The following is a 110,315-nucleotide window of genomic DNA, read 5'->3' as shown; positions in this document are numbered from 1 at the left end:
ATTATCTGGGGGACGGAGAGAAAGAACAGAAACATACATGACAGTTGTGAGGACTATCCCATGGTGTCAGCAGGGAAGTACTACAACACCCAGGCGCTAGTAGGTAGTCACTGATTTCCACCTGCAAAGGGAACTCTGGATGTGCCTTCGGACCGGCCGGTCTCAGCCAGCCCAGTTAACAGTGCTCTGGATTGCGGATGCCGAAGCCTTCAGTAAAGAGGTAAAGAGTGGTGTTGAGCGATTCCGTCCGATACTTGAAAGTATCGGTATCGGAAAGTATCGGCCGATACCGGCAAAGTATCGGATCTCGCCAATACCCGATACCAATACAAGTCAATGGGACTCAAGTATCGGAAGGTATCCCTGATGGTTCCCAGGGTCTGAAGGAGAGGAAACTCTCCTTCAGGCCCTGGGATCCATATGAATGTGTAAAATAAAGAATTCTTAGGCAAAATGAAGACCGCGCTCACGGGATATATTTAAAATGGTTTATTTTGCCTACGCGTTTCAAGAGCGTTCCTGCTCTCTTCCTCAGGGCATCCTAGAAGGGAATTTAGGACCTGAGGGATGACGTCGCGGCTTGTGATTGGTCGCGTGGCGGTCACATGAGCGGCACGTGACCAATCAGAAGCCGTGACGTCATGGAAGGTGCTGAACGCGCTCATTTTAAGCAAAGCTGGCTGCCGGTTACTACCAGGGCGCGTCAGAGGGTGAGTATATCCCTATTTTTTATTTTAATTCTTTATTTTTTACATGGATATGGATCCCAGGGCCTGAAGGAGAGTTTCCTCTCCTTCAGACCCTGGGAACCATACACTGGGAACTTCCGATTCCGATTCCCGATACCACAAAAGTATCGGATCTCGGTATCGGAATTCCGATACCGCAAGTATCGGCCAATACCCGATACTTGCGGTATCGGAATGCTCAACACTAGTAAAGAGACTGCAACCCTGTGTCCTCGTTATTTACTGCGACCTACACCGTCACCTGCACCTTTTATTGGGTGCCCCTTAGCAGGACCACGGACCGGGTCGGGCCACCATGACATCCTCAGAACCGATAGACCCGGTACCGAGTACCCCGCCGTCCTGCGTCTGGGGGCCGCTCCACCTGCACTACACCAACATGTCCCAACTACATCATCCATTCCCTGAAAAGCTCTGAGTCTGCTATTGTGTATTTCCCCTCTGACACCTGGACGAGCAAACATGGACAGGGGCATTATATATTGCTTACTGGGCACTGGGTGACTCTGGTGGCTGTGAGGGCAGGTTGTCAAGAGGCTGCTCCACATGTCTTTGAATCTCCAGGCCTTTCGGGACAAACCTCTTTATCTAAGGGCTGTCCCACACGTCCAGATAATTCCAGTACCGGAATAAATCGGTACCGGAGTTATCCGTGTCCGTGTGCCTGGGAACTCACGTAGGCCATACGTGCGGCACACGTGTGCCGCCCGTATGGCGAGTGGGTACCACACGGAGCGTGTGGTACCCACGCGTCTGGTCCCCTGCATCTGGTGCTGAAGCCGCGATTCATATGTTCCCTGCAGCAGCGTTTGCTGCAGAGAAAATATGAATAATAGTGTTTAAAATAAAGATCTATGTGTGCAACGCCCCCCCACCCCCTGTGCGCCCCCCCGCTGTTCAGAAAATACTTACCCGCCTCCCTCGCTGCTTCCTGGTCTGGCCGCGGCTTCTAGTGTATGCGGTCACGTGGGGCCGATCATTTACAGTCATGAATATGTGGCTCCACCTCCCATAGGGGCGGAGCCGACTATTCATGTTTGTAAATGATCGGCCCCACGTGATTGCATACAGTGGAAGTCGCGGCCAGACCAGGAAGGAGCAACAGCCAACGAGGGAGCGGGTGAGTATTTTCAGAACAGCGGGGGGGCGCACAGGGGGTGGGGGGGCGGCGGACAGATAGATCTTTATTTTAAACACTATTATTCATATTTTCTCTGCAGCAAACGCTGCTACAGGGAACATATGAATCGCGGCTTCAGCACCAGTGGGGGGGACAGCGCTTACTGTAGCGCTGTCTCCGGCACGCCACACGGACCCCAGACGGAGAATGTCCGTGTGAGGTCCGTGTTTTACACGGACCCATTGACTCTATTGGGTCCGTGTAATCCGTGCGCTCCCACGAACACTGACATGTCTCCGTGTTTGGCACACGGAGACACGGTCCGCAAAAAATCAATGACATCTGAACAGATGCATTGATTTTAATGGGTCTACGTGTGTCAGTGTCTCCGGTACGTGAGGAAACTGTCACCTCACGTACCGGAGCCACTGACGTGTGAAACCGGCCTAACAGTTCCTCCACTGCTTCTACCTCTTCCATCTCTTCTAGAGCCTCCACCTGTGCCCTCAACCTCTCCCTTAATCAGACACGTGTTCCAACAGTGCAGTTAGAAAATCTCCCACACCTCAGTACTGCACAGCCATGGCTCACCGCAATCAGGCAGTGTTTAAATTAATATGCCTTGGAGATCACAGCCACACAACTCAAAAGTTGTGGACAGTTATGCAGGCTGAGTTAGAGCAATGGCTGTCTCCACTAAACCTGGAGCAAAGGAAGTCCATGTGCAATAACGGTGCAAACTTGCTGGCAGCCCTATGCCATTCACAACCTCACACACGTGCCTTGCATGGCTCATGTCCTCAACCTCGTGGTATAGCAATTTCTCCCCCACTATCCTTCTGGATGAGCTGCTGCAGAAAGCAAGGTCGCTGTGTGCTCACTTCCTCTGATTGCACTCCGTAGGTCATCAACATGCATCGCTGCAGAGGTCTTTCGGCCTACTGGTTAACCATTTGATTAGTAATTTTCTGACATGGTGGAATTCTACTGAGCACATGTTGCAGCAGCTGTGACAGCAGCGACGAGCCGTGGTGCAGCATGTCCATTTACATAGCCTGGGCCAACGCAGCCTGGACATGGTGCAAATTACACTTGCAAAGTTGGCACAGGTGAAGGACCTCTGCACCCTTCTACTAACTTTTGTAATGGCTGCTAAGATGATGAGCACTGACTATGCCATCATCAGCATCACTATTCTGGTCATTTACATTCTGGAGCACACTTTGATTAGTCTGCGTGCAGAGGTGATGGTCCAAGAGGAAGAGTTGGAAGCAGAAAAGGATGCGGAAGGAATAACAATATCTCAAATTTCCAGACTGTCGTCACACATGCAAGTGCCATGGGAGGATGGATTACAGTGATCAAGGGGGGCTCATGGTTCCAAACTGTTAGTGAAGATGCAAGAGCCGAGGAACAAATTGAGGAGGATGAGGTGACAATTGGGCAACAGTCAGGAGATGAAAAGGATAATGATACTCTGTCTGTTTTCCATGGTTGGCGGGAGGGGATGGAGGAAGCAACCTTGAGTGTTACCCTGACACTAACACAGCATGTACTTGGACCTCCTGGAAGCGCCTGACACATGAGTGACTTCTTGCTGCGCTATCTTCAACACGATGCCTGTATTCTTAGGGTTAGAAATAGTGCTGACTGCTGGGTTGCCACTCACTTAGATCCATGGTACAAGAGCAAATTTAGCCAGATGATGCCCCTACTGGAAACGGATGCATGCATGCTGGCGTATTGAAATACGTTTGTAGACAATCTTAAAATGGTTTCCCCAAGACCGCAGTGAGGAACACAGTGTGCATCCCAGTTGTAGACATCCAAACCCGGGAATGTCAAGGCGCCATCGCCAAATTATTATTAACAGCAGCTGTGTAGGTGGCATAAGCAATTTCTGTGAGTCGTTTAACCCATTTTTTAGGCCAGCCCATGCATCAACAGAACAGAGTGCAAGTCTGTCACATTGTGAATGACTGGAGAGGATGGTGCAGGAGGATCTGGAGCTCAATATCAATGCTATTTGGGGGGTTTGGACCCGTTTACATTTTGGTCTTCAAAAATGGAAGAGTGGACTGAGCTCGCAGTAAGCATTCTCTCAGAATGTGTCTTCAACACTGCTGGTGGTCTCCTGATTGATAAGAGCATCCAGCTGTCCCTTCAAAGTAACTTTCATTAACATGAACAAGTCATGGATCTCTGATGACTGTTGCATCCCAGGCGCAGATTGGGAAAACTAGGCTATTTTGTTGTTTTTAGTGTCATGTATTGATCGCGTTACTGCATCTTTGTGGTGTCTTCTGTGGCTGCTGTTGTTACTGCTGCTAATGTTACAAACTATTTTTTAACCCCTTAACGACCGCCGGTACGCCTTTTAACGGCGGCAGTTAAGGGTACTTAAACCACAGCGCCGTCAATTAACGGCGCTGTGGAAAAAGTGAATAGCGCCCCCCAGAGTCGGATTTTATCTGGGGTCTCGGTTGCCGAGGGTAGCCGAGACCCCAGAGAACATGATTCGGGGGGTTTTTACCGACCCCCGAGTTGCGATCGCCGGTAATTAACCGTTTACCGGCGGTCGCAACAACAAAAAAAAAAAACGCGATTTGCCATTTAATTTCTCTGTCCTCCGATGTGATCGCACATCGGAGGACAGAGAAATAGTGTCCCCGATGGCTCCCAATAGCCCCCCAATACTCACCTATCTCCCCCGGTGCTCCTCGTTGCTCCCGATAGGCGCCGCCATCTTTTTTCCGGGAAAAAATGGCGGGCGCATGCGCAGTGCGCCCGCCGCCCGGCACCCGGAAGATCTTTGGGGTCTCGGCTGCCGGGGGTAGCCGAGTCCCCAAAGAACATGATCGGGGTCGGTTTTTACCGACCCCTGTTTTGCGATCGCCGGTAATTAACTGTTTACCGGCGACCGCAAAAAAAAAAAAAAAAGCGATCTGTAATTCTCTGTCGTCTGATGTGATCGCACATCAGAGGACAGAGAAATAGGGGGATTCGGGGACCCTATCATACTCACCCGGTGTCCCCGGGTCCTCCTGCGTCTCCTCTTGCCGGCCGGCTTCTTCCTCTGCAAAGAAAATGGCGGGCGCATGCGCAGTGCGCCCGCCATCTGCTGCCATCTGCCGGCCGGCAGGAGAGACGAGTTGGGGCTAAAATTAGGGTTAGGGCTAGGGTTAGGGTTATAGGGTTAGGGCTAGGGTTATAGGGTTAGGGTTAGGGTTATAGGGTTAGGGCTAGGGTTATAGGGTTAGGGCTAGGGTTATAGGGTTATAGGGTTAGGGCTAGGGCTAGGGTTGGGGCTAAATTTAGGGTTAGGGTTAGGCTACTTTCACACTAGCGTTTTTTGGCTTCCGTCGCAATGCGTCGTTGGAGAAAAACCGCATCCTGCAAAAGTGCTTGCAGGATGCGTTTTTTTCTCCATTGACTTGCATTAGCGACACATTGCGACGGATTGCCACACGTCGCATCCGTCGTGCGACGGATGCGTCGTGCTTTGGCGGACCCTCGGCACAAAAAAACGCTACATGTAACTTTTTTTGTGCGACGTGTCAGCCATTTCCGACTGCGCATGCGCGGCCGGAACTCCGTCCCCGCCTCCCCACACCTCACAATGGGGCAGCGGATGCGTTGAAAAAACAGCATCCTCTGCACACGTTGTGCGGCGCTTACAACGCTAGCGTCGGTACGTCGGCCCGACACACTGCGATGGGCCGAGTACGACGCTAGTGTGAAAGTAGCCTTAGGCTTCTTTCACACTTGCGTCGGTACGGGGCGGTCGCAATGCGTCAGCCCGATGTACCGACGCACGTTGTGAAAATTGTGCACAACGTGGGCAGTGGATGCAGTTTTTCAACGCATCCGCTGCCCAGTCTATGTCTTGGGGAGGAGGGGGCAGAGTTACGGCCACGCATGCGCAGAAATGGCGGACGGGACGTACAAAAAAAAGGTTACATTGAACTTTTTTTGTGACGACGGTCCGCCAAAACACAACGGATCCAGTGCACGATGGACGCGACGTGTGGCCATCCGTCGGTAATACAAGTCTATGGGCAAAAAAGGCATCCTGTGGGCACATTTGCAGGATCCGTTTTTTGTCCAAAACGACGGATTGTGACGGATGCCACACGACGCAAGTGTGAAAGTAGCCTTAGGGTTAGGGTTGGGGCTAAAGTTAGGGCTAGGGTTAGGGTTAAATTTAGGGTTAGGATTGGGGCTAAAGTTAGGGTTAGGGCTAGGGTTGGGGCTAAAATTAGGGATAGGGTTGGGGCTAAAGTTAGGGATAGAGTTGGGATTAGGGTTAGGGTTTGGATTAGGGTTGGTATTAGGGTTACAGTTGGGATTAGGGTTACGTTTGGGATTAGGGTTGGGATTAGGGTTAGGGTTGGGATTAGGGTTAAGGTTAGGGTTGGGATTAGGGTTAGGGGTGTATTGGGATTAGGGTTAGGTTTGAGGTTAGGGTTGAGTTTAGGGTTAGGGGTGTGTTGGATTTAGGGTTTTGATTAGGGTTATGGTTAGAGTTAAGATTAGGGCTGTTTTGGGGTTAGGGTTGTGATTATCGTTAGGGTTGTGATTAGGATTATGGATCGGGTTGAGATTAGGGTTAGGGGTCTGTTGGAGTTAGGGTTGGAGTTAGAATTGGGGGGTTTCCACTGTTTAGGTACATCAGGGGGTCTCCAAACACGACAGACAATTTTGCGCTAAAAAAGTCAAATGGTGCTCCCTCCCTTCTGAGCTCTGCCGTGCGCCCAAACAGTGGTTTACCCCCACATATGGGGCATCAGCGTACTCAGGATAAATTGGACAACAACTTTTGGGGTCCAATTTCTCCTGTTACCCTTGTGAAAATAAAAACTTGGGGGCTAAAAATCTTTTTTGTGGGAAAAAAAATATTTTTTTATTTTCACTACTCTGCATTATAAACTTATGTGAAGCACTTGAGCATTCAAAGTTCTCACCACATATCTAGATAAGTTCCTTAGGGGGTCTAGTTTCCAAAATTTGGTCAGTTGTGGGGGGTTTCTACTGTTTTAGGTACATCAGGGGCTCTGCAAACGCAACATAACACCCACAGACAATTCTATCAAAGTCTGAATTCCAAAATGGCACTCCTTCTCTTCCGAGCTCTGCCGTGTGCCCAAACAGTGGTTTACCCCAACATATGGGGTACCAGCATACTCAGGATAAATTGTAGAACAAATATTGGTTTCCAATTTCTCTTGTTACCCTTGTGACAATAAAAATTTGGGGGCTAAAAAATCTTTTTTGTGGGAAAAAAATATATTTTTTATTTTCACTACTCTGCATTATAAACTTCTGTGAAGCACTTGGGCATTCAAAGTTCTCACCACATATCTAGATAAGTTCCTTGGGGGGTCTATTTTCCAAAATGGGGTCACTTGTTGGGGGTTTCTACTGTTTAGGTACATTAGGGGTCTGCAAACGCAACATAATGCCAGCAGACAATTCTATCAAAGTCTGCATTCCAAAACTGCGCTCCTTCCCTTCCGAGCTCAGCCATGCGCCCAAACAGTGGTTTACCCCCACATATGGGGTACCAGCATACTCAGGACAAATTGGACAACAACTTTTGGGGTCCAATTTCTCTTGTTACCCTTGTGAAAATAAAAACTTGGGGGCTAAAAAATCTTTTTTGTTAAAAAAAAAAATATTTTTTATTTTCACTTCTTCTCTTCCAAGCTCTGCGGTGCGCCCAAACAGTGGTTTACCCCCACATATGGGGTATCGACGTACTCAGGAGAAATTGCACAACAACTTTTGTGGTCTAATTTCTCCTGTTACCCTTGTGAAAATAAAAATTTTGGGGCAAAAAGATCATTTTTTTAGAAAAAATGCGATTTTTTATTTTCACGGCTCTACGTTATAAACTTCTGTGAAGCACTTGGGGGTTCAAAGTGCTCACCACACATCTAGATAAGTTCCTTAAGGGGTCTAGTTTCCAAAATAGTATCACTTGTTGGGGGTTTCCACTGTTTAGGCACATCAGGGGCTCTCCAAACGCGACATGGCATCCGATCTCAATTCCAGCCAATTCTGCATTGAAAAAGTCAAACGGTGCTCCTTCACTTCCAAGCTCTGCAATGCGCCCAAACAGTGGTTTACCCCCACATATGGGGTATCGACGTACTCAGGAGAAATTGCACAACAACTTTTGTGGTCTAATTTCTCCTGTTACCCTTGTGAAAATAAGAATTTGTGGGCGAAAAAATCATTTTTGTGAAAACAAATGCGATTTTTTATTTTCACGGCTCTACGTTATAAACTTCTGTGAAGCACTTGGGGGTTCAAAGTGCTCACCACACATCTAGATAAGTTCCTTAAGGGGTCTAGTTTCCAAAATGGTGTCACTTGTGGGGGGTTTCTACTGTTTAGGCACATTAGGGGCTCTCCAAACGCGACATGGCGTCCGATCTCAATTCCAGCCAATTCTGCATTGAAACAGTCAAAAGGCGCTCCTTCACTTCCAAGCTCTGCGGTGCGCCCAAACAGTGGTTTACCTCCACATATGGGGTATCGGCGTACTCAGGAGAAATTGCACAACAAAATTTGTGGTTAAATTTCTGTTTTTACACTTGTGAAAATAAAAAAAAATGGTTCTGAAGTAAAATGTTTGCAAAAAAAAGTTAAATGTTCATTTTTTTCTTCCACATTGTTTCAGTTCCTGTGAAGTACGTAAAGGGTTAATAAACTTCTTGAATGTGGTTTTGAGCAGCTGGAGGGGTGCAGTTTTTAGAATGGTGTCACACTTGGTTATTTTCTATCATATAGACCCCTCAAAATGACTTCAAAGGTGATGTGGTCCCTAAAAAAAACATGGTGTTGTAAAAATGAGAAATTGCTGGTCAACTTTTAACCCTTATAACTCCCTAAAAAAAAAAAAAATTTTGTTTCCAAAATTGTGCTGATGTAAAGTGGACATGTGGGAAATGTTATTTATTAACTATTTTTCATGACATATCTCTCTGATTTAAGGGCATAAAAATACAAAGTTTGAAATTTGCTAAATTTTTAAATTTTTTTGCCATATTTCCATTTTTTTCATAAATAATTGCAAGTAATATCGAAGAAATGTTACCACTACCTTGAAGTACAATATGTCACGAAAAAACAGTCTCCGAATCAGCGGGATCCGATAAAGCGTTCCAGAGTTATAACCTCATAAAATGACAGTGGTCAGAATTGTAAAAATTGGCTCGGTCATTAAGGGGTTAAAATGTGGAGACTCCAACTTGGGTCTCCATCTGGTGGGTTGCCTGTGGTGGAAGGTGTGTCAGAGGCCTATTATACTGTTTCTACTCTGTGGAAATTGATGACACTTTAGTGTTGTGTGACAATTATTTTTTGAAATGTGGAAAATCCAAGTTGGGTCTCCATCTGGTGGGTTGCCCATGTAGGTAGGGCTCCCAGACAGGAAGGCCTGCACTTACTTTCAGTTAACTACTTGTGTGTTGTGTTACTTTCCTTACATTTTTCTACCAAAAGTAGTCTATAAAACTGATGTTTCTGCCATTGCAGTGTGGCTGGAATAAAAAAAAAACTTATATTAATAGCCGAGGAACATTTATGGCTATTGGCCCTTTTCCTAAAACATTAACATCAGCCTCAATTGGTCGGCATTCCCTCACTCTTCTGGTTCAAAAAAATTACAGGGGAGTTCACACAATATGTTTTTTTTTTAATATTTATTTCTTAGAAAATGTGCACGCGCAGGTGATGAATACAGCTCCCATAATTGTCGCCTCGTCGCGCTGATCTCAGGGAGACCAGGCAACAATGATTAGAGCTGCCTTCAGCACCCGGCACCTAGGAACACAGCTAACTGTACTTCTTTTCTTATGCGCTGATACATGACACATGGGCACATGGATAGCATACAGATGTCACACATATGTCACATACGTATATACCCATGGCACATGGACACAGACCACGAATCTCACCAGTACTGTTATTTCTAGTACAGAAATCACCTGGACGTTTAAAGATATCCTTAGGAGAAAGGGTGTCTGCTCAAGTTTATCACATCCCAAACAAAAAAGAAAAAACAAAACCAGACCCCTTTGTACTTTCTTCTACCAAGTACTGTTATCTTTTCACTTCCAGGTGTGTCATGCTCCAAGTTCTGCTGCTGGAGGTCTGAGAAAGGAATAGACACTGCATGTAATGGGTCAATTCCTGGCATCCTGGCAAGGCCCTATTGGGGCACTTGAACCAAGGGGACAATGCTGTCACAGCCACATGTAGACTATGGTTTGGCCATCGCTATTTTTAATTTTACTTTATCTTTATTCATATTAATCTCTCTTTTTCTACTTGATTGGACAATGAAAATCATCAGAAAGGAGTTTGCTGGTAAATACCTGGTGCTGAGGTGGTTTCGTGCAAGTCTGAAGAAGAAGACGAAAATCAGTGACACCCGAATTTTTTTTTATTTTTGTCATGATGTTTGTTGAAAGGGGTTATGTTGCCCAGTTATGATTGTTTCATGGTTTCATTTTAACTATTAATTGATTAAAGTTTGATTGATATTTATTCATATCAGTTATTTATTGGGTAGCCTCATCAATAATCAGAGTGGCCTATTCAATCTAGAATTCTTGTGCCATTATATACAGGAGCTCTGTATATTTTGTCAGAGTACAGGTAATACAGGGATTACCAGGGACAATATACACAGGAGCGCTGTTTATAGTGTCAGTGTACAGGTAATACAGTGATCACAGGTGACATTATACACAGGAGCTCTGTATATAGTGTAAAGTGTACAGCTATTACAGTGATCACTAGTGACATACGCAGGAGCTCTGTATCTCTGTATATAGTGTACAGGTATTATAGTGATCATCAGAGACATTATACACAGGAGTTTTGTATATAATGTCAGTGTACAGGCAATACAGTGACTTATCCATTATCAGTGACATTATAAACAAGAGCTCTGTACATTGTATAGAGTGTAAGTGTACAGGTAAGACACTGACTCACCAGTGACCTCTCTAGCTGAAGTCCTTAATCTTTTCTTTTCTTCTTCATCTAGCGCAGACCGCCATCACTTCTTCCAGCCAGGAGTTGTCTCTCCAGAAAATAACACAGTTATCTAGAGCGCCCCTTCCAGAGCACATTCCCTATTTTTTCCCCAAATTCTACACTACGCAACTCAATGTCAGTCGTGCACCCACCATCAATATATAATTACTTATTATGCAACCAAGCACTACAAATATTGTAATCCACCACTGTGCCTTCATGCCCCCACCACCTATAAATAGCCACTTTCATCAACCAATAAATATATAAATTAATTAACACGTTTACTTTTTCCCCCAATTCAATACCAGTCTCACTCCTGCATAATCATCTCCCCCACTCTGTACCTCTGGCTCCCCTAATCCATTATATTTACATGTCCCCTCTGCCCCAATTCATTATGTCACGTCTTCTCTCTCTGCCACCCCCACCATCTATTCATTATCAATTGCTCTCCCCCTGATTCAATACATCATTTACTCTCCCCCACCCTCAATGTATCATTATTTGCTGTCCCCTACCCACAATCCTTCATCAATTGATGTCCCCCACCCTCCATCCTCAATTGATCATCATTTACTGGCCCTTATCCACCAATTTCAATTCATCATTATTTACTATCCCCACCCTCAAAATTCATCATTATTTGCTATCTCCCAGCCCCTCCAAGTCATCATTTGCCTTCCCCAACCCCCACCTTCAATTCATCATTTGCTCTCTCCACCCTCAACTCATCATTTGCTGTCCCCGTCCCCCACCCTCAATTCATCAGTTATTGCCCCCACTCTCAAGTCAACATTTGCTGTTTTTTATCCACAAATTCTACTTTATTTGCTCTCCCCAACCTCCACCCTCAATTCATCATTATTTGCTCTCCCCATCCTCAAGTCGTCATTTGCTGTCCCACATCCCATACAATCAATTCATAATTTTCTGTCCACCACACCCATTTCATCATTATTTGCCCTCCCCCTTCTCAATACATCTTCATTCACTGACCCCCCTCCCACGCACTCAATTCACCATCATTTTCTCCCCCCACCTACACTGAATTAATTCATTTTATTAAAAAAAAAGTTTTGCATAATTACCTCTCATATGATCCCATGCAGGCGCAGCTCTGCTTCTGGTGTTGTGGCGACGGCGAGTGGTGCGTGTACATTTGGCATGTTCGCGATTGTGTCATCGCGTATGCACCATCACCAGATGTTCCAGAAAAGGTACAGGGGGCTGGAGCTTAGCAGCCATTCCATTTTGAACACCGTGGAGCTCCTTGATAGCTCTCTGCGCCAGTGCACAGCACTTTATTATACCCTGGGACGTGGTGAGCAGAAGCAAAAGAGAGGGTACTGGGCTGTTCTGGGCCCCCCTTTTGTCCTTCTGCTCACTGGGCCTGATACAGCAGTAATTTATCAGTGATGCCTTGATGCCAACCCTGGTACCATGATTTGTGACTTTAGAGCCCTTGGTGTTCAAGACAGTGGTGCAGCAGGGATTCGCTTGGCTGCATGACATGCTGACTTGCTGCTAGCATCTGTAGGAAAAGGCAGTGATGCATGGTTGCAGTAAGTCACAGGGTTCGGCCTTAGTGCACCACACACCCACCATCCAATTTGTCTCCATCTTCAGCCTACACAGCTTTTAGGGATAGGTCATTTGCAGAAAGGCAGCAAACAAGGAACCTGGGCCTGTCATGCCCAGTATTGCAGACTATACAACTGCCACAAGCTCTACTGAAAGTGCTCCAGCAGGCCAGGGGAGCGGATGGTCCTTTAACAAAGTATAGTGTGAAGAAGGGCAAAGCAATTGGGAGAAGTGCCAAAGGCAATAGGGAATATCTCAGTTTTGAGTGTAACAGCCAGGGGCCAGGGACAATCCTACAGGTCAGGTGTCAGAAACTGTGCTTGAGTGTTTCCACAACTATACGCAGGTCAATCCCTAAATCACACTCATGCCTCCCCATCCTTGCCAATGTGGGTCTTCACCAATTGGAGGGTCAGGAAGGTATGGAGAGAGGAGGACCATTTCTGCCAGGCCAATTTCTTGCTCTCCTTCACAGGCATCAAGCATGACAAACAAGGGTGGCGACATTGCTGCTATCACTGAAGGTATCGCAAAAGTTATGGGAATAAGCATTGGAAGGTCTCCACAACATGTTTATACAGAGAATGTTTGCAGTTGTTTCTCATCATCCGAGCTTTCACAGTCATGTTTATCATCAGATGAAACACCAATGCCCGATGGACATAAAAGGACAGGCCAGAGCAAAAGAACCCAAGGCATTGTCTGCCTTGAATCCGGGATAGCATCGTACAGCATCAATACATAAAGATAACTTGGAAACTTTGACACCTGTTTTGCCACATTAGTCTGATGTAGCAGCTTGAAGATCAAAAGTGTCTGCTGAGAGTTAGTCGGCCTGCTGTGTGCATGGCCCACGGCAGCTGCTAATAGTCGGAATAATCACAATGATAATTTTATCAATATGCTAAAAGAATTTTTAGCAAAATTGGAGCAATCAGAAGGCATGTTTTTATAACTGGATCCCACAAGGGAGGTGTGTGCTCAGCCTGGACAACCAGATGGTATCACCAATTTTGCTTTTCAATGCTTTTTGTGATTCTATGTTTTGTGGTGTGGTCCATTAGGTACTCACATGTCCACAGAAACAAGGGATCATGTGAGAGTTGACAAGAAGGGAATATTTGAATCTGATTCAAATAAGAAAGCCAAGGTGGTCAAGACATTTGGTAATTGGATTTTAGATTTTGCTATGTTGGCGTATATATTTTGCCAGCATTTTTCCGAAAAAGGTTCAGAACTTTTAGTCTATATCAATATCATTCATGGATCTCACAAGTTTCACAGAGGTGTGGCTTGGTGGCATTGTGAAGAGGAATTCGATCATGGGTTGGCTTTGTTGCCCTGGATAGCCTTGGCGGCCATGGCAACAGATGTATGGATACAACTGATGTGTTTTCCATATGTGGAGGTGCTCACTCAGCACTCTATTGCCATTGTCAAAATAGACAATCTGAAAAAGCTCCAGTACCTGGCAAAGATAAAAATGCCAGTGTGCATACACACAATGCTGCATTGTTTAAGCATGTATCACAAGAAAAAGGAAGCAAGGTTTGTAATTGAAGGTTTTTCTGATGGCTTCTGGATTCCTTTTCATCCTACAGTGGGTCTGCGTTTGCCTGAGAATTTGTGATCAGTGTGGGTAAATTTTTTTAAACAGATTGACGCAATGCATATGGCTGACCATGACCCCTTTTTGCATCAGACTTTCTTGAATTTTTGGATTTCTCCATTAGGCATGGTCCCCAAAAAGAGAAAGGAAAATTTCACCTCCTACAGAATCTCTCTTATCCTTCTTGGGACTCACTAAATGATAGAATATCAAAGGAGGAGTATCTCACAAATCATTTGACGTGGCGGTGCATTGAGTTTGGCATTACGATAGCAGGGCGTTATTATCCAAATTCAATATTGAATCAGCGTTTTACCACTGCATGCTACATGTTACCATCTTTTGGGTTGTAGTTTAGACTGTTATTATTTTGAAAACACGTGTTTACCTATAGAATGCTTGATATTACGTTATTACTTTGAGGTTTTTACATTCTTTTTGGAGTGGATGGTGTGTTTTGAGACAGGCATTCCATCAATTGTCCATTACTTGGACAACTTCTTGCTTTTAGGTCCAGAACACAATGGTATGATGCACTCTCTTATCAGTCGACGTCTCTGTGACCGAAGGTAAAGTTTTTACCGCTGGTTACAGCTGCTGGCTCACGCTGTGATCTGACAGAATGGGAACTGCAGCTCTCTAATAATCATACTGCTGATCAGAAGCAGAGTTTGCTTTGATGTCATGCAGATAACAGCATGGCAAACAATGGATGTTCAGCCTCTCCCATTTGTCTGAATGGGTTCTGGGTTCGGGTATTGTTCTGGTACCCGAACCAAACTTTTTTAAATGTTCAGCCGAACCCACCAGACCCAAACTTTCTGGGGTTCGCCCATCACTAGTAATGCAGAGTTAATTGTGGCTTTTCACCAGCGCTAGAAAGCATTAAAAGGATGATAAGTGAACAACAGGAGGCACCATACAAGTACATAATAACAGTATCCAAACAGAGGAAATATTTTTATTACTGTAATTGAAAATGTATAATTTGCTTAATCCAACAGACAAATGTAACATCTAGTGGTGTTAAAACCTATTTAAACCATCGTTTGTAAGTCTACCCTCCTTGTTCTTTATGTTTGTGACTCCTTTATGAAACTTGATGAAATCCTCCTTCTGTCACTGTGTATTCTTGTGTTACGGCCTTCACAAGTCTTGAAATCAGATACTACTGACATTACTGTCATTAGCCAAGCACTTCACCTACAAGACAGTTGTAGACCGGGAGGCTGGTGAGCGAAGTGAGTACAAGGGTGTATCTAGTGTTGTGTGTGGAGGATGGCATACTTTCCTTGTTTTATTATCACATTATAAAATGGTCTGATTTTTTTTATAATAATTGACTTTGTATCCATTCATGCAATAACACCTTAGTGTCTGTTAATAGTTACAATCATGTAAATTATCTGGAAGTCGGACTTTTTGCTCATTTTTCTCTTGTAGGTTTTATATGTTTTATGGCCAATGTGAACATGCGTTTATGTGCTGCATGTGTACCAACTCAAGTCAAGCTCAATTTTTGTGTTTTTTTCTTTGTATTATTGCATTCTGTGCAAGCTGGGGTGTGGCCTCCCTTTCCTGAGCTGGAAATTGTGTATAAGGCTTCCCCAGACTTATGTTCCACTGGTTGGGCCCAGTCCTTTTGTCTGCCCTTATTCACACACTGAAGTCAACATTGACACATGGTAAGGTTTTCAATATTAGACAGTGTAGGACTGCCCTGATCAGAGTTACCTTGTAGTGGTGGGATGGCTTTTATGCTATTTTTGATCAAAAACAGTATTAAAGAAAACTCTGTATTATTTAATTGCAGTTTTTGCTTTTTATTTACTTATTTGCAGCAGGGTTTTTGCTCATTTTTTCTCTTGAAGGTTTTATATGTTTTATGGCCAATGTGAACATGGGTTTATGTGCTGCATGCGTACCAACTCAAGTCAAGCTCAATTTTTTGTGTTTTTTCTGTTTACAAATAATGTTGAAAAAGCATTAAGGAAATGACCCCTACCCCAAAAAATACACTACTGTACAAGAGACTCTTCAGGAAAAAAATGTTGGTGTTTTCTGAACCGCTTTCTTCTTTAAAAATTTGGCGTCAGTACATTTAATTTTTCCGACATGGCACACATAGGAGTCTTCAGTAGGCTACAATGTCAACTGATGACCATCAAAAGCAATGGCTGCCATGCTGAAAGCCTTTTAATTGCTGTCACACTTGACAACGGCATTTAAAGGTTCTACTGATGTGATTGGCGCTAACTTTGATAGCATCAATTGCTGGTGAAATCTGGCTATGCAACACCTGTCCCCATGCCGCACATGTACAGTGGCCATTGAGAAGGAGTTGGCTGAACTTGTAGGTCCAGGCAAGGTAAATGTGTTAGTGTAGCAACGAATGGTCTATATAGAAAAGATGCAATTCAAGATTCATACACTGAATATTCACATATACTTTGTGCAGTGTGAACTTGTATTGATTTGTGTGCTGTAGCAATGCAATCGCAGCCCCTGCACCTGAACGTTTCTTTTATTTGCTACGTGTTTGTCAATTGAGTTTTTTACATATTACACCTTCCAATTGAAGCCTACATTGGCAGAACTCAATGATTCGTTCAGCGCAGCATTAAAGAATCAGTGCTGCCCTATATGTGCAGAGTATCTGCGGTGGTGTACCGTATATAAGTGATTGGGCTTTTTTCTTTATAAAGGTGGACAACATCTCTGAAGAAGAATTTATACCTCCCTGTTGTTCTACGCCTCATTCTGTCTTTCCATGAAGAAACTACATCAAGAACTGCAGTGGCAAGTTTCAAAGGTTGGAATAATTTTAAAATCTCATTTATTGGCAGGTTGTTTTATTAAATGGTTACTCCCATATTGTACAAATATGGCATAGAACAGGATATGCCATTAGTATATGGTAGATGAGACCTGCCTCTATTTCCAGAGTATGGGCCTAACTCACATGGTCAGAGTATCCATAGATATGCACATCTCTCTTCTTTTCATTTGTATGGAATATCCGATCACCTCTCCAGTGACATCTGTGCACAGTAAGAGCTCATTCGGATGTCAGTTATTCTCATACAAGTATTCTCCATATTTTTAATGGATAGCACTCATACCTATGACAGTCTATGGGGCTGTTCACATGTCCTTGATTTTTTGCGAACTGAGTGGAGACTGTAATGCAACTAATGCAAAGGGTTGCACGTACTGTGTAGCACTTCGGTGCAGAAGTGCAGGGCACCACCAGGAGGCAGCAGAGTAGTCAGACAGGCCGAAGTCAGCACAATGTCAGAGACAAGCCAAAAGTCAGAGCCAGACGGGAGTGTGGTATCCAAAATGTGAGACGGAAAGAGGAGTCAAGGTACAAGCCAGAGTATCAAAAGCCAGTTGGGGAACGCAGTACCAGAGACAGAAAAAAAACGGAGGCAGAGTTCAGAGTTCAAACCGAGTCATACACTGTAGGGAAATCACCAAACATACATTGAGTCAGGAATAGGGAACAGGTCAGACACACGTACGGGAAGTCAGAGGCAGAAGGATCACTAGGGTATACGGATTAGCTGCTCTAGCCTGGAAGCATGAACTATCACTGACAAAGGCTACCTAAAATAGCACCAAGAAAAAGCCACCCAAGAATCAAAGAGAGGCAGGAAAAGTTAACCCCTCCATGACTAGGCCAGGGAAAGAGAAGCAAGAAGCAAACCCCGACCCGGATCATAACAGAGACATGTCCAATGCTGAAGTTTTTCCGAGTGTTGGATCAAACTAGGCAACGATATGGATGCCATCCGAGTCCGTTTTTCACTGACTGATAGAAGGTGGAGAAACTTTTTTTTCTCTTATCAGAGAAAAACTGATGAAAATCTGACCAAACTCTGAAGAAGCTCTGTAAATTTGATGAAAAACACTGAAGAAACTGTCTTGTATATGAAAAAAACTGATGTGTGAATAAATCTTAAGTCTTTATTCTCAAGACAGATGGGGGTTCAATTGATCGAACCTAAATCTACCATGCATTTATAACCTATTCTATGCATATCCAGTAAACGGTAATACACTTTTTAAGTGTTTTTTTTTCTAGTACAGGTGTCATAGCTGTAATTGTAAAATCTACAATCTCATAGTTATAGTAACATCAAAGCCTGCTTCATCATGGAGCAAAATCGAGCATGATATTATGCTCCACATGACCCCAACAGCAGGGACCCCCTACTGCAAACAGATAATTAAAGTTGGTCAACTGACGGATCACAGACAGGAAAGATATATATCTTGGTACCTTGTTAACAGACATGAATTCCAGGCATCCTTTGCAAAAGAATGTGGAAGACAACAGATTTATAGCTTGAGGAGATACCCTATGGCCTAGCCTCCCTATGTCACAAAACTTCAAACAGACTGCTTGAGTTCCTTTGTCCCCATTTCCAAACTATGAATATTGTTTTTTTTTTTAATGAACGGAATATGTATGACAGATATGAGAGGTATGGCGTTATGATGTGGTGAACGTAATGCATTGTCTTACATCACTGTGCGGTCACGGCAGCACCTCTAAATTAATTTTGGGCAGATGGATGACAATACATACTGTATGTCAAGTTTACTGTCTATGGATAGCTAAAATAATGGTGGGAAAAAAGGCATTAATATCTCCTGCCCGTGACCTCCAGGGATAGAGATATGCTAAAAGTTTGAGATCTCTTAATTTTTGGGAACCTAGCCACTTCACATGACCATCCCCCATAGCATCTCACCGAGGAAATGTGATGTGCACTGTGTTTCTTTGCCGTTTCCCACCACTACGATCTGTGCCATTTCCGTGACACAGGTTTCTTTTGTTTATCCTTTTTATTTTATGTGACTGTATATACTGTATTGGTTTGTCCATTTTGTAACATCTTTCTATATTTTTAGAAACACTCTACTTTTCAGAATATATATTTAAAAAATTTAATAACTTAGTTCCTCTTGCTCTTTAAACCGCATCACTGAAGCCACACGCTATCTGTAACGGGTGTCCATTATAATAATAATCTTTATATTAAATTATAATTATAATTAATAATTATATTAAATTATCATTCAGCCTGTATAAACGATTGGTGGTAGCAGCTAGTTCCTTTTGGTATTGTGGAGTTGGTAATGACAGTATCGGGGTTATTATATAAATTCCATGTTTTGGAATCAAAAGTGTATATACCATATGCTCACTGTGAGCTCCCCGATATCCGGCCTAGTAGTGAAAATAAAATTAAAAAATGCAGGATATCTGCGCTGGAATCACAAAAATGAGAGAACCTTATAGAAGACAGTAATTGTGCTGTGATCAAATACTGTATAGCATAAAAACTAATAATAATAACCTCATGAAGAGGATGCAGATCTAGGACTAAGACCGTACAAAATGATGTTCCTCACCCTCTATGTCATATGATCCGTTGATCCGTCCGTATAGTCCAGGTGAGAAGGCCTTCTTGCTATCCATAGGCTGTCACGTGAGGTATCACGTGGACGTGACGTCACGTTAGGTCCTGCCGCCAGCAGAGTACCTACCAAAGCCGAGCAGCATACAGAGCCTGCACGTGGGTATAGGGCGCATGAGTTTCTGTCACCGGCTGGGACAGATACTGTAGCGCATACCCTGGAAGAATCCTACAAGCTCAGACCGGACCACCTCACTCACCTGGACTATACGGACGGATCAACGGATCATATGACATAGAGGGTGAGGAACATCATTTTGTACGGTTTTAGTCCTAGATCTGCATCCTCTTCATGAGGTTATTATTATTAGTTTTTATGCTATACAGTATTTGATCACAGCACAATTACTGTCTTCTATAAGGTTCTCTCATTTTTGTGATTCCAGCGCAGATATCCTGCATTTTTTAATTTGATTTCTTATACTGCTACAGTTAGGTGATACTGTAGAAATATCAGCTGCAGGTTTAGAGGAGGGGCAGCGCTTTTGGTATAGACTTTTGATATAGTAGTGAAAATAGCCTCAGCTTCTTCCATCATCTGTCAATCAGTTGTGTGTTGTGAAATTGGATTCTGGGCTCCCCCGGTGGCCACTTGTGGAATTGAACTTGTGTGCATCATCCCCTCTGTTCACCTGCTCCTATCAGGATGTGGGAGTCGCTATATAACCTTGCTCCTCTGTCAGTTTCTTGCCGGTCAACAATGTAATCAGAAGCCTTCTGTGCTTGTTCCTGCTACTAGACAACTCCCAGCTAAGTTGGACTTTTGTCCTTGTGTGTTTTTGCATTTTGTTCCTGTTCACAGCTGCTGTTTCGTTACTGTGTCTGGAAAGCTCTTGTGATCGGAAATTGCCACTCTGGTGTTATGAGTTAATGCTAGAGTCTTAAAGGAATTTCTGGATGGTGTTTTGATAGGGTTTTCTGCTGACCATGAAAGTGTCCTTTCTGTCTTCCTGCTATCTAGAAAGCGGACCTCGATTTTGCTAAACCTATTTTCATACTACGTTTGTCATTTCATCTAAAATCACCGCCAATATATGTGGGGGCCTCTGTCTGCCTTTTGGGAAAATTTCTCTAGAGGTGAGCCAGGACTGTCTTTTCCTCTGCTAGGATTAGGTAGTTCTCCGGCTGGCGCTGGGCATCTAGGGTTAAAAAAACGTAGGCATGCTACCCGGCCACTTCTAGTTGTGCGGCAGGTTTAGTTCATGGTCAGTATAGTTTCCATCTTCCAAGAGCTAGTTCTCATATATGCTGGGCTATGTTCTCTCGCCATTGAGAATCATGACAGTTGTGTAACTGTCCTGATGATTGGAAGTGGCGGACTGTGTTCTCCTGACTTATTGGTGGCATGTGTGAGGTCTGCGTGATCTCCCTGCTGTTCACCTCACAAGAGGAGAGACAGATTAGCGTTAAAATATACAGGTGCATCTCACAAAATTACAATATCATCAAAAATTTAATTTATTTAAGTTCTTCAATACGAAAAGTGAAACTCATATATTAATTAGCGTCATTACATGTGAATGTTGATGATTATGGCTTACAGCCAATGGAAACCCGAAAGTCATTATCTCAGTAAATTAGAATACTTTATAACACCAGCTTGAAAAATTGATTTTAACATCCGAAATGTTGACCTGCTGAAATGTATGTTCAGTAAATGCACTCAATACTTGGTCGGGGCTCCTTTTGCATCAATTACTGCATCAATATGGCGTGGCATGGAGGCGATCAGTCTGTGGCACTACTGAGGTTTTATGGAGGCCCCAGTTGCTTTGACAGCAGTTTTCAGCTCGTCTGCATTGTTGGGTCTGGTGTCTCATCTTCCTCTTGGCAATACCCCATAGATTCCTTGATACTGTAGTTTTTAAACCAGGTATTAGTACTTTTTGCAGTGTGGACAGGTGCCAAGTCCTGCTGGAGAATGAAATTTCCATCTCCAAAAAGCTTGTCGGCAGAGAGAATCATGAAGTGCTCTAAAATTTCCTGGTAGACGGCTGCGCTGACTTTGGTCTTAACATAGCGGACCTACACCAGCAGATGACATGGCTTCCAAAACCATCGATCGTGAATACTTCACTCTAGACCTTGGAAATCAAGGTCCTAGAGTCTGGAGGAAGAGTGGAGAGGCACGCAATCCAAGCTGCTTGAGGTCTAGTCTTGTCACAGCCGACGTCGGGAGTTTGTATACTAGCATCCATCATTCCCAGGGATTGGATGCTGTTCGCCACTTCCTGGGGACCTCTGACCTGGACGGCCCTCTGCGGGAGCTGATCCTCGAGCTGATGGACTATATCCTCATCCACAATTTCTTTGTCTTCAAAGACAATTTCTATCTGCAGAAGCGTGGCACAGCCATGGGCACGGCGTGTGCGCCCTCGTACGCCAATCTCTTCCTTGGCACCTGGGAGAGGGATATTTTTGGTGATGGGGGCCCGCCATCCGCTGCCCATGTGCTGTGCTGGTATCGCTACATCGATGATATTCTATTTTTGTGGGGGGGATCTGCCCACCAGCTCGAGGAGTTCATGAGGAGCCTTAATGATAATGCCTGCAATATACGACTCACATATATGTTTAATGCTGTCACGGTTGACTTCCTGGAGGTTGATTCTGACCGGTGCATCCAGACGGACGTATTCAGGAAGCCAACCTCTGTGAACTCTCTATTGCACGCTACCTCTGCTCATTATCCAGCCACAATCAGGGCCGTCCCGGTCGGACAATTCCTCAGGATGCGGCGGATTTGCTCCTCCGAGGTGAAATTTGAATCGCAGGCTAGTGACTTAAAAGAGAGGTTTCTGGCCCACGGTTATAGCCGGAGATCGGTTAAAGCTGGATATGATCGTGCCAGAAAAACCCCCCGTAGTCACTTACTACACTCTACTAAGTGACGTCGTGCTGTGAATGGGAATGCCTCTATTAGGTTTATTTCTACTTACAACCATGAATGGGAGAGTATGCGTTCTATTCTTAAGAAACATTGGGCTGTCCTCCAAACAGAACCCTCTCTGGGTGTCACCCTGGGTAGTCTTCCCCTTATGACCCCGAAAAGATGTAAGAATCTGAATGATATGTTAGTTAGGAGCCATTACACTCCTGCTTCAGTAAACATCTTTGGCATAGGTGGCCCCCGTCCGGGCTCTACGCCGTGTGGGCACTGTCTTGCCTGCGCCAATGTCCTGCGCTGCTCGAACTTCACCTCTAGTGACGGTTCTAAACAATTTCAAATAAGACAACGTACAACCTGTGGCACTACTAATGTGATATATTATGCCACCTGTCCATGTCCCAAGGTGTACGCTGGTCTCACCACCCGTGAACTTAGAGTTCGTGTACGGGAGCATGTGCGGGACATTGGCACGGCCAGGACAGCTCCCACTACGACAGATCTAAAGACGATCCCCTGTCACTTTAAATCACATCATAATTGTGGTGGGAGATTACTTTCTGTCAGGGGGATTGATGTACTCCATTTGGGTATCAGAGGCGGCGATAACAAAAAACGTTTGGCACAGATCGAAACCAAGTGGATTGTCCTGTTGGACACTTTGACCCCTCGGGGTCTTAATGAATCTTTGAGTTTCGCTTCTTATTTGTAATATGATTTGTTTTGATTTATTCTCCGGTTTGTTGTTCTCCTGTTCTCTCGTCCTCTTAATTTACTGCATACCACCATTTTTCTCGGATTTATCCCTTTGCTTTTAATTATTTTTAACTGTTTCTTTCTTTTCATTATCAGTAAAACCTCCTATGGGCTTTGTCCTATCTCCCCCATGGATCCAAATTCAGAAAATCTTTGCCATCTGCAAATATGGATCTGCACCATGAATAAAGAACTTGCTGCTTATTATTTATTATATTATCCCTGTATTATATTTTTTTGTACTGTGCGAACGGATTCTTATGTATTTATATAGTTATCTACACTATCTATATATTAGTAAGTGTGCTTCCTTTAAGAATTGAACAGTTTGTATCATGGGGTATGGCTCCCCTTTCCCTGTTTGCGGCCATCATACTTTTAGTAGCAGGCTCACTCTTGGTGGCAGTGCGCATCGCGCTGCGTATGGTCGGCTCCAGCATGTGGTCGGGCATCTTCTTGCTTTGTGTATTCGCTCCCTGACTTTTTCCCATCGCATGCGCACTTGGTTTGACGCCCTGCCTCCATGCTTGGACCCGGCCGTCGCTGTGCGCCACTATAATTGGCTGAAGATACACATGTGACCAGGGTCGGGGGGGTTATTAGAAGGTCCTGGATGACACTTTTCCACATCCCCTTGAGAAAGCGGCGTGGCAGTGCCGCGAAACGTGCGTCGGGGTTCCTCTATCCGGCTGTGCCTCTCCTCTTCACCCCTGCGTTGGTAAGCCTATCTCTTACTGTGGCTATTATGCGATAGATAGCTGATAATTATTCTCTTGGGCTGAGATATGTGATCTATTTACCGGTCCTATCCTTTCTACATGGGCTTACTGATTTTTACACCCTGTGTGGGGATTGCACTGTGGCTTTTCTTCCCCCTCGGTTATTACTCGGTATTGTGGGGGTGCATTGGAGCGGCTGCTCTCCTTCTGTTTTTTATTGGAATGTAAATACTACAACATATTACTGATGGTAATTTTAATGTTTATATCAATAAAGATTTTTGTCTACATATATTCCCATTGTATGCTCCTTATTCTCCTTTTTTCATTTGAGGTCTAGTGTGAAGTTTCCACAATCAGTGATGGTTTGAGGAGCCATGTCATCTGCTGTTGTAGGTCCACTGTGTTTTATCAAGAACACGCAAGTCAGCACACCCATCTATCAGGAAATTTTAGAGCACTTCATGCTTCCCTCTGGCGACAAGCTTTTTGGAGATGGAAATTTCATTCTCCAACAGGACTTGGCACCTGTACACACTGCCAAAAGTACCAATACCTGGTTTTAAAGCAACAGTATCACTGTGCTTGATTGGCCAGCAAACCTGTCTCACCTTAACCCCATAGAGAATCTATGGGGTGTTGTCAAGAGGAAGATGAGAGACAACAGACCCAACAATGCACATGAGGTGAAGGCTGCAATCAAAGCAACCTGGGCTTCCATAACACCTTAGCAGTGCCACAGGCTGATCACCTCCATGCCATGCCGTATTGATGCAGTAATTGATGCAAAAGGAGCCCCGACCAAGTATTGAGTGCATTTACTGAACTTACATTTCAGTAGGCCTATATTTTGGATGTTAAGATCATTTTTCAAGCTGGTGTTATGAAGTATTCTAATTTACTGAGATGATGACTTTGGGTTATCATTGGCTGTAAGCCATAATCATCAACATTAACAGAAATAAACACTTGAAATACAACACTATTTGTAATGACTCTGTATAATATATGAGATTCACTTTTTGTATTGAAGAACTGAAATAAATTAACTATTTGATGATTTTCTAATTTTGTGAGATGCACCTGTATATAACTACAAAAAGTATCGGATATAAAAAAGTATGCAAAGTGTGTGCTATTATGTGTTAGCATGAACGAGACTATAACCTGCAGGAAACCACACAAATATAATCTCACAACTATATGATATTTATATAGAGGATCGATGGTTCATTAAAAAATATATTCTATACATCGCTCCATCTGTTGTTTCAGACAAGAGTATATCTGTTTCTGACTCACAGATGCTTCATAAATAACGAATTGTGTAATAAATAATTTATCTAAGTAATGTCGCCTACATTTATGTTAGTTCTCCTTGTATTGGACTAAAATATATAATGCACCCAAGCAAGATGTGAGAAGCAGTCATATTATTATTAAGCAACAAACACAATAATACAATAGAGATCTGCATATTAAACACAAGTGATGGTAATTAATAAAGGATTTATTTATTTAAATTCTAGGGACATTTATTATTGTGAAATGGAACCAAATGGTGAGTACATGACTTTCTGCATATACTGTTTAATTTACACGTATGTACAGGTCAGCAAGAACAATTCATTTAAATTAATAATTGGTGGGACAAAGTCTTCTTGTTGTAGCAGCAAACATCACAACACTTTTTCACATGACGTAATAATCAGCCTTAGGCTTTTTTAACATCACGTTTCATGTATGTGTTGGGAAAGCTCCTGTCGCATATGTTAAATTCATGTACAGACCTCCATTTACCAAAGAGGCCATGTTGAACTCAGTGGCAGAAACAGTATCTTCATGAGCTGCTGCCACAATGTCCATACTAAATATTAAAAAAAGGACTTTATTGAGCCGAAATGGCATTTGAGCTCAATAAAGTCCTTTTTTTTTCCCAATTTATTTTTGTCTTGCTTGGAGTGCTGCCTTCTAATGTTTTTTTTTAGCTATGAAACAAACTGGATATTTGTCTGGAGGCTTGGCACCCACCTGTAAGTAATAGGTGCTGTTCCAAAATCTCTTTTTCACTCTAAATATTAGCCATATTGCCCCTCATTATCACTGATACCAACCACTTTTAGCGATAATTAAAAAAATATACAGTACAGACCAAAAGTTTGGACACACCTTCTCATTTAAAGATTTTTCTGTAATTTCATGACTATGAAAATTGTAGATTCACACTGAAGGCATCAAAACTATGAATTAACACATGTGGAATTATATACTTAACAAAAAAGTGTGAAACAACTGAAATTATGTCTTATATTCTAGGTTCTTCAAAGTAGCCACCTTTTGCTTTGATGACTGCTTTGCATACTCTTGGCATTCTCTTGATGAGCTTCAAGAGGTAGTCACCGGGAATGGTCTTCCAACAATCTTGAAGGAGTTCCCAGAGATGCTTAGCACTTGTTGGCCCTTTTACCTTCACTCTGCGGTCCAGCTCACCCCAAACCATCTCGATTAGGTTCAGATCTGGTGACTGTGGAGGCCAGGTCATCTGGCACAGCATCCAATCACTCTCCTTCTTGGTCAAATAGCCCTTACACAGCCTGGAGGTGTGTTTGGGGTCATTGTCCTGTTGAAAAATAAATGATGGTCCAACTAAATGCAAACCGGATGGAATAGCATGCCGCTGCAAGATGCTGTGGTAGCCATGCTGGTTCAGTATGCCTTCAATTTTGAATAAATCCCAAACAGTGTCACCTGCAAAGCATCCCCACACCATCACACCTCCTCCTTCATGCTTCACAGTGGGAGCCAGGCATGTAGAGTCCATCCGTTCACCTTTTCTGCATCGCACAAAGACACGGTGGTTGGAACCAAATATCTCAAATTTGGACTCATCAGACCAAAGTACAGATTTCCACTGGTCTAATGTCCATACCTTGTGTTCTTTAGCCCAAACAAGTCTCTTCTGCTTGTTGCCTGTCCTTAGCAGTGGTTTCCTAGCAGCTATTTTACCATGAAGGCCTGCTGCACAAAGTCTCCTCTTAACAGTTGTTGTAGAGATGTGTCTGCTGCTAGAACTCTGTGTGGCATTGACCTGGTCTCTAATCTGAGCTTCTGTTAACCTGCGATTTCTGAGGATGGTGACTCGGATAAACTTATCCTCAGAAGCAGAGGTGACTCTTGGTCTTCCTTTCCTGGGGCGGTCCTCATGTGAGCCTGTTTCTTTGTAGCGCTTGATGGTTTTTGCCACTGCACTTGGGGACACTTTCAAAGTTTGCTCAATTTTTCGGACTGACTGACCTTCATTTCTTAAAGTAATGATGGCCACTCGTTTTTCTTTACTTAGCTGCTTTTTTCTTGCCATAATACAAATTCTAACAGTCTATTCAGTAGGACTATCAGCTGTGTATCCACCAGACTTCTGCAACACACAACTGATGGTCCCAACCCCATTTATAAGGCAAGAAATCCCACTTATTAAACCTGACAGGGCACACCTGTGGAGTGAAAAACATTCCCGGTGACTACCTCTTGAAGCTCATCAAGAGAATGCCAAGAGTGTGCAAAGCAGTCATCAAAGCAAAAGATGGCTACTTTGAAGAACCTAGAATATAAGACATATTTTCAGTTGTTTCACACTTTTTTGTTAAGTATATAATTCCACACGTGTTAATTCATAGTCTTGATGCCTTCAGTGTGAATGTACAATTTTCATAGTCATGAAAATACAGAAAAATCTTTAAATGAGAAGGTGTGTCCAAACTTTTGGTCTGTACTGTGCATACTGGAATAAATACGTGATTTTACTGGATTTTTGTTAGAGCGATAATAGAAATAAAGAAAATATGTATGTCGTTTATTTGCTTTGTTATTGTAGGGTTAGTTTTGGGGGCTTGAGTAGGGGCCTAATAGCTGAATAGTTATAACATACACAGTGTAAACGATCCCCCATAATAATTTTCTTTGAATATAAGAAATGCATCCATACTAACTAGATTTCCCCTCTCCCCACCACAAAAGTACATGCAATGGCTCCCCAATGAAAGCCATAAAATAGTATAGTCACGTGCCCCATAAGGCTGGAGTCACATGGCCATCGATTCTCTCATGCGAGAGAAATGGGTCGATGATGCTAATGTCACTAAGATCAAACCTTGTCAGAGTTTAATCCGACTGTCCCTTAGTGTGATTCGATTTTCTCACATGAAATAATTGCAGTGCAGATACAGAGAAGAAGTAAAATGTAATTTCTCCATTTTCTCCATTGTCGGATATGGGACTGCACTCGGATAACATCTGAGTACAGTCCGACGTTTCATATGCATCAATAGACTTGCATAGGTGCTCGTGATCCTATCAGATGCACATGCAGCATGCTGTGGTTGTTTTCTCACGCTGAATTGTCATGAGAAAAAAAATTGCATATCTGCACTGTCCACAGTATAACATTGTGCTGAGTGCTATCCGTTAAAACACTGGATAGCAATCAGTCATGTTTACGCTCTTGTGAGCCAGCCATTCAGGGCTGCCACCACAGATTTCAGGGCTCCATACTGGCAACATTTTCAGGCCCCCATGAGACTTCATTCAGGTTCTACCTCAGCTCCGCCTCCACCCCTGGAACCATCCACAGTCTCACCGCCCATTCTTGGAAAAACTCCACTTCTACACCAATCATACATTAACAGTTACCATCAAACACCAAATCCATACATAGCCTTCAGCTTTTGTTTTGGCCAAAATATTTTTTAAGCCTCTACCAATACAAGGTAGACCCTTTTGGCAGAGCCTACTCTACTGTAACCTATTAAACATTTCTTAAAATATCCAATACTCTATTTAGGTATACTGTATATTTATTTTTCTTTAAGGGAATGTGTCACATTCATATTTTAAAATTATTATTACTATTATTATTTATTGTTATAGCGCCATTTATTCCATGGCGCTTTACATGTGAGGAGGGGTATACATAATAAAAACAAGTACAATAATCTTAAACAATACAAGTCATAACTGGTACAGGAGGAGAGAGGACCCTGCCTGCGAAGGCTCACAATCTACAAGGGATGGGTGAGAATACAGTAGGTGAGGATAGAGCTGGTCATGCAGCGGTATGACCAATAATGCCACATAGGAGGGACAAATAACATCACACCATGGCAGGACTACATATTACCACCACATAGTGACCAAATAATACCACATACAAGACAGAAATACCCAGACACCATAACCAGACCACATATTACCACCACATAGTGACCGAATAATACCACATACAAGGAATAAATGCTGCAACACTGTGACCAGAACACATATTACCACCATATAGTGACCAAACAATACCACATACAAGAAAGAAATACCGCCACACCGTGACCAGATCACATATTACCACCACATAGTTACCGAATACTGCAATACTGATCATTAATAAAAAACACAATACTAATATTACTATAAGTATCATTGTACACAGAAGCTCTGTACGTAGTATAAAGTGTATAGTGTCAGTGCACAGGGAATATAGTGACTCACCAGTGACATTATTCACATGAGCTTTGTATATAGTGTCAGTGTGCAGGTAATGCAGGGATCATCAGTGACATTGTACATAGGAGCACTGTATATAGTGTCAGTGTACAGGTAATACAGGGATCACCAGTTACATTATACACAGGAGCTCTGTATATAGTGTATAGTGTACAGGTAATACAGTGATCACAAGTGCCATTATACACAGGAGATCTGTATATGGTGTCAGGGTACAGGTAATACAGTGATCACCAGTGACCTTATACACAGAAGCTCTTTATACAGTGACAGTGTAGAGGTAGTATAGTGATGAACAGTGACATTATACACAGGCACTCTGTATATAATGTCAGTGTACATGTAATACAGGGATCACCAGTGAAATTATGCACAGGAGCTCTGTATATAGTGTCAATGTAGAAGTAATAGTGATCACCAGTGAGATTATACATAGGAGCTCTGTATATAGTGTCAGTGTACAGGTAATACAAGGATCACCAGTGACATTACACACAGGAGCTCTGTATATACTATATATTGTAAAGTGTGCAAGTAACACATTGACTCACCAGTGACGTCTCTAGTTGAAATCCTTCATCTTCGCTTTTCTTCTTCATCCAGTGCAGACTGCCATCATTTCTTCCAGCCATGACTCGTCTGTGCAGGAAATAACACAGTTATCTAGAGTACCGCTTCCAGAGCATATTCCCCAACTTTTCAAAGACATAGTGCTGGCCTGCACAGTAACAGGAGCCCCCACACACACTGAAAACAATATCCTCAAAAATAAAATACATCACAGCAATAATAATATCCCTTAATTAGCCCCTACAGTAATAATATCCCCCATTCTGGCCCCCTTGTGTCTCATTCCTGGCCACATATGTTCTCCTATCCTGCCTCCATGTGTTCTCACATCCTGCCCCAATGTGTTTCCATTCTGTCCCCATGTGTCTCCATACTGTCCCCATGTGTCTCCATTCTGTCCCCATTTGCCTCCATTCTTCCCCATGTGTTTTCATTTTGCCTTCATGTGTCTCTATCCTGCTCCAACGTGTCTCCGTCCTGCCTCATATGATTTCCCATCCTGCCCCATGTGTCTCCATCCTGCCCCATATGATTTCCCATCCTGCCCCATGTGTCTCAATATTGCAGCTTTCAGTACAAAAAACAGTAAAATAAAGAAGTTTCTCCTTACTCGGTCGCAATCTAGAGGCGTCCTCTTCCTCATTCATTTGAGGCGTGGATGCGCCAGCATCAGATGCCAGCCTGTGATTACCTGGTGGCTTTTAACTATTGCCGTGCTGGAAGTGGTGGCTTTCTGTACCGCAATATATTTCAACTGAATGTATGTCTTTTGATGCACATTCAGTGGAATGAAAATTGTGGACCAGGGAACCGGATCAAAGTGCCAATTCGAGCAACCGCCTGCTATTTTAAAAAGCTGTTCCTCTTAATCGGGGAGAACCCCCTCAATCTCACCACTGAAGCCAGTGTCTTATACATAGCCTTCTCACCTGTCTGTCACATGTCACTTTCCTATCTCTGTCGTGTTTCATGTCTCTGCAGTTATCCTTCAGATTTTAGGCTTGTTTTCGTACCGTTTTCTTCCTTTTCCTTGTTATCCTTCTATTAACCAGTAACCATAAACAGGATCTATTAAAGTTCACACAGTTCAGGTTTGATCCTTTTTCATGTATTTCCTTTTAATCCTCACCTACTAAATGTCACTGTGTAAACCTGTTTTTTATCTATAGTGATGTCCAAAAAGGGCAAATGCTTTGTATTATGCCAAATAAGATGCTTTATATTAACTTGGCACGTATGTTCTATATTTATCAGGTATACCTGGGCAAACCAGCTATGGGTTTTATGGTGAAAATTCCACTTTACAGAACCAACCACCATATTCAGGGGATTTCAGAAATACATGCATGTCAGCACCTCCGGAACTTCCCAACTGTCCTCCAGGAGTAGAATATCTTAGTCAGGTCAGAAAATATAATTTTACTTATGACTGCAGATTCTTCTAAGTACTAATAACATACAGCTGTGTTCAAAAGTTTACATACCCCGGCAGAATTTTTGCTTTCTTGGCCTTTTTTCAGAGAATATGAATGATAATACCAAAACTTTTTCTCCACTTATGCTTACTGGTTGGGTGAAGCCATTTATTGTCAAACTACTGTGTTTTCTCTTTTTAAATCATAATGACAACCCAAAACATCCAAATGACCCTGATCAAAAGTTCACATACCCCATTTCTTAATACTGTATATTGCCCCCTCTAGCATCAATGACAACTTGAAGTCTTTTGTGGTAGTTGTGGATGAGGTTCTTTATTTTCTCAGATGGTAAAGCTGCACACTCTCCTTGGCAAAAAGCCTCCAGTTCCAGTAAATTCCTGGGCTGTCTAGCATGAACTTCGTGCTTGAGATCTCCCCAGCGTGACTCAGTGATATTGAGGTCAGGAGACTGAGATGGCCACTCCAGAACCTTCACTTTTGTAATAATTATAGGGGATAACTCAGGAGACTCTTTGCGTGGAACAAGACAACTACAGGACACAGTTTTATAAGTAGTAAAGTCTATATTATCACACGGTGATTCAAACAGGTGCAGAGAGAAACTCAAGTCCACAACACTTGGTACAAATATCAAATGCAGCTCAGCAGTCTATAGGAAACTTCAGAGGAAAATGCAATCATGCAGAAAGTCTATGAAGCACAATTATTCTTGAGGATACTTGACACGAATAAGTCCTTGTCTTAGTCCAGGCACAGATAGATATGCTTATTAGGCAGTTCAAATCATATCTTAGCTCAACCAGGGAGGTCTGGTTAATAGTCTCAGGTTCTTGCAAAGCAGAAACAGCTTACATGTCCAGCAAATGCATAAGGAAGTAAACACGAGCAGCAGATGAATGAGGATTACTGGAACTGGTGTATGCAGCAGGAATTCAGAGCAGAGTAGCAGGATCACCACACAGGTTCACAGGAGCAGGTATATAGCCAGGGAGTCACCAGAGGTCAGGAGCTGGATGCAAGGCAGAATACTCTAGCACAGACTGAAGGCTGGGGTGGAGTTTTATAGCAGGAAGACACAGTGCACATGAGACCAAAGACGCCATCTTGGAAAAGGGCAGTAATGCACAAAAAGGTAATAAAAAATGTTCAGAGTCCTGACAACTTTGTTCTGCTGTAGCCAATGACAGGTTGACTTGGCCTTGTGTTTTGGATCGCTGTCATGTTGGAACATCCAAGTACATTCCATGCGCAGCTTCCGGGCTGATGAGTGCAAGTTTGCCTCCAGTATTTGCTGATAACATGCTGCATTCATCTTTCCTTCAACTTTGACCAAGTTTCCTGCGCCTTTGTAGCTCACACATCGGTAAAACATCAGCGATTCACCTCCGTGCTTTACAGTAGGAATGGTGTTCCTTTCATCTTAGGTCTTGTTGACCTCTCTTCAAATTTAATGCTTATGGTTTGGGCCAAAAAGTTAAATTTTGGTCTCATCACTCCAAATTACCTTGTTCCAGAAGTTCCCTTTCCTGTTTTATACAGTTCAACTAACTTATCCCATAGATCCGTTGACAATTTTTTTGCTCTCCCCATGACTCACAATCCAGAAACGTCAGTGGCTGGATGAAAGATGCAAGAGTCTGTTTGGATCCCAGAAACTCACTCAGCTTTTATGCATACACACTGATTAGAAGTAGTGATGAGCGAATATACTCGTTACTCAAGATTTCCCGAGCACGCTCGGGTGTCCTCCGAGTATTTTATAGTGCTCGGAGATTTAGTTTTCTTCGCCGCAGCTGAATGATTTACATCTCTTAGCCAGCATAAGTACGTGTGGGGATTCCCTAGCAACCAGGCAACCCCCACATATACTTATGCTGGCTAACAGATGTAACTCATTCAGCTGCGGCGAAGAAAACTAAATCTCCGAGCACTAAAAAATACTCGGAGGTCACCCCAGTGTGCTCGGGATATCTCAAGTAACGAGTATATTCGCTCATCACTAATTACAAGCAAACAGGTCATAGGTGAAGATGTTAGGTTTAGTAGCCATTCAAACCCATTTGTGTCAACTTCTTTGCATGCTATCAGGCCAAAATCACCAGGGTATGTGAACTTTTGATCAGGGTCAATTGGATGTTTTGGGTTGTCATTATGATGTAAAGAGAAAACAAAGTAGTTTGACAATAAATGTCTTCATCCAACCACTAACCATGAGTGGAGAAAAAGTTTCTGTGCTATCATTCATATTCTCTGAAAAAAGGCCAAGAAAAGAAAAATTCTGCCGGGGTATGTCAATTTTTGAGCACAACTGTGTGCATATTCAGCTTGTGGTATAATCCTAATAATTGAATGTATATGCGTAGAGGATTAAAATATAACTTTTACTGAATGCTTCTTAAAAATCAATATAACCATGATCATAAAAAAGTGCAAGGTTCATATAACAGGCAAACATACAACACTAGTGGATTGCGCTATAGATCACTATTAGAAACCAATGACTGCATATGTATAGATTCCTGGTCTCTAATACAAATATTGCACAATAAGTCTCTTAGTCATTACCCTTCCCGACATGTGACGTAATAGTACGTCACATGTCGGGACCCCCGCTTTGATGTGCGCTCCGGCGGTGAGCGCACATCAAAGTCGCGACATGTCAGCTGTTTTTTACAGCTGACATGTGCGCGCAATAGCGGCGGGTGAAATCGCGATCACCCGCCGCTATTAACTAGTTAAATGCCGCTGTCAAACTCAGACAGCGGCATTTAACTACCGCATCCGGCCGTGCGGCCGGATATGAGCGCATCGCCGACCCCTGTCACATGATCGGGGGTCGGCGATGCTTGTGCATTGTAACCATAGAGGTCCTTGAGACCTCTATGGTTACTGATCGCCGGTGGCTGTGAGCGCCCCCCTGTGGTCGGCGCTCACAGCACACCTGCATTTTAGCTACATAACAGCGATCTGATGATCGCTGTTATGTAGCAGAGCCGATCGGGCTGTGCCTGCTTCTAGCCTCCCATGGAGGCTATAGAAGCATGGTAAAAGTTAAAAAAAAAAGTAAAAAAAAATGTGAAAAAAATATAAAAGTTTAAATCACCCCCCTTTCGCCCCAATCAAAATAAATCAATAAAAAAAAAGCCCAACCTACACATATTTGGTATCGCCGTGTTCAGAATCGCCCGATCTATCAATAAAAAAAAAGCATTAACCTGATCGCTAAACGGCGTAATGAAAAAAAAAATCGAAACGCCAGATTTACGTTTTTTTGGTCGCCACGACATTGCATTAAAATGCAATAACGGGCGATCAAAAGAACGTATCTGCACCGAAATGCTATCATTAAAAATGCCAGCTCGGCACGCAAAAAATAAGCCCTCACCCGACCCCAGATCACGAAAAATGGAGACGCTACGGGTATCGGAAAATGGCGCAATTTTATTTATTTATTTTTTTGCAAAGTTTGGAATTTTTTTTCACCACTTAGGTAAAAAAGAACCTAGTCATGTTTGGTGTCTATGAACTCGTACTGACCTGGAGAATCATAATGGCAGGTCAGTTTTAGCATTTAGTGAACCTAGCAAAATAGGCAAGCAAAAAACAAGTGTGGGATTGCACTTTTTTTGCAATTTCACTGCACTTGGAATTTTTTTCCCGTTTTCTAGTACACGACATGGTAAAACCAATGATGTCGTTCAAAAGTACAACTCGTCCCGCAAAAAATGAGCCCTCACATGGCCAAATTGACAGAAAAATAAAAAAGTTATGGCTCTGGGAAGGAGGGGAGCGAAAAACGAAAACGGAAAAACGGAAAAAGCTCCGGGGGTGAAGGGGTTAAATAACTTCCGTAATATTCCACTCCAACACACCGGGTGTGGTTAATACAGTATAACGCAATGACCACTGAAGTTTAACAGACCTCACGTTCTGGGTATGAGAAAACAGAGCCTCAAACCCTAGTGGGTAAGGTTACTTCTTTGTACCGGATTTCTGACCTAAATCCGTATCAGACCACTATAGGATTTTGACCCCAATGAAAAAAATGAGTTTCCAGCTTCAATTATCAAACTAGGGGTTAATCAGTGGGTTCTTGGCCGCAGTCAATATGTCATATTCTATTCACAAGATGCATTGACTTTAAGTTAATTAATATGTACAAGAATCCACAACTATGACTGGCAAATAAAAAGAACAATGTCACCCGCCTGGAACCATACTACAGCATGATGCCCTGTTCCAATAGTGGCGATGGACCCTTTCCCCCTCCTATGGTCCCACATTCCTGATAGATCTGGATCACTGCATCAACATCCACCTCAAACTCTTTCTCTCATTTCAATCCAACTTCATCTGAAGGTGAAGCCAGGAGGTCAGCACAGGGGAGTAGAAACATATCTGAGTCTCCTACCCAGGTAATGCATGGTTACAACTGAAGAACTATAACTTTCTCATTGTGGTAATAACCACCCCAGTTGGAGCTTATGCGTTCCAAATGAGCAAAAGTATATGCTGCTATACTACTTTACCCATCATCAATAGAAGTTTTAGAATAGTCCATGCTAATGTAGCCATACACCAGAAGGTTGAATAAGCAGCCATGGTTCTGCTGCCGATCCGAAGGACATAGTCACAGTGTCTTTATATTATGGGTTTTTAACAGTGCTGTGCAGCCAGTAGGTGCTGTTATCAGTTATGATATCAACCCATTCCAGGCTTATGACACTAGTCCCCAGCATCAAGACCATCTTAACCCAAAATTACATTTGGTTCCAGACCCTTTGCGCCCCATTACCTTGAAGCATCATTGTTGTCCACAGAATCGATCTCTAGCTGATTGACGATCTTTGGGCTGGGGGAGGGCAGTGAGGGTTGCTGATTCGAGCTGCCAGGGGCCTTGTAATCACATTGGCATTGTTTTGAAAGAAAACAACAACCCCCCCCACTAAAATGATATATCTTTATTAAATATACATAAAAAGAGGTAACTGTATAAAGTACAAATAGATATAGACCGGAGAGTATACTACATGATTTCCACCTGGAGAAATATATGTTGGAATAAATAAATTAGAACATTTATGATGGATAATCCAAGTAATCCCTACCTTTCTGCAGAGGTTGACACAGTAAATAAAGCAATATGGCACCCCCCAGTGGTATAACAAGAGGCTTATGGGCCTCGATGCAAAAGCTCCAGCGAGGTTCCCAATTATTGCAAGTCCAATTGCATTGGCCGTTTTAAATAGGACAAAGGGGCTTTTTGGCTCGTGCTGCGCCAGCTCTCTGGAATGCACTTCCCCAGACGATCAGGATGATACCTAGCCCCGACCTATTCAAGCGCGCTTTGAAAACCCATCTCTTCAAACAAGCCTACCACGTCAACTAATCAGTAAACTAACTTTGCCCTGTTCCCTCCTTCCAAATATTACTCTAAATCTGCACCCTACTATTCATCTGTGTCCACACCCTCCACGCACATGATGATAACTGCACTTGATACTTGACTATTGCACTTAAACACACGGGCTGATGACCGGATCATGCAGCTTTGTATGAAAATCCCTATGTATTATAATTGCCAGACCTGAAATAACAATCACTTTTCACCTATTGTGTCCCCCCATTTCCTTGTAGATTGTAAGCTTGTGAGCAGGGACCTCACTCCTAATGTCACTGTTTAAATTGTCTTAATTCGTACCGAATTTATTGTTTGTACATGTCCCCGCTTAATTGTAAGGTGCTGCGGAATATGTTGGCACTATATAAATAAAAATTATTATTATCATTATAATTATTTTTGGGTCCATTAGAATCCAGGGACCGGGTGCGATTGCATCCCCAGCATCTATTGTAGTTATGCCTCTGTTGCCCAAGTTCATAATAGACTCGCCCTAAAGAGACCTAATAAGCCCTAATATACACTCACCGGCCACTTTATTAGGTACACCTGTCCAACTTCTTGTTAACACTTAATTTCTAATCAGCCAATCACATGGCGGCAACTCAGTGCATTTAGGCATGTAGACATGGTCAAGACAATCTCCTGCAGTTCAAACCGAGCATCAGTATGGGGAAGAAAGGTGATTTGAGTGCCTTTGAACGTGGCATGGTTGTTGGTGCCAGAAGGGCTGGTCTGAGTATTTCAGAAACTGCTGATCTACTGGGATTTTCACGCACAACCATCTCTAGGGTTTACAGAGAATGGTCCGAAAAAGAAAAAAAATCCAGTGAGCGGCAGTTCTGTGGGCGGAAATGCCTTGTTGATGCCAGAGGTCAGAGGAGAATGGGCAGACTGGTTCGAGCTGATAGAAAGGCAACAGTGACTCAAATCGCCACCCGTTACAACCAAGGTAGGCCTAAGAGCATCTCTGAACGCACAGTGCATCGAACTTTGAGGCAGATGGGCTACAGCAGCAGAAGACCACACCGGGTACCACTCCTTTCAGCTAAGAACAGGAAACTGAGGCTACAATTTGTACAAGCTCATCGAAATTGGACAGTAGAAGATTGGAAAAACGTTGCTTGGTCTGATGAGTCTCGATTTCTGCTGCGACATTCGGATGGTAGGGTCAAAATTTGGCGTAAACAACATGAAAGCATGGATCCATCCTGCCTTGTATGGAGCATCTTTGGGATGTGCAGCCGACAAATCTGCGGCAACTGTGTGATGCCATCATGTCAATATGGACCAAAATCTCTGAGGAATGCTTCCAGCACCTTGTTGAATCTATGCCACGAAGAATTGAGGCAGTTCTGAAGGCAAAAGGGGGTCCAACCCGTTACTAGCATGGTGTACCTAATAAAGTGGCCGGTGAGTGTATACCCTCCATGCAGTGGACAAAGAAGATAAGATAACATTACAACTATTATTCCTAACCATGCCAAACTTTAGTGGGATGGGTGGAGCAGTATTGACTGTGGAGATTGGATAACACATGCTAGGAGACCCAGACCCCATTGATGTCAAGGGCCCCATAGCAGCTGATATAGATATTGTCATGAAGTGACTGTCCTAGCGTGAAACGAACCGACAAGAGGTCAGTCACAAAAAGGCAAAACACACAAGGGTACACTGGGGACACTTTAACAATGGTGGGCCCTGTCGGTAGGGAACAGGGAATTGGACTCCTCCTGCACTCACTTGAAGATGTGCCCTCCTCTTACTATCGTCCCTATATGGGTTCTTTCACCCCATTGCCGAGCAGGATACCTAATCCCTCACTTGCCCTGCACCTATCCCTAAGTAGGGAACTGGCAGGTGAGAGCACAGGTCCCACCGCTGCACTAATACAACACAGGAGAAAGTTGCACACAACAAAAGGACAAAGAAACAATAAACACCACACTTAGCTTACTCTGCTGCAATACACCGCACAGCAGAGAAAGGCACCACACATCAGTATTCAGCTGAAGAATCACGGCACTCAGCAATCTCCTGTCTCCTGCTAGGTTGGTCTCCAAAAGGACCTGTATAACCAACAGTCAGCTGATGCATCAGGTGACCTTTTGAAGGATGGAGGGAGTGGTCACCAACCACATCAGCAGACTAGGCAGCAATGTAATTACACCAGCGGCCACTCAGGGGGAAACTGCATTAACCCCCAATGACCTGAAAGGAAAAAAAGTTTTAATTTGAGAGGCCAGATCTGCCTGGCGTGACACGACCCGACGAGAGGTCAGTCACAAAACGGCGAAACACACAAGGGTACACCGGGGACACTTTAACAATGGTGGGGCCCTGTTGGTAGGGAACGGGGAATTGGACACCTCCTGCACTCACCTGAGGATGTGCCCTGCTCTTTCTATCATCCCTATACGGGTTATTTTACCCCATCATCGAGCAGGATACCTAATCCCTCACTTGCCCTGCACCTGTCCCTAAGTAGGGAACTGGCAGGTGAAAGCACTGGTCCCACCGCTGCACTAATACAACACAGGGGAAAGTTACAGACAACAAAGGGACAAAGAATCAATAAACACCACACTTAGCTTTCTCTGATGCAATGCACCACAGAGCAGAGTAAGGCACCATATATCAGTATTCAGCTGAAGAACCACAGCACTCAGCAAGCTCCTATCTCCAGATAGGTTGGTCTCCAAAAGGACCTATATAACCAACAGTCAGCTGATGCATCAGGTGACCTTTTGAAGGATGGAGGGAGTGGTCACCAACCATTTCAGCAGACTAGGCAGCAATGTAATTACAACAGCGGCCACCGGGGGGGGGGGGGGCAGATCTATAACTTCACCATATTTTTACTTAATATCCTAAAAAATATTTTGCCTTTATTGCACTAATACTTGTTAAGACATTGTCCCCATATATTATAAAACTTTTCAGTGTGACTTGGAATTTATTGATATGCTAAGCTTCACTTTAGCTGTAATTAAAGAGAACCTGTCAGGAGAATTGTGCACAGTAACCTGCAGACAGTGTAAGGTTGGCGCCATTGCCCTGATTAAAATGATACCTTGGTTTATGAAATCGGTCTTTATTTTCAGTTTTGAGTTAATGATATGCTTGTGCTCCGGGGTGGCCTGTGGGGGGTCTTCATGTGGTGCTCTGCTTATTCAGCAGTATGGCTTCTGACAGGTCACTGATCCCTCAGTGACCTGCCCCTAGCTTGCATAATGAATATTATATATATATTTTTTATAAATCACCTTTTACAGGCAGGCCACATGATTGCATCTATAATATGTAGTTAATTATTGTTTTTGATGGTATACATAAATTAAAATGAAAAACCAAATCTGTCTGAAAATGGTGCCGGCCGTGCCTGCACAGTAGCAGCTATCGGTGATCTGATAGATGCTACTGCGCAAGTTCAGCCGGCGCCATCTTGGAAAAGACAATTTTTTCTCTAGCAAGATGGGCCACCGGCGCCTGCGCAGTAGCAGCTATCAGATCGCTGATAGCTGCTACTGTACAGCCATGGCAGGTGCCATTTTCAGACAGTTTTTTTCTAAATTTATGTATACCATCAAAAACAATAATTAAAGACACATTATAGGTGTGATCATGCTGTAGCGCTGCAGGCGCCTGCCTGCAGAAGGTGATTTTAAAAAAAAATCTTTATAGTGTTCATTGTCTAAACTAGGGGGCAGGTCAGTGAGGAATCAGTGACCTGTCAGAAGCCATCAGTATGAATAACTAATCAGAGCACCCCATGAAGACCCCCCCACATACCCGCCCCGTAGCACGAGCGTATCATTAACTCATAACTGAAAATAAAGATGAAACAACAACCACAAGATGGATTTCATCAACCAAGGTATCATTTTAATCAGCATAACGACACCAACCTGACCCTGTCTATAGGTTACTGTGCACAATCCTGCTGACAGGTTCACTTTAAGGCAGTAAAAAGGTTAGAAAAGTCTCTGTAGAAGGTTTCATGCATGCAACTTCTTGGTGCTTTGATACAGTTATTATTTTCATGTTTTCATATATTTGTTATTTTTACAGATAGATCAACTAATCATTCACCAACAAACAGAACTACTGGAAGGTAAGGAAAGAGACACTAATGTTTCTTCTGTTACAACATCATGTGAAACAACCACCAATTCACATGGAATCACTTTGGGCTGGCGGCACCTTTGTAGGCAGCTGTGGTTTGGTGGTTCTGATTCCATGTATTAGTACAAGGGACCATCTGTATTTTGTCAGTAAGGTGGGAGCAGCACAAGTTAGGGGTCTTTTTCTAAACAACAACCAACTTGTAAGATTCTGCTAAGCAAACAAAATGGAAGAAAACTGTTTATAGTAGAGTCAAAAAGATGGTGGCATAGAAGATGGGGTCCCAGTAGCAAAGATAAAAATAAGGACCGTTTCATTTGCTGATTGATGCTATTACACGCCGTACCATCAGTGAGGTCTTCGTTTCCTATCTATTTTAATGAAATTTTTGACTTTCCTATTTACTATTACTTATGCTACATCGACGTTGGAGACCACAGTGCAGCTTCTCATCACTTATTAAAATATGGATATGACACATCGGGAGTCTATAGTTTGTCTCTAAGTTAAATTGCATCATTACTAGTGTATGTGAATTCTGGTCTACATACTTTGAATACTGGAGTGTAACAGTAGAGAAGGGAAGCAGACATTATGAATATACCAATTCTTGTACAAACTTTTACACAATTCTTGTGTAAACCAGTCAGTTTTTACTGTGCAATGTTTTACCCTAAACATGGCACAGTTTCTGACACAGATAATTAGGCAACTTGCCATAATACTGTAGTTACAGAATCTCAATGGGGGCACGAATGAAAGGGTTATTCACAGAATAGTGGCACAAATCTTGTTGGCTATAAAAAATGGTGAATAAAGGCATGGCAGCTATATTCTAGTATTGAGGAACAGAGCTTGGTAGCAATATATAACAAGAACAGTTTCTAAAAATATTTCACAGCAGGTGATTGCCAATAGCAGTGCATGCAGCCTAATAGATTAGAACATTAAACCAATTCATTTGGGTCTTTTTACAGAATAGCCCATTCGCTATAGTTCATGATTACACTGATTTGGCATAGCGAACCTACTGGTATGATCAATGGTGTTGGCAATATAAAAATGCATCACAGGTGGTTGCTAGTGATGAGCGAGTGTACTCATTGCTCTGGTTTTCCCGAGCACGCTCGGGTGACCTTCAAGTTTTATTTTAGTGTTCAGAGATGGTTTCATCACCTCAGCTGAATGATTAAGGCTGTGTGCACACGTAGCAGATTTTTTGCGTTTTTTTCGCGGTTATTCGCTATAAAAACGCTATAAAACCGCGAAAAAAAAGCTAATATTAAGCATCCTATGTGACAGAATGCAATCCGCATTTTTTGTGCACATGCTGCATTTTTTTCCTGAGCAGAATCGCAATCCAGAAAAAAACGCAGCATGTTCATTAAAATTGCGGAATCGCGGCGATTCTACACACATAGGAGTGCATTGATCTGCTTACTTCCCGCACGGGGCTGTGCACACCATGCGGGAAGTAAGCAGATCAAGTGCGGTTGGTACCCAGGGTGGAGGAGAGGAGACTCTCCTCCACGGACTGGGCACCATATAAGTGGTAAAAAAAAAAGAATTAAAATAAAAAATAGCGATATACTCACCTTCTGGTGGCCCGACCTTCTCAGCGGCTTCCGAGGTGTGTGTGAAGGACCTGCGATGACGTCGCAGTCACATGACCGGCGGTCACGTGACCGCTACGTCAATGGAAGGTCCTGAACACACAGCTTTAGGAACGGACGCCGCTGAGGTGAGTATAACCTTTTTTTTTCTTTTTTTCATTATTTTTAACATTCTATATTTTGCTATAGATGCTGCATAGGCAGCATCTATAGTAAAAAGTTGGTCACACTTGTCAAACACTATGTTTGACAAGTGTGACCAACCTGTCAAACAGTTTTCCAAGCGATGCTACAGATCGCTTGGAAAACGCTAGCATTCTGCAAGCTAATTATGCTTGCAAAACGCTAGTTTTCTGCGGGTATATGCATGCAAATTCTGCATGCGATATACCCGCGGCAGGAGGCGCAGAATTGCCGCGGAAATATCCGCGGCAATTCTGCTACGTGTGAACTCAGCCTTACAGCTATTAGCAAGGCGGAGTACATGTGGGGGGTTGCCTGGTTGCTAGGGAATCCTCACATGTAATCAAGCTGTCTAGTAGCTGTAAATCATTCAGCTGTGGCGATCAAAACTTGTTCTCCGAACACTAACAAATACTCGGAGGACAGCCGAGCAACGAGTACACTCGCTCATCACTAGTGGTTGCAGATGCGGCAGGCTGGCATTGCCTGTACTAGGCTAATGGTCACTAATTTAGGGCATGAGCATTACAGGCCCATATTCAATCTCAGAACTTCTCATCCCCATCTACAACCGCTAAAAAACCCCACACACTTTACTGAAAGTGATCCTAACCTGTCAATTTCGACAGAACTTTTTGTCCATCTGACCGGTATCGGGGCCTCTCAGCTGAATTCAACTCCAAATCTTTTTGTTTTCCTGTTAGATAAGCTACTGTCACGGTGAGTGTCCTAAAACACTTTACTTTAGAAACATTGGTGTCATTAATTACCCTCAAAAAATGTGCAACAGTGGCAGTGTACCTGAAAACAATAATGCCAGATAGACAATGCCCCCACAACTATTAATGACAAATACAATACTGACATATTCTATGCTTCAGAAGGTGGAAAGTACTAGAAAGTAAGTGTGCCATAATTCCCCCAATGCCCTGAGAACCCTCTATAGCATATTACCCTTGAATGACCCTTATAAAGTAATAATGCTTCAAGAGTGCTCCTTACACAGTAATAATCAGTAATAATTCCCCTAATAAGCCCTTTTAATAAGCAATAATGTTGCCCAAATATTCCAAACAGAAATAGTGCCCTCTGAATACATACGGTACTTAAAAAATAATTATAACCATTCAGTGCCCACTAGTGTTGAGCGATACCGTCCGATACTTGAAAGTATCGGTATCGGAAAGTATCGGCCGATACCGGCAAAGTATCGGATCTAATCCGATACCGATACCCGATACCAATACAAGTCAATGGGACTCAAGTATCGGACGGTATTCCTGATGGTTCCCAGGGTCTGAAGGAGAGGAAACTCTCCTTCAGGCCCTGGGAACCATATTAATGTGTAAAATAAAGAATTAAAATAAAAAATATTGCTATACTCACCTCTCCGACGCAGCCTGGACCTCACCGAGGGAACCGGCAGCGTTCTTTGCTTAAAATGCGCGCTTTTACTTCCTTCCGTGACGTCACGGCTTGTGATTGGTCGCGTGCCGCCCATGTGGCCGCCCGCGACGCGACCAATCACAGCAAGCCGTGACGTAATTTTCAGGTCCTCAATGCCTAATTCTAGGCATTCAGGAATTTAAAATTACGTTCCGGCTTGTGATTGGTCGCGTCGCGGTCACATGGGCGACGCGACCAATCACAAGCCGTGACGTCACGGAAGGAAGCAAAAGCGCATTTTAAGCAAAGAACGCTGCCGGTTCCCTCTGTGAGGTCCAGGCTGCGTCGGAGAGGTGAGTATAGCAATATTTTTTATTTTAATTCTTAATTTTACACATTAATGTTGTTTCGATACCGATACCCGATACCACAAAAGTATCGGATCTCGGTATCGGAATTCCGATACCCGCAAGTATCGGCCGATACCCGATACCTGCGGTATCGGAATGCTCAACACTAGTGCCCACATAACAAATAATAGTGTTCCAGCTGAGCCCAAAATAGGAATAATGAGTGTGAGTTGAGTGTCCCTCAAATAGTAATAATGTCCCCTGAGTTCTCCACAAATAGTAGTACTGTTCCCAGTGCTCCTAAAAAATGCAATGCTCTAAAGGGTTCCTTAAAAAAAAATAAATTGCACTCTGGGTCAAAATAACTCCACCAGCATGCGTGCAAGATCAGGCTGAGAGATGCGGCGAAGTCATGGTGCTACCTGTGCTGTCCATTGTTTTGAGGTCACAGGCCTAAAGTTACCAGTAGCAGAGAATGGTAGATCAAGGTTTAAATGTGTAAGTGCATCTAGATCGGCAGGTCATTACCTGTTTACCTGACCACATCACTGGTTCTGACCCAACTCTTTCCAGACCACTCTGATTAACCCTTGGCCTATTTGACCCTTCTTTCACTTATTTAGCACTTTGATTCTGATTCTGCCCCTTGCCAGTTGTTCTTCGGTTTGAACCTTTTTCTGCTTTCTTATCATTCAAATCGCTCCTATAGTCAACGGCTGCATAATTGGATTGTACAGTCAGGCACCCTCTTCACTGACAAACATTGGTGTCTGCCCAAACTGCCCAATGGTGCCTACCCTGGCACTTTTATATATGTTGGCCGATGCTAGAAGGGAATGCGTGGTAGCACTGAGCGTCCATCTCCACATGTGGCCCACCTCTCAGACAGCACGTTAGTATTACATGCACAATACTCAGCTATTACACATGTACACTTACAGGGCATTAACCACAACAAAGTGTTAAGCATCACGTAGGGTACATTGCTACTGTACTTGTAAGGATTGATATGTTTGGATCTGGCAAACATGACTGTTAAATAACCATATCTAACTGACAATTGTGATGTTGCTATGGGCATCTAGGTTTGTAAACTAGTCCTATTATATCTTCATTATCACCATGGAGTCAGCTCTCTATGTGTAAATAGATAAGAGTTTATCTGACTTTCACAAGTTTACACAAGTGAGGATGTCGAAATCTACTATTCTACTATGTTTGTTTGCTAGTAAAACAATTGATGCCTAAGAATATGACAAAGTTCTAACTAATTTACAAGAGTCAGGTAAAGGTCAAATTTTCAAAGCATTTCACAGCTCCTACATACAGTATCGGATTACGTTTGGCAGAAATACTTTCTATATAATATTCTCATGAGCTCTTCACACATGGAATCCGGGATTGCATCTCTACTAAGTCATCGTTGTCTCTGATGTGTCATTATATTATGTGTCATCATTAATGGTTTTAGGTCATGAAGATATTAATGAGAGTCCCCCAATAATATTAGCTATATCCGATATATAACACTCGGCGCTCCATTCACTATTGCATTTTCACCATTTCTTTATTTGAATATCTGTCAATTAGAAACTTTTTCATTTGCAACAAATTCCTAAAGGTTCTGCGCAATTTTTAAACTTTTCGTTGGTTATTTAGTAAATGTTCAGATTTTTAAGTCAGTTTGGCTTCTCCAGATGGTTTAGGCTGATTTATGAAATGCAAATTTTTAAAAAGTCACTTAATTGTTGCGTAAATCAACAATTAGTCCCCCCGAAGTGTATTTTTGTACCACAGAAAATTTTCTGCAAATGTCAGCAGAATGAAGAGGTTGTGCTGCGATCACACATTTGTAAATCAAGGCCAGGCTGCAGGTCACTTACACAAACTCAACAGCCCCATAAGCATATATGAGGAAATCAAGTTCAGGTCAGAAGATCTGCAGCCAGTCAACGGACCATACTTGGTGTGAATCCGGCATCTGTCGCACGTACTTATTTCCCATTCATTCTGATCAGGGGCTGTCCCTAGTGTTAGACCCCCAGCAATTAGATACAGTGGGGCAAAAAAGTATTTAGTCAGTCAACAATAGTGCAAGTTCCACCACTTAAAAAGATGAGAGGCGTCTGTAATTTACATCATAGGTAGACCTCAACTATGGGAGACAAACTGAGAAAAAAAAATCCAGAAAATCACATTGTCTGTTTTTTTATCATTTTATTTGCATTTTATGGTGGAAAATAAGTATTTGGTCAGAAACAAAATTTCATCTCAATACTTTGTAATCTATCCTTTGTTGGCAATAACAGAGGTCAAACGTTTTCTGTAAGTCTTCACAAGGTTGCCACACACTGTTGTTGGTATGTTGGCCCATTCCTCCATGCAGATCTCCTCTAGAGCAGTGATGTTTTTGGCTTTTCGCTTGGCAACACGGACTTTCAACTCCATCCAAAGGTTTTCTATAGGGTTGAGATCTGGAGACTGGCTAGGCCACTCCAGGACCTTGAAATGCTTCTTACGAAGCCACTCCTTCATTGCCCTGGCGGTGTGCTTTGGATCATTGTCATGTTGAAAGACCCAGCCACGTTTCATCTTCAATGCCCTTGCTGATGGAAGGAGGTTTGCACTCAAAATCTCACGAAACATGGCCCCATTCATTCTTTCATGTACCCGGATCAGTCGTCCTGGCCCCTTTGCAGAGAAACAGCCCCAAAGCATGATGTTTCTACCACCATGCTTTACAGTAGGTATGGTGTTTGATGGATGCAACTCAGTATTCTTTTTCCTCCAAACACGACAAGTTGTGTTTCTACCAAACAGTTCCAGTTTGGTTTCATCAGACCATATGACATTCTCCCAAAACTCCTCTGGATCATCCAAATGCTCTCTAGCAAACTTCAGACGGGCCCGGACATGTACTGGCTTAAGCAGTGGGACACGTCTGGCACTGCAGGATCTGAGTCCATGGTGGCGTAGTGTGTTACTTATGGTAGGCCTTGTTACATTGGTCCCAGCTCTCTGCAGTTCATTCACTAGGTCCCCCCGCGTGGTTCTGGGATTTTTGCTCACCGTTCTTGTGATCATTCTGACCCCACGGGGTGGGATTTTGCGTGGAGTGTTATGACCCCAGTGGACAGGGTCTCAAAGGAACGTGTAAGTCTGCGAAATACAAAAATCCTGCTCATAGGGCTGTGGTAACTGGGTTGACCAAATAGCTACTCCTAACGCCAACACTAGAAGTAGCCAGGGATCATGCCTACGGTGATCGCTAGATGACTCGCGCCAGCCGGAGAATCTAACTACCCCTAGGAGAAGAAAACAAAGACCTCTCTTGCCTCCAGAGAAAGGGACCCCAAAGCAAGATACAAGCCCCCCACAAATAATAACGGTGAGGTAAGAGGAAATGACAAACACAGAAATGAACCAGGTTCAGCAAAGAGAGGCCAGCTTACTAATAGCAGAATAAAGCAAGATAACTTATCTGGTCAACAAAAACCCTATAAAAATCCACGCTGGAGATTCAAGAACCCCCGAACCGTCTAACGGTCCGGGGGGAGAACACCAGCCCCCTAGAGCTTCCAGCAAAGGACAGGATACAGATTGGAACAAGCTGGACAAAAATACAAAACAAAACAAAAGCAAAAAGCAAGGAAGCAGACTTAGCTAGAAATACAGGAACCAGGATCCAAGGACAAGAGCACAACAGATTAGCTCTGATTTCAACGATGCCAGGCATTGAACTGAAGGTCCAAGGCGCTTATATAGCAACGCCCCTGAACTAACGGCCCAGGTGAGGATAAAGAAAAAGACAGACGCTCCAGAGTCAATTCACTAATGACCACTAGAGGGAGCAAAAAGCAAAATCACAACAGTACCCCCCCCTTAGTGAGGGGTCACCGAACCCTCACCACGACCACCAGGGCGATCAGGATGAGCGGCGTGAAAGGCACGAACTAAATCGGCCGCATGAACATCAGAGGCGACCACCCAGGAATTATCTTCCTGACCATAGCCCTTCCACTTGACCAGGTACTGAAGCCTCCGCCTGGAGAGACGAGAATCCAAGATCTTCTCCACCACGTACTCCAACTCGCCCTCAACCAACACCGGAGCAGGAGGCTCAGCAGAGGGAACCACAGGCACAACGTACCGCCGCAACAAGGACCTATGAAATACGTTGTGGATAGCAAACGACACAGGAAGATCCAGGCAAAAGGACACAGGATTAAGAATTTCCAATATCTTGTAAGGACCAATAAAACGAGGTTTAAATTTGGGAGAGGAAACCTTCATAGGAACAAAGCGGGAAGAAAGCCACACCAAATCCCCAACACGTAGTCGGGGACCCACACCGCGGCGGCGGTTGGCAAAGCGCTGAGCCCTCTCCTGTGACAACTTCAAGTTGTCCACCACAAGATTCCAGATCCGCTGCAACCTATCCACCACAGAATCCACCCCAGGGCAGTCAGAAGGTTCCACATGACCCGAAGAAAAACGAGGGTGGAAACCAGAGTTGCAGAAAAACGGCGAATCCAAGGTGGCGGAACTAGCCCGATTATTAAGGGCAAACTCAGCTAACGGCAAGAAGGTCACCCAATCGTCCTGATCAGCAGAGACAAAACACCTCAGATAAGCCTCCAAAGTCTGATTAGTTCGCTCCGTCTGTCCATTAGTCTGAGGATGGAAAGCAGACGAAAACGACAAGTCAATGCCCATCCTACTACAAAAGGATCGCCAGAATCTGGAAACGAACTGGGATCCTCTGTCTGACACAATATTCTCAGGGATGCCGTGCAAACGAACCACGTTCTGGAAAAACACAGGAACCAGATCGGAGGAGGAAGGCAGCTTAGGCAAAGGAACCAAATGGACCATCTTGGAGAAGCGATCACATATAACCCAGATAACAGACATGCCTTGAGACACCGGAAGATCAGAAATGAAATCCATGGAGATATGTGTCCAAGGTCTCTTAGGGACAGGCAAGGGCAAGAGCAACCCGCTGGCACGAGAACAGCAAGGCTTAGCTCGAGCACAAGTCCCACAGGACTGTACAAATGACCGCACATCCCTAGACAAGGAAGGCCACCAAAAGGATCTGGCCACCAGATCTCTGGTGCCAAAAATTCCTGGGTGACCTGCCAACACCGAGGAATGAACCTCGGAAATGACTCTGCTGGTCCACTTATCAGGCACAAACAGTCTGTCAGGTGGACAAGAATCAGGCCTATCAGCCTGAAATCTCTGCAACACACGTCGCAGATCTGGAGAAATAGCTGACAAGATAATACCATCCTTAAGAATACCAACAGGTTCAGCGACTCCAGGAGCATCAGGCACAAAGCTCCTGGAAAGAGCATCGGCCTTCACATTCTTTGAACCTGGTAAATACGAGACAACAAAGTCAAAACGGGAGAAAAACAATGACCAGCGGGCCTGTCTAGGATTCAGGCGTTTAGCAGACTCGAGATACATCAGATTTTTGTGATCAGTCAAGACCACCACACGATGCTTAGCACCCTCGAGCCAATGACGCCACTCCTCAAATGCCCATTTCATGGCCAACAACTCCCGATTGCCCACATCATAATTTCGCTCCGCAGGTGAAAACTTCCTAGAGAAAAAGGCGCAAGGTCTCATAACAGAGCAACCAGGGCCTCTCTGCGACAAAACGGCCCCTGCTCCAATCTCTGAAGCATCCACCTCAACTTGAAAGGGAAGCGAGACATCAGGCTGGCACAAAACAGGCGCCGAAGTAAACCGACGTTTCAACTCCTGGAAGGCCTCCACGGCGGCAGGAGCCCAATTAACCACATCGGAGCCCTTCTTGGTCATATCCGTCAGAGGTTTCACAATGCTAGAAAAGTTAGCGATAAAACGACGGTAGAAGTTAGCGAAACCCAAGAACTTCTGAAGACTCTTAACTGACGAGGGCTGAGTCCAATCAAGAATAGCTCGGACCTTGACTGGGTCCATCTCCACAGCAGAAGGGGAAAAAATGAACCCCAAAAAGGGAACCTTCTGTACACCAAAAAGACACTTTGAGCCCTTGACAAACAAAGAATTTTCACGCAAAATTTTAAAGACCATCCTGACCTGCTCCACATGCGAGTCCCAATTATCAGAAAAAACCAGAATATCATCCAGATAAATGATCAAAAATTTATCCAGATAGTTCCGGAAAATGTCATGCATAAAGGACTGAAAAACTGAAGGGGCATTAGAGAGCCCAAAAGGCATCACCAAGTACTCAAAATGACCTTCGGGCGTATTGAATGCGGTTTTCCATTCATCCCCTTGCTTAATGCGCACAAGGTTGTACGCACCACGAAGGTCTATCTTGGTAAACCACTTGGCACCCTTAATCCGGGCAAACAAGTCAGACAACAGCGGCAAAGGATACTGAAATTTGACAGTGATCTTATTTAAAAGCCGATAGTCAATACAAGGCCTCAAAGATCCGTCCTTCTTAGCCACAAAAAAGAATCCCGCACCAAGAGGGGAAGAAGACAGACGGATGTGTCCTTTCTCCAGAGACTCCTTGATATATGAACGCATAGCGGTATGTTCAGGTACCGACAGATTAAACAGTCTCCCCTTAGGAAACTTACTGCCTGGAATCAAATCTATTGCACAGTCACATTCTCTATGAGGAGGCAATGCACTGGACCTGGACTCGCTAAAGACATCCTGATAATCAGACAAATACTCCGGAACTTCCGAAGGCGTAGAAGAAGCAATAGACACAGGCAGGGAATCCTCATGAATACCAAGACAGCCCCAACTAGACACTGACATAGCCTTCCAGTCAAGGACTGGATTATGGGTCTGTAACCATGGCAGCCCCAAAACAACCAAATCATGCATTTTATGTAGAACGAGAAAACGTATCACCTCGCGGTGTTCAGGAGTCATGCACATGGTAACCTGTGTCCAATACTGCGGCTTATTTTCTGCCAATGGCGTAGCATCAATACCCCTAAGAGGGATAGGATTTTCTAATGGTTCAAGAATAAAACCACAGCGCTTAGCAAATGAGAGATCCATAAGACTCAGGGCAGCACCTGAATCTACAAACGCCATGACAGGATAAGATGACAATGAGCAAATCAAAGTTACAGACAGAATAAACTTAGGATGCAAATTACCAACGGTGACAGGACTAACAACCTTAGATATACGTTTAGAGCATGCTGAGATAACATGTGTAGAATCACCACAGTAGTAGCACAAGCCATTCCGGCGTCTATGAATTTTCCTCTCATTTCTAGTCAGGATTCTATCGCATTGCATCAAATCAGGTGTCCGTTCAGACAACACCATGGGGGAATTTGCGGTTTTTCTATCACATTGCATCACATCAGGTGTCTGTTCAGACAACAACATGAGGGAATTTGCGGTTTTGCGCTCCCGCAACCGCCGGTCAATTTGAATAGCCAGGGACATGGTATCATTCAGACCTGTGGGAATGGGAAAACCCACCATAACATTCTTAATGGCCTCAGAAAGGCCATTTCTAAAATTAGCGGCCAGTGCACACTCGTTCCAATGTGTCAGCACGGACCATTTCCGAAATTTTTGGCAATACACCTCAGCCTCGTCCTGGCCCTGAGACATAGCCAGCAAGGCTTTCTCTGCCTGAATCTCAAGATTGGGTTCCTCATAAAGTAAACCGAGCGCCAGAAAAAACGCATCAATATCGGCCAATGCCGGATCTCCTGGCGCCAACGAAAAAGCCCAATCTTGAGGGTCACCCCGTAAGAATGAAATAACAATTTTTACTTGTTGAGCAGAGTCTCCAGACGAACAAGGTTTCAGGGACAAAAACAATTTACAATTATTCCTGAAATTCCTAAACTTAAATCGGTCTCCTGAAAACAGTTCAGGAATCGGAATCTTGGGTTCAGACCTAGGATTTCTGGTAACATAATCTTGTATACTCTGCACACGAGCGGCAAGCTGGTCCACACTTGTAATCAAGGTCTGGACATTCATGTCTGCAGCAAGCTTAAGCCACTCTGAGGTAAAGGGGAAAAGAAAAAAAAAAAAAAAAAAAAAATAAAAATAAAATAAAATAAAAAAATGAGAGAGGAAAAAAAAAACTCAAAATTTTCTTTCTTATAATCCCACTTCTGCAATGCATTAAACATTTAATACTGGCCTGGCATACTGTTATGACCCCAGTGGACAGGGTCTCAGAGGAACGTGTAAGTCTGCGAAATACAAAAATCCTGCTCATAGGGCTGTGGTAACTGGGTTGACCAAATAGCTACTCCTAACGCCAACACTAGAAGTAGCCGGGGATCATGCCTACGGTGATCGCTAGATGACTCGCGCCAGCCGGAGAATCTAACTACCCCAAGGAGAAGAAAACAAAGACCTCTCTTGCCTCCAGAGAAAGGGACCCCAAAGCAAGATACAAGCCCCCCACAAATAATAACGGTGAGGTAAGAGGAAATGACAAACACAGAAATGAACCAGGTTCAGCAAAGAGAGGCCAGCTTACTAATAGCAGAATAAAGCAAGATAACTTATCTGGTCAACAAAAACCCTATAAAAATCCACGCTGGAGATTCAAGAACCCCCGAACCGTCTAACGGTCCGGGGGGAGAACACCAGCCCCCTAGAGCTTCCAGCAAAGGACAGGATACAGATTGGAACAAGCTGGACAAAAATACAAAACAAAAGCAAAAAGCAAGGAAGCAGACTTAGCTAGAAATACAGGAACCAGGATCCAAGGACAAGAGCACAACAGATTAGCTCTGATTTCAACGATGCCAGGCATTGAACTGAAGGTCCAAGGCGCTTATATAGCAACGCCCCTGAACTAACGGCCCAGGTGAGGATAAAGAAAAAGACAGACGCTCCAGAGTCAATTCACTAATGACCACTAGAGGGAGCAAAAAGCAAAATCACAACAGTGGAGCCCCAGATCGAGGGAGATTATCAGTAGTCTTGTATGTCTTCCATTTTCTAATTATTGCTCCCACTGTTGATTTCTTCACTCCAAGCTGGTTGGCTATTGCAGATTCAGTCTTCCCAGCCTGGTGCAGGGCTACAATTTTGTTTCTGGTGTCCTTTGACAGCTCTTTGGTCTTCACCATAGTGGAGTTTGGAGTCAGACTGTTTGAGGGTGTGCACAGGTGTCTTTTTATACTGATAACAAGTTTAAACAGGTGCCATTACTACAGGTAATGAGTGGAGGAAAGAGGAGACTCTTAAAGAAGAAGTTACAGGTCTGTGAGAGCCAGAAATCTTGATTGTTTGTTTCTGACCAAATACTTATTTTCCACCATAAAATGCAAATAAAATGATAAAAAAACAGACAATGTGATTTTCTGGATTTTTTTTTCTCAGTTTGTCTCCCATAGTTGAGGTCTACCTATGATGTAAATTACAGACGCCTCTCATCTTTTTAAGTGGTGGAACTTGCACTATTGCTGACTGACTAAATACTTTTTTGCCCCACTGTATGAATTGTCAGCTTCATCAACTGTATAGTGGATAGTGGCCATGGCTGGTACTACTCATCCACTACTAGTCAAATTAAGAGGCGTGGATCTGCAGTACCCCATTGTGGTGACTATGCAGCCAAAGAAGCTGTACAATTCAGTTCAGCAACTGATCATTTCCAACTGTCACTGCACTGAAAACAGCTGATCGGTGTTTGTGCTGGTTGTCGCACCCATACTGATCTGATATTGATTAACTTTCCTAAGGATAAGCCATCAATATAACGTACCAGACAACCCTTTAGATTCCAACTGAATATCACAAGCCCAACAGTTTCTATAACAGGCCCAATGTCAGTGAGATATTATGTGAGGCACCTCTTATGTTTTTTATTATTATGCAATTTAATTGTGTCATTACTGTACAATTATTTTCTATTAGTTATCACAGGGTTTGAAACAAACAATAAATATGAAATAAAAAACAGCATGGGTCAGCGGGTGTACTTCGCAGCAGAAGAAAACAGTTGGTGCAATCGATATTTTTGGGGAGGCGCCCGCTCCTTTGTCATAGTGATTACTGATAACAGGGGCCAAGAAATAATGCGATTATTGAGACCCCTTAGGTGCACCTGCTGTCTCACTCCTTGCTGCCTGCAAAAAGTAAGTATTGAAAAGTTACAAGGTAAAGCTGTCATCTTTATTCATTTTTGCAGTATATATTTTATGTGAATTTATCTGAATTCAGTTTTATGTAGTCACTCAGTTTCCAACATTTCCTCTTTATCGAAAACCACGAGTGTGTGAAAAATGCACAAATACGTTTCCTCGCCTGATTTTGGCTTACAAGTACTGAACGTGTGAGTGTGGCTTTACAGTAATATACATGTGGTAAATACTAAAGGAGTTAGTTTTCTACTAAAGTGGTCTTTCTGTTTTCTCTCTGGTTGGCAGAATCACTGCAGACCAAAACTCACATCTAGCTTCCTAAAGGAAATTTATAGAGAAATTGACATTCAATTCACATATTAGAGCCTGCATGATTCTCAGACTAACGCCTACATCACACGTCCTGGTGATTCCTGTCAGGGCCGGACTGGCCATTGGGCACTTCTGGCAAATGCCAGAAGGGCTGGTCCCTCTAATGGGCCGCTCAGTCACCTCTCTCTTCAGCGTGCACGTCAGGCAGCATTAGCTTGCTGTGCACACAGAATTATGCTGCACTGATGAAACCAGCAGGACCAGGGGGGGCGGCTCTGTGCTGTTCTGTGCCGCCCCCTCCCTTGGCCCTGCTGATTTCAATTCTGCTCCGTGATCATGTACACAAGCAGGGGGCGCTGTGCAGGTCCCTGTGCAGAAGTTGTAGGCCTCCCGGCACTGTACTGTACCATAGAGTTGTACAAGTGCAGGCCGGCTATCCCAGGATTGCAGACACACATGATGGGAGAGTGGACGTCACCTGCGATCTGCCGAGATGAGAGGAGCTTCTGTGATGAGGTCAGCCAGCAGACAGGGGGCCGGGGCTGGAGGTCACTGGCAGGGTCGGATCTTGCATTGTGGTATCTGCAGTCGAGCTGAAGCAGGTGAGATTTATTGCGCAGCTTGAAGCTTGACACAGATCTGGTCGCGCTGTCAGTGGGGTCATCAGCTCCAGCGTGGCCGGATCTGTGTGTAAGAACAAGCTGCAGCAATAACTCACAGCAGACAGCTGTATACAGGATCATAGGCTGATCACTCCTGAGCCTGGCTGTGGCTGCAGGACATCATACACTGCATATATATATAGAGCCACCATATATTATATCATGTGTGTCCTGTAGCCCGGTCCAGGAGCGATCAGTCGGTGCATATATCTTAGTATACACAGTGTATAGGAGAATATGTCACTGACATATCCTATACTGTGTGCACAGACATCTGATCTTATATACAGGATAATCTGTGATGATTAGTGTTGAGCGATACCGTCCGATACTTGAAAGTATCGGTATCGGAAAGTATCGGCCGATACCGGCAAAGTATCGGATCCAATCCGATACCGATACCCGATACCAATACAAGTCAATGGGACTCATGTATCGGACGGTATCCCTGATGGTTCCCAGGGTCTGAAGGAGAGGAAACTCTCCTTCAGGCCCTGGGAACCATATAAATGTGTAAAAGAAAGAATTAAAATAAAAAATATCGCTATACTCACCTCTCCGACGCAGCCGGGACTTCAGCGAGGGAACCGGCAGCGTTGTTTGTTTAAAATTTGCGCTTTTACTTGGTTACGTGAAGTCCCGGCTTGTGATTGGTCAGGTCGGCCATGTTGCCGGGACGCGGACCAATCACAGCAAGCCGTGACGAAATTACGTCACGGCTTGCTGTGATTGGTCCGCGTCCCGGCAACATGGCCGCCATTAACCAATCACAAGCCGTGACGTCACGGGAGGCTGGACTTGCGCGCTTTTTAAAAAGCGCGCGTGTCCAGCCTCCAGTGACGTCACGGCTTGTGATTGGTTAATGGCGGCCATGTTGCCGGGACGCGGACCAATCACAGCAAGCCGTGACGTAATTTCGTCACGGCTTGCTGTGATTGGTCCGCGTCCCGGCAACATGGCGCCGTGACCAATCATAAGCCGGGACGTCACTGGAGGCTGGACTCGCGCGCTTTTTAAAAAGCGCGCGTGTCCAGCCTCCAGTGACGTCACGGCTTGTGATTGGTTAATGGCGGCCATGTTGCCGGGACGCGGACCAATCACAGCAAGCCGTGACGTAATTTCGTCACGGCTTGCTGTGATTGGTCCGCGTCCCGGCAACATGGCGCCGTGACCAATCATAAGCCGGGACGTCACTGGAGGCTGGACTCGCGCGCTTTTTAAAAAGCGCGCAAGTCCAGCCTCCCGTGACGTCACGGCTTGTGATTGGTTAATGGCGGCCATGTTGCCGGGACGCGGACCAATCACAGCAAGCCGTGACGTAATTTCGTCACGGCTTGCTGTGATTGGTCCGCGTCCCGGCAACATGGCCGACCTGACCAATCACAAGCCGGGACTTCACGTAACCAAGTAAAAGCGCGAATTTTAAACAAACAACGCTGCCGGTTCCCTCGCTGAAGTCCCGGCTGCGTCGGAGAGGTGAGTATAGCGATATTTTTTATTTTAATTCTTTCTTTTACACATTTTTACACACATTTTTACATTAATGTTGTTTCGATACCGATACCCGATACCACAAAAATATCGGATCTCGGTATCGGAATTCCGATACAGCAAGTATCGGCCGATACCCGATACTTGCAGTATCGGAATGCTCAACACTAGTGATGATATAAGACCTGATGTCTGTACACATAGTGTAATATATAACACTAGCTGAAGAGCCCGGCGTTGCCCGGGCAAAGTAAGTAAATGCCGTCCCGCTCTCTCCCTCTGCAGCCCCGCTCTCCACTCGCCGTCCCGCTTTGTCCCTCCAAAGCCCAGCTCTCCACCCACCATCCCGCTTTGTCCGGCAGCAGCTCCTCAGCCCCGCTGTCTCCCTCCGCAGCCCAGCTGTCTATCCACTGTCACGCTCTCTCCTTCTGCAGCCCCACTCTACAATAACCGTCCCACATTCTCCCTCCACAGATCCGCTCTCCCCCTCAGCAGCCTCACTCTCCACTGGCCGTCCCGCTGTCTCCCTCCGCAACCCCGCTCTCCAATTGTCGTCCGGCGCTCTCCATCCACAGCCCCGCTCCACTCGCCGTCCCTCTCTGCACTCGCCATCCCTCTCTCCACCCACTGTCCCGCTCTCCATTCGCCATCCACATGAGGTCTGACATTGTCCTGCATTAGGAGGAACCCACGGCCAGCCGCACCAGCATATGGTCTCACAAGAGGTCTGAGGAGCTCATCTCGGTACCTAATGGCAGTCAGGCTACCTCTGGCGACCACATGGAGGGCTGTGCGGCCCTCCAAAGAAATGCCACCCCACACCATTACTGACCCACTGCTAAACCGGTCATGCTGAAGGATGATGCAGGTAGCAGATTGCTCTCCACGGCATCTCCAGACTCTGTCATGTCTGTCACATGTGCTCAGTGTCAACCTGCTTTCATCTGTGAAGAGCACAGGGCGCCAGTGGTGAATTTGCCAATCCTGGTGTTCAGTGGCAAATTCCAAGCGTCCTGCACGGTGTTGGACTGTGAGCACAACCCCCATCTGTGGACATCGGGCACTCAGGCCATCCTCATGGAGTCAGTTTCTAACTGTGCAGACACATTCACATTTGTGGCCTGCTGGTGGTCATTTTGCAGGGCTCTGGCAGTGCTCCTCCTGTTCCTCCTTGCACAAAAGCTGAGGTAGCGGTTCTGCTGCTGGGTTGTTGACCTCCTACGGCCCCCTCCACGTCTCCTGGTGTACTGGCTTGTCTCCTGGTAGCGCCTCCAGCCTGTGGACACTACGCTGACAGACACAGCAAACCTTGCCACAGCTCGCATTGATGTGCCATCCTGGATGAGCTTCACTACCTCAGCCACTTGTGTGGGTTGTAGAGTCTGTCTCATGCTACCACGAGTGTGAATATGAAATAAACTTTGGCACTCAACTTTCAATGATATGAAAATTTTAATGGCAGCCACTTGTACAACAAACGTTTTGGTCAGTAACATTGACCTTCTTCAGTGTACTTAGTATTTTGGAAACACTATTTGTGTGTGGCTCAAGGTCAGAGTGAGGTCCTTAACATGGATCCTATATAGTAGTGTGGATGAGGATAATGTAGTAGAAAGGGTCAGACCGTAATGCTTCTCGTCTGGGTGATGGGATATATCCTAAAGTCCTAGATAGCAAATATAGTTGAAAGGAATCCTCTTCAGGGGTTAGAATAGTATCATATGTGCATGTAAATTACAAAATGGATCCAAAGGTGGACCAGACATGAGGTCCCTGCCAGAGAGTGGCAGTGATGTGAGTCCAGAACGCGGTGTCCATCGCTTGTTCCAAGATGTGACCACGAGTGTGAAAGCACAACGAGCATTCAAAAGTGACCAAAACATCAGCCAGAAAGCATTGGTACTGAGATGTGGTCTGTGGTTCCCACCTGCAGAACCACTCCTTTTATGTGACTTGATAATTGCCAATAATTTCCATCTGTTGTCTATTCCATTTGCACAACAGCATGTGAAATTGATTGTCAAACAGTGTTGCTTCCTAAGTGGACAGTTTGATTTCACAGAAGTTTGATTTACTTGGAGTTATATTCTGTTTAAGTGTTCCCTTTATTTTTTTTGAGCAGTGTATATAACTGTACTGTGATCTCCTATATGTTCTGCAGAGCTCATATCTACCAGTATATGGTCACGATATGGCGGTAACACCGATCTTGGCCTCTGTAGAGATTTTTTGGTGGCTTAGTGGTTAGCACTGTTGCTTTGCAGCACTTGGGGTCCTGAGTTCAAATCCCACCAAGGACAACATCTGCAAGGAGTTTGTATGTTCTCCCCGTGTTTGTGTGGGTTTTCTCCCACACTCCAATGACTCATAGGGAATGTAGATTGTGAGCCCCAATGGGGACAGTAAAGATAACATCTGTAAAGTGCTCTGGAATTAATGGCGCTATATCAGTGAGTAAAATAAATAGATAAATATTAGCTCAGTGGGTATATGGCTCTTTGCATCACTGTCCATCAGCTATATGAAGATGCCGCAGCAGCACTATGTAGAGCGCAGCATCATCTTCATTATCTATGAGACCCAGCTCTGTGTGTAAAATAGCAGCTTTGCCCGATCCTGCACCTAAGAGCAATAAAAAGGACTGAGCTGTAATACTGGGCACAGCTCTATGTTATATAGTCGTGTTACACTCCCCTCACTTCTTGTGACCTACAGGTACACAAAGATATTACGGTACATATTCACCATGTGACAAGTGGGCCTGTGTACCTTCAAATGCCAGGGCTGAATTTTAGTCCCAGTCCGGCCCTGATTCCTGTACAGGGAAAGCCAGTACTGGTGAGATCTGTGGTCTTGTCTTTGTTTACATATGTGACATCCGTTGGCCATCCATGTTCCATCTCTGTGTCTGTGTTTGCTGTCCTTGTGTCCTTGTGTCAGGGTGTCCGTGTGTTACATCCGTGTGACACAGAACGGTGTCTGAGAAAAGTAGTACAGTTCGCGCTAATCCTAAGCGCCGGCAGTTCTCATCATCACCTCCTGCTCTTGCAGAAATCCCACTTATTAAACCTGACAGGGCACACCTGTGAAGTGAAAACCATTTCCGGTGACTACCTCTTGAAGCTCATCAAAAGAATGCCAAGAGTGTACAAAGCAGTCATCAAAGCAAAAGGTGGCTACTTTGAAGAACCTAGAATATAAGACATAATTTCAGTTGATTCACACTTTTTTGCTAAGTATATAATTCAGTGTGAATTTACAATTTTCATAGTCATGAAAATACAGAAAAATCTTTAAATGAGAAGGTGTGCCCAAACTTTTGGCCTGTACTGTATAGAGAGACATCCCTTGTCCCAGATTAAATCAGCCCCCTGCTGGTTATGAAAATTGCACAGGAGCCCATGCCGTTTTTTTTTTTTCATTTTATTATTTATTTTAAACAGGCATTACCCAGCTGCTGCTGAATACAACTCCCATCATTGTCTCCTGGTCGTGCTGATCTCAGCACAAGCAGGGGACAATGATGAGAGCTGCCTTCAGCAGCAGGACGGCACCTGAGATCAGTGTGAACTGTACGACTTCCTCCCAAGTGCCGGTACATGTCACACTGATGACATACGAATATCATCTGTGTGTTATCAGTATGCGGCACTCACTTTGTCTGTCCCGCGCAAAAAATCCTGACATGAAACTTGACATGTGTGCACCACCATTGAATATATTGGGTATGCGTATGTTTGTATTTGAAGTCCTTTCAAAACAGACCGCATGTGGGCATAAAAAATGGACTTGTGAAGAAGGCCTAAGAGCACAGTCACGTGGGATATAAAAGGACTAGAAAGATTTGTACAAATAAAAAATAATGTGTTCAATAAAAAATACTAATTTTACTACTGTTAATTTCAATTTATGCAGGTTACCATTCCATTTTTCTGCCTCTTAACATTTGAAAATTTTTACTAAATATTACTTATTGATGTTTCTCTGAAGTATACGTCTACTAACACTACCTTCCCTAACTACTTAGCATCTATTGGGTTGGAGATCAAAATGAAAATATAACAGCTTAAATCAACCCTCCTTTTCTGAAGAAAAGCATATTTTTCATTTCTGCATCTTCAAAAGTATGATCTGTCAAAACATAAATCAATTAAACCAAAATGGTAATCCCCAGAAGTGCAACTTTTAAGTTACTGCACCTCTCATTTTTAATCTGAAATATTATTATTAGTGATGAGTGAGTGTACTCGTTGCTCGGGTAACCTCCGAGTATTTGTTAGTGTTCAGAGATTTAGTTTTCATCATGGCAGCTGAATGATTTACGGCTACTAGCCAGGCTGAGTACATGTGGGGGTTGCATGGTTGCTAGGGAATCCCCACATGTAATCAAGCAGGCTAGTAGCTGTTAATCATTCAGCTGCTGCCATGAAAACTAAATCTCCGAACACTAACAAATACTTGGAGACCACCCAAGCGTGCTCGGAAAAACCCGAGAAACGAGTACACTCGCTCATCACTAATTATTATTATTATTATCATTATTACATTATCACATCAGTTTTACTACACAATGAATTCAATAAAAACAAAATGGGGAAATTGCGTTTTTTCAGCATTTCACCTCACTTGTACTTTTTCCCCACTCTGTGCTTCCCTTCTCGTTTATCCTTATCGATCCCGACCTTGGCTTTGAATTCTGAACCTGTGCTGCTGTAGGGGACAGGGACCTGGTGAGCTGTGCAGACGGGTGGAACCATTTTTGCCGGGAGTCGGGGTTCCGGGGGACGGATTTGAGGGGTGCATGGGAAGCCAGGCTCATGTGACAGGAGGCAGAGTGAACGCAGGGAGAGGAGAGGATAAAAAGCAAAACGCGCGAAAGCAGGGGCAGAGAAGCGCGGGAAATCTCTGAGGAGAGGAAACTGCAGCGCAGTTGTTGTGAGTGTGCAGGCCGCAGTGAGACTTGCTGGAAGCAGGGGGAAAACGTGCAACAGACACTGCGGGCAATTACTGGAGCCCCCAAAAAGAGGCGCATTCGTCGTCAGCGACCCCCCAGGCAGAGGGGTAGTGCTGATCAGCTCAGGGACAGTATTACCGCGCTCCCTGAGAGCACCTTGCCAGAGAGTGCTACAGACTCGCATGGTTTCGTCTCAGCTGTGACTGATACTGATTATTCTCCTAATCCTCCTCAAAAAGACTCTTCTCTGGACTGGGAGGCTGTTACCTCGGATCAACGTCCGCCTGCAGGAGGGAACGCAGCACCGCAAAAGACATTCTGGACTCGACTCTACGCCTGGGCCCGTCGCCAGAAGACACCTCCTTCCTCCGCCATCAGGACTACGGCGTTGTCGGAGCCTCCCCGTCAGGACTACATCGCTGAACCAGCACTGATAAGTGACCGTTGTTGATTTTATCTTAGTAGGGGGTCACTAGTGAGGCGCTGCCGCGTTCTACGGGTATAGTTCAGGGCGGCCATATAGTAATTAGGATTTACTGCGAGATTGTGTTCTTGTATATAAGTTCCCTGCGTGGAAAACGTTTGTCATCTTTTTGGTTGGAAGTTAAAAAGAAAGTTAAAAACGCTATTTGCTTTCTGGCTCCTGTTTGTCCCTGCATCCTTCTTTACCTGCGGTCCCTACATTTGGCGTAGCCGGCAGGATGCAGGATCCAAAGAAGGAGCCAGAAGATACGGAGGATGGGGCTGGGCCTAGAGCTTCTCTCTCATTGGGGGCCATGTTAAACAATTTGCCCAAGTTTAATGGGAGCAACATGTTGTTGTGGAGCTGGACTGAAAGGATGAGGGGGCTGTTGAGAATGCATCCTATGACCCCGGCCCTGGAAGCTGAGGTAGCCATTATGGCATTAGACGGAGAGGCCCGAGATTCAGTGATGTTGAGACCCCCCACAGAGCGGAATACTTTTACCGGGGTGTTACATGTGTTAGAGGGGACGCACGGGGATCCCACCGACGTGGGAGAGCTGCGGGCCCGGTTGTTTGGACGGCGACAAAAAGAGGGCGAGACTGTCACTCAGTACATGAATGCTCTGCAAGAGCTAAACTTTGCAATCGTGCGGAAAGATGGTATGGGGATGGGACATGTTGACGTGACCCTGCGCGACCAACTGGTGACGGGACTGCGGGATGAGTTGACCAAACAGGCTCTACGTGAACGAGTGCGGGTCGACCCGCGCCTGACTTTCTCCGACATAGGCAATGAGGCCCGCACCCGGGAGCAAGAGAGGGGGGTGACGGTCCTGACAGGAGAGGCTCGGGTTATCCAGACCGCTGCACCAGGAGGGGGTGAGCCGTCGTGGGTTCAGGAGATGCGGCAGGAGCTCAAACAAATCCGAGACGAACTGGCCGAAGTAAAAAAAAATGCGCGAAGCCCAAGGGAGCTACCCCGGGGGCAAGGGTCTGGGAGTCCAGCTCGTGGCGCTCGTTCAGGATATTATCCGGTCCCCGGTGCTTGCTATGGTTGCGGGGAGGCAGGACATTTTGCACGGGAGTGCCCCCGGAGAGGGAGGACCTCGTCACGGCGGGCGTTAAACTAGAGGACTCCGAGCTAAGGGGACGACGCTCGGAGTCAGAATCCCCGCGGATGGGTGGTGAAAGTCCCGAAAATTTGGTTGCCAGCTGCCCCCTGGTTTGGGCAGAGTTTGAAGGGCGGGCTGTACGTTGTCTGGTGGACACCGGATCTCAAGTCACGACTATGCCCGAGGCCTATTTTAGAAAACACTTCCCTGTGTCAGTCAGACCCCAATGGGGCCCCGTAATTCGGTTGCAGGCCGCCAATCAGCTGCCCATCCCAGTGGAAGGGGTCACCTGGATGCAAATATCTTTATGTGGGAAAGACCTGGGCCGCCGGGGGGTTGTGTTGACGCGGGGGGATTCCAGCCCACAACATATCGTGACTTTGGGGATGAATGTATTGAAGGACTTTGGCAGTTTGCTGTTAGGGGAGACCACACAAGAGACACTCAATCAGTGGGGGACCAGTACACCTCAAGGCTCCGTGTTCAGACAGTTAGTGAGGGAAGTCCGTGTGCAAGAGACCTTTCAGGAGGGAGACATACTAGGGAAAGTAATCACCTCCCCGACAGCAGAAGTGACGTTTCCCCCAGGACAGACTGTTATATCCCTGCCCATCCGAGCTCGCATCCCTCTGGAAGGAGTGCAAGTGCAGGTTGAGCCCACCTTTACGTCCCCTTTGCCCACAGGACTGCTGGTGGCCCGATCTCTGGCTACTGTTAAAAATGGGGCCGTACCAGTGCGATGTGTGAATGTGGACAAACACGATGTCGTGCTACGGGTCCGAAGTGAGATGGCCAAAGTGTTACGACCGTTAGAAGTGATGCCTCCTCCAGATACTTTACAGTTAAAGGTGGATTCCCCTGATCCCTGGATGGTCAGTGTCCGGTCTACACAGGATCCTGAGCTGATAGCATTCCGAAAAGGTCAAACTATTCTGGAGCATATGCGAGCAGAATTACCGGGTCTGGATCCATCACAAGTCTCGCGAGTGCAGCGGCTCCTTGGACACTATGCTGAAGTGTTTGCGCAACATGAAGATGATTTTGGCTGTACCACGGCCATCGAACATGGAATTCCGACCGGAGATACAGTGCCCATCAGGGAGCGGTACAGACAGATTCCCCCGCAGATGTACCAGGAAGTAAAGACGTTGTTAGGCCAGATGCTACAAAAGGGAGTGATCCGCGAGAGTCAGAGCCCGTGGGCTGCCCCGATCGTGCTGGTGCGGAAAAAGGACGGCACGCTCCGGTTCTGTGTGGACTATCGTAAGCTAAATGCATGCACCGTTCGAGACTCTTATCCACTTCCCCGTATCGAGGAGTCTCTCTCCGTGCTGGGTCGGGCCAAATATTTTTCCACCTTAGACCTAGCCAGCGGATACTGGCAGGTCCCGATGACAGAAACAGATCGTCCTAAGACAGCGTTCATCCTTCCCATGGGACTATTTGAGTTCAATCGAATGCCGTTTGGGCTGGCCAACGCTCCAGGCACCTTCCAACGATTAATGGAGCGGTGTCTGGGGGATTTGAACTTCGAGGCCACTCTCATTTATCTGGATGACATCATCATCTACGCCCCAACATTCGAGGAACATCTGTGCCGACTGGAACAGGTACTAGACCGGTTGCTGAAATACGGGCTTAAGGTGAAGCCCCAGAAGTGTCACTTGTTCCGGGAACAGATCGAGTACTTGGGGCATGTGGTGTCCGCCGAAGGAGTCCGGCCATCGCAGGAGAAGATTGCTGCAATCCAGGAGTGGCCCACACCGGAGACCGCTAAGGATGTACGGGCGTTCTTGGGCCTCGCTGGGTACTACCGGCGCTTCGTGAAGAATTTTGCTCGCCGTTCTCACAATCTACAAGTCCTGCTGAAAGGAAGCTCCCCCAAGGAACGGGGAAAGAAGATACAATGGCAGGAGCCACAAGAAGCAGCGTTCTGGGACTTGAAGACAGCTCTCATGGAGCCGCCGGTGTTGGCTTATGCGGACTTTTCGCAACCGTTCATCCTACACACCGACGGCAGCTCTCAGGGATTGGGGGCTGTGTTGTCTCAGGTTCAGGATGGGCGGGAGAGAGTGATCGCCTATGCGAGTCGGTCTCTTCATGACTCTGAGTTGAACCCAGACAATTACAGTTCTTTCAAGGTGGAGCTGCTGGCCGTGGTGTGGGCTATGACGGAGCGGTTCGCTGAGTACCTGGCCGGTTCCGAGGTGCTGATACGCACGGATAACAACCCATTGGCACATCTGGAAAATGCGAAATTGGGTGCCCTAGAACAGCGCTGGGTAGCCCGGATGGCCAAGTACAGATACCGTATCCTTTACAAGCGAGGAGCGGAGAATGTTCATGCTGACGCATTATCTCGTCTGCGGAAGAATCCCCCAAGAACTAACCGAGATGAGGAGCTGGAGGGAGAAGAAATCCCCTACGCCATCGGGGGCGCTGCTCAGACGGCTGTGAGCCGGGAACAGACCGGGAACGGAACGGCTGCAGGACTGTTGGTTCAGAGTCAGGACGAATGGATACGGCTACAACAGGAAGACCAGGAACTAGCTCCATTGCGACAGTGGATAACGAATGGTCTATTGCCCGTGAGAACCCCTGGACAAACTCTCCCGTCAGACCTGAACCTTCTTCTGCGGCAGTGGGAGCGCCTAACTCTTCAGGACGGGCTCTTATGCCACTTAACCATGGCTCAGGCAGATTCCGAGCCGACCTGGCAGATGGTCTTACCAGGGCCTGTGGTGGCCGCAGTTGCTAAAGAAGCTCATGAGTCCGGGGCACACTTCGGAGTGAAGAGGACGTTTAAGTGGCTGCAAACTCGGTTCTATCATCCTCGGCTGCTTGCGGAAGTACAAACTGCCTGTAGACAATGTCGACAATGTGAACTAACCAAGTCACCGGAGGAAAGGGCGCCTGTGCAGAGCATCACGACGTCTGCCCCTTTTGAAGTATTAATGATAGACTACATTACCATTGGAGCAGCGCATCAAGGCTACGAACACTGCCTCGTTATGGTAGATCATTTTTCAAAATTCGCGGTAGTCATCCCTACCCGTGATCAGACAGCTGAGTCGGCGGCGAGCGCTATCTGTAAGAACTTTATTCAAGTTTACGGCTGTCCGAGGCGAATACATTCGGATCAAGGCGCCTGTTTCTTGGGCAAAGTCATGGAAGAGCTGCATCGCCTCTACGGCATTGATAAGTCACGCACCACACCGTATCATCCCCAGGGAAATGGGGCTTGTGAGCGGTTTAACCGGACTTTGCTTCAAATGCTGCGTGCGCTAGAACAAGATCAGAAGGCCCGCTGGCCGGAGTACATGTCTGACCTAGTGTGGGTCTACAACAATAGAGTTCATCATGTCACAGGACGCACCCCGTATGAAGTGGTCTTTGGGCGCCCAGGAAAAGGCATGACAGATCTGGAACTGTCTTTGGAGGAAGAAGGCCCCCGAACAGGAATGGCTTCGTGGGTGCGTGATCATCGGCATCGGCTGCAGACCTTACACCGACTGGTACACACTCGAATTCGGGAAGTGGAGCATCGGAGCACCCCTACAGCAAAACCCCCAGAGTTCCGTCCAGGTGATCGAGTACTCGTTCGAGAGCAAAGACCGCAAAACAAGTTAGACCATCGTTGGGAAAAAACACCCTATCGGGTGCTTCGCCGTATAGACCCGCATGGACCTGTATATGAAGTGCAGTCTGAGGCCCTCGGAAGTACAGGTACTCGCATTCTTCATCGCAACATGCTCCGGTTGTGTCGCTCTGTTGACTCGGACACCCCGGAATCCGCAATCAGGGAAGAGCCACCTACGACTGAGTCCCCCAACAACCATTGGTGGGATGAAGAAGATGATGAAGAAGAAGAACGGCGTCAAAATACTCCCCCTATCTCGACTACTACACTACCCCTGATCATTCACCCTTCCGCTGACGACATTCCCCCAACACCCCCTACACAAGGACCCGAGCCACGACGTTCTGAACGTTCTACTGCCGGTAGACCCCCAACTCGCTATAGTCCTGACTTACACACTAGACAGACCCAAGTGTGGAACAGTCCGTCAGGTGGGTGACCTGTCAGTGCGAAGGCCTCGCCCAGGGACTGGCGAGCATACAGGGTGGGGGAATGTAGGGGACAGGGACCTGGTGAGCTGTGCAGACGGGTGGAACCATTGTTGCCGGGAGTCGGGGTTCCGGGGGACGGATTTGAGGGGTGCATGGGAAGCCAGGCTCATGTGACAGGAGGCAGAGTGACGCAGGGAGAGGAGAGGATAAAAAGCAAAATGCGCGAAAGCAGGGGCAGAGAAGCGCGGGAAATCTCTGAGGAGAGGAAACTGCAGCGCAGTTGTTGTGAGTGTGCAGGCCGCAGTGAGACTTGCTGGAAGCAGGGGGAAAACGTGCAACAGACACTGCGGGCAATTACTGGAGCCCCCAAAAAGAGGCGCATTCGTCGTCAGCGACCCCCCAGGCAGAGGGGTAGTGCTGATCAGCTCAGGGACAGTATTACCGCGCTCCCTGAGAGCACCTTGCCAGAGAGTGCTACAGACTCGCATGGTTTCGTCTCAGCTGTGACTGATACTGATTATTCTCCTAATCCTCCTCAAAAAGACTCTTCTCTGGACTGGGAGGCTGTTACCTCGGATCAACGTCCGCCTGCAGGAGGGAACGCAGCACCGCAAAAGACATTCTGGACTCGACTCTACGCCTGGGCCCGTCGCCAGAAGACACCTCCTTCCTCCGCCATCAGGACTACGGCGTTGTCGGAGCCTCACCGTCAGGACTACATTGCTGAACCAGCACTGATAAGTGACCGTTGTTGATTTTATCTTAGTAGGGGGTCACTAGTGAGGCGCTGCCGCGTTCTACGGGTATAGTTCAGGGCGGCCATATAGTAATTAGGATTTACTGCGAGATTGTGTTCTTGTATATAAGTTCCCTGCGTGGAAAACGTTTGTCATCTTTTTGGTTGGAAGTTAAAAAGAAAGTTAAAAACGCTATTTGCTTTCTGGCTCCTGTTTGTCCCTGCATCCTTCTTTACCTGCGGTCCCTACACTGCCTGCTCCAACCACGGACTGTCTGAATATGTGTTCCTCCGGGTAGCTGCTGCAGTCCCAGGAACTGTCCTGGTATCTACCGGCGGCCCAGCCTATCTTCACCACTAGAGGCTCTTTTGAATACCCAGTAGACATTTAGTCATGCCCTTCCAGGGTTAGCCAAGCCCGTGGCACAGTGGGTCCACACCCAACAGCATTAGAAATTGTATACAATTAAAGAACTCAGTAATAAAAGAAAACTATGCAATACTTTATGGCAGATAAATAAATAGTTTTGAAATGTTATGAGCAATATGCAAAACTGTAGCTAATAATATTGGTGTTCGGAACAACCTAGGTGAGGGCAGAAAAATGTGAAAAGATAGGCAAGAAACACAAAGATTGAGGGGAGGATTTATAATAACAGACTGAAATTGGAGTTTTGAAGTGAAGCAATGAGGATATGACTATAGTTCTCCTAGAAGGTGTCAGTGAGGAAAAATAAGGTCAGGAGATGTGGAAGGTTTGCCATGATTTCCATAGTTGTAGAGAAAAAGGAGTTTGTGTTGGGTTAGAGCCATCAGTTCTTGTACATGGAAAAAAGATGGTCTAATGTTCTCATCCAATGGCCTACTATCAAAGGATGAGATGTGACTGTTGGGCTAAGGAGTTTCAATCCTGATAGGAGGAGTACTAATAACCTTATGTATTACATTGTTCTATATTGTACCAGTGTTCTTTTTGTTTTCTTTCATAGCTTGAGGTTCAGTCTCCCCCAGGAATAACAATCGGTTATGTGATCCAGAATTGGCATCCATTTCTACCAAAATTCACAATACAAAATGAGAGGCATGAAAATGTTTTAAGGATCGTTGGACCCTGTCTTACCTGTAGTTGCTGCTCAGACATCAATTTTATGGTAAAAGTAGGCCTTTTCAAAATAATTAAATTCACATTGCTTATTAAATGACAAAATAACAAATGTCTAAATTAAATCCATGTGTTGGGGAGCAGTGGTATCTGACCATGACCATGATAGCTTTGTTGTGATTCATTATATAATGGTTCTTATTGGATCCCATGAACTTAGGACAGTATCACACAAATGTACCATTTTAACTGACATATTTTATATTTTTGCAAAAATCCATATTCATATTTCTTAAAAAGGGTATAGCTGAAAAGGAATATGTCTACAAGACATGATAAAGGTACAGCTTTTTTCACCTTTTTTTATCCTTTATAAAATATTAACCCCTTCATGACCTTGGGATTTTCCATTTTTCCATGTTCGATTTTCGCTCCCCTCCTTCCCAGAGCCATAACTTTTAAATTTTCTGTCAATATGGCCATGTGAGGGCTTATTTTTTGCGGTACGAGTTGTACTTTTGAACGACATCATTGGTTTTACCATGCCGTGTACTAGAAAATGGGAAAAAAATTCCAAGTGCGGTGAAAATGCAAAAAAAGTGCAATCCCATGTGTGTTTTTTGTTTGGCTTTTTTGCTAAATTCACTAAATACTAAAAGTGACCTGTCATTATGATTCTCCAGTTCTTTATGAGTTCATAGACACCAAACATCGCTAGGTTATTTTTTATCTAAGTAGTGAAAAAAATTCCAAACTTTGCTAAAAAAAAAAAAAAATTGCGCCATTTTCTGATACCCGTAGCATCTCCATTTTTCGTGATCTGGGGTCGGGTCAGGGCTTATTTTATGCGCACTGAGCTGAAATTTTTAGTAATACCATTTTGGTGCAGATATGTTCCTTTGATCGCCTGTTATTGCATTTTAATGCAATGTTGCGGCGACCAAAAAAACTGGCGATCAGGTTAATCCTTTTTTTTATTGATATATCGGTTGATTCTGAACACGGCGATACCAAATATGTGTATATTTGATTTGATTTTTATTGTTTTATTTTGAACTAGCTGAAGAGCCCGGCGTTGCCTGGGCATAGTAAATATCTGTGGTTAGTTATAACACCTCACTTCTCTTATTTTCCCATCACGCCTCTCATTTTCCCCATCACATCTTTCATTTTCCCCCTCACATCTCTCATTTTCTCCCTCACACCTCATTCCCCCCTAACACTTGTCATTTCGACCTCACATCTGTCATTTTCCGATCACTCCACTATTTTCCCTCACTCCTCTTATTTTGCACTCACACCTTTTCATTTTCACCTCACACCTCTCATTTTCACCTCAGTATATACATGTTTGTCATCTCCCTTATATATAGTATACACCTGTATGTCATCTCCTGTATATAGTATATACCTGTATGTCATCTCCCCTGTATATAGTATATACCTGCTGTGTGTCATGTCCCCTGTATATAGTATATACCTGTATGTCATCTCCTATATATAGTATATACCTGTATGTAATCTCCTCCTGTATATAGTATATACCTGTGTGTCATCTCACCTATATATAGTATATATATGTGTGTCATCTCCTCCTGTATATAGTATATACCTGTATGTCATCTCCTCCTGTATATTCTATATACCTGTAGGTAATCTGCTCCCGTATATAGTATATACCTGTTTGTCATCTCCTCCTGTATATAGTATATACCTGTATGTCATCTCCTGCTGTATGTAGTATGTACCTGTATGTCATCTCCTCCTCTATATAGTATATACCTGTGTGTCATCTCTCCTGTATATAGTATATATCTGTGTGTCATCTCCTCCTGTATATAGTATATACCTGTGTGTCATCTCCCCTGTAAATAGTATATACCTGTGTGTCATCTCCTCCTGTATATAGTATATATCTGTATGTCATCTCCTCCTGTATTAGACCTCGTTCACACGTTATTTGGTCAGTATTTTTACCTCAGTATTTGTAAGCTAAATTGGCAGCCTGATAAATCCCAAGCCAACAGTAAGCCCACCCCCTGGCAGTATATATTAGCTCACACATACACATAATAGACTGGTCATGTGACTGACAGCTGCCGGATTCCTATATGGTACATTTGTTGCTCTTGTAGTTTGTCTGCTTATTAATCAGATTTTTATTTTTGAAGGATAATACCAGACTTGTGTGTGTTTTAGGGCGAGTTTCGTGTGTCAAGTTGTGTGTGTTGAGTTGCGTGTGGCGACATGCATGTAGCGACTTTTGTGAGATGAGTTTTGTGTGGCGACATGCGTGTAGCAACTTTTTGTGTGTCGAGTTGCATGTGACAGGTTAGTGTAGCAAGTTGTGTGCAGCAAGTTTTGCGCATGGCGAGTTTTGCGCGTGGCGAGTTTTATGTGTGGTGCCTTTTGAGTATGTGCAAGTTTTGTGTGAGGCAACTTTTGCATGTGTTGCAACTTTTGTGCATGTGGCATTTTTTCCGCGTGTGCAAGTTTTGCGTGTGGTGAGTTTTCCATGAGGTGAGTTTTGCACGTGTGGCGAGTTTTGCATGTGGAGAGTTTTGCGCGTGGCGAGTTTTGAGCGGCGACTTTTGTGTTTCGACTTTTATGTGGCGAGGTTGGTGTATGTGTGGTGAAATGTGCGCTGAGGGTGGTATATGTGTTCGAGCACGTGGTAGTGTGTGGCGCATTTTGTGTGTGTGTTCATATCCCCGTGGTGGTGTGGTGATTATCCCATGTCGGGGCCCCACCTTAGCAACTGTACAGTATATACTCTTTGGTGCCATCGCTCTCATTCTTTAAGTCCCCCTTGTTCACATCTGGCAGCTGTTAATTTGCCTCCAACACTTTTCCTTTCATTTTTTCCCCATTATGTAGATAGGGGCAAAATTGTTTGGTGAATTGGAAAGCGCGGGGTTAAAATTTCACCTCACAACATAGCTTTGACGCTCTCGGGGTCCAGACTTGTGACTGTGCAAAATTTTGTGCCTGTAGCTGCGACGCCTCCAACACTTTTCCTTTCACTTTTTCCCCATTATGTAGATAGGGTCAAAATTGTTTGGTGAATTGGAAAGCGCGGGGTTAAAATTTCACCTCACAACATAGCCTATGACGCTCTCGGGGTCCAGACGTGTGACTGTGCAAAATTTTGTGGCTGTAGCTGCGACGGTTCAGATGCCAATCCCTGACATACACACACACACACACACACACACACACACACACACACACACACACACACACACACACACACACACACACACACACACACACACACACACACACACATTCAGCTTTATATATTAGATGAGGCGAAAGGGGGTGATTTAAACATTTACATTTTTTTTATTTATTTCATATTTTTTTAAACATTTTTTTTTACTTTTGCCATGCTTCAATAGCCTCCATAGATTGCCTCTATGTAGTAGAATACACAAAAAGTAGCAGCACCACTCAAGTCTTGATTTCAAATGTAGAGAGTTTTCTTTGTTTTTATTCAAGTGCACAGGCACCACCAAATAATTTTACAGAAAAAGCAAGTGATTGCGGACAATAAGGTAATAAGGTAACGTTTCGACCTGGCACGGTCTTTTTCAAAACCTCACTGCAAGAATAAATACAACATATAAGTGTGCTGTACAAATATATATGCGTAAAAGAAAAAACATGCAATTCATAAAGATAAGAAACAAACTTCCTAAATAAAGCTACAAGACATATATATAATACGTCTACCATTAGACTTAAGAAAACCTGGCTTCCACTCCCCCATCATTTTGTCTCAGCCAACCATTCCGTGTCTCAACTCCGGTACCAGGTAATAGAAAGAGTGGAACGACCAAGACGGGGCGGTGATCATATAAAACTTCTCAAGGAACGAGAATCATTCTGGATCTACACATTACAGACTATGGCCCCCAAAGGCCTTAATAGGGAATTGGACATCATCTTCTAGAATAATATGGGCCGAATGTATATTAATTATCTTGTGTTTTATTCCTTTTATGTCACTGTATCAAGACCGCCTCTCTAATCATTCTTTGCTTCTTCCCCCTTTTTTTTCTAGACTTCTTAGGAAGGAAGTACAGGAAAACCCTGTATTTTTCCACTACAATCTACCACTCTTGGTACGTTTACCATGATCATGGTTTCATTTTAAATTTTATTTTTATTTTTATTATTATTATTATTATTATTATTTATATTTATTTTTATTTTTATTATTTTTTATTATTATTTATTTTTATGCTTTACTTTCATTTTTATTTTTATTTTTTTTTTTATTTATATATTTTATCTTTTTATTTTTACTTTTATTTTTATAAATTCCTCAATTTCACTCAGCAATTTATGTGCTATAACCTACTTTCCCTTCTGGAATTCATTTTTCATTTATCATTTTTTCTAATTTTTTTTATTTTTTATTTATTTATTATTTTTTTATTTTTACTTTTTACCTTTATTATTATTATTATTATTATTATTATTAGTATTTTATTTTATTTTTTATTTTTTAATTTTAATTTTTTTATTTTTTGGACTTCTGCACAGTATACATCCTCAACTTGTTTACTTTATGCCGTTGTCCTAACATTTTTTTCCTCTCTACAGTACCATGACTATGGTCCCCATATGTGGAACTGTATTTTGTGTATCTGTGTCTCTCCCCCCTTTTTTTTGCTATATTTTTACCCTGATATCTCCCATAGAACCCTTCTCCTTTCTTGCTGTACTCCTTCCCATCTAATTTGCATTGTCTGTCTGAGGCTGCCCCGAGCACGGCATCCCAGCCTCCTTATTGCCGCTACCTTTAGCCTTCATATGACAGGAGAGGTCCCTCATGTACACAAGTTCACCCTATGCCCAGCACCGCTACCATTTGCCTCCACTCCCCCTGCACAAGCGCTGCTTGGTCCGATCACCTTAAGCATACAGCGCATGCTCCGGCCCTCTTACACTAAACGCGCAGCTACAATACCAATCCCCGGACCTGGCATCTGCTGCGACGCCGGGCTGATGCGCACGCCGCTCTGCGGGGCAGACCTCGCTCTCATTACACAGGGGTGCACGCCAACGGGCACCGGACATGACCGCGTCTGCGGTGTATTTAAAGCGCCAACAGCGTCCACACTAGCTACTGCACCACCAATGAGACGGACATCTTACTTCTGAAGTCTACCTTGAGCTGGTAAAAGCTGCGCTTTCATGGTGTTTCAATACCCTCTGCCCCTCTTTGTTTTCAGTTTATCATACATTTAACCATGTCCTCTCTGTTTTTCTCTAGTCCTTGGGGACTCTCTTCCTATTTCCCTTCTCCCTAAACCACTCCTCTTACTTAAGGTCAGTATATTATTATGGCGTCTTGAACAGTGTTTTCTACATTTATGTGCCTACTTCTAGCCCAGAATTATGTCTCAGTACAGCAATGTTCTTTTTAGTAGTTCTCACACGAAACCTGGTTTCAGGGCATTTCTACTTTGTTCTCTATATGCCACAATTTATTGCCCTAGGACATAGACGTGTCCGTATTCAATATATTGCAAACTGTGTGTATATATATGTATATATTTTTTGTAGTTTTTTATATATATGTCTTGCAGCTTTATTTAGGAAGTTTGTTTCTTATCTTTATGAATTGCATGTTTTTTCTTTTACGCATATATATTTGTACAGCACACTTATATGTTGTATTTATTCTTGCAGTGAGGTTTTGAAAAAGACCGTGCAAGGTCGAAACGTTACCTTATTACCTTATTGTCCGCAATCACTTGCTTTTTCTGTAAAATTATTTGGTGGTGCCTGTGCACTTGAATAAAAACAAAGAAAACTCTCTACATTTGAAATCAAGACTTGAGTGCGGCTACTTTTTGTGTATTTGACGTTGGATGTTCAGCCAGCACCTTCTTCATTGAACTCTACAGTGTGCCCATTATATTCTCATCTGTTTATGTAGTAGAATTACAGACCACAGGGTGGCGCTCACAGCAAGCCGGCATTAACAACCATTGAGGTCTCAAGGAGACCGCTGGTTGTTATGGTGATGCATCGCTGACCCCCGATCATGTGACGGGGGTCAGTGATGAGCACATTTCCGGCCAGATGGCCGGAAGCGGTAGTTAAATGCCGCTGTCAGCGTTTGACAGCGGCATTTAACTAGTTAATAGCGGCAGGTGTATCGAGATTCCACTCGCAGCATCAACTTGCTGCAGATGGTGTCACTGTGCATCGGTCAACTATACAACGCACTGTGTTTTTTTGCCGCCATGCATAACGCCTTTTTGTATGACCAAACAACTCAATCTTGGTTTCATCAGTCCACAGGACCTTCTTCCAAAAAGAAATTGGCTTCTCCAAATGTGCTTTTGCATACCTCAGCCGACTCTGTTTGTGGCGTGCTTGCAGAAACGGCTTCTTTCACATCACTCTCCCATACAGCTTCTACTTGTGAAAAGTACGTTGTATAGTTGACCGATGCACAGTGACACCATCTGCAGCAAGTTGATGCTGCAGCTCTCTGGACGTGGTCTGAGGATTGTCCGTGACTGATCTCACCATTCTTCTTCTCTGCCTTTCTGATGTTTTTCTTGGCCTGCCACTTCTGGCCTTAACAAGAACTGTACCTGTGTTCTTCCATTTCCTTACTATGTTCCTCACAGTGGAAATTGACAGGTTAAACCTCTGAGACAGCTTTTTGTATCCTTCCCCTGAACAACTATGTTGAATAATCTTTGTTTTCAGATCATTTGACAGTTGTTTTGAGGAGCCCATGATGCCACTCGTCAGAGGAGATTCAAACAGGAGAACAACTTGCAAGTGGCCACTTTAAGTAGCTTTTCTCATGATTGCATACACCTGGCTATGAAGTTCAAAGCTCAATGAGGTTACAAAACCAAAAAAAGTGCTTTAGTAAGTCAGTAAAAAGTAGGTAGGAGTATTTAAAACAAGAAAATGATAAGGGTGCCCATACTTATGCACCTGTCAAATTTTGTTTGAATGCAGATTGCACATTTTCTGTTAGTACAATAAACCTCATTTCAAGGCAGAAACATTACTGTGTCCAACAGTTATTAGATATATGAAACTGAAATAGCTGTTGCAAAAAAACAATTTTTATAAAACATTAACCCCTTCAAGTCGCGGCCCTTTTTCGTTTTTGCGTTTTCGTTTTTCACTCCCCTCCTTCCCAGAGCCATAACTTTTTTATTTTTCCGTCAATATGGCCATGTGAGGGCTTATTTTTTGCGGGACGAGTTGTACTTTTGAACGACATCATTGGTTTTACCATGTCGTGTACTAGAAAACAGGAAAAAAATTCCAAGTGCGGTGAAATTGCAAAAAAAGTGCAATCCCACACTTGTTTTTTGTCTGGCTTTTTTGCTAGGTTCACTAAATGCTAAAACTATCCTGCCATTATGATTCTCTAGGTCATTACGAGTTCATTGACACCTAACATGACTAGGTTATTTTTTATCCAAGTGGTGAAAAAAAATTCCAAACTTTGCTTTTAAAAAAAAAAGAAAAAAAAAAAAAAAAGTGCCATTTTCCGATACCCGTAGCGTCTCCAATTTTCGTGATCTGGGGTCGGGTGAGGGCTTATTTTTTGCGTGCCAAGCTGGCGTTTTTAATGATACCATTTTGGCACAGATACGTTCTTTTGATCGCCCGTTATTGCATTTTAACGCAATGTTGCGGCGAATAAAAAAACGTAATTCTGGCGTTTTGGATTTTTTTCTCGCTACGCTGTTTAGCGATCAGGTTAATGCTTTTTTTTACTTGATAGATTGGGCGATTCTGAACGCGGCGATACCAAATATGTGTAGGTTTGATTTTTTTTTTATTGTTTTATTTAGGATGGGGCGAAAGGGGGGTGATTTAAACTTTTATATTTTTAATATTTTTTTCACATTTTTAAAAACTTTTTTTTTCACTTTTGCCATGCTTCAATAGCCTCCATGGGAGGCTAGAAGCAGGCACAGCCCGATCGGCTCTGCTACATAACAGCGATCATCAGATCGCTGTTATGTAGCTGAAATGCAGGTGTGCTGTGAGCGCCGAGCACAGTGGGGCGCTCACAGCAGGCCGGCATCAGTAACCACAGAGGTCTCAAGGACCTCTATGGTTACCATCCTGATGCATCGCCGACCCCCGATCATGTGACGGGGGTCGGCGATGACATCATTTCCGGCCGCCCGGCCGGATGCGGTAGTTAAATGCCGCTGTCTGCGTTTGACAGCGGCATTTAACAGGTTAATAGCGGCGGGTGAATAGCGATTTCACCCACCGCTATTGCGCACACATGTCAGCTGTACAAAACAGCTGACATGTCGCGACTTTGATGTGGGCTCAGCGCCGGAGCCCATATCAAAGGGGGAGACACGGCATGCGCAGTACTAGTACGGCGCATGTCGTGAAGGGGTTAAGCTTAAGATTAATAGGGGTGCCCAAACTTTTTCATATGACTGTATTTCTAGAGGTTCTATTGACATGAAATTATCACCAGATGTCAAGTAACTACCCATCCAATCCACACAAGCAAAGAGATCAAACCATAGATGTCATTAAATTACAGTAGGTTATGTGATATAGTGAGAAATGACAGAGGGAAAAAATATTGAACACATGAAGAAAGAGAGGTACAAAAAGCCATGGAAAGTCATGATACCAGCAGAAATATATCAGTAATTGGAAAGCAAACCTGCCACTTTGTGAAAAATAATATTAGCTGCATCAACTGATGGTCGATAAAAAGGTGTCTCATTACCAAGGAGCCAAATAAGAAACGTCTCAAGATGGGTAAAACCAGTGAGCTATTTCAAGACTTTCGCAACCTTATTGCTGCAAAACAAACTGATGGCATTGGTTACAAAGAATTTCTAAACTACCGAAGGTTTCAGTGAGTACTGTTGGGGCCATAATCCGAAAGAACATCATCTCACCATAAACCAGCCATGACCAGGTGCTCCCCCTCAAGATTTCAGACAGAGGAATTAAAAGAATTATCAGAAGAGTTGTCCAAGGGCCACCCGTGGACAGCTAAAAAAGACCTGGAATCAGCAAGTTCAATTGTTTCAAAGGAAACTGTAAGTAATGCACTTAACCTCCATGGCCTGTAGGCATGCTCACCACGTGAGACTCCATTGCTGAACACAAAGCATGTTCAAGCGCATTTGCAGTTTTCTCAACAAAATGTAGACATGCCTGTAAAATACTGGGAGAATATACAGTAGTTTGGTCAGATGAGACCAAAATTGAACTCTTTGGATGCCATAGTACATACCTTGTTTGCAGGCCAAAAGGTACTGCATATAGCCATAAAACACCATACCCAGAGTGAAGTTTGAAGGTGGGAACATCATGGTGTGGGCTGATTTTCAGCATATGGCACTGAAAAATATCAGATAATTTAAGAAAAGGTGAATGGACAAATGCACTGAGACATTCTTGATAAAAATCTACTGCCATCTACCCTCTTGATGAAGATGAAACGAGGGTGGACATTTCATCAAGAAAATGATCCCAAACACACATATAAGGAAACTCACTTGATGTCAGGGAAAGAAAATAAAGCTGCTAGAATGGCCCAGGCAATCACTGGACCTGAATCCAATAGAAAATTCATGGTAGCTGCTAAATCTCAGTGTACACAGAAGGAGCACACAGAAGCTGCAGGATGTCAAAAGTGTTTGTGTGGAAGTATGGCATCTTGAAGCTGTCATCATTAGGGATGAGCGACCTTTATTTTTTTAGGGTCGAGTCGGGTTTTGTGAAACCCGACTGTCTTAAAAGTCGAGTCGAGTGAAATCGGCCGACCACCGTGAAAAGTCGGGGATCGGCCGAAACACGAAACCCAATGAAGAAATTGAATTATTCTCTCTCTCTCTCTCCCCTTCCTTCCTTCCCCCGGAACGGTAAGACTGCTTTTACACATTGCAAATCGCTGCAATATGCAAGCGAAAAAATGGCGATAGTTGTGCACGCCCCCTGACGCCTATCTCATCACTCTGCCGCTCCTTCATTGGCTGCAATAATGGCGCTAGACGCGTCATTCGAAATGCAACTTTGGCGCCAAGTTCGCGTGCCGCGTGGCCGACCCCGCACAGGGATCGGGTCGGGTTTCATGAGACGCCGACTTTGCCAAAAGTCGGCGACTTATGAAAATGACCGATCCGTTTCGCTCAACCCTAGTCATCATCAACAAGTCTTTCGTACGAAGTATTAAATAAATTCTAGTAATTCTTGTTACTATCACACATAACTTTATTTATGGACATCAATGGTTTGATTTCTTTGCCTGTGTGAATTGTTACCAACATCAGGTAAGAATTTCATAGCACGTTTAGAAATGTATTTACTTTGAAAATTGGTAATGTGTTCAATACTTATTTCACTCACTGTATATGTGTTGTGAACTAAAGACTGTCAAGGGTTTTGCTAGCATGTTGCATGTTGTGATAGCGTATTGAATTTGGTTTATGGAAAATTGGAGTCTTTAACCAAATTCAAGAAAAGGTAAGAGTGGTCACTAGGGTTGAGCGACTTTCATTTTTTTAAGATCGAGTAGGGTTTTGGGAAACCCGATTTTGTCCAGAGTCGAGTCGAGTGCAGTCGGCCGATTATCGCAAAAAGTCGGGGATCGACCGAAACACGAAACCCAATGCAAGTCAATGGGGAAGCATAGTCGGCAGTGAGTGGAGGCCAGGAAAACACCTACAGTGCCCATTTTAATGCCAAAAACATCCATTCTTGTTTCTGAAGCTTGCCAATCTTAATTAACTGTATAATAATAGTTGGGCATAGGGAATTGGGGGAAAGTTGTGGGGGGAGTAGGGCTGGCTCAAGTTTTTTGTGGGCCCAGGAAATGCGGACTACGTCACGGCGGTGTTGCAGGGAAAGGTAAGTATTTAAACGTTGCAAGTGCTGTGATCCTGAGCAAGCAGGGGGGGGCCCACTCGTTCGCATTGCCACTGGCACAGGGCCCCTCAAAGTACGGCGGTGTGTTTGCATGGCGGGGGCGCCTCCCACCAGCAGCGACACTTTTGCGTACTCTGAGGGGCCCTGTGCCAGTGACGTCGCCAACGAGTATGCCCCCCCACCTGATGAAGGAACCTGCACTTTCATCTGCACCTTCCTCTTTGTCCCTGTGTAAGGTGGTATAACATGCGGGAAGGGGAACCTTACTTTCAGCAGGGTCAGATTCTGGCTGTGTAGAGTACAAGGGGAATGTAGTGGTCTAGGTCAATGTACCAGCAGACTCATTTAGCAGTGGCTGGGCAATGGGCAGGATGAGGAGGAAACAGATATAGGGCCAAAGAATAAAGTAGGCTAAATGCAGTTCAAAATTGGTAACAGGACTAAACAGGCGGCATTGCTTTGTTCAGTGGAGTAGCAAACCCAAGAGCAGCAGACACTGTTTCAAGGGCCTAACCACACAAGTAGGCCAAATGCAGTTTAATATCTGATAGTATAGGGCGAAAGCCAGAATGTGGAAGCTCAGCTTTGTTCAGTTGAGGACAACACCAGGGAGGGGCAGACACCTTTAGTAGGCCGGAAAAGCCTATTGCATTTTTTAAAATGGTAATTTGGAGCAGAAGGTTGAAGCTCAGCTTTATTTAGTTGAGGACAACACCAGGCAGGGGCACACAGACAGACACCTTTAGTAGGCCGGAAAAGCCTATTGCATTTTTTAAAATGGTAATTTGGAGCAGAAGGTTGAAGCTCAGCTTTATTTAGTTGAGGGCAACACCAGGGAGGGGCAGAAGCCGTTAGTAGGCCCTAACCACCATTTTTTTTTTTTAAAACCACTTAATGAGAGCCGGAAGGTTGAAGCTCAGCTTTATTTAGTTGAGGACAACACCAGGCAGGGGCACACAGACAGACACCTTTAGTAGGCCGGAAAAGCCTATTGCATTTTTTAAAATGGTAATTTGGAGCAGAAGGTTGAAGCTCAGCTTTATTTAGTTGAGGACAACACCAGGCAGGGGCACACAGACAGACACCTTTAGTAGGCCGGAAAAGCCTATTGCATTTTTTAAAATGGTAATTTGGAGCAGAAGGTTGAAGCTCAGCTTTATTTAGTTGAGGACAACACCAGGCAGGGGCACACAGACAGACACCTTTAGTAGGCCGGAAAAGCCTATTGCATTTTTTAAAATGGTAATTTGGAGCAGAAGGTTGAAGCTCAGCTTTATTTAGTTGAGGGCAACACCAGGGAGGGGCAGAAGCCGTTAGTAGGCCCTAACCACCATTTTTTTTTTTTAAAACCACTTAATGAGAGCCGGAAGGTTGAAGCTCAGCTTTATTTAGTTGAGGACAACACCAGGCAGGGGCACACAGACAGACACCTTTAGTAGGCCGGAAAAGCCTATTGCATTTTTTAAAATGGTAATTTGGAGCAGAAGGTTGAAGCTCAGCTTTATTTAGTTGAGGACAACACCAGGCAGGGGCACACAGACAGACACCTTTAGTAGGCCGGAAAAGCCTATTGCATTTTTTAAAATGGTAATTTGGAGCAGAAGGTTGAAGCTCAGCTTTATTTAGTTGAGGACAACACCAGGCAGGGGCACACAGACAGACACCTTTAGTAGGCCGGAAAAGCCTATTGCATTTTTTAAAATGGTAATTTGGAGCAGAAGGTTGAAGCTCAGCTTTATTTAGTTGAGGGCAACACCAGGGAGGGGCAGAAGCCGTTAGTAGGCCCTAACCAAAGTTGAAGGCCAAATGCAGTTTAATTTCTGATACTATAGGCCGAAAGCCAGAAGGTGGAAACTCCGATTTAGACAGTGGAGGACAATTTGAATTAGGGACTGCAGACAGACTTAGTAGGCTGTCCCCTGTGGACCATGCATCCACCACATTAACCCATTGCGCCGTAATGGACACGTAATCTTCCGTGGCCATGCCTACAGGTCCATGCGTCTGTTGTCAGGTGCACCTTTGTACTCACAGATTGCCAGAGTGCATGGACAATGCGGTCTTCTACATGCTGGTGGAGGGTTGGGATGGCTTTTCTCGCAAAAGAAGTGTCGACTGGTTAGCTTGTAGCGTGGTACAGCGTAGTCCATCATGGCCTTATTAATAGTAAATAAAATATATAACTAGGCTCTATGAACTTTTAAATAGGTTCCAGGGGTACACGGGCAGCAGTGGTCTGGCCAGTGGAGGACTAGTGGAAGGAGGGACCGCAGACAGGCTTCAAAGGCCTAACATAAAAAAATGGGCTGGCTGTAGGCACTTTATAATTGGTTCCAGGGGTACACGGGCAGCAGTGGTCTGGCCAGTGGAGGACTAGTGGAAGGAGGGACCGCAGACAGGCTTCAAAGGCCTAACATAAAAAAATGGGCTGGCTGTAGGCACTTTATAATTGGTTCCAGGGGTACACGGGCAGCAGTGGTCTGGCCAGTGGAGGACTAGTGGAAGGAGGGACCGCAGACAGGCTTCAAAGGCCTAACATAAAAAAATGGGCTGGCTGTAGGCACTTTATAATTGGTTCCAGGGGTACACGGGCAGCAGTGGTCTGGCCAGTGGAGGACTAGTGGAAGGAGGGACCGCAGACAGGCTTCAAAGGCCTAACATAAAAAAATGGGCTGGCTGTAGGCACTTTATAATTGGTTCCAGGGGTACACGGGCAGCAGTGGTCTGGTCAGTGGAGGACTAGTGGAAGGAGGGACCGCAGACAGGCTTCAAAGGCCTAACATAAAAAAATGGGCTGGCTGTAGGCACTTTATAATTGGTTCCAGGGGTACACGGGCAGCAGTGGTCTGGCCAGTGGAGGACTAGTGGAAGGAGGGACCGCAGACAGGCTTCAAAGGCCTAACATAAAAAAATGGGCTGGCTGTAGGCACTTTATAATTGGTTCCAGGGGTACACGGGCAGCAGTGGTCTGGCCAGTGGAGGACTAGTGGAAGGAGGGACCGCAGACAGGCTTCAAAGGCCTAACATAAAAAAATGGGCTGGCTGTAGGCACTTTATAATTGGTTCCAGGGGTACACGGGCAGCAGTGGTCTGGCCAGTGGAGGACTAGTGGAAGGAGGGACCGCAGACAGGCTTCAAAGGCCTAACATAAAAAAATGGGCTGGCTGTAGGCACTTTATAATTGGTTCCAGGGGTACACGGGCAGCAGTGGTCTGGTCAGTGGAGGACTAGTGGAAGGAGGGACCGCAGACAGGCTTCAAAGGCCTAACATAAAAAAATGGGCTGGCTGTAGGCACTTTATAATTGGTTCCAGGGGTACACGGGCAGAAGAGGTCTGGCCAGTGGAGGACTAGTGGAAGGAGGGACCGCAGACAGGCTTCAAAGGCCTAACATAAAAAAATGGGCTGGCTGTAGGCACTTTATAATTGGTTCCAGGGGTACACGGGCAGCAGTGGTCTGGCCAGTGGAGGACTAGTGGAAGGAGGGACCGCAGACAGGCTTCAAAGGCCTAACATAAAAAAATGGGCTGGCTGTAGGCACTTTATAATTGGTTCCAGGGGTACACGGGCAGCAGTGGTCTGGTCAGTGGAGGACTAGTGGAAGGAGGGACCGCAGACAGGCTTCAAAGGCCTAACATAAAAAATGGGCTGGCTGTAGGCACTTTATAATTGGTTCCAGGGGTACACGGGCAGCAGTGGTCTGGTCAGTGGAGGACTAGTGGAAGGAGGGACCGCAGACAGGCTTCAAAGGCCTAACATAAAAAAATGGGCTGGCTGTAGGCACTTTATAATTGGTTCCAGGGGTACACGGGCAGCAGTGGTCTGGCCAGTGGAGGACTAGTGGAAGGAGGGACCGCAGACAGGCTTCAAAGGCCTAACATAAAAAAATGGGCTGGCTGTAGGCACTTTATAATTGGTTCCAGGGGTACACGGGCAGCAGTGGTCTGGCCAGTGGAGGACTAGTGGAAGGAGGGACCGCAGACAGGCTTCAAAGGCCTAACATAAAAAAATGGGCTGGCTGTAGGCACTTTATAATTGGTTCCAGGGGTACACGGGCAGCAGTGGTCTGGTCAGTGGAGGACTAGTGGAAGGAGGGACCGCAGACAGGCTTCAAAGGCCTAACATAAAAAAATGGACTGGCTGTAGGCACTTTATAATTGGTTCCAGGGGTACACGGGCAGCAGTGGTCTGGTCAGTGGAGGACTAGTGGAAGGAGGGACCGCAGACAGGCTTCAAAGGCCTAACATAACAAACAATAGGCTCATGGCAGTTTTACAGCGGTTACATGGATACACGGGCAGCTTGGTGGTGAGTGGAGGAGTAGTGCAAGGAGTGTCTGTCCCAGTACTCCCAAAATATAAATAGATGTTAATGTCTCGCAAAACAACCAAAACAAAAAAAAAGGTGGCATACTTAGGTACAGGGGTGGGCTCATCTGCTGAGTTTCTGACATAGTAATTTGGCAGTAACTATTTAATGGTGCCAATATAGGACACAGACACAGACTACTTTAAGTTGCATCATAGATGTCTACAAATTTGTATTGTCAGTGCCAGACATTGAATGATGTCAGCGAATAGACTAAAGATTGGTGGAGCTGTGCGACATAATTTTGCATGTGGTAGAGCACATTTTGAGCTGGGGTAGGGGGGAACTCTCTAGAGGCCGGCGGGACCGCCCCAGGGCCCCTCATGTTACAACGGTGTGTCTGACGTTGGGTGCGCACCACCACCGCCAGAGACACTACATTGTACTATGAGGGACCCAGTAGCAATGCCGTCAACCAAAAGCGAGCACACCCACCTCTTCAGACAAACAGCAGTCTCACGGGTGCTTGCGCCAAGTCGCGATACCACGGCCCCGTGTGGGGAGTTTGGCCATTTAGGGAGGTGTAAACATGTTGTATGCTGTACAATCAGCTGCAGCAAATTAGACATTAGAAAAGTAATTCACAGGCAAGAGCTTTTCATAGGAAAGCTAGGTGTCGGCCGGGCAAGGTGGGGCAAAAGATTTCGAAATCCAGTTGTGGTTCATTTTAATGAATGTTAGATCGTCAACATTTTGGGTAGCCAGACGAGTCCTTTTTTCGGTTAATATTGAACCTGCAGCACTGAATACTCTTTCTGATAGGACACTTGCTGCCGGGCAAGCAAGCTCCTGCAATGCATATTCTGCCAATTCTGGCCAGGTGTCTAATTTGGAGGCCCAGTAATCAAATGGGAATGACGGTTGAGGGAGAACATCGATAAGGGATGAAAAATAGTTAGTAACCATACTGGACAAATGTTGTCTCCTGTCACTTTCAATTGATGCAGCAGTACCTGTCCTGTCTGCGGTCATAGCAAAATCACTCCACAACCTGGTCAGAAAACCCCTCTGTCCAACGCCACTTCTGATGTGTGCACCCCTAACACTCCTAGTCTGCTGCCCCCTGGAGCTCGTGTGAGAACGATCACGTGCGCTGTGTGCTGGGAATGCCTGAAGCAAACGGTCAACAAGAGTTGATTGTTTGGTTGCTAATATTAGTTCCAAGTTCTCATGTGGCATAATATTTTGCAATTTGCCTTTATAGCGTGGATCAAGGAGGCAGGCCAACCAGTAATCGTCATCGTTCATCATTTTCGTAATGCGTGTGTCCCTTTTTAGGATACGTAAGGCATAATCCGCCATGTGGGCCAAAGTTCCAGTTGTCAAATCTCCGGTTGTGATTGGTTGAGGGGCAGTTGCAGGCAAATCTACGTCACTTGTGTCCCTCAAAAAACCAGAACCCGGCCGTGACACGCAACCAATTTCCTGTGCCCCCGGGAAAGGTTCGGCATTAAAAATATACTCATCCCCATCATCCTCCTCGTCCTCCACCTCCTCTTCGCCCGCTACCTCGTCCTGTACACTGCCCTGACCAGACAATGGCTGACTGTCATCAAGGCTTTCCTCTTCCTCTGGTGCAGACGCCTGCTCCTTTATGTGCGTCAAACTTTGCATCAGCAGACGCATTAGGGGGATGCTCATGCTTATTACGGCGTTGTCTGCACTAACCAGCCGTGTGCATTCCTCAAAACACTGAAGGACTTGACACATGTCTTGTATCTTAGACCACTGCACACCTGACAACTCCATGTCTGCCATCCTACTGCCTGCCCGTGTATCCTCCCACAAATAAATAACAGCACGCCTCTGTTCGCACAGTCTCTGAAGCATGTGCAGTGTTGAGTTCCACCTTGTTGCAACGTCTATGATTAGGCGATGCTGGGGAAGGTTCAAAGACCGCTGATAGGTCTGCATACGGCTGGCGTGTACAGGCGAACGTCGGATATGTGAGCAAAGTGCACGCACTTTGAGGAGCAGGTCGGAGAACCCAGGATAAGTTTTCAATAAGCACTGCACCACCAGGTTTAAGGTGTGAGCCAGGCAAGGAATGTGTTTCAGTTGGGAAAGGGAGATGGCAGCCATGAAATTCCTTCCGTTATCACTCACTACCTTGCCTGCCTCAAGATCTACTGTGCCCAGCCACGACTGCGTTTCTTGTTGCAAGAACTCGGACAGAACTTCCGCGGTGTGTCTGTTGTCGCCCAAGCACTTCATAGCCAATACAGCCTGCTGACGCTTGGCAGTAGCTGGCCCATAATGGGACAACTGGTGTGCAACAGTGTCATCTGCCGATGGAGTGGTTGGCAGACTGCGTTCTGTGGAAGAGCTGTAGCTTCTGCAGGAGGACGAGGAGGAGGAGGAGGAGGGGGTGCGAACGCCTACAGCCAACTGTTTCCTAGACCGTGGGCTAGGCACAACTGTCCCTAAATTGATGTCGCCTGTGGACCCTGCATCCACCACATTCACCCAGTGTGCCGTGATGGACACATAACGTCCCTGGCCATGCCTACTGGTCCATGCATCTGTAGTCAGGTGCACCTTTGTACTCACAGATTGCCTGAGTGCATGGACGATGCGCTGTTTAACATGCTGGTGCAGGGCTGGGATGGCTTTTCTGGAAAAAAAGTGTCGACTGGGTAGCTCGTATCGTGGTTCAGCGTACTCCATCAGGGCTTTGAAAGCTTCGCTTTCAACTAACCGGTAGGGCATCATCTCTAACGAGATTAGTCTAGCTATGTGGGCGTTAAAACACTGTGTACGCGGATGCGAGGATAAGTACTTCCTTTTTCTAACCAGAGTCTCATGTAGGGTGAGCTGGACTGGAGAGCTGGAGATCGTGGAACTTTCGGGTGTGCCGGTGTACATGGCAGACTGAGAGACGGTTGGAGACGGTATTGTTTCCGCCGGTGCCCTAGATGCAATATTTCCTCCTACAAAACTGGTGATTCCCTGACCCTGACTGCTTTTGGCTGGCAAAGAAACCTGCACAGATACTGCCGGTGGTGCGGAAAATGGTGGCCTTACAGTGACGGAAGGGATGTTGCGTTGCTGACTAGCTTCATTGGCCGAGGGTGCTACAACCTTGAGGGACGTTTGGTAGTTAGTCCAGGCTTGAAAATGCATGGTGGTTAAGTGTCTATGCATGCAACTAGTATTTAGACTTTTCAGATTCTGACCTCTGCTTAAGCTAGTTGAACATTTTTGACAGATGACTTTGCGCTGATCAGTTGGATGTTGTTTAAAAAAATGCCAGACTGCACTCTTCCTAGACTCGGATCCCTTTTCAGGGATTGCAGACTGAGCTTTAACCGGATGGCAACGCTGTGCTCCAACAGGTTTTGGCTTTGACACGCGTTTTGGGCCAGATACGGGCCCGGCAGATGGAACCTGTTGCGATGTTGATGCCTGCTGCGGCCCCTCCTCCACCTCCGCTTCTGAACTACTGCCGCCTGCACCCTGTTCCCCCAATGGCTGCCAATCGGGGTCAATAACTGGGTCATCTATTACCTCCTCTTCGAGCTCGTGTGCAACTTCGTCTGTGTCACTGTGTCGGTCGGTGGTATAGCGTTCGTGGCGGGGCAACATAGTCTCATCAGGGTCTGATTGTGGATCTGTACCCTGAGAGGGCAATGTGGTGGTCTGAGTCAAAGGAGCAGCATAGTACTCTGGCTGTGGCTGTGCATCAGTGCACTCCATGTCAGAATATACTTGTAATGGGCATGGCCTGTTAAATGTTTCACTTTCTAAGCCAGGGACGGTATGTGTAAAGAGCTCCATGGAGTGACCCGTTGTGTCGCCTGCTGCATCCTTCTCTCTTGTTGTAGTTTTTGCTGAGGAGGACAAGGAAGCGACTTGTCCCTGACCGTGAACATCCACAAGCGACGCGCTGCTTTTACATTTACCAGTTTCGGAAGAGGAGGCAAAAGAGCTAGAGGCTGAGTCTGCAATGTAAGCCAAAACTTGCTGTTGCTGCTCCGCCTTTAAAAGCGGTTTTCCTACTCCCAGAAAAGAGAGCGTTCGAGGCCTTGTGTAGCCTGACGACGAAACTGGCTCCACAGCTCCAGACTTAGGTGGAATATTTTTATCCCCACGACCACCTGATGCTCCACTACCACTACCATCATTACCAGCTGACAATGAACGCCCACGACGACCTCTTGCACCAGACTTCCTCATTGTTTTAAAATCTTAACCAAAGTAACTTTATTTGTTGCTGTCAAACAACTTACACGGTGAGCTATAACTTCAGTATGATTTCAATATCCCTTAACAGGTTGGTGAGACCATAAGGAAAATCAGGCACAATGTTACACACTCTGTTTTCTGTGGCACAAAATCACAGAGATGACACACACGCAGGACTGTCACTCAAGCACTAATGTCAATATTAATCTCCCACCTAATTTATTTTTATTTTTTTCTCAGGGAGACTTTAGAAACCAAATAATATTAAAAAAAAAAAAAAAAAAAAAGGCTTTCTATGGCCCACAATTAGAGAGAGAGAGGTGGCACACCCAGGAGTCAAGACTGGCGCACAAGCTGAAAGGGCAATATTACTCTCCCACTGTTTTTTTATGTATTTTTTGTTTTTTAAGGGAGACTTTAGAAACCCAATAATATTTTTTAAAAAAAATAAATAGGCTTTCTATGGCCCACTGAATGAGAGGGAGAGAGGTGGCACACCCAGGAGTCAAGACTGGCACACAAGCTGAAAGGGCAATATTACTCTCCCACTGTTTTTTTATGTTTTTTTTTTTTTTTTCAGGGAGACTTTAGAAACCAAATAATATTAAAAAAACCAAAAAAAAAAAATAGCCTTTCTATGGCCCACTGAATGAGAGAGAGAGGTGGCACACCCAGGAGTCAAGACTGGCACACAAGCTGAAAGGGCAATATTACTCTCCCACTGTTTTTTTATGTATTTTTTGTTTTTTAAGGGAGACTTTAGAAACCCAATAATATTTTTTTAAAAAAATAAATAGGCTTTCTATGGCCCACTGAATGAGAGGGAGAGAGGTGGCACACCCAGGAGTCAAGACTGGCACACAAGCTGAAAGGGCAATATTACTCTCCCACTGTTTTTTTTTTTTTTTTTTTTTTTTCAGGGAGACTTTAGAAACCAAATAATAAGAAAAAAAATAAATAAATAAATAGGCTTTCTATAGCCCACTGAATGAGAGATAGCACACACAGCAGTGGCACACAAGCCCTGACTGAGGCCAATATTTTTCTCCCACTGATTGATGTAGTGTTTTTGTGTTGAGGTAGATTTTAGAACACAAATCAAGGAAAAAATAAATAGGCTTTCTATGGCCCACTGAATGAGAGAGAGGTGGCACACCCAGGAGTCAAGACTGGCACACAAGCTGAAAGGGCAATATTACTCTCCCACTGTTTTTGTAGGTATTTTTTTTTTCAGGGAGACTTTAGAAACCAAATAATATTAAAAAAAAATAAATAAATAAATAGGCTTTCTATAGCCCACTGAATGAGAGATAGCACACACAGCAGTGGCACACAAGCCCTGACTGAGGCCAATATTTTTCTCCCACTGATTGATGTAGTGTTTTTGTGTTGAGGTAGATTTTAGAACACAAATCAAGGAAAAAATAAATAGGCTTTCTATGGCCCACTGAATGAGAGAGAGGTGGCACACCCAGGAGTCAAGACTGGCACACAAGCTGAAAGGGCAATATTACTCTCCCACTGTTTTTTTAGGTATTTTTTTTTTTCAGGGAGACTTTAGAAACCAAATAATATTAAAAAAAAAATAAATAAATAGGCTTTCTATAGCCCACTGAATGAGAGATAGCACACACAGCAGTGGCACACAAGCCCTGACTGAGGCCAATATTTTTCTCCCACTGATTGATGTAGTGTTTTTGTGTTGAGGTAGATTTTAGAACACAAATCAAGGAAAAAATAAATAGCCTTTCTATGGCCCACTGAATGAGAGAGAGGTGGCACACCCAGGAGTCAAGACTGGCACACAAGCTGAAAGGGCAATATTACTCTCCCACTGTTTTTTTATGTATTTTTTGTTTTTTAAGGGAGACTTTAGAAACCCAATAATATTTAAAAAAAAAAATAAATAGCCTTTCTATGGCCCACTGAATGAGAGAGAGAGGTGGCACACCCAGGAGTCAAGACTGGCACACAAGCCCTGACTGAGGCCAATATTTTTCTCCCACTGATTGATGTAGTGTTTTTGTGTTGAGGTAGAATTTAGAACACAAATCACGGAAAAAATAAATAGGCTTTCTATGGCCCACTGAATGAGAGAGAGGTGGCACACCCAGGAGTCAAGACTGGCACACAAGCTGAAAGGGCAATATTACTCTCCCACTGTTTTTTTAGGTATTTTTTTTTTTTCCAGGGAGACTTTAGAAACCAAATAATATTAAAAAAAAAAATAAAAAATAAATAGGCTTTCTATAGCCCACTGAATGAGAGATAGCACACACAGCAGTGGCACACAAGCCCTGACTGAGGCCAATATTTTTCTCCCACTGATTGATGTAGTGTTTTTGTGTTGAGGTAGAATTTAGAACACAAATCACGGAAAAAATAAATAGGCTTTCTATGGCCCACTCAGTGAGAGATGGCACACACAGGGATGGCACTGTAGCAGAAATGCCAATCTTAATCTCCCACAAAAAAAACAAAAAAAAAACAGGGACTGTCCTACAATTACTATCTCCCTGCAGTAATGTAAGCCAGGTATGGCAGGCAGCAATAGGAGTGGACTGATGCACAAATTAAATAAAAAGTGTGGACAAACAAAAAAGATAGCTGTGCAGAAAGGAAGGAACAAGAGGATATGTGCTTTGAAAAAAGCAGTTGGTTTCCACAGTGGCGTACACACAGCAATACAGCTATCACGGAGCCTTCTAGGGCAGCCCAATGAGCTACAGCGCTGAGGGGGAAAAAAAAAAAAAATAGCTTCCACAGTCCCTGCACACCGAAGGTGGTGTTGGACAGTGGAAATCGCTGCAGCACAAGCGGTTTGGTGGTTAGTGGACCCTGCCTAACGCTCTCCCTGCTTCTGACGAAGCGGCAGCAACCTCTCCCTAAGCTCAGATCAGCAGCAGTAAGATGGCGGTCGGCGGGAACGCCCCTTTATAGCCCCTGTGACGCCGCAGACAGCAAGCCAATCACTGCAATGCCCTTCTCTAAGATGTTGGGGACCAGGATCTATGTCATCACGCTGCCCACACTCTGCGTTCTCCTTCATTGGCTGAGAAATGGCGCTTTTCGCGTCATTGAAACGCGACTTTGGCGCGAAAGTCGCGTACCGCATGGCCGACAAGCACAGGGGTCGGATCGGGTTTCATGAGACGCCGACTTAGCCAAAAGTCGGCGACTTTTGAAAATGATCGACCCGTTTCGCTCAACCCTAGTGGTCACATCTGTAATGTTGTCACTGCAAAGAAATGTATGATATTTCCAGACATGCTTCTAGTCATCTAGTTCAATGGATTTTGCATTAATTTTGAAACACCAACCCCCTGGCACATTTTCTGTTCTTCTTGTTTTCTGGTGAGGAAATCTACAACAGCCGTTTTTGCGACTTGTTTATACAAAAACAGAATATTGGTTCTCAGGCTTAATTGCTGTTATTCTTTAATAACTGTAATGCAATTCCTAGCTAAGTTTTTTCTTTTTTTTCTACAGGTAAAGTCAGTTGATGAGATCTTTGAAGTTGGAAGAATTTCCAAACAATGGTCTGGTCTGGTGAATGAGATGTGTACAGACGCTGACAACTTTGGGGTGCAGTTTCCAATTAATCTTGATGTAAAAATCAAAGCAGTGATGCTTGGTGCATGCTTTCTTATAGTAAGTTTATTAATGTCAAGTGGCATTTATTAAAAGTATTACCTAATTTAAGAACAATACAACCATTTTTTAAATTGAAACTGACCCAACAGTTAACTGTTTGCTGTGGGACGGTCCTGATAAACTCTTAGTGATCATCAGCTGCTATGGCCAGGGGAACCTTTGGCTGGCCATACTATTAGATTCTGACTGATCAATCAATGATCAACCATGTAATACATAGACAGGTTGACTCTTCAAAGCACAAACCATTGCTGCAGCAGCGCCACATTCTGGTTACTAGAGGACATATAGTATATATGTTAAATATAACTTTCTTAATATGAAGAAAGCAAAACTAAGAAGCAAAAGTCATGGAATTATAAAAATCACAGTATCTAGAAATATATTAATGAGGCAAATGTAAAAATGAAAATAAAATATTCTATACATCTTGATAATATTCAACATGTAGTATTGAAATACAGCTCCTGGGACACGTCCCCTCATTAAGGTCTATTCATGGCCAACATTCTACTATGGCGTGCAGTATCTCCACATTTGTGTCCCATCGAACACATCTGAGAAGTTATTGGCCGTCAATTGAAACAGGAGCTGCCAGCAGGAGATCTTAATGATTTGCCCAAGTGCAAATAATGTGGAAGAACATTCCTCAGAAACAAATATTAACTCATTGAAAGCAGCCAAGGCACATACTCGCTTTTGACTAAATCAAGACGCTTTTTCATTTTTGCTTCCAGTTTTTCATCATTTCATACCATAAACATGCATAGCGATTTCATTATTTCCATAATTCAACAACTTCTCCTCCCTGGCGCTGCAATTTCAATGTTGAATAGTAAATACATGCTGGCCCTGGGCTGGGAGGAAGGGCTGTTTGGCGTTGTGAGGCTGCGGCGGGCTCAGGGCTTTCAGAAAATGTTGGGAGTCCCACACTTCCCATCCTTTTCACTGCGGTGGAAAATGTCCGCCAGAGGCGGGGCATGGGCAGATTGAGATATTGGGAGCCAAGATCTTTGGAGCCAAAATCTCAATCCGCACATGTGCATTCTCCGGCGGCTGTTTTCCTGAAGTTCATTGCAGAGAAAAGGGTGGGGAGTGTCGGGACTCCCGACATTTTCTGGAAGCCAAGAGCCTGCCACAGCCTTGCACTGTTGAACATCCCCTCCTTCCAGCCCAGAGACCACAGCATCCCCTCCTGCGGCCACTGCCAGTTTCCTGCAGCAGTGACCCTGCCTTTTGGGACCCCACTCCACTGCGGTTGCCCCCCCCAGTAAGCTCCATTCAGATTATAACAAGCACCCCCATTTTCCCCAAAAATTTTGGAGAAAAAAGCTGCGTCTTATAATCCAAAAAATATGGCATTTATACATATACATATATTAGTGTATAAATATCTATTCATGGCCATATAGGGCAAATGAGAAAAGAGTGACCAGATAAGGCAACACATTTAAGGTTGTTTTATATATCTAGAATGCTGACACAATAACATTTTCTTTTTCTTTTGAATAGGATTTCATGTTCTTCGAATATTCTAAAGAAAACCCAAACTTTTAAGAATAAATCAAGAGATGTATTTCTGGTGGTCTAAAAAAATAAATACCCTTCCCCCTAACCACTATTGTTGCTTTGTGGGTAATTCCCTTTAATATTTGTTCAATCATATGCATTATTAAAAAATTTTTTATTAAGATAAGTGAGGGGCAAGGTGGAAAATCTTTAACCCATTAAAGAAAGGGAATTTTTGCCTTTTTGCATTTTTGTTTTTGTCCTCACCATCTTCCAAAAGTCATCGGTTTTTTTTAACCTTTCTATAGACATGGAGGAGTGAGGATTATTTTGGCTGAAATTACTCCATTCATTTTGTCCAGAAAAGGGGAACATTTCAATGGAGATGAAACAGTGGAAAAAAATCAGCTCCATCATTGCTTTTTGGGTTTTGTTTTAACAATGTTCATTGTGGAGTATAAATGACCTGGAACCATGATTTTCCAGGATAGCTAGAATCAAGTTTTTTTGTATATAAGGGATACAAAAAAAAACTTAGAAATTAGCCCCTAACCTCATTTTTTTTTGCCTTCTGTCGCCATTTTCTTTATTTTTCCATTGATTGAGGGCTTGTTTTTTCATACTGTGCCAAAGTATTTATTGATACCAATTTGTGTTACACGATTGCTTTTTATTACACTTTTATGGGAAGGTAAGGTGACCAAAAGATGCAATTTTGGCATTTTGAGTTTTCTCCGTTTCAGTTTGTCTGCTATATGGGTTCCATAGTTTTATATTTTGATAGATCAAAATTTTATGGATGCAACGATACCAAATAGGATTTGTTTCCCTTTATTTTTAATGGGGAAAAGGTTGTGATTTTTATTTTAGATTGTTTTTATTTTTTCTATATTGTTTAAAACTTTTTTCATTTTTATATTACTTTTAAGTCTTCTTAGGGAATTTGAACCTTCAATTGTTTCATTGCTTGTATTACATACTGCAATACCATGGTATTGCAGTATATATTGAAAATCTTGATCTACAGTAAAGCTCAGTCTCTGGCCAAGCTTCACATGAAGTACCAGGATGGCAACCAAAATGGCCTTCAGCAGGCCTTTGGCAGCCATAATAACCCCAAGGGTCCCCTGCAAGGGAGTGACAGGAGCCAGTGCATGCAAGCACCATCAACTGCTCCATTTAAATGTTGCAATCAAACATTGACTGTGGCATCTATATGGTTATACAATTGCTGTATAACAGAAATTACAGGGTGGTTAATCTACAGGGTATTGAGGTTTATTCAGAAACAATCTTAATAACCAAAATGGGGTTGCCTTTATGTAATGTCCTATCTGAATAAAATAACAAGGGATGATATATGTTAGACAAATTATCTTGAGGGGGTACATAGTTAATACAGCTGAAAATAGATCCATGTTCATCTAGTTAAATTAAGTAATGCGAAAGAATAAAGAGAATGGTGTTTAGATACATCCATGATGCATGATCCAGCAAGCCCTGAAGAACAAGTTTTTCTCTCCTGATCCTGTGTTGATTAAGTGGATCGACATAATAAAAATGTTACACATGTAAATAACTACCATATTTTGCAAAATATGAGACTCACTTTTTTCCCAAAAAATTTAGGAGAAACATGGTCCTGCGTCTTACAATCCAAATGTAGCTTACCAGAGGGGAGGAAGGCCGCAGTGGTGGAGCAAGGTCTCAGAGGGCAGGGTCGATGTTGTAGGAATCTGCATGACCCTGCCTCCTGTTACTCCGCTCTACTGCCGCTGGCCTACAAGAGGTGATGCTCTGTTGGATCTGGCCATTTTTAATATAAAATAAATAACATAAATACCATATTTTGCAGACTATGAGATGCAGTGGACCATAAGATGCACCCCAAGTTTTGGGGTGGAAAATAGGAAATATTTTTTTAATAAAATGGGGGTCTGTCTTATAGTCCTAATTTACAGTCAATAGCTGTGACTGCACGTAAAAAGGTTACCTCTGGCCACATGTGTTGCCTCAGAATACTACTCCCATAAGCCTACATCTGATGTTGCTGATAACAGCGAGAGCAGGCACAGCGGATGGTATTGATTAGCCGATGCTTGTGCTATAAATAAATACATTTAAAAAATAACATGGAGTCTCTTTTATTTTTGATAACCAGCGCAGGCAAAACTGACATCTACAGGCTGCAACCCTCAGCTGTCAGCTTTATCATGGTTGGTTATCAAGAATAGAGGTAACCCATGCCTCCCCATGTCGGGTAATAAGATTACACAAAAGGTAGATCACTTCTTATTTTGCAAAAAATTATCTGGTAACACTGTGTTATATCATTCCAGCTCTTATCCTCCCTATACGATTAGAGCCATACCTTTTGGAGAATTAAATCGGGCAAAACGAATTTGTTCTACTCCTGCATCTTTCAATCATGAAAGTACTATTGCGATGCCCACCAGGGCCGTAGGGTACTCGGAACCTGGTCAGACAGTTCTTTGGGGAAGTCATGGGGCCATGACCTGACTCCGTAGCCCTCGGCGTGCAATAAAAATGCAAGGGGGAAAATTATATGGGGTTGATTCGTAACACAAACCGTTGTGTTCAGCAAGGGATTGACGAAGCTGTGGTTCAGGTCCACTGGGGCCGATGTTGATGCAGCAAAGATGTTTCAGCTCTCCACGGGTAGAGCAGGGCCCCAGGGCAAATATAGGGTAAATGAGACGATGGGTACTGTTGCAGTAGTGAGAAGGTGATGCAGTAAATAATTCTGAGGGCACAGCAGGGTGCAGTCTTCACACTTTACTCACAGTATCCAGATTACAATCACCAGCCGGGTGCTGTGTCCTCCAGGTGGGTGGTCCAGCCAGCTCTCGGGTAGTTTGGGGTGCAATTTTCCAGTACCCCCTTCTTGTGTACCTTTCTGGGTCATCTCTCCCTGCGCTGGCTCACACTCTCCTGCCCTGAGCCTTGCACACAGTGTCCCAAGCCAGCAGCCTCAGGTCATGTCCTCCTGGTCCCCCTGACCCTATCTCGCTGCTTTTTTAGCAAATGTCTGTAGATTTGGCTGTAGTACATACAGACACCACAGCCTCTGGTTTGCTAGCTGAGTCCTACAGTCTCTCTACTAGTCTGAGGCTGGTCCCTACTGCTACCTGGTCCCTCCACCCGACTACGGTTGGCATGGATTCGGGCACCACGGGTGGACTCTTCACTTCCCTGGCCCCAAGACCCCTTCTCTCTCGATGTCCTCTCCATTACTCCTTCCTTCTCTCACACACTCCTCAAACTCACTCCGCCTCACTCCCATTTCCATGACAACACTTCACTCCCAACTGTCACTCTACCTTTATCTACTTCCTCCATCCACACCCTCTACCTAGTTCCCCCTCCAGCCTGAGATGGGGCCCTCCCTAAATAGGGTCCACCCAGATTCCCTGGCCTGGAGTAGTGTGGTGTTGGATGCTAGTGTCCAGGTATCGGGTAGTGCCTTCTCCTTACCCAAGAGTGGGGTACCACACCTCTTGCTGAGGTGCAGTACCTCTGTGGCAACTGGACCCTCAGGGGTGCCACACTATCATCTTCAAACGCCTCTCTGAGAGAGGTTACATCAACTGTGAATTCACAAGAGTTTTCAATTTGGCACCAAACCCAGACCTTCCCTGAGTATTACTGCACCCATATCCCTTTTGAATAGTGTCCTAGCCACACTTACTTTTTCTACTCTCTATAGTCCCCAGTTCTGCCAAATTAGCAAGATTATCCGCAAATATATACCTGTCACCAGCCAAGATGACATTTTACGTATAATTATTAAGCCGGGATGCAGATGCAGCGCCCCAGAGTCCTGGTCGTTGCAGTACTGTCGCTCCGCCGCTAAGGTGAGTGATGGTATGTCTGATGGCACTGAAGGAGTTCACCTGACCAGGTATCACAGACACCAATACACTTCATAGTCTGGCCTCCAGGGGGAGCTAAGGGTGCTATGTATTAGGCCACTCCTCACAATCTGGTAAAACTGGGGGTTGGATAGAAAGTTAGAGAGAAGCTGACTGGTTTGGAACCAGGAAACATCCTGTGGCAGAGGGTCTTGCAGGGGGAGATTCAGGGGGGTCTCTGTCAGGGGTGGGATCCTGACAGAGGCCTAGCGAAAAGGACAGAACGTTAAGGAACCGCGCCTGCACTACATCGCGGCGGTATCTCAAGAAAGGGCAAGAAGCAAGGTTTATTGTGGAGAGTGAGAAATGAGATCAAAGCAAAAAGGAGATAACACCAGTAGGAGTCGTGCTGTAAGATCGAGGCAACATGCTACTGAGGTGCGTAGCCGGTGGCCGGAACGCCAAGGAAGTATTGGGCTCCAAGCATTACTTCAAACCAACAGCAGGACAGTTAATTATAGGTTGGCTGTCTCACCTAAATCACCTAAGCAGACATAGGGGGCAACTGTGGGAGAGGGGCGTCACTGGGGTCCCGGAAGAACTCCAGGCCTATCCGTCATATGGGTGCGTCCTATCCATATCATCTGGGGGGACGGAGAAGAACATCAGAACAAACATAAGTTGTGGGAAAGAACATCCGAAACAGACACAACAGTTGTGAGGACTATCCCGTGGTGCTCAGCAGGGAAGTACTACAACACACAGGCGCTAGAAGGTAGGCACAGATTTCCACCTGCAAAGGGAACTCTAGAGGTGCCATCGGACCGGCCGGTCTCAGCCAGCCCTGTTAACCGTACTCTGGATTGAGGATCTTGAAGCCTTCAGTAAAGAGGTAAAGAGACTGCAACCCTGTGTCCTTGTTATTCATTGCGACCTGCACCACGCACCACCACCTACAACTTTCATTGGACGCCCCTTAGCAGGGTCACGGACCGGGTCTAGCCACTGTGACAACCCCAGAACTGAGACAGAGAGGCCCGGTACCGAGTACCCCACGGCCCTGCGTCTGGGGGCGCTCCACAGATGTGTTACCAAAAGGGGACTTACCCTAGGCAACATGCTATCCCCCAGTCTCCTAAAAAATCACAGCTCTCCTTCCACCTGGTTGTCCATCAAGGGCTTCCATAACTGTGGACTCCACAGTTATGGAAGCCCTTGATGGACAACCAGGTGGAAGGAGAGCTGTGGAGGCAATAGATGTCCACAGTGTGGAGGCAATAGATGCAATGTCTGCAAATATGCTTTGAATAGAACATTTTTTTTCCTATTTCATTTACCATTAGCAACACTATTGCGTCTTTTATTAATTGTGACACTAATCATGTACTGCATCAGATGTCTGCATTGTCACATTAATTATATTGGCTGTACAATCCCCAAGATCAAACAACGAATTGTGGAGCATATATAAAATATAATTAGCAATAATAGCTCCTATTCTGGAGCGACTAAACATTTTGTTTGCAGCCATAAAGGTGACTTTGGGCTAGAGAAGATTGACTCTCCGGTCAGGGGAGGAGATTGGAAACGGACTCTAATGATGAGAGAAGCGTTCTGGATTCTGCGTCTTAACACCAAGTTTCCCAATGGAATTAATTTTAAGAACGATTTGTTCTATATAAATTAATAGCATGTGGTTTTTCCTCACCTGTTTCTTTCACCTGTTGTATTTGATATGTCATTAGCATTTGCACTGTGCTTGGTCATTTCTCTCTACATATGTCCTTCTGTCTTTCTGTTCTGATATCCTATGACTAAGGGTGCACACTGCACCAGAAATGCGTCAGGCTGTTTTATGTTTTTTTTTCCCCTTTTTCTTCATTTTTATCATGGACTAAATAATTTTTTTAGAATTTTACCTGGATGGTGTGCTATCTACAATCCTTTTTCAACTGTATCCAGTGCTGTCTTTCACCAGTGGGACCACCACCCTCCAGCTTTATTGCTGCTGCCTCTTGGAATTTGGATGCCAGCGTTGAGACTCCCTACCCTCCTCTCTATGAGAGAACATTACTGTTGTATACATATCCACATACCTCTGTCATACATTTGTGTTTCAAATACTTTGTAAATATTGTTCTTTTGTGATTTATTTCCAGTATCTGTGCTTCTAGTTTGTATTGTTAACACAATAATTAAATTTTTGTTTTTACCTGGTGCTGTTGTGTTGTGTCACCTGGTTACATACACAATATTGGAAGGCAAGGAGAGGAGCAGGAGAGCAGTAGTAGTGAAAACAGAACTTGCTATACTTCTGAGTAAATAAAGTAGGTGGCTGTACAAAGCTCTATGGTCACAAGTGTGTGATGTACAAAGAGGCACATTAGTGAGCCATCAGTGTACAGCCGGAGAGGTAGGCAATCTGGGAATAAATGGTGTACAGTGCAGTAATACCTTCCAGTACAAGCTCCTGGCTATGTATGTAACTTTTTGGACAATGGTTTACTTATTTCTCCATGACTTCCACTTTATACAGGGTAGTTACTCTTCACTGGGCCTCCATATCCCATTTACCTGGCAGGTAGTCTCTATGGGATGCAGCATTTCACTGATCATCTTAGGCCTCTTTCACACTTCCGTCCTTTAGCTCCCGTCAAAATCCGTCGATTTTTGAAAAAAACAGGATCGTGCAAATTTTTCTGCAGGATCCTGTATTTTCCCATAGACTTGTATTAGCGACGGATTGTGAGGGATGGCCATCCGTTTCATCCGTCGTGCACTGGATCCGTCGGAAAATTGCTGTCCTTCGGGCAGAGAAACCGTTCAGAGGAACATTTTTTCTGCACGTCGGAAAAATCCGTCGCTGACTGTCAAAAACAGGAATCCAGTGACATATCCCGTTTTTGTATTCTGAGCATGCCTGGAAGGATTTTGTAGTCAGGGGAATATCTCCCTCTCTCCAGAATTTTAGACATTCAATGCATCCGTCAGAAAACTGGATGCGTTGCATCCGTTTTTCAATATTTTTAAGACATCCGTCGATACGTGAAAGAAGCCTTAGTTGCATGATGTTTCATGCGCTACCATAGGCTTCCTCTGCACCATCAAGAGCTTGGTGCATCTGGGGATCAGGGCAAAGTTGGTAGCCTCCTCCTTGATGGGTAGACAGCGCTAGTGGACCACACTTTCTTTATATCTTTTGTCTCAGCTATCTTGCTAATATGTTGTTCTTTGTTTCTCTGCTCTATAGTCAGTGGCTCGAGCTTTTGATGAACTTTGCTTCTCCCACCATTCTTTGTCTGTCTGGTGAGGTTAACCCTATAGTGTGTGCAGATTTTATTTATTTTACTTATATTGCACCATTAATTCCTCAGCACTTTACAGACATCAGACATCATCATTTTAACCTTGTAGGAAATCAAAATGTGACATGAAATAAGAAGAATACAGTGCAACAGATTAATACAGTAGCATGTAACAAACTAAATATATTTAATGCAATCCCAAACTTGGAGTATTAAACATACATTTATCGGGCAAGGAATCTGGAGAGAAAAAGAGAGAAAGAGAGAGAAAATGAGAGAGAAAAGGAGAAAAGGAAAGAGAGAAAGTAAGTAGATCGCGCCTGCACACAGCTGAGGCCCCAGATCCCGCTCCGCAGTGTGTAGTGAATGATCTATTCAAACTGCGGGGCTGGGAATCTGGCGCTGTGCACAGGTGCGATCTAGTTACATCACTTGATGTAAGTTCCAGGGCAGTGCGCACGGCGCATGCACAAGAAAAAATTTCAGAACGCAGGCGCCGGTGACGGCACAAAACAGTGAGGAGGCGGCGCCCGGTGGGATGATGGACGGCTGCAAGGCACTTGAGCTAGGGGGAGAAATCATACCTCCCTGACGCAATACAGGTATGGCGAGAAATGTATAAAAGTGATTATTTCAGCGTTCCTAGGGATACTAAACTTAAGAGCCACCTTCACAGAATGCAGCCCCTTAGTGCTGCTGAAGGTGGCTCTTTTACCTTAATAGGCCCTGGGGGTGACAGGTTCCCTTTAAAGTTATTCCTGTTTCACATCACTGCTGCCTCTCCTGTTTCCTTTCACTTCCATGAGGCGCTCCACTGACCTTGAGCCACAAGGAAACAGTGATGCTGGCATCACCCTCGCACATTCATCGCTATATGCCCACCATTGCATCAGTGTGCCAGGCACGGTCACCTTGGATGACACTAGGGGTCCAACCCATGCTTGATGCACTGGGTTCCTGAGCACTGGACAAGAATGGGTATTGTCAGAAATGTATCGGCTAATTTGACTGTGAAATATAAAGAGTTAAATCCAGTTTTAAATGTAAAAAATATGGTAGAATAGATAATACAGGCAAATTGAAAATCTAAAGATTTTGATACTCAGCATGAGAGTATGGCTTTGAATAGCATAATTTACATGTAACACACTGTACATTGCAGAAGATTTTATGGTGTAAAATTCCATATAGCATATAAACACAGTTTAACAAGTACCATTTTTATTCCCTCTAATATTTGGTAAATTTTCTCTCTTACAGAGTGTATAAATGGCACATCAATGAAGGCAGATTTGAAAGACAAAATTGAAAACTGTACTTGTCATCTGAACAAACGACATATTCCTTTTAATAGTTAAATTTTTGATCTTAAAGTCACTATTGGGCTGTGTTCAAACTGGCACTTTGCTAATTCTTAGCATTGAGGTGCCGACAGCAGCACCCTGCTAACCACTGTGGCCACCTGCTGCATAACTCACCTAGATTGTGAGCCCCAGTGGGGACAGTGATGATCATGTCTGTGTAGTGCTGTGGAATATAAGCAGGCAAAATAAACTATAAACTCAGACTTCTACAATCCAAGCAATGTAGGCACAGTTTACAGACCCACTACGATGTCTTCTAACAGATGGTGTCAAGAGTGTAAGGCTCCAACATATTCCTTATACCAAAAAATATTAAGACTGGTGGTTGATGAACCTACACATAACTCATTGATGTGATGACCATTGTTAGGGATTATAATCAGTTTTAGGCCATGGTCACATTAGCTTATAGAATCCAGTGCAAGTGCATTGTGTGCGATATGGTAATGTGTTATGATCCCAGTGGCTGGGGATCTCAGAACTACTAGCTAAGTTACTAAGTATAGAACAAGCTCTAGGGAGGTGGTAACTCAACTGACCGCAAACCTGATCCTAACCAAACACACTAAAGGTAGCCGGTGAACGTGCCTAAAATCCTGGACGTCTCGACGCAGCCTGAGGAACTAACTACCCCTAAAGAGAAAGCAAGACCTCACTTGCCTCAAGAGAAATAACCCCAAAGATATAGGAAGCCCCCAACAAATAATAACGGTGAGGTAAGGGGAAAAGACACACGTAGGAATGAAAATAGATTCAGCAAATGAGGCCTGCTAAAACTAGATAGCAGAAGACAGATAGAGATCTGTGCGGTCAGCAGAAAACCCTACAAAATATCCACGCTGAGAATTCAAGAACCCCCACACCAACTAACGGTGTGGGGGGAGAAACTCAGCCCCCTAGAGCTACCAGCAAGCAAGGAATCACATATTAGCAAGCTGGACAAGAAACATATAGAACACTGATGAACAAAAAATGCACAAACGGAAACTTAGCTTCTCTTGAAGAGACTGGGAGCAAGGTAGTCAGAAGGAATCAGAATAGCACTGAATACATTGACAGCAGGCATTGAACTGAGAGTTCCAGTGAGCTAAATAGGAAACCAACCTACATATAACGAGACAGCTGATGCCAGCCACAAACCTGCAGAAAGACAGCACTCACACAGTACCACTTGTGACCACAAGAGGGAGCCCAGAAATAGAGTTCACAACAGTACCCCCCCTTGAGGAGGGGGCACCGAACCCTCATCAAGACCCCCAGGGCGATCAGGATGAGCAATATCGAAGGCATGAACCAAATCAGCCGCATGAACATCAGAGGCGACAACCCAGGAATTATCCTCCTGACCATAGCCCTTCCACTTAACCAAATACTGAAGCCTCCGTCTAGAAATACGAGAATCCAAGATCTTCTCCACCACATACTCCAATTCGCCCTCAACCAGCACCGGAGCAGGAGGCTCAACAGAAGGAACCACAGGCACCACATACCTCCGCAACAAAGACCTATGGAACACATTATGAATGGCAAACGATGCTGGGAGGTCCAAACGAAAAGACACTGGATTAAGGATTTACAAAATCTTATAAAGACCGATGAAGCGAGGCTTGAATTTAGGAGAAGAGACCTTCATAGGAACAAACCGAGAAGACAGCCATACCAAATCCCCAACACGAAGTCGGGGACCCACACCGCGACGGCGGTTGGCAAAGCGCTGAGCCTTCTCCTGTGACAACTTCAAATTGTCCACCACATGGTTCCAAATCTGCTGCAACCTATCCACCACAGAATCCACCCCCGGACAGTCAGAAGGCTCAACCTGACCTGAGGAAAAACCAGGATGAAAACCAGAATTGCAGAAAAAAGGCGAAACCAAAGTAGCAGAACTAGCCCGATTATTAAGGGCAAACTCGGCCAATGGCAAAAAAGTCACCCAATCATCCTGATCAGCAGAAACAAAACATCTTAAATAAGTTTCCAACGTCTGATTAGTTCGCTCGGTTTGGCCATTCGTCTGAGGATGGAAGGCCGACAAAAAAGACAAATCAATGCCCATCTTAGCACAAAAAATCCGCCAAAATCTGGACACAAACTGGGATCCTCTGTCAGACACAATATTTTCAGGGATGCCGTGCAAGCGAACCACATTCTGAAAAAATAAAGAAACCAAATCGGAGGAGGAAGGCAACTTAGGCAAGGGCACCAAATGGACCATTTTGGAAAAACGATCACACACCACCCAGATGACAGACATTCTCTGAGACACTGGAAGATCCGAAATAAAATCCATGGAAATGTGCGTCCAAGGCCTCTTCGGGACAGGCAAAGGCAAAAGCACGAGAACAAATCCCACAGGACTGCACAAAGGAACGCACATCCTGCGACAAGGAAGGCCACCAGAAGGACCTAGCCACCAAATCTCTGGTACCAAAAATCCCAGGATGACCCGCCAACACCGAAGAATGAACCTCGGAAATAACTCTGCTGGTCCATCTATCTGGGACAAACAATCTCTCTGGTTGGCAACGGTCAGGTCTACCCGCCTGAAATCTCTGCAACACACGTCGCAAATCTGGGGAAATGGCAGACAAAATCACTCCATCTCTGAGAATACCAGCCGGCTCTGAAACTCCCAGAGAGTCAGGCACAAAACTCCTAGAAAGAGCATTGGCCTTCACGTTCTTCGAACCAGGCAGGTACAAGACCACGAAATCGAAACGGGAGAAAAACAACGACCAACGAGCCTGTCTAGGATTCAGGCGCTTGGCAGACTCGAGATAAATCAGATTTTTGTGATCAGTCAAGACCACCACACGATGCTTAGCTCCCTCGAGCCAATGTCGCCACTCCTCAAATGCCCACTTCATAGCCAACAACTCCCGATTACCAACATCATAATTCCGCTCGGCCGGCAAAAACTTTCTTGAAAAGAAGGCACAAGGCTTCATCACAGAGCACTCAGAGCCTCTCTGCGACAAAACAGCCCCTGCTCCAATCTCAGAAGCATCCACCTCGACCTGAAAAGGAAGAGAGATATCAGGCTGACATAAGACTGGAGCTGAAGAAAACCGGCGCTTCAGCTCCCGAAAGGCTTCCACGGCTGCAGGAGACCAATTAGTCACATCAGAACCCTTCTTGGTCAAATCCGTCAAGGTCTTAACCACGCCAGAAAAATTAGCGATTAAGCGACGGTAAAAATTAGCAAAACCCAAGAACTTCTGAAGACTCTTAACAGATGTAGGCTGAGTCCAGTCATGAATAGCCTGGACCTTGACTGGGTCCATCTCAATAGTAGAAGGAGAAAAAATAAAACCCAAAAAGGAAACCTTCTGTACTCCGAAGAGACACTTTGAGCCCTTCACAAATAAAGCATTAGCACGCAGGACCTGAAACACCATCCTGACCTGCTTCACATGGGACTCCCAATCATCCGAAAAGACCAAAATGTCATCCACATACACAGTCATAAATTTATCCAGATATTCTCGGAATATGTCATGCATGAAGGACTGAAACACAGAAGGAGCATTAGAGAGTCCAAAAGGCATCACCAAGTACTCAAAATGGCCTTCGGGCGTATTAAATGCTGTTTTCCATTCATCCCCCTGCTTAATACGCACAAGGTTATACGCACCACGAAGATCTATCTTGGTGAACCAACTGGAATCCTTAATCCAAGCAAACAAATCAGACAATAATGGCAAAGGATACTGAAACTTGACCGTGATTTTATTTAGAAGACGATAATCTATACAAGGTCTCAGAGAACCATCCTTCTTGGCCACAAAGAAAAAACCTGCACCAAGAGGGGAGGAGGATGGGCGAATATGTCCCTTCTCCAAAGACTCCTTTATATAACTCTGCATCGCGGCATGTTCTGGTATAGACAAATTAAAAAGTCGTCCCTTAGGGAACTTACTACCAGGAATCAAATTTATAGCACAATCACAATCCCTATGAGGAGGCAGGGCACTGGATCTGGGCTCATCAAATACATCCTGGTAGTCCGACAAAAACTCAGGGACCTCAGAAGGAGTAGAAGAAGCAATTGACACCAAAGGAGTATCGCCATGAATCCCCTGACAATCCCAACTTGACACAGACATAGCTTTCCAATCCAAAACTGGATTATGGGCCTGCAGCCATGGCAGACCCAAAACAACAACATCATGCAGATTATGCAGCACGAGAAAGCGAATCACCTCCTGATGTACAGGAGTCATGCACATGGTCACTTGAGTCCAATACTGAGGCTTATTCTCAGCCAATGGTGTAGCATCAATTCCCCTCAGTGGAAAAGGAAATTCCAAAGGCTCCAGGACAAAACCACAGCGCTCAGCAAACGATAAATCCATCAGACTCAGGGCAGCACCTGAATCCACAAAAGCCATAAACCGAGTAGGATGACAAAGAACAAATTAAAGTAACAGACAAAATGAACTTAGGCTGTATAGTACCAATGGTGTCAGGTTTAGCGATTTTTTTAAGCGCTTAGAGCATGCTGAGATAACATGAGTAGAATCACCACAGTAAAAGCACAACCCATTTTGACGTCTATGACTTTGCCGCTCATTTCTAGTCAGAATTCTGTCTCATTGCATTGACTCAGGTCTCTGTTCAGAAAACACCGCCAGAGGATGCCCAGATTTGCGCTCCCGCAAACGCCGATCAATCTGAATGGCCAAAGCCATTGAATCACTCAGACCTGTAGGCGTGGGGAACCCCACCATAACATTCTTAATGGCTTCAGAAAGACTTCTCTGAAATTTGCAGCTAGGGCACACTCATTCCATTGAGTAAGCACTGACCATTTCCTAAATTTTTGACAATAAATCTCTACTTCATCCTGACCTTGAGAGAGGGCCAGCAAAGCCTTTTCTGCCTGACTCTCAAGATTAGGTTCCTCATAAAGCAGTCCAAGCGCCAGAAAAAACGCATCCCCATTCAGCAATGCAGGATCTCCTGGTGCCAGAGAGAAAGCCCAATCTTGAGGGTCGCCACGTAACAAAGAGATAACAATTTTAACTTGCTGAGCGGAATCACCAGAGGAACGAGGTCTCAAGGATAGAAATAATTTACAATTATTCTTAAAATTAAGAAACCTAGATCTATCTCCAGAAAACAACTCAGGAATAGGTATCTTTGGCTCAGACATAGAGCTATGAACAACAAAATCCTGAATGTTTTCCACCATTGCAGCAAGATGATCCACACTAGAAGTCAGACTCTGAATATCCATGTCTGCAGCTGAGCTCAGAACCACCCAGAGATTAAGGGGATGAGAGAAGCTGGACAGACTGCAGCAAAGGGAGAGGAAAAAAAAAATTGTACTCAGGACTTCTTTTATCCCACTTCTGCGAAGCATTAAACACTTTTGGGCCTGCTGTACTGTTATGATCCCAGTGGCTGGGGATCACAGAACTACTAGCTAAGTTACTAAGTATAGAACAAGCTCTAGGGAGGTGGTAACTGGACTGACCGCAAACCTGATTCTAACCAAACACACTAAAGGTAGCCGGTGAACATGCCTAAAATCATGGACGTCTCGACGCAGCCTGAGAACTAACTACCCCTAAAGAGAAAGCAAGACCTCACTTGCCTCAAGAGAAATAACCCCAAAGATATAGGAAGCCCCCAACAAATAATAACGGTGAGGTAGGGGGAAAAGACACACGTAGGAATGAAAACAGATTCAGCAAATGAGGCCCGCTAAAACTAGATAGCAGAAGACAGATAGAGATCTGTGCGGTCAGCAGAAAACCCTACAAAATATCCACGCTGAGAATTCAAGAACCCCCACACCAACTAACGGTGTGGGGGGAGAAACTCAGCCCCCTAGAGCTACCAGCAAGCAAGGAATCACATATTAGCAAGCTGGACAAGAAACATATAGAACACTGATGAACAAAAAATGCACAAACGGAAACTTAGCTTCTCTTGAAGAGACTGGGAGCAAGGTAGTCAGAAGGAATCAGAATAGCACTGAATACATTGACAGCAGGCATTGAACTGAGAGTTCCAGTGAGCTAAATAGGAAACCAACCCACATATAATAAGACAGCTGATGCCAGCCACAAACCTGCAGAAAGACAGCACTCACACAGTACCACTTGTGACCACAAGAGGGAGCCCAGAAATAGAGTTCACAACAGTAATGACACTCTGATCCAACTCTGCTGCGAGCATGCGTGTCATGCTACTCTACTCCGATTCTTTCGCATGAAGGAATTTCAGCACTGGTGCGGAATAAATGGAGAAAGTGATTTCTTCATCTCCTCCATTGCGGGTATCCACGTAATTGAACTGCATTTGGATGTCATCCAATGTTTTGAACGCACCCATTGACTTGCATGGATGTGTGCCATCCTATATACGCTGCCAATTGCAGCATGCAGCAATTTTTTTTCCCATGCCGACTCAGAAAGAGAAAATAAACGCTAGACGGCATTGCTCCATAGTACAACATTGGAGCTAGTGCTATCAGATAAAACATCGGATAGCACTTGTCTGAGTTATACTCCAGCTATAAGCCAGTCTGAGCGACTGGACTATATTCGCTGCTCAAAAAATAAAGGGAACACTTAAACAACAGAATATAACTCCAAGTAAATCAAACTTCGCCATTTTCTCCCCAGCCAATGGCTGTGGGGCATTATGTATATACACTGCTGAAAAAAATAAAGGGAACACTTAACAGAATATAACTCCAAGTAAATCAAACTTCTGTGAAATCAAACTGTCTACTTAGTAAGCAACACTGATTGACAATCAATTTCACATGCTGTTGCGAAAATGGAATGAATAGACAACAGATGGAAATTATTGGCAATTATGAAGACACCCTCAATAAAGGAGTGGTTCTGCAGGTGGGGACCACAGACCACATCTCAGTACCAATGCTTTCTGGCTGATGTTTAGGTCACTTTTGAATGTTGGTTGTGCTTTTACACTTGTGGTAGCATGAGACGGACTTTACAACCCACACAAGTGGCTCAGGTAGTGCAGCTCATCCAGGATGGCACATCAATGTGAACTGTAGCAAGAAGATTTGCTGTGTCTTTCAGTGTAGTGTCCAGAGACTGGAGGCCCTACCAGAAGACAGGCCAGTACACCAGGAGGCGTGGAGGAGGTGGTAGGTGGGCAACAACCCAGCAGCAGGACCGCTACCTCCACCTTTGTGCAAGGAGAAACAGGAGGAGCACTGCTAGAGCCTTGCAAAATGACCTCCAACAGGCCACAAACGTGCATATGTCTGCACAAACGGTTAGAAGCCAACTCCATGAGGATGGTCTGAGTGCCCGACGTCCACAGATGGGGGTTGTGCTCACAGCCCAACACCGTGCAGGATGCTTTGCATTTGACACAGGACACCAGGATGGCAAATTCGCCACTGGTGCCCTGTGCTCTTCACAGATGAAAACAGGTTCACACTGAGCACATGTGACAGATGTGACAGAGTCTGGAGATGCAGCGTAGAGTGATCTGCTGCATGCAAAATCCTTCACCATGACCGGTTTGGCAGTGGGTCAGCAATGTTG

The 110,315-nt window shown here is 44.5% G+C and overlaps 1 protein-coding gene across 1 annotated transcript; it reads left to right on the top strand.

Moving 5' to 3' along the window:
* The first annotated feature begins 16,821 nt into the window (after window positions 1-16,821).
* LOC143810072 (phospholipid scramblase 1-like) lies at window positions 16,822-94,335 on the top strand. The gene is made up of 8 exons (XM_077292959.1): window positions 16,822-16,928; window positions 25,497-25,528; window positions 31,342-31,490; window positions 40,999-41,041; window positions 54,479-54,699; window positions 69,498-69,659; window positions 92,563-92,724; window positions 94,240-94,335. Exons 2-8 carry the CDS (start codon window positions 25,516-25,518, stop codon window positions 94,282-94,284), a joined length of 795 nt encoding a protein of 264 aa, XP_077149074.1. The 5' UTR covers window positions 16,822-16,928; window positions 25,497-25,515; the 3' UTR covers window positions 94,285-94,335.
* Window positions 94,336-110,315: the final 15,980 nt, after the last annotated feature.

This window comes from Ranitomeya variabilis, chromosome 2 (assembly GCF_051348905.1).
Source record: "Ranitomeya variabilis isolate aRanVar5 chromosome 2, aRanVar5.hap1, whole genome shotgun sequence".
NCBI classification, from domain to species: Eukaryota; Metazoa; Chordata; class Amphibia; order Anura; family Dendrobatidae; genus Ranitomeya; species Ranitomeya variabilis.
This window is presented reverse-complemented; position numbering and strand designations above follow the sequence as displayed.

Excerpts from the sequence above, each read along its gene's own strand:
- LOC143810072 (XM_077292959.1), top strand. Across the intron at positions 31,491-40,998 it reads GAGTAGAATATCTTAGTCAG|ATAGATCAACTAATCATTCA; the intron begins GTCAGAAAATAT and ends TTATTTTTACAG. Across the intron at positions 41,042-54,478 it reads ACAAACAGAACTACTGGAAG|TTATCACAGGGTTTGAAACA; the intron begins GTAAGGAAAGAG and ends ATTTTCTATTAG.